Raw genomic sequence first — 106287 nt, forward strand, 5'->3', positions numbered from 1 at the left:
TCATAATCTTGGGGGAAGGGGCGGGCGGTCAAAATGGCGGCGGCGACTGTCGGGGCCGTGGGGGAGGGGGCTGGGGCCCGGCTGGGGCTACACCACCCGCCCCCGGGCCCCGCAGCCCGGCCCCCGCAAGGGGCGGGCGCTCGCAGGCAGACGGCGAGTGGAGGTAGGCCGGCCAGCCGGGGCGGGGGGCTTTTATATGTCGGGAGGCACAAGGGGGCGGGACTGGGAGGGCTGGGCCAATGGGAACGAGGGAGGGGCGAGGCGGGACCGAAGTGAGTGGGCGGGGCCAGGTCATAAGGTGTGGGCGGGACCGGCCGGTGCCCCGGGAACCGGGTGGGGCAGCTATCCCCTAGGCATTCCTGCTCGCGTAAGCGATGGAAGCCACCTGTGCCTTGTCACTTTAGAACCCGCCAGGACTCAAGTGTGTACCACATGTGAGGCCTCAGTTTTCTATCCTGTAAAGTGGGGAGAATCACTGCCATCGCCTCTTTTTTGCATTTCAGGGACTCGTAATTCCTTTCAGGAATTTCTCTAGGGCTCATTCTTTAACTTTTTACTCCTATCTACTTTTTCTGAATGTTTTTTATAGATTAACTGTTAGTCTTGATTTCAACATTGCTGTTCGCTCCTAAATCTGCCTTCTCTCTGAAAAGAGATGAAGGTAGACAATTTCATGAAGCTGTGGGATAGGGGTATGGCTTTAGTCCGGACGATTTGGTTCGCAGAAAGCGAAGCCCATGGCAGAGAGGAGTGATCTTGGGTGACTGAGTTAGAAGAACAGAAACTTGATTGCTTCTATGTGGGCAGCTCTAAGATCTAAGATCTCGTCTTGTCCCTGGGCAGGGGGCTTGTTCCTGGAGATGGGACCATTCCTAGCTGTTCTGCCCATTCTGGTCTTCCTTTGGGGAAGGAAGTAAATGATGGAGTAAAGGGCGCCTGAGGAAGTTTCTGACGCTGCTTCTCTTGGCTAGACACATGTTTTTGTGTCAGTCAAGTTGGTGTCAACTGGGTCACATGTCACTGAGGAGGTACCAGCTTACAGAGCCACGTGGCCAGGGAGCTGGGACACCGAGATCAGAGGGAAGGGGAAGTGTTCCACATTTGTTAGAGGAGAATCTGAGTGACTGCTTTGCCGGGACAAGATCTGCCAGCTTGAGGAAGAATTTTTTTTTTTTTTTTTTTTTTTAAACAGCAGCTGGGCCAAGTCCACTGTGCTTATTCTCTGTCTTGCTTTGGAGCTTGGCATCAGCAGAGCCGAGTACATTCTGCAGCCGTTTTCTTTTAAAATCAATCAGTAAACTTCAGGGAGAAGGAACGTTTCAGGTTCTCCCAAAGCTTTCCCTCAAGAATTTGAGATAAGGCTTGGGAGTGTCACCTCTCCAGGGATTTTTCCCAGGTCAGGAAATAACCTGATCTGGGAAATATTTCTAAAACCTAGAAATAACCAAGTTGCCAGGTCATCGGTACCTGTTAGAAAGGCGAGCTCTGAGCAGAAAGTGATCTAGTCTTGTTAACTGCCCCTCCCCCTTCTTATATCTTATGCATTTGAAAGGCCCAAGCCCAGAGGGGTTCCTGAAGGGAACACTGGCTTTGGTCACTTGTCCTTGAAACAATCAACTGCTTTCTAGCTGTATGCTCCTGGGCAAGTAACTTAACTTCTCTGGACCTTAGTTTCCTCCTATCTAAACTAGGGACAGTGATCATTGGTAATGATTTTAATCTCATATTACTATGCTGTGGATCCCATAAAAGAATACATGTTGAGCATTAAATACATAGTAATTGCTCAAACTATGTTGGCTGCTACTGTTATTATGATGGTTGTTGCTTCCTGCTCAGCCTTTGGAATTATACCATTCGCATTTATTTTTATCATTTTGAATCGGGTGACAGCCTAGTGGCTTTAAGGCTTGACTCACTTGCTGTGTGGGCCGATGACTGGGATCCCGGGAAGCTGAGTGCTAGGACTCTAGTTTCTAGTGGGAAAGTGTCACTCTCCTAAGGCCCTTCTCCAGCTTTAGGAGGGTAGCCAGAAAGAAAATTTTTCCCTGGGCCCAGGCTCAGACTCAACCTTCTGGGAGGCAGCTGGATGAGCTGGGGCTGTGGGTGTCATGGGAAAGGTGGGGACCTGGGAAGGGTGTCTCTGGAGCTAAGGGTCTCTCCCTCCCCTTCCTGCCACATGCCCCAGCATTTTGGGGCTGAAGACGGGGGTAGACTAGGCAGAATCCACCCCCCTCCCCATCACCACCTACTAGGGACACGGCCTCCAGATAGCAACCACACAGCGCATAGTCTTCCTGGCCTAAGGGGCCTGTTCTGGACCAGGAGACATCACCTGCCCCTGTAGCACAAGCTTGCTGCTGGCAGGAGGCAGTAACTTTTCCACAAGGTCTTACCAGTCGGCAGATTTGAACCGGCTTTTGACAGTCACTAGCAGTGTGTTCCCAACATTGTGGACACTCATTTGACAGTAAAGTTGAGCCCCAGCTGTGTGCTTGTCAGTGTTTTAGTAGCTGGGGATAGAGTCATGGGCAAGGCAGGTCACATCTCCACCCCTGGGGAAAGCTTACCTTCCTGGTCGTGGAGGGAAGAGGAAAATAAACAGGAGACACGGCCAGGAAAAAAATAAAACAGGAGTATGTACTCCAGAGGGCTTGGAAGGGGGTTACTTGAGACCTGAGAAGGTGGCATATGAACTAGGACATGAGTGATAAGCAGCCAGCAGCTGGAGGCGAGGAGAGCATGCCAGTAGATGGAAGAGCTGGTGCAAAGGTCCTGAGGCAGGAGGAGGCCTGGAGCATTTGGGAAGCCACATTGCGGCTAGAACATTCAGAATGAGAAAGGGGAGAGGGCCAGATGCCCACGGCCCTGTGGGTCATGGGGAGGGCTCTGGATTTTATTCTCTGTGATGGGGAGCCTTAGAGGCTTCTCAGCAGAGAAGTGACACGATAGGGTTTGTGTTTTCAAAGGATCTTATAGACTATGCAGCAAGAGTAAAGCCAGGAGCCAGTGATGAGAGGGTCCAGGCAAGAGATGATGGTAGCCCAGACTAGCATGGTATTGATAAAGATGGAGGGAAATGCCCAGCCCTACTATCTATTTTGGAGGAATTATTGACAAGTCTTAAAAATTAAGTGGCTAGGGAATTCCCTGGCAGTCTAGTGGTGAGGACTCCATGCTTTCACGCTGGGGCCCAGGTTTAACCCCTGGTTGGGGAACTAAGATCCTACAAGCTACATGGTGTAGCCAAAACAAAAAACAAAAAAACTGGATATAGAGGATGAAGGAAACACACATTATTATATCTAATTTCCCCATTCCCCCAAAAGTTCATTTTTGAAGCCAGTCTACAAGTGAGGGAAGTGAGGTTTTCTTTCCATTTCCTTGGGAGGGCCTTGTCCAAGATGTAAACCATTCAGTTAAGTATCTGGCATCTAAAACAGTTGGCAAACTACAGCCTTCACCTGTTTTATATGGCCTGTGAGCTAAGACTGATTTTTACATTTTTAAGACTGATATTTTGTGACATGATTAATATATCATGATATGTGAAAATTATGAAAATTCAAATCTAAGTATCTAGAAATAAACTTTTATTGGCACACAGCCACACTTGCTTGTTTACATATGGTCCATGGCTACTTTAATACTCCAGGGGCAAAGTTGAGTCATTGCAATAGGCTGTCTGCCTTCAAAGCCAAAAATGTTGACTGCACAGAAATTTGCCAGCCCCTGACCTAAAGAATTGATTCAAACATTCTCCAAAAACAGGTGTTGGCTTTGAAGATAGGTGCAGCCGTTGGTGCTTTTTTTTGGCAGTTTCGTTGCTAAGGAACAGATTTGCTGAGTCATGCTCAGATAGACCGGGAATGCCTCATCCTGTATAAATATTTGTGACTTATTCCTCTCTAGGGAACACCCTACAGAACTCTGCTTAACCTAGTCTTCCACAAATGGCAAAAAAATGGGGGTTCCCTGGTGAAATAGTTATGGGAAATATGTCATTCTGTATCATTCTTCCTGGAGACTAACAATGACAGTGCTGAGAAGGTCTCCCAACAGAGAAGTTGGTTTAACTGTTTTATCCATCTCCTCTTCCCCCCCCCCTTTTTTTTTTTTTGTGGTACGCAGGCCTCTTACTGCTGTGGCCTCTCCCGTTGCGGAGCACAGGCTCCGGACGCACAGGCTCAGCGGCCATGGCTCACGGGCGCAACCGCTCCGCAGCATGTGGGATTTTCCCGGACCGGGGCATGAACCTGTGTCCCCTGCATCGGCAGGCGGACTCTCAACCACTGTGCCACCAGGGAAGCCCCTCTTCCCCTTTTTGAGCTCAGCCTTTCAGTTGTCTCATCGCCACCTTCCTCTGCCCCTGAGGGGAAGGGAGGAGGCCTGCAGGGTTGGCACCCCGAGGAGGAGAAAGCACCAGCAAGTGTGGAGCTTTTAAAGCCCTTTTGTGGTGGGAGTGGCCCCTAGGGGCCAGCTCTCTTAGGGCTGGGAAAGTCCAAGCCAGGGTTTCTCAGTGCCCCCAGAACCACCTACCTCTGAATCATCCAGGGGACTAGCTCAAACAGCAGACTCCAGGGTCATCCCAGACTCTGGCAGTGGGGCCTAGGAACCTGCATTTAACTCCCCAGGTGAGGCTGATGAACACCAGAGTCAGAGTCCCCCTTGGCACCTCTTTCCAAGAGCTTGACGACTGTGTCTCCCCCTTCCAGCCCCAACTGGCATGGATGTTTGTTGAATGAATAATAATAATAGCAACTTCCATTTCTCAGTGCTTATTGGGTACTGGGCTGATCACATTGGATCTTTACAACAGCCTTATGAATCAGGTGTTCTCATCATCCCCAGGTGACAGATGGGAAAACTGAGGCCCAGAGGAAAGTCAGTTACACGTTTATGAATTAAGAGACAGGCCAGGGTTCATGTGGAGGTGGGTCTGACACTGGGCAGACAGGTGCTGATTAGCTGCAGTGACTTGAGCACCTGATCTGGGCCAGAGTTTGGACCCAGTAGTATGAGACCTGAGGAGGTGGGCCTCTCTAATGCTGGCAGAAGAGTTTGGGAAGGGCAGGGGCTGGGGGAAGATGTCTTCTCTGTGTGCATGGCAGGCAGTAGCCTCTTCCCTCTCCCGGTGGGCAAGCTCCCCCTGCTGCCTGAGTCCCTGGCAGGCCACCCTTCCGTCCTGCCCAGTGGGAAAGCCCAGAACAGCGTCCCTGGACCTGAACCAGGGCCCATTCCCCCTTGGCAAGAGAGACCATGTGCCTCACCCAGCTCCTGGGAGAGGGACCACAACCTTTTAGCAGCCACAAAAGCTGCCTCTGCCTGGTCAGGTGGGCCCCATTCTGAGGTCAGCGGGGGCTGCTGGGCCTGCCCTGTGGCCAGGACCTGTTCCCAGCCCAGCTGTCCCTGGTCCTAGAAGGCCACTTTCCTTGAGGAGCTCACATCTGGTGTCACCACCCGTAACTGCCCTCACTTCTGTGGCAGCAAGCAGCTCAGGAGGCTTTTTGGACTCAAACAGCTTCTGTGTGTCTGGCACCCCACTGGGAATGGTACTCAGCCAAGAATCCAAGCCCAGATGGCAGGCGATTAGGGAGCTGGCACAGGCTGGCTGGGAGGTAGCTTCCCCATGACTTTCCTTTCTGGCAATTAGCCGACTAGTCAAGTGCTTAGAATGCCCAGGGTTCAGACTGGGTCCTGCCACTTCCCTGCTGTGTGGCCTGGGGCAATCTCAACCTCTCTGAGCCTCAGCTCCTCCTCTGGCAGAAGGAACCCAAATTCAGATGTGATTGTTGCAAAGTCTTAAATTAAGTAATGTAGGGGGACTTCCCTGGTGGCGCAGTGGTTAAGAATCTGCCTGCCAGTGCAGGGGACACAAGTTCGAGCCCTGGTCCAGGAAGATCCCATATGCCGCGGAGCAACTAAGCCCGTGCGCCACAAGTACTGAGCCCGCGTGCCGCAACTAATGAAGCCAGCGTGCCTAGAGCCCATGCTCCACCACAATGAGAAGCCCGGGCACCGCTCGCCGCAATTAGAGAAAGCCCGCGCGCAGCAACGAAGACCCAATGCAGCCAAAAATAAATAAATTAATTAATTTTAAAAAAAAGAAAACCACAAGCTTAAAAAACAAAAAAAAGTCATGTAGGGACTTCCCTGGCGTAGCGGTCCAGTGGTTAAGACTCCACGCTTCCACTACAGGGGGCACGGGTTCAACCCCTGGTCAGGGTACTAAGATCCCACGTGCCACATGGCACGGCCAAAAAACAAAAATTAAAATTGAGTAATGTAAAGAAAGCACTCAGCACAGTGCCCAGCCTGCAGGAGCCCTCAGGAGAACTGTATTATTTGTTTTTGGGTGAGAGCCGGAGCTCTCCCAGCACAGGGGTCCCCCAGGCGCTGGGGCCTAGGAAGGAAGAAGGCAGGAATCCTGGGCAGGGATGAGTGGAAGAGGTGCAGACCAGCTCCAGTCCATACTTAGTTGCCCTGCAGTGATGGATTCGTTATATCTTGCCACCAGCCTCAGGATTTAATTAAGTTACTGATGAACTCAAATGTGTCTCTAGGGAGCCAGGAGCTGTCCCTGGTTTCCTCTGCCTGTAGATTAATTCTTGTTTTTCCTTCTTGTTTTTTCCTCCTCTTCTCCCCTGCCCCGCCCCACCTTTCTTCCCAAGCAAGCAAAAAAAAAAAAAAGAAAAAAAAAAAAAGAAAAGCCTTATTTATTATCATTTTCCCCACTGTTGGCATGGCAACACAGGCGTACGTTACTGAGCTACAGGCAGCCCCGCAACCATCCCAGCCGCCACAGGCCCCTCCACAAGCCCAGCCCCAGCCACCGCCACCACCAGCCTCAGCAGCACCCCAGCCTCCCCAGCCCCCTGCCACCACCGCCACCCCCCAGCCCCAGTATGTCACCGAGCTGCAGAGTCCGCAGCCTCAGGCACAGCCACCGGGCGGCCAGAAGCAGTACGTGACAGAGCTCCCGGCCACCCCCACGCCCTCGCAGCCGGCCGGCACACCCGCCCCGTCCCCGGCATCCCAGCAGTACATCGTGGTCACCGTCTCCGGTAAGTGGACACGTGCTCAGAGCGAGGGCACTCAGTGAACAACCCCAAAGGGAGTTTTGGGGAGCCTAGCATCCTGGATGTGGAGGCACCCTGGCGCCCTCCCATTGTCACTTATTATGCCTGTTACCAGGAGGGCAGCTTTTAAACTCTCTGGGGTTCCCAGGTGGGATCTTGGGGACACCTCTGGGGAAGGAGTAGTCAGACCAAGCAGGGAGGCCTCTGTGCCCCCAAACTCCTTCCCACCGGGACAGCTCTTAGAGCTGTTTCTGTCTCTATCCTCAAGTAAGGTGTCACTTGAAGAAAGGATTGGGCAGTGGAGTTAATTTGCAAACGCCTGCTGGAGATGGAGGGTGGACACACAGCCATCATCCGTAAAGGGATCATAACAGCTTCGAGCGCTCAGGGGCTGCGTGTGAGGTGCTCCCTGTGGCAGTTCAGGGAGGTCCGCTGGGAGGCCTGAGGGACCACTTCCCCTCCCCTCCCATTTCATTTTTGGCAAGACTCAGGCCAAGCGGGGCTCTTGGCTGGGCGAGTTCGTGAGCATGTGATGTGGCCAAGGGCTCCTGTTTGTCACTGTGGCCGCCCCTTGAGGCTGTGGAGCAAATGACCAGGAAGCTTGGGTCATGGCACCCGTGGTTCCTGCCTAGAGCATCTTCCCCATGCCCGCTTATTCTAGAATGGGGATGGGCTGAGCAGAGGGAAGTGGGAGCACAGGGTCACGACAGGCAGTCTCTCCCCTAAGGGAGAATGTGGAGCTCCGAACAGGGCTCGGCGTCATTAGTGGTTTCTGATGTGCTCTGTGTAGAGGGGAGGATGCAGCGAAACCTCATGTTGAGGCTGGCCCTGGTCCTCCCAGAGTGGAAAAGGAAGCGGTGGGGATCCTAAGGGCATCCTGGGAAGCTGCGGAAGGAGCAGGTCAAAACTGCGTTTAGGACCATAGGACAATAAAGGGTCAAAATTTGTGGCAGTTGACATGGCCCCATAGGACCAGGACAGAAGCAGCTGGGCCCCGGCAGCATCCTGGAGGCTCCTGGCTGTGTCGGGGTCCCCAGGGAGGGCCAGGGGGTGGGGCACACAGGGGCTCAGGACAGTGACTCTTTAACACACAGACTGGTGTGGAGGGATGGTACGCAAGAGTCAGCTGAGTGCAGAGTGAGGCCAGGCCAAGGACGTGGCCAGGGTCACCGGGCCACAGGTCTCCAGGGGCTCTCGGTGCTGCACAGGGATCCTGCTACACTTCCTAGCCAGCATACCCCTCTCTGTCCGAGAAACCCACTCCCGCATCTCTCGCCTCTGTCACCGCCCTCTCACTCTGTGCTTTTGACCCCTGACCCTGCTTCTGACCTCTCTGGGGACAAGGCATCATCACATGACAAGAAGGACCCCTTCTCCCACCCAGCCAGCCTCCCGCACCCGGGGTCCATCTGCACCCACCAGCTCTGCTTTCTGGCTTCTGGAAGGGTGAATCGGCCCCCTGCCTGTTCCAGGCTGCCCCCTCCAAGACTTGCTTCTGCCATCCTGGCCTCCTCACTGGGTCCCTCTCTTGCTGATCTTCTCCACCTGCTTGAAAAGATGTAACAGCTCCCATTTTAACCGGGCCTCCCAGGCCCTGCACCCCCTTCAGCTGCCGCCCGATTCTCTTCCCTTTAAGTTAGAATTCCTCAAAGGAGTCATGCTCCCTTCCTTAGTCTCTTCTCCCTCACCTCAGCCACTTGCACCTTCCCTCGCCACAGTCCTAGTCAGGGTCACCCATGGCCCCTGTCTTGTCGATCCACTGGTCACTCTCTGTTCTTCTCTTCCTTAGCCTCTGGGCAGCGCCTGACACACTGGTCCCCCTCCTCCCAGAGCTGCCCTCCTGCCCTGGTCTCTGCCCACCTCCCTCCTTCCTCCTCATCTCCCTGACTTTGTCAGCAGTGACCTCCTCAGGTCTGAGGTCTCCTCTCTGCTCCAGTGATTCTCCCTTCACGGTGGTCTTGTCCAGTGTCTCAGCTTGCGATGCCACCTCTTACGCTGACAGTGCCACGTTGAGGTCTGCATCCTGGGCTTCAGCCCTGAGCCCTAGCTACCTGGGAGCCATCAAAGGGACCTCTCAAACCAGCGTGGCCAAATAGAAGTCTGGATTTGTTTCCTTCTTCAAATCTGGCCTCTATTGAGAATTCCTTGTCCTAGTAAATATCACCCCCAGGTCTGGGTCAGCCTTGATTCCTGTCTTACCCATCCTTTTTTATTTTTTTTCTGGCTGTACCGTGCGGCACGTGGGATCTTAGTTCCCTGACCGGGGATCGAAACCTTGCCCCTGAAGTGGGAGCGCAGGGTCTTAACCACTGGACCGCCAAGGAAGTTCCCTGTCTCACCCACCCTTGAGCAGGCAAGATCTCTTGGCTCCACCTCCTGAATGCAGCCAGAACCCACCACCTCTCCCACCTCCACGGCCCCCTACCCTGGTCCAGCCTCTGCTCATACCCTTCACAGCCCTCCCCCACAGCAACCAGAGGGAGCCTCTTGCCAGCTCTTGACTAGGTTCCATCATGTCCCAGCTCAACCCAGATTATTCCAAGGCAGGTGGCCCTGGGAGCACTCTCTGAGAAACCTTGGCCTGGCCTTTCTTGGCCCTAGGAGATCTGGCCCCCTGTGGCTCACAGGAAGGGGCTTAAAAAGCTCCACACTCCCCGTGCCCCTGCTGACAAGCGTCCAACCTCCTGACTCTGGCCTTCAAGGCCTGCTGGCCACCCAGCCCTACCTGGTACTAACCTGCCCCCTAGCATACCTGCTTTAGCCCCACTGGTCTTCCTGTGGCTCCTCAAACCTTCCAGGCTTAGTTCGTCTCTGGGCCTTTGCACTCACGTTGCCCTCTGCCAGGAGCACTCCCATCCCAGACCTTCTGGTGGTTCATCCCTCGTGAATGCTGGCCTGACCCAGCTCAGTCCTCATACCCCATCAGCCCCTGGGCAGCCAAGAGCAGGTAGGAGGGCTTGTCTGTCACTGCTGGAGGACTTTTCGTAGCCTACAGGGCATCTTATTGGCCCTGAACCTCCTGAGTGCTGGCTTTGCTGCTTCAGGTGTCCAGGGTCCCCAGAACAAGGGTCTGGAATGGATGCACATCTCCAGACCCCAGAACACCCCAAGTCCCAGCCTACCTCCTCTCTTCCCCTTGTCTTCTCCAGCCCCTCCCAGCGCTCCCCCAGGGAGTCCCTGGTGCTTACAGGTCAAAGCCTTTGTTTCCCTCCTCCCCTGTCCCCCCATCTTGCTGTGGGGCACTCAGTGTGGACGGGTTGCAGTGTTGGCGTGAATGGCTGTTGGCGTGAATCTTAACCTCCCTTCTTTGGTCAGGCAGTGGCTTAGTTGTCCTCCACAGTGGTCCTGGGGAATTTCATTTCCCTTCTGCTCGCAGTTCTGGCGGGGGCAAGCCTGTCCCCGGAAGGCTTACTGGGCAATGCTTCCTTGAGTTGTTCTCAGAGGAGGTTGGGTTGCGCCCTGTCACTGAACTTGTGCTGCTCCGTTCACCCTCCCCCATCCCCTTGCCGTGATTTCCTAGGGTTCCTCCATAACCCTCTCCCAGTTTTAGTGTCCCTTTTATCTAAGGGTGGCCCTTGGGCCATGTGAGCCAGTCCTAGGGGTGGAGGTGGGGGTGTAACTGACACCAGCAAAGGCTGCAGCAAGGTGCCTGGGGTTCCTCCAGAGCCAGAAGCAATCTGAGCTGAGCAGAGGCCCAGGGAGTGGCAGGGAGGAGGCAGGGAGGGGCCCTGGACCCAGACCTGGAGCCTAGGCTGGGAGCCAGCCAGGAGCAGCACCAGAGGCAGCTCAACTAACCCGATCCTTGCAGGCTCTGCCCTAAGGTGACTTTGGAGGTGATGGGAAGGAAGCTCAAATTTCCCGGCTTAGGAGCAATCCTCTAGATCCATAAAGCCCTGTCCTCAGAGGTAACCAGACTCTCAGCCAAAACCCGGGTGGAAGGGTCCCGCCAGCTGTCCCTAGGAAAGCGAAAGTGAGCCTGTGGAAGGGGGATAGGGCTGGGCTGAAGGAGGGACCATGTCCAGCCTCTCCTCCCTGCTTCTGACCTGGAGTCCTTGGGAGTCCAACAAGACTTGTGTCCAGGAGAGGGACATGGAGGGTGTTTGTCAGTGTCCCCAAGCATAGATGGGGAAACCGAGGTCAGGGCAGACAAGGGACTCAGGACGCTGGGGGCAGCAGGAGTCCACAGGCCCCGCAAAGAACCTTTGACTGAAATCATCGGCAGGATGGGAGCAAAGGATCAGGAGGGAGAGGGCCATGACTGCCCCATCTGTTGTCCGTGGTGAACTGGGTCCCAGCTTGGAGTCGAGCCTCAGGTTTCCCTCTGTCTTCCCCTAAGTAGCTCGTGACATTTGAGACCTGAGTAGGTCTCAGTGAGGAAGTGCAAGGCCCAGGGAGGAAGAGACGCTCATCAGATTGAGGGACAGGAAATCAGCTGCCGCTTCCTGACTGGAGACTTGAGACAGCAGGGCCCTCTCTGGTCTGGTGCACATGCCCAGAATGGAGTTTGCAGACAGATGCAGATGCTCGCAGACTCAGTGACCCTCTACGCGCGCACGCAAACACACACACACACACACACACACACACACACACACACACACACACACACACACACACACACACACACACACACACACACACACACACACTCAGAGCCAGGGCTAGACACAATGGTAGGGAGCCTGCCCTGGCTACAGGCAGACAGGGGCTCACACATCGGAAGCCCCTCGTCCAAAGAGTAGACTCTGGAACCTCACCTGCCCGGCATGCCCTCCTGGCCTGGCAAAGATGGGGATTCTGGCCTTGAGGGCTACCCCAGAGGCAGGAGATGGGCAACAACACTGGTTCCCAGGGCTTCCCTGTCCCAGGCAGATGCTTGATCTCAGCAAGTCCCCAGGCCTCCAGCTGCTCAGGGGCCCGCTTAAGGATCAGCCTTGGCATTTTCATCAGGGCACCGGGGCCTAGGAGGTGGCTGGGGCCAGCCCCCCATTCGCTGCCCACCCTGAGCCAGGCCAAACCTGCCACGGGCCTCCTCTGTCAGGCACTATCCCTCGGGCTGTGCCTGGCTTCCTGTGCCTCACGGACACCCAGGTGTGCCGGGCCCCTCACATGACTTGGGGCTTTCTCGGGCTCCTCCCAGCGGGCCAGCTCAGGGAGGGCCTCCTCTTTTACCATTCAGGGAAGCCTAAGTACAACAGATGCGAGGGACAATTCCAGCAAAACATAGGAATCGGTGCCCCCTGGAACTGGTTGCAGAGGCAGCTGGCCAAGCAGGCCTGCGGTTACTGTCCGCCCCACATCTGGCTACCACTCCCCCACACCCAACATACATACATTCCTGTGCTCTGCCCCAGACTTGGCCCCTGAGGTCTTTGCTTCTACCTAGGGTGACCTTTCTGTCCCGGTCAGGCCCTTCTCCATGTCTCCCCACAGCAGCTGAGGCCCAGCTCCCCGCTTTGGAGGCTGAGCCCCAAAGGGATGCTCTGGACCTTGTGGTGTCCCCGTAGGCCCCTGGCTCACTGTCCTCCGGTACCCACAGGCCTGAGTCTGCACACCACTGCCTTTGGGCCCTCAGCCTGGGCCTGACCCTTGACTCTGGGTTCCATACATGGTGTGACATTCATGTGGGCACAGACACGAGCCTGCGTTCTGGTCTGCCAGGTCCCGGCTGGACGACCTCGGACAAGTTACTTGCCCTCTTCTGGTCTCTGTTGCCCTCTCTAAAAACAGAGGTAATAAAAGTTCTTTCCATTTCCAGCTGCCTAGGAAGATGCTACTGCAGTGCCTGGGGCACCGGAAGTGCTATAGTTACTTTTATTATTCCTTGCCCACTGCCCTCCAATCCCACCAGAGGGCTCCCAGGGGATGGGACTGGGACCTTGGCTCCTTCTGGCAGCACATTGGAGGAAGGGCAGGTGCATGTGTGCCCCCAGCCCTACCCCACAACTGAAACTGCTGGGAGCAACCAGGCGACACAGAGGGGGTGGGGTGGATTGTGTCCCAGCTGGGGTGAGGGTCTCCCAACCAGTGCCTCTCAGGGACACTCGTGCTCCACGCCCCTCCCTCCCCCCCAGCTCCCCTGTTAATCACTTAGTGAGATGTGCGTGAAACTCGACCCGTGCCTTCCTGATAGCACCTCTGGGTACCAGCCTCCCTCCTGACCCCACAGAGTGGCCCCAGCCCCACGAAGGCCCCACTCAGGCTCTGCCCGCTGGGAGGGAAGTGTGTTTATCCTAAGAGGACAGCCAGGAACTCTGCATCCACTGGGGGGATTAGCTTCCCAAGGTTGCAGGTATAAAGCCGCCCGCACAGCCTGCTGTTCCCAAAGAGGTGGGCGAGGAGTGCTGGGCAGGCTCCCCCGGGGCGGTGGGGCAGGTGGGCACCATGTTCTATGATTGCCTCTTCTTGGCTGCCTGTCAGCGTGAGTACCCGCCCGCCCAGCTCCAAGCCCTCTGCCCCCCTACACCCCAGTGAGGACTGCGAAGCAGGGACGGTGGAGAGGGAGGGGGTGTTTGGCCGCAGCCCTGTGAGACCTTCTGGGGCGACTTCTCTGACCAGCTTCCATCCCTGGGAAGCCAGGGGTCATTTCAAGGAAGGTGGCCCCGACGCCTTGCAAGGCTGTGGGACCTGCGGGGGGGCGGGGGGCGGGGTCAGTCACGGTCCACAGTCCTGCCTGTTGGGCAGAGGCATCCATCCCTCCAAGCCTCCGCTGCATCATGGCTTCTCAGTCACCGCTTCTGGTCTGACTTCGGGACAGTGAGGGTGGGGGCGAGGAGGGAGGCTGCTTCTGGGTGTTAAGGATTATAGGCCCTTGGGGCCCCCAGCCCACCCCAATGGGCAGTGTTGGGGCTGACCAGGGGCCAGGCAGGATTCTTGGAGAGCCTAGCCCCATCCAGAGCTAGCTTCAGGCTGCATTGTCGCATCCCAGCGGGCTCAGGCTCAGGGTGGGGGCAGTGGCAGCAGGCAGAGCTGACCTGGTGACCTTTCCCTACAGAAGGTGCCATGCGGGCCAGCGAGACTGTGTCAGAGGCCAGCCCGGGCTCCACGGCCAGCCAGACTGGAGTCCCCACTCAGGTGGTGCAGCAGGTGCAGGGCACCCAGCAGGTAGGACACACACCCCTCCCCCAGGGGTGTGTAGAGAGGGCACCTGAGGGGGGCAGCGAGGCTGTGGCCGTGGGTACCTTGCTTCCCCCCTGGTCCTGCTGCCCGAACCATCTGCTCACCTGTTCTTATCAAGATGTTCACTGCTGCCGCCCCAGCAAATCCCCCCCCGCCCCTGCCCCGGGCCGGGCCTCCCTGGGGAAGCCAGCGCTGCTCAGGTCCCTCCTCCTTCCCCCGCAGCGGCTGCTGGTCCAGACGAGTGTGCAGACCAAGCCGGGCCACGTGTCACCCCTCCAGCTCACCAACATCCCGGTGCCCCAACAGGTAAGCGCCCTGCATCCAGCCCCCACCCTCAGAGCCTCCCCAGGGTGCAGAACCCACCCCTGTGGCCTGCTCTTATCTACCCTCACCAGCATCAAGGCTATGGGGCCTATCCAGGGGCTGCCCTACCTGCTGCCTCCAGCCGGTGAGGCCGTGTCAGTCAGGGCCCATTGGGGAAGGAAGAGCTGCAGGAGTCATCTTAACAGAGACCTGAGGACTGACAGTAAGGAACGTGGCTGGTGGGTCCAGCCCCAGTGTCCCAAAGCAGAGAAGCCAAAGCTGGTTAGGAACCAGGAACCCATAGCCAGCACGGGCATGAGTGCATGGTGGTCTGTCGCCTGGAAGGCTGCACACCGGGTGCTGGCGTCCAGCGTGGACCAGGACAAAGCCCTGTCAGCTTTCAAGGGTGAGAGCACATTTCATGTACCCTGTGGAGCCAGGCTCCCTGGACACAAACTCCAGCTCTGCTGCACATGGGCTCCAGGATCTCGGGCAGGTACTTTCACTGTCCTAAACCTCTGTGAAGTGGGGGAGTGACTACAGCATCAGGACTGTCAGGGCGATTCTGTGAGCTAGCAGGCATGCAGCACTAGAACGGCGCCTGGCACGGCACAGGTGCTCATTAAAAACACACAGGCCGGCCTTCCCTGGTGGCAGTGGTTGAGAGTCCGCCTGCCGATGCAGGGGACAGGGGTTCGTGCCCGGGTCCGGGAAGATCCCACATGCCGCGGAGCGGCTGGGCCCGTGAGCCATGGCCGCTGAGCCTGCGCGTCCGGAGCCTGTGCTCCGCAACGGGAGAGGCCACAGCAGTGAGAGGCCCGCGTACAGCAAAAAAAACAACAACAGAAAAAACAAAAAAAAACCACAGGCCGTTGTCAGTGAACTGTGGTCCTTCTGGCTCCAGGCTCTCCCCACGCAGCGTCTGGTGGTGCAGAGCACAGTCCCGGGCGGCAAGAGTGGCCAGGTCTCCCTGACGGTGCATGGCACGCAGCAGGTGCACTCACCTCCTGAGGTAGGTGGCGGCCCCTTTGGCCACCCTCCCCACCCCTCTCCCCAGAGGAGTCAGGACTCACTCCTCCCAAGTCCTTGTTGACCCTGGCTGGGGTGGCTCAGCCGCCAGATCCTACCCCAGCTGGTTCTGAGCTGAGCCCGGCTCCAGGAGGAGGAGGCAGCTTCTCCCCTGGGTCGAGATGGGCCTTGAAGCTCCAGCTCAGGGCACTGCATCCCAGGAGGCAAAGTGGGCCCCTCTTCCCTTGACAGGGTGGGTAGAGGTTCCTCCTCCGACCACAGGATGGAATCCAGGGACCCCTGAACACCAGTGAGGGTGTGGAGGCAGGCGAGCCATGGGTGGCCGGGAGCATGGGTGTCAGCAATCAGAGCTCCAGGGCAGATCCCTGGCTCAGCCATTCAGTCCTGGGGACTCTGGGCAGGCCCTCAGAGCCTACTGAGCCCCGAGTTAGAAATGTGTGAAACAGTTAATGATACCCACTGTGACACAGCACGGCCCACAGCTGTCGGGCTCTGCAGCCAGCCCACCTGGGGTCAGCACCTGGTGCCACCACTCACAACTGTGTGGCCCTGCACACATCCCTTCCCATCTGTGCGTCAGCAAATCATCTGGAAAGTAGGGGTGCCCTCACCTATCCTTCCTCACTTCAGGGCTGCAGCCCATCTGATGATGGAGGCAGCAGGTGGCCCATGAGCTGAGGCTCGAGTCCCAGCCCTCTTCGCTGGGGAAGATGGGTCTGAACTCTGAGCCTTGCATCTGGGATGACTGGGGCTGTGGTGCGGACCAGGCATTTGGATGCAAAGGATGGTTACCAGCTTAGGTGGTTGGCTACATCCCCTCTGGCTGCTGCCCTCCCCTAAAAGCTCTCTGGACAGCCCTTCCGAGCAGGGTTTTGTCAGGCCCCGGCTGCTCCACACACACACCGTGTCTCCTTCCATTGCAGCGGTCGCCAGTGCAGGCCAATAGCTCCTCCAGCAAGACGGCTGGGGCCCCCACGGGCACGGTGCCTCAGCAGCTGCAAGTCCACGGCGTCCAGCAGAGTGTCCCCGTCACCCAAGAGGTGCCAGGCAAAGGCGGGCAGTGGCAGGGGCGAGGGTGCTGGCCAGGCGGCCTCTGCATCCTCCTTCAGTTGTCAGTGGGAGTTGCAGTGGGGAAGGCCTGTGAGAGACCAGCAGATGGGGGTCCAGACCCAGCCTGCCACCTAGGCCTTTGGCAAGCACCTCTGCTTCTCTCCAGACTCCGCGTTCTCACCTAAATAACGGCTCCTCCCCAAGGGCCTGGGAGCAGGGCGGTTGGGGCCGCCGTGAGGATGAAGTGCGTCCTCGTGGAAAGCACCTAACACCGAGCAGGCACTGGAAACAGCTTCGAGAAACAGCCTTGGCCTCTCTGGGCCCATTTGCCTGGAGGAAACCCCAAGGCCAAGTCCTGGCTCGCCCCTAGGGGGCTCAGCAAGAGGCCTCAGCCTCCAAAACCATGCCCAGTCTTCTGGAGGAGGCCTCACTCTGAGCTGCCCGCCACGGCAGCCAGAGCAGGTTAAGAGGCAAGGGCTGTCTGCCGTCTGGTCGTTACCACTCAGGTTAGGAGGTTCCCAATCCCCTGGAGAACCAGGTGAAAACCATAGACCCTTTCCCTGGAGGAAAGCAGAAACCCCACCCTGAAGGATTCATAGATATTCTCCTGCCTGGCACCAGAGCCCCTCTGAACCTCTAGGCCTGGGTTCAAGTCCTGGCCCCATCACTCAGCAGCTTCCCGCTGTCCCTTCCCGCTGTCCCAGCCTCTGTCCCTCACTTTGTGCCCTGAGGATAATGCCGCATCCCCTCTGTAGCATGGAAGTAAGGACAGCCAGTTTCATGGGCGTGCGGGATAAGCCATGTAGGGAGTGGGGGTAGAGAGCAGGGAACCCCTCAGTCAGTCCCAAGGTCAACTCAGTGCTACTTCCCATCAGCCTCGCCTTGTTGAGCCTGGGTTCCACACCTGTAACATGGCGCCCAGAGGCAACCTGATGATGAACCTGGAAGGCACTAGGTGCAGGGCCAGCAGTGAAAAGCTGGAGGAAGGTGGTGTCTTTCCTTATGGGGCTGCTGTGAGGCTTACATGAGTTCACGTGGGCGGGGGGGTGGTGCTTAGGGGCAGGTGGGCAGCCATCATCGCCATCGTTACCATAGTCTGACTTGCCTTTCCTTCCCCAGAGGTCCGTGGTCCAGGCCACTCCACAAGTGCCCAAAGCTGGCCCCGTGCAGCAGCTCACAGTGCAAGGGCTCCAGCCGGTCCACGTGGCTCAAGAGGTGTGTGTCTCCCCCACCTACCTCTGGGCAAACTGGGGCTAGGCCTGGGTTGAGCTGGGGAGGGGTGCAGGCCCCTCAGGCCGCAGGGAGGGAGTGGAGCTCCCCTGGGGGGATGTGGGTGGGTAGGTGGGGAGGCAGCTGGAGCCTTCAGAACCCCAGCCCCATCCTGGGCTCCACCTCTGGCCCTGGGCTGCGGACGCGATCCTGGAGCCTTACTCTTTCCGGGCACCTGGCAGTTTAAGGCCCAGGTTTTGCTGAGAGAGATCTCGGTTCTCCCTTCCCTCACACGGGGTGGGGATCTTCTGGTCGGGTTGCTGAGTGAGCTCAGCAGCCTCGTGGGCGGTGGAGGCCTGGAGCCCCACCCGCGGCCGCCCCCGGTGACCCCCCAGTGTCTCTGTTTGTCCTCCAGAGCTCAGGCAGTCAGTTTCCCGGTAGGAAGGCAGAGCAGCAAGAGCCCCGGCCCACGCCGCCACCGGAGCCGCCGCCCCGGCCGCCCACGCCTGGGCCCGGGCCGGGCGTGCTGGTCGCGGAACCGCCAGCGTGCAGCGGGGAGGCCCCGCAGCTAGGCAGCCCCGAGCCGCCGACGCCCCATTACGAGCCGGGCGCCGAGCAGTGGGTGGAGCTGGTGGGCGTGCTGCCCCCGCACCTGCTCCTGCCGCAGCAGAGAGTGGTCCTCGAGCCACGGCCCGGGCTCCTGGCCCGAGCCAGCCCCGACCAGAGGGTCAGGATCCAGAGAGTCCCCCAAGTGCTAGTGTTCGGCACGGCCGCCACGGCCCTCAAAGTAGGTGGCGGACGCATGGGCGGGGTGCAAAGAGCGGGCGGGGGCGGGATCCGCCGGCCCCGGCCTGCGCCCGGCCCCGCAGGCCCTGTAGACCCCACCTCCACCCAGCCAGTCTGGGGACCCACCTCTGATTCCCCCTAAATCGGGCTCCAGGTCCCAGGCTCTGCCACTACAGACTGGGGTGGGGGATGGGGTGGGGAACTCAGGCCCCGCCCCTAAGACTTTGTCAGTAGTTCCAGATTTTGGCCCACAAACGGGGCCCCACCCCTGGCCCCGGCTCCGCCCCTAGCATCCGGTTCAAGGTTTCTAGGCCCCGTCCCTGTAGACAGGGGTCCGTCCCTGATGCAGGCTCCAACCCTGAAGCCATGTCTGTAGTTCCAGGCTCCGGCTTTAGTGACAGCCTTGTACCAGGACTTGGCTCTGCCGCTGGGTTTCAACTTTCACGCCCACGGTAGGACCCTGTCTGGGGTCCCCTCTGTGCATCTCAGGCCCTACCTTTACTGTCCCCAGCCCAAGCAGAGAGTCCTGGCTTCTCCTGACACAGCTGATTCCCAGCCCTGGCCCCGTCCAGGGTATTCAGAGAGCCCAGAAGTGCAGCCTTCCAGCTGGGGAGCTGCCAGACTTTTAGAAGCAGAGGCGAGGAGCTGGCTCACCCCTGACCCTCTGTGTACCCTTCCTCCTGTGCCAGGTGCAGCAGCTCCAGCAGGTGCCAGTCCCACATGTGTACTCCAGCCAAGTGCAGTATGTGGAGGGCAGTGATGCCAGCTACACGGCCAGCGCCATGTGAGTGGGGAGGGGACTGGGGGAAGGGACAGGAGGAGGGGCATGGGTCTGCCCAGGACGCCCTGGGACTTGAGGCCCCAGCCCCCAGCGGACCAGCCAGCCTTCAAGGCCTCAAGTGGCGGTAAAGCAGAGGGGACCCTGGCAAGTTGGGAAGGGCATCCCAGCAAGGCATAAGAGCTTTGGAATCAGGTTGGTCTGGTTCTATGCAAAAAAACAGAAAACAAAAATGGGAAAAATTTTTTTTTAATTTTACAAGATAAAAATTTCTAAGGAATAGGGAATGTTAACCTGTGAAAAAAAAGTTTCCTTCACTCCTGACCCCCAAACCTGCCCCAGAGGGGAGACTATGGCCCATTTCTTTGTTTCCTCCCAGAGATACTCTGAGAATAGAAATTACCCCCTTTCTTTGTTCAGAAATAGAGGCAGCGTGTTCTGTCCCCTATCTCTTCCCCTGCCTTGTAGCTCGAAGCTCTTCGACCATGTGGGTCCCAGTCACCCTCTTTAACTGCTGTGTGATACTCCACCACACAGCCACAGCATGAATGACATAGCCAGTCCCCACCCAGCCAACACGTAGGTGACTTCCACTCACTGGTGCTGCACACAGCTCAGCGTCAGCATGTGCCACATCAGGCAGATGTCAGCCCCAGGCCTGCCTTAACCCCGGCTCTGGCTCCTTGCTGGGGATGCCCCATATATATTACCATGGAGAAGGATCTCCCCTTCTCCATGGGAATAATTCCAGGGCTTATAGTCTCTAGTTGTTGTTTCAGTTTTTGGAAGCTTCATTTGGCTTTCTTTGCATTTGCCTGATTTTCTTCTTATGTCCCTGCCACCTGTTCTTGTGGGCGTGACACTGGGGGTGGATTAGCTCATGGAATGACTTGATCTCTGGGCCCTGATGCTGTGGCTGACCCCAAAGGGTGTGACCCTGGCACTTGAGTCGTGGTCTACAGCATGCAGCTACCTCATAGTTCTGTTGATTTATTTCCAGTGCTGCCAGTCTCTCTTATCTGTGCAGTTGACCAGAGCTGGCAGGGACCACAGAGGACATTCCAAAGAGGAGCTGGGCTCCCGAGGGCCCCCAGGAGCTCTTCTGCCTCTCCTGGTCTGTCTTTTGCTTCTTTTTCTTTTTTAATAAAATTATTTACTTATTTATTTTTGGCTGCATTGGGTCTTCGTTGCTGCGCACGGGCTTTCTCTAGTTGCGGTGAGCGGGGCCTATTCCTCGTTGTGGTGCACGGGCTTATTGTGGTGGCTTCTCTTGTTGCAGAGCATGGACTCTAGGCACACGGGCTTCAGTAGTTGTGGCACACAGGCTCAGTAGTTGTGGCTCACGGGCTCTAAAGCGCAGGCTCAGTAGCTGTGGTGCAAGGGCTTAGTTGCTCCGTGGCATGTGGGATCTTCCCGGACCAGGGCTCGAACCCATGTCCCCTGCATTGGCAGGTGGATTCTTAACCACTGCGCCACCAGGGAAGTCCTGGTCTGTCTTTTGCTTCCGGTTTGCTTCCTTCTGTGTTTATGTGTTTGATCACACGGAGTCCATTGTTGCCATCAGATTCTTCTGCTATGTGAAGTTTTTGAGGACACTGTATCTTATCTCTCCCTCATAGTGGGTCATTACCATGTTCCCAGCCCTTTGCTGGTCCAGATCCCCACGCTGACCAAAGCCACAGCCGTTGGGCCTCTGTCCCTGGCCCTGTCCAGCTTGTGTCCAGAGATACACACATTCATTTATTCAGTCATTCAGCAAACAGTTACCAAAGCAATGTTTTCTGGGAGCACGTGTCGCGTGTAGGGTGCTGGGCTGGTTTTGGCTCCTGCCGAGGTGGGCATGGGCACTTACCAGTCCCTGCTCAGGTCACGCACTCTGGGTGTCACTCGTGCAGTAGATGTGAACTGATGCGAACCAGGGCACAGTGATCAAGAGCTGCATCCTGGTGTCTGATGGGCAATGCTGCGCATCTCAAGTGATCACATCCCCCAGCCCAGTCCCTCTCCTTGCTGCCCGCAGAGGCCCCCGAGACGCCCTCCACTGCATCCTTCAGCACCTTCTGAGCCAGGCCGCTCCTGACGGGCCTCCCTCCCTTTCTGGATTCTAAAAATTTAACTTATGTTTTTAAATCACTAATACATTGAGAGGGCTCAAAATTCAAAACTGTGTCCAGCCACGTTTGGTGAAGCGCCTGCCCCCAGTCCGCGGGCCCTCCACCCTCACAGACGGCAGATATAGATACGAAATGCCATGTAATCTCCCCCTTCTTCCCACTCTCTGCACCCTTCCCTGCCTCTTTTGTTCACCTAACCGAATGTTCTGGAGCTTGTTCTTTGGCAGGACCCCAAGACCTTCTTCCTCCTCCCTCACCCCTGTGTAAGATTCCATCACCTTTTAACTTGACATCCCACTAAAGGTGGACCACCGCCCCCCCCCGCCAGTCATTTTTACTCTCTTGCTATGATTTGCAGCCTTGAGCTCATGTGACCTGATGCAGATCCTGGGATAGCTGGAGAACTGTCCGGGGTGGGGTGGGTTTCTGGGTCAAAGGGAAACACATCTGTACCCTGATAGTCATTGTTGACCAGCCCCTCAGGGTGACGGCTGCTGGATTTAGAAGTAGAGCCCCCGCTTCTCCAGCACCGTCTTCCTGCCTCATGTGCCTTGGTGTGTACCACCTTCTGAAGTGCCCTCAATTTACCTTTGCACTTGGCCTCTCCTCTGGCTCCCTCGCTAAGGCATTAACTCCCCTGTGGGGGACCTTGTCTCTCTCATCCACTGTTGGGTCCAGCGTACCTAGAACAGTGCCCAGCATACCGCAGGCACTCAATAGTTCTTTTTTTTTTTTTTTCGGCTGCAGTGCGTGGTTTGTGGGATTTTAGTTCCCTGACCAGGGATTGAGCCCGGGCCCCTGGCAGTGAGAGCGTGAGTCCTAACCGCTGGACCACCAGGGAATTCCCTCAGTAGTTCTTTTTATGATTTACTGAAGTGTGTAGCCTATTGCAAGTTACTTAGCTCTTCCAGTTCCACTTCCTCCCATCTGAAGTAGGGACTCCCAAGTCAGGGGGCCACTTTGAGGATTAAGTGAAAATTTGCCCATCATGCACCTGGGGTGATGCACGGGGCTGTTGCTTCCTGCTCTCCTTCTCCCCCCTCAGTCATGCCCCTGTGCCACCCAGCTCTTGTCCCCTGACTCCCTCCCTCTACTTCTTTTGCAGCCGCTCCAGCACCTACCCCTACCCCGAGACGCCGCTGTACACGCAGACGGCAGGCACCAGCTACTACGAGGCCGCGGGCACGGCTGCCCAGGTCAGCACACCTGCCACCTCCCAGGCGGTGGCCAGCAGTGGCTCTGTGCCCATGTACGTGTCCGGCAGCCAGGTCGTCGCCAGCTCCACCAGCAGTGGGAGTGGGGCCAGCAACAGCAGCAGCGGTGGCAGTGGCGGCGGGGGAGGCGGTGGCGGGGGCGGTGGCAGTGGCAGCAGCAGTGGCAGCGGAGCAGGCACCTACGTGATCCAAGGCGGCTACATGCTGGGCAGTGCCAGCCAGTCCTACTCCCACACCACCCGTGCCTCACCAGCCACTGTAAGTGCCAACCCAGGCCCCAGGGGAGGCGGGGGTGGGAGGGGGACCCTGGGTGGGAGTGGTGGGTGGTGGATGGTGGTTGCTGGCCACCGTCAGCAGGAGCCTGGTTAGCCTGGTGTCAGGATGCTCAGGTGAAGATGGCCTTGGATTGAATCCTCGCTGTGTGGCCTCAGACAAGTTACTCAGCCTCTCTGGGCCTCAGCTAATATGCATGACGCTCTTGGAGCTGTTGTCCAAGAAGTGTCATCTACTCTGATAGTAACTGGTGATGGCAGGTAGATAGCAAGGGGAGGGAGATGCAGGCACCACCATGCAGGAAGCTGCCCCGAGCAAGGTTCTGTGTCCATCCCGAAGGCAGCGAGATAACCTTCCTCTGCCTAGCGTGGCTCTGTGGAGCAGCCCTAGATCCTAATCCTGACTGGGCCCCTCACCAGCTCTGTGACTGTAGGTGGGTTGTCCTGGGGTGGTCCCCGTCCTCTTGGAGCTTGACGTCTGGTGCGATGGCTTCTCCTCGTTTTTTTGTTTTTTATTCATTCATTTATTTTTGGCTGTGTTTGGTCTTCATTGCTGTGCGTGGGCTTTCTCTAGGTGCAGTGAGCGGGGGCTACTCTTCGTTGCGGTGCGTGGGCTTCCCATTGCGGTGGCTTCTCTCATTGCGGAGCACGGGCTCTAGGCGTGCGGGCTTCAGTAGTTGTGGCTCACGGGCTCTAGAGCGCAGGCTCAGTAGTTGTGGCGCATGGGCTTAGCCGCTCCATGGCATGTGGGATCTTCCCGGACCAGGGATAGAACCCGTGTCGCCTCCACTGGCAGGCAGATTCTTAACCACTGCACCACCAGGGAAGTCCCTTCCCATCATTTTTAACTATCGCCCTCTCCCATGGCGACCCATTGTGGACCCCATAACCAAGACAGAAGGTTTCTCAGAAGACAGGACCTCCCTTATGCACCCATGCAGCCTGGCTTCTAAGTCTAATATTTTAATGCTGGTCATAACCCACATAACTGATTTCATGACTCCCTAATGGGTCCTGAAAACATGCTTCGCTAGACCAGTGCCGTCCAATAGAACATCCTCCAGTGATAAATATTTTCTCTCTGTGCTGCCTAGTGCAGGGGCCTCTGGCCATATGAGGATACTGAGCATTTGAAATGTGAGTTTCAAGGTCCCAGGAACTGAGTTGTTTTTTTAAAAAACTATTTTGAAAGAATTATAGTCACAGAAGCTGCACAATAGTACAGAGATCCCTGTGGACCCTTCACCCAGGTTACCCCACTAATTGCATTTTACGTAACCGTAGTACAGTATCTAGCTAGGAAACTGACATTGGTACAACGTGAGGGTGTCTACTTCTGTGTCTTTTTATCACATGGGTAGGTTTGGGAAACCACTATCACAGTCAAAATGCAGAACTGTTCCGTCACCACACACCCCTCCTGCTAACCCTTTGTAGTCACCCTTGCCTTCCTCCCTCCCAGCATCCCTAACCCCCGGCACTCATGAATCTGTTCCCCATTTCTCTAATGCTGTCATTTCGAGGATGTTCTATGAATGGACTCATACTTTACGTGACCTTTTGACATTGGCTTTTTCCATTCGGTGTAAATTAATTTAACAGCTCTGTGTGGCTGGTGGTGACTGATTTGGACCGTGCAGTTCTAGAGAGTTCCACTGGATTTAGTTCCCATGGGTGATTGTGATATGACACCCTCTCCAGTGCGGTTGTCAAGATCACAATCAGAAATACATATAGAGAGCACAGCAACGAGCACTTGAGAAATGGAAGCAATTCTTAGCATTCTTCCATCCCTCCTCGGGCCCCAGGTCCAGTGGCTCCTGGACAACTATGAGACAGCCGAGGGCGTGAGCCTGCCTCGGAGCACCCTCTACTGCCACTACCTGCTGCACTGCCAGGAGCAGAAGCTGGAGCCCGTCAACGCCGCCTCCTTCGGCAAGCTCATCCGCTCTGTCTTCATGGGCCTGCGCACCCGACGTCTTGGCACCAGGTGGGGCCACCTGCCCCTGACAGTCCCTAGCAGCCACAAGGCCCAACCTCACCCTAAGTTATCGAGGTCCTCATCTCCCCTTGTCCCCTCACTCACTCCACTCCAGCCCCACTGACCTCTTCACAGCTCCTCTGACACTTGCATGCTCCTACCTCAGGGCCTTTGCACTGCCTGTGCCTTCTGCCCCACGCACCCTTTCCCCACCTCCTGACTCAAACGTCCCCTGACCCCCTTCACTAAAACTCCAGCCTTCCCTCACCTCCTTGGCATCCACGCCCCTTACTTTATTCTCCTTAGCACTGAGCACCATCCAACATGCCTCTTACGTTGCTTCTCCTTTCTGATCTGTCTTCCAGTGCTGAAATGCATGTCCCTTGAGAGTGCAGGGGCTACACACAGTCAGTGCTTAATCAGGGCCTATGAGTCAGTGAATTCACGTAGGAAGGAGCAAGGAGCCCTCCCATGAACCCGCTCTTCCCTGCCTCTCCTTTGCAATCCCCCACACCTCTCCAGGCTGAGCCCCGCTCTTCTCTTGGTTCCAGCTCCCAGCTTAGGCCTTAGACATCACCTCATTCATGCATTCATGCGTGTGTACATGCGGAACCTTGGGCAAAGTACTGCATGTCTCTGTGCCTCAGTTTCCTCAGCTGTCAATCTAGGATGCTAGGAGTGCCCTTCATAGGGTAGGGATGAGGAGCACGTGGATTCGAATATGCTAAGTGCTCAGAACAGTGCCTGGCAGATTGTTATGACTAGCAGGCAGCAAATACCTGCTAAATGCCTGCCCCTGACTCTGGCCCTGTCTTCACAGAGCTCAGTCTGCAGTTGGGGGCCTCTCCTTGGCACCCATAGTCCCTGTGGCTTCCCCAGCCCAGCACCCCTAGCTCTGTGGAAATATGGGTCTCGCCCCCTGGGCTCTGTTCGGCCCCCTAGCAGAGAGGAGAGGCAGGTGTGATGTGAAGCTCCCGGTGGACGATCGGTGACCACCCCCAGCCCAGCCCTCATCCTCTGCCTCCCTCCCAGGGGCAACTCCAAGTACCACTACTATGGCCTGCGCATCAAGGCCAGCTCACCCCTGCTGCGGCTGATGGAGGACCAGCAGCACATGGCCATGCGGGGCCAACCCTTCTCGCAAAAACAGAGGTAGGAGGGCAGGGCTGGCCCGGTGCTGGCGGGCAGGGAAAGGCATGGCAGCCCATCTCCACTCCAGTCCCCTGCCTATCCCTTCTCCAGGCTCAAACCCATCCAGAAGATGGAGGGCATGACCAACGGTGTGGCCGTGGGGCCACAGCAGGCCACTGGGCTGTCGGACATCAGCGCCCAGGTCCAGCAGTACCAGCAGTTTCTGGGTGAGGGCTCCCTGGACTCTGGGGTGGGCCCAGGGCAGGGTCTGTGGCCCCAGAGAGCGTGCAGATGGTTCACTTGTCCTCCCGGAACCTCTTCGCCCCCAGTGCACACGGGGGAACTTCTGCTTGGTAGCAAAGTGGTGCCAACTTAGCAGGGTCCCAGGATGGGGCTCAAGGGGGCAGGCAGCTGGGGGATGAAGGGGCTCACGGTGTCTCCTCTGCCCCCAGATGCCTCGAGGAGCCTTCCTGCCTTCTCAGAGCTCGACCTCCAGGGCAAAGTGCTGCCCGAAGGCATCGGGCCTGGGGACATCAAGGCCTTCCAGGCCCTGTACCGGGAACACTGTGAGGTAGGGCATCTGGGCAGTGGGCAGGGGCGAGGGAGGGCCACGCTACCGCTCAGCCCCCTTGAGCATCCAGCCTCCCCAACAGGCCATCGTCGATGTCATGGTGAACCTGCAGTTCACCCTGGTGGAGACGCTGTGGAAAACCTTCTGGAGGTACAACCTGAGCCAGCCCAGCGAGGCACCGCCGCTGGCTGTGTGAGTGCCTTTGGGGGAGGGGGGAGGAAGGGAGGAGGCAGGGTACCATGTGAGTCAGCCCCCAAGGCTGGGGCGGCCAGACCTCAGACTTCATGCAGGAGTGGGGGCTCCTCTCTACCCCTGCAGTTTGTGGGGTGCACATGGCCTTCTGAGCCCGCCTCCAGAGTGTGCATTGGTACCGGTCTGATGCTCGGTGTTTGGGATGGCGTGCCCCACCAAGCCATTTCCTCCCTGCGGTGGGTAGATGCCTGTGCCCCAGTGTGCAGGGTGTTAAGATCCCTGTCTGACCCTGGGGGCAGTGGGGTCTGTGTCAGCCTGACCCCGGGAGTCTTCCAGAGACAGAGTACCTGCCTGACCCCAGGGTGGGGTGAGGGTGCTGTGCCCTTCTGACCCTGGGTACAGGACCATGGAATGTCCTTGTGACCCCCGGGTGGGGTGGGTGCCCACAGGCATGATGAGGCCGAGAAGCGGCTGCCCAAGGCCAGCCTGGTGCTCCTCTCCAAGTTCGAGCCCGTGCTCCAGTGGACCAAGCACTGTGACAACGTGCTGTACCAGGGCCTGGTGGAGATCCTCATCCCCGATGTGCTGCGGCCCATCCCCAGTAAGTGCACGGCCCCCCGGTCCCCACACCCCACCCCACCCCTAAGTCCTGACCAGCCCCCCTACCGCCCACAGGTGCCTTGACCCAAGCGATCCGGAACTTTGCCAAGAGCCTGGAGAGCTGGCTCACCCACGCCATGGTGAACATACCTGAGGAGATGCTGCGGGTGAAGGTAAGGGCGTGACGGGGGCTGAGGGGCCAGCTTGGCCCACAGCCCAGGGCCTCCCTCCCGGCTGCGGGGGCGCTGGGGGCCTCGGTCTCCTCTGCCTGACAGAGGCGGTAAGATTTGTCCCCGTGTCTGTCCCATCAGAGTGAGCTTTGGGCGTTGTCTTTACAAACCAGCTTCCTCAGGAGCCCACTTCTGAAACACAACCTGTGTGTGGTGTTTTGTATGCAACACGGCATCTTAAAAAAATTAAAACCAAATGCACACTTGAAGTAGTTCTCTTCAGAGAGCTTCAACAGAAAGTGCTTTAGGTGTTCAGAAAGAGATAAAATCTTAAAAAAACCCAAAAAACCAAAACCAAAAACATCTATAAGGAAACCGAATAGCCCTCTTTGTCAATGCTGCACATTCACTAACTACCAAGATGTGAGGAATTAGATGCGGTGTGCTTGCTCTTAAGCAAAAAGAAAAAAAAAGAAAAGAGAAAAAAAAAAAGTTTGTTTTCAAAGTCCTGAAAATGCCAACAAGACAGCTAAACAGAAAGGGATGTCTGAAGAATGACCCCTGGGTACGCTGGACACAGGGCTGGGGTTGGGGGCCTGTGGAGAGAGTAGAAGCTGGATCCCGGGGGAGCCCTTCAGAACGGGTAAGACTTATGTATTCATTCATTTATTCCACACGCATTTATTGAGCACCTGCTGTGTGCTCAGCATGGCTCTGAGTGCAGGGAGCACAGCAATGACCAAGATGCACAAAACTCTGGCCCTCCCGGAGCTGACATTCAAGGGAATAATAATACAAACAAAATGAAACCAAAGGTTATGGAAGTAGTGCCCTTTCTGGGCAATGCCCTCCGAGATTTACTTGTGTCCTTTGATGAAAAATAATAATGCTGTTCAGATACAATACATTGATTTTTTTTGGAGGCATTCTTTGGGTGGGTGGTCGCCCAAAGTTTGAAAACCCCGACCCTTTGATCTCCCAACGAAAGCAACAAGGTACATTCCTCCCTTTTAGGAGAAAGAAACAGGCTCAGAGAGGTCACATTGGGTGGGGCAGGGGGCTGTGCGGGGTGGGTTCCGCGGAAGCCACAAGCCCTGGGCCCCACAGGTGGCAGCGGCCGGCGCCTTCGCGCAGACCCTGCGGCGCTACACGTCGCTCAACCACCTGGCGCAGGCGGCGCGTGCTGTGCTGCAGAACACCGCGCAGATCAACCAGATGCTGAGCGATCTCAATCGCGTGGACTTCGCCAACGTGCAGGTGAGCGTGGACGGGGCAGGCGAGCGCGGGGCGGCCCGGCGGTTCGGGCCCGGGGCGGCGGTTGAGCCCCGGGCACCCGCCCGCTGTGTCCCAGGAACAGGCCTCGTGGGTATGCCGCTGCGAGGACCGCGTGGTGCAGCGGCTGGAGCAGGACTTCAAAGTGACTCTGCAGCAACAGAACTCACTGGAGCAGTGGGCGGCCTGGCTGGACGGTGTCGTGAGCCAAGTGCTTAAGCCCTACCAGGGCAGCGCCGGCTTTCCCAAGGCCGCTAAGCTCTTCCTCCTCAAGTGGTCCTTCTACAGGTGCGCGCTGGCTGGGCGGGATGCGGGCGGGGAAGGGGCTGGGTGGGAGGACGATCCTCCCACCAGGGCCGGACCCAGAGAAGGCTCCTTTGCTTTGGGATCAGGCCAAAATGGGACCAGTGAAGGCTCCGCCTCTTCGAGGAGGGTGGGGCTGGATGAGCGCCCCAGCCCCACCCTCTCTGGCTGGACCAGAGAAAGCCCCACCCCCTGGGGGGACTCGGGTGCCTTTTAGAAAGTCGAGGGTCCTGCTGGTGGTGGGCGGGGCTCGGGCCCTCCTCCCTCTCTGAGGGACGCCTTCCCTCTCTGACCGGGAAGCCTGTGCGGGGCCGGGCGGTGGTAGCTGGGCTTGCTCGGGCCTGGGGTCCTTACGGCAGGGAAGAGGGGCGTGGGGCGGGTCCCGGCCTGAGGATTTCCTCTCTGTCGCCTCCCACAGCTCCATGGTGATCCGGGACCTGACTCTGCGCAGCGCCGCCAGCTTCGGCTCCTTCCATCTCATACGGCTGCTCTACGATGAGTACATGTACTACCTGATCGAGCATCGCGTGGCCCAGGCCAAGGGCGAGACCCCCATTGCCGTCATGGGCGAGGTGCGCACGACGGGTCCGCTGAGGGCACGGGAGGGGTGCCCCTAGGCAGGACCCTCATTCCTTCTCCTCTCCCCTCCTTCCAGTTCGCCAACCTGGCCACTACGCTGAACCCCCTGGACCCGGACAAAGGTAGGTAAAGCGTGCCCCTACCGAGGGCCAGAGTCCAGGGGGTGGCGTACAGCGAGGCTGGGGTGGAGGAGGCGGCGGTTGGGGAGCCATGTGGCGGCCTGGTGGCGCCGCCGCCCCGCGCTGAGCCAGGCCTGGTCCGTGTACCCCAGACGAGGAGGAGGAAGAGGAGGAGGAAAGCGAGGACGAGCTGCCGCAGGACATCTCGCTCGCGGCCGGTGGCGAGTCACCCGCGCTGGGCCCCGAGGCTCTGGAGCCACCGGCCAAGCTGGCGCGGACAGACGCACGTGGCCTCTTCGTGCAGGCGCTGCCCTCCAGCTAAGCCTGTGGCCTCCCCCGCCGCACCCCACCGCCCCGCCCGCCCTACCCTGCTGCCCCTCCTCGCCAGGGTCCCTCACAGCTTCTGTGGCTTCGCTGTCACCGCTCCAGCCTCGGCCGGGGCCGGGAGGGGGCCTCCGAGACAGGGAAGGTAAGGGGGTCCCTGCCCCGGATGGAGCGGGCACAATCACAGGGCCGGGCGGAGCCGCAGCTGCAAACTCTGACACAAAAGACGTGCCTTAAGGAACCCGCCGACGTGCCCAGGTGCCCCCTGGGGCAGCCAGCTTGGCCCTTGGCCCCAAAGGCCGCAGCATCTCCCTCCCCCACCCCCCCCAGGGGGCAGGCAGGCAGGCCCCCTCCCTTGCAGAACTGTTAACTTATTCAGCTCGCTGGCTTTGCACAGCCTGTCCTAGGCCCAGCCCTGAGCCCCGGGTGGGCGCAGGTGGGCATCACCTGGGGACCCGCCACTGTCAGCAGCAGCCCCGGGATCCCTCCCCCAGCAGCCCCACTGCTTCCCACTCCTTGGTATAAGTGCAATTAAAGCTGTGGGTGTCGCATCTTCTCCAGAGCTGGGCCCTCCCTTGCCCCGCAGCCCTAGAGGGGGGCACTGCCCGGCCTGGATAGGGGGAGGGCAGAAGGGGCACCACCTCCAGCTTCCAAAGAGCAGCAGGCTGGACAGGGCGCCAAGCCCAGAGGGACCTGCTGCAGGCAGCGGGCCCGGAAGTGCCCACGCCTGCCCCAGCCAGGGCTGGGTGCTCCACTCGCTCAGATCCTGGACCCCAAGTCCTGGGCCCTCCTCGCCGCTGGTCTGTAATGGAATCTCTACGCTCCTACTCTCCCTGGAGACCGTGCTTCTCCTCCATGCGTGCGATCCCCACCCTCCACATGACTATTGTGCGATTTGTGAGCGCCGCCTGAGCGGAGTCGGTAACTTGTTGGGTTTTTTTCCAACCATCATGGCCTTATCTGTTCCGGTTTTCTCAGTGTTTTCAACCTGTGAGATAGATGTTTATGGCAAAAAGCGAAAAAAAGAAAAAAGAAAAAACAAACCTGATCTATTGTATAAAAATCACTATTTTGTGTGCTCCGTGTGCTCCAGCTTTTGGGGTGGCTTGCCGACTCCCCCTCCTTACCCCTCGGGGCCTCCCTTCTCCTGGTGGTGGAAGTGTCCACGCGTGTGGTAGTCTAGTGTGCCGAGCTGTTTTCTACCTTTTTGTAGTCTTTCTTAAAACACAATAAATTCCGCTGTGATATTTGCCTACTGCTGACTTGCCGGGCCTTGGTGGGAACCTTGGGGCTGGGGGCTCCAGCTGGGCCCCGAGCACCTGAGTGGCAGGCAGTAAAGGGAACTCAGTGAGGTTCAGAAATAAAACATTTATTATGTGAAGAGGAACAACAGGGCCGGGAAGGGGAGGTGTGATGGCCACGAGGTTCACCACCTCAGGTCGGGGGAGAGGCTGGGGGTGGACAGGGCAGGGGCATGGGATCCATCTGGCCTCCCTGGGGTGTGGGTAGGGGGGCAACTTCCACACCTGTAGCCGAGAAAAGGGGCAAACTCGTGAGGAACGAGGGCCCACGCCCAGCTTAGGGTGAAGGCGGGCGCTCAAGGCTGGTGGGGCAGGGGGCTCCCTCCCTCTGCCCCTTTCCAACTTAAATAGGCATAAATAAGAAGCGTCCAGACTCTCAGGCCACCAGGGGCTGCCCCGCCCAGCCCCCTTCCCGCAGCCTAACACTAGTGCCGGTCATCGGTCGGTCGGCAGAGGCTGCCGGGAAGGCGGCCAGCTCCCAGGCCGCGGAGGTAGTTGGAGTCAGTGTCCAGGGCGGCCGGGCCCTCACAGCACAATCCACGTGTATCGCTCACTGTCTGCCAGAACCTTCAGTGAGCACCCTGCAGGGAAGGGTGGGGACAAAGCCTTGGAACCTTGGCCTGCCCAGACTGTAGGAGAGGCCTCTTTCCCTGACTTGATATGGGCCCAAAAGGTTCTGGAAAGCAGGCACCCTGCAAAGTTATGTCTGCCTCCTGCCTGCAGCCTTTCAATGTCTGTTGAATGACTGAATGACTGGCCGGGGGCCCCCAGGTGCCACACCTGAGCTGGCCCCCTGGCCTTGGCCTGGGCTGCCCTCCCTTCACCCAATGCCACGGTGTCCACTAGCTCAGCCAATGTGCTCCTCCATTCAGCAACACTTAGGGATTAGTGCGTGCTCTGGGCCTGGCCTGGCCCCAGGATAAGGACCTCAGTTCTGGACTGTCGTCAGGTCACAGGGCCCACCTTTGTGCAGCGCCTCGTTGGTCATCCTGTTGACATAACGGCCGCTGCTCTCGGGCACCAGCCACTTCATGACCATGTCCACGCAGCTCTTGCGGTATGAGCTCCAGACGCTGCCGCTGAGGGAGAGGGGGTGAGCAGTTCTCCTCACCCTGGCCCAACCCACCCCCAGCCCTGGCCCCCGGCCCTGCCTCACCTGGTCTGCCCTTTGACCTCAGTGAGGTCGCCCACGCTGACTGTCACAAAGATGCCCGTGTTGAGGTCCCATGCCACCTTGAGGCTGGTGTGATAGGTCTTTGGTCTACAGCGGGGAGGGATGGTGAGCAGAGGAGAAAGAGTGGGACCACAGGGTCCTTGAGCTTGAACCCAGGCTACCCAGAGGGGCCTTTATCTTTGAAGCAGTAATGAGCGGCCAGTCCAAGTTTTGGTGGGTAGGGGGAATCTTCCCACATCCCCCCTTCCCCCCACTGAGAGGTCTTGAGTGCAGGACCCCGCTGGGCAAGGGTGAGGGTGGGGTCCCTGCCCACTCACCGGAGCTGGCCCTCCTCAGTGGGGGACGGGAACGCCAGGAGCAGCAGGCCAATGTTAATGAGGACCTGGTTGGTTTCTGGGCAGACCTAGGGGGTGGGATGTGGATGGTGACACACACTGAGAGTGCTGCCCAGAGCTGGGAGGCCCTGGGCCTGCCCTGCCCGACACCTGGGCCCACCTCCAGGATGACAATATCGTAGTCGCTGAAGGAACAGAACTGGTGACCCCAAGTGGCATCATGGCGGATGACCTCGTTGATGACATACTCGAAGTCCAGTGTGAGCTGCTCCACTGTCAGGTACTGACCCTGTGGACAGTGGGCAGAGAGGGAGGGGGAGGATTGCGCCAACTGCCATCCCAGCAGGTCCCCCTGGAGCTGCCCCTGGGCCTGCCCGCTGCCAGCACCAACCTGGACGGCAGCCTGCTCCCGCATGGGCCGTAGGTTGCGGCCGCGGAGATCAGTCACCACGAAGGGCAGGGAGATCTTGTCATCCTCCAACTCTGAGGGGGCAGGATGTGGGGGTAGGGATGGCGGTAGGAGGCCTAGAGGCCCCTCCAGGCCAGCCTCCCACGCCTGGGACCCCACCAGGTGGGCTCCCCGCTCACCATCCTCTGGCTCCGTCCCCTCACCGGACCCCAACACATAATACAGCTTGGTGTAGTTGACGTATCCAGGCTCGGAAGCGGGCACCTCTGCTGCAAGGGGGCTGTCCCGGGGCACCGCCTCCCCACCTGGGGCCAGGGGCTCAGAGGGCAGGCGGCAGCGGCTGCTAGAGGGCCCCGGGCAGGGGGGTGGCCGGACTTCCTCCGAGGCCCCACCCTTGGCCTCTTTGGCCCTGCGGAAGATGTCAGCCACAAACTCCTTGGCTTTGGCGATGGCAGGCGAGTGCTCGGGGGCCCCAGAGGGCCGGGCTGGGGCCGCTTCGGGGCAGAGGGTGGGGAGGACAGGGGGCAGCTCTGGGCTCTGGGGCCCAGGGGGGCTGGGAGGGGCCGGGGGGTAGGTGGTGTGGTCGTACAGGATTTGGCAGAAGCTGCTATCACCTGGAACATAAAAATAAAGTGATGGATGTGGGAAAGGGGTCAATAGATGAGTTCAAGTCCAGAATGCTCTTCCGATCTCCCTCATTATGCTGGAGGGTTCTTAGAAATCCACCATGAGGAGACCCCTCTAGAAGATGTACATATTCTGAGGTCAGTCTGAAACACCCAAAAGGGAAAAAGGACTTTTACACACACACACACACACAATCATGTTCATTCAAACCTTCCTCTTGAGCATCTGCTGTATGCCACACACTGAGGACTGAGGAGTGAAGACAGACAAAAATCCCTGCGCTTGGTAAGCTGACATGTCATCATCATACCAGATAAAAGCCACTTAAGTTTGACAGTTTACTACACAGCCCTCTGTCCTTCCCAACGCGAGCCAGACCAGCACAGGCACAGACTGCCCGAATCCCAGGCCTCTATGACCCCATCTGACTGGGAGGCAGATTCCCCTCTGGGGAATGTCAGTGTGGAGAACCCAGTGCATTCACGAGCAGCAGCATGGCCAGGCCCTGGGCTCTGCCTGCCCTGCTTCATTTAGGCCCCCCTCAAGCAACCCTTGGAGAGGGGAACTGTCCTCCCAGTTCAGACTCGGGACTGAGGCTCAGAGAAACTTGTCCAAGGTCGCACTGAGAGATAATACAAGTCTGCCAACGAACTCCTGTCTGCCAGAGTGGTGGCGCTTCTTCCGGAGGGGAGGGGGAGTGAGTGGAAAATGTTCAAGTCAAAACTCCCCCTCTGTGTGAATACCCTCCTAGGGTGAGATGAGTGTTAACCACTGATGACAATGCCCCTCACCTGGGCTGTGTGCACACGGGCTGAACCCTGTCCCATGTGGTCCTTCCTAACGGGGCAGGGGGTGGCGGCCCCATCCAGGCCTGGCTTGTTGGGGGCTCACGGCTTGGCAAGAAGCAGGGCCTCGCCCATGCCAGCACAGGTGGCCAGGGCAGGGGTGGGAGCCCCCTGGACACGCCTGAGGACAAAGCACCCTGCCCCTTGCTGGTCCGTGGGCTTAGTTATATACATAGAATCCTCTTTTCATGTCCATTACCCTCCCACACCCCTAGGGACAACCATTTTAAATGTAGTTAGTGGGCATCTTTTCTTTTTTTTTTTTTTTTTTTGGCTGCACCGCGCAGCTTGCAGGATCTTGGTTCCCCGACCAGGGACTGAACCCGGGCCCTAAGTGAAAGCACAGAGTCCTAACCACTGGACTACCAGGGAATTCGCAGTGGGCATCTTTATTTGACTGCATTCTGGCAAAATTGGAACACGTCTTAAATTTAAATATAACTGGTATCAGTATCAGGTGGCAGATCTTCTTGTGTTTCTTCTGCACTTGAACATGTCTTTAAGGTACACTCTCCACAGATGTGCACGTTGGGGCTCTCCCTGCTGACCCAAGGGAAGCGCCCACCCTGTCCTACCTCCCCAAACCCCAGTGATGGACACCAGGCAGCCCCTGGCTCCTGCCACCAAACACTCAGACAGGTCTGGGTGCAGCGCTGCTGGGCCACAGGCACGTCTGTTGCCATAAGGCCCTGGGAGAGCGGGAGAGCCCCCAGGGCCCCACGCTGCCACCAGCCAGTGGCATTATCCAGCCTTTTAACATCTGCCACTCTGCTGGGGGACATCACCTGATTTTCACTGGCATTTCTGCGATCATCAAAGATGTAAGAAGGCCATCTGTCCACTAACCACTCCCTGAAATTTTAAATCAACATTTCTCTTTTTGCGGAGAAGAACGCACTATACTGTCCAGCATGGTAGCCACTGACCGCACGTGACTACTTGAACTTAACATGACTAAAACTAAATTGAACAACTCAGTTCCTTGGGCACATGAGCCACGGTCAAGTGGCTACTGGTGGCAGCTATAGCAGATACAGCAGATCTGGAACATCCCAGCCCTGTGGAAAGTTCTCCTGGACAGCGCTGGGGTGGGGAGTGGCTGGGTTTGGATGCCACATTCCCACTTCCTGGCTGTGTGACCTTGGATGAGGGACTTCACCTCCCCAGGGCCCTGGTCTCCTCATCTGTGATGCGGCGTAGTGACAGCACCGAGCTCGCAGGGCCGCTTGGCCAAGTCATTAGGTCACAGGGCCCCAAGGCTGACAGCGCACGCGCAAAGGGCCTGTCCTCAGACCTGGGGGCCTACCTGCCGAGTGGACCGAGACGGCGCAGGCCACCAGGGAGTAGCTGGTGTTGAGCAGCACCACCTGGTCCTTCTTGAGCTGGAAGGCGGGCTGGAAAGTGGGGAAGGGGTAGACCACCTGGTACTTGGTGTGCAGCATGAAGCCATGCCGCAGGCACTGCGCGCTCGGGTCACCTGCAGCAACACAGGCCACGCAGGCTCAGCTGTGGCCCCAGGGCGGGGAAACAGGCAGCCTGCGCCCCAGGCCCCGGCCCCTCACCTGGGTGGGCGCGGCTGGCGTCCCGGCAGGCAGCACAGCGTCCTGGCGGCGGCACGGCCACGGTGCTGATGTAGATGTCCCGGTGGTTCTCGTCGCTCATCATCATCATGTTCATGAGCATGCCGTTGGCTGAGCGAGTGCTGGGGGCCAGCACAGCCTCAGAGCCTGGCCCAGGCGCCCGCCCCACCCACCCCTGACCACCCTATCCCTAAGTCTCACTTGAAGCCGAAGACAATGACCTTCGAGGCGTCACTGGGCCACTCGCACACGGTCAGGTACAGGTCACTGTAGATCTCCTCATCCTGGAAGAGCCGTACCTGCCGGACCTGAGAGGCATGTTTGGGTCGGGGGTCCGAGCGGGCCCAAGGCCCACCCGAGGCTGCACCAGCCAGCAGTACCGGGCCAGGGAGCCCCAAACAGCCCCCACCAGCACCCTCTGCCTTCCTGAGGACAGGCTGAGGAGACTCACAAGCATTTCCCCTCACAAGTGGGGGACACAGGGAGGCCGGGCCCAGGATAGGACACGGCCAAGGAGAGCCCTGCCCCAGCAGAGGGGGCTCAGCCAGACACATCGGTTCCAAGCTCAACCCACCCTGAAACCTGTTCTCCTCTCTGAGCTCATGTGTAAACTGGGGTTAATGGCACTCACCTCCTGGGGTGGAGCATTTGAGGAGTCGAGGTCAGGGCTAAATTGGGTGTGGCAGCCTGCCGGGTCCTAACAAAGCTAATGGGCCCCTCCTGGCTTGAGCCCTCAAACCATATGAAATGGCTGCCGTTTACCCATTTTCAACTCTAAAAATGGCGATTTCCTACACTTCGACCTAACACTTGGAGTCTCAGCAATGGCCCCATGAGTACGCTGTTCTCATTTGCGGACATGAAACCCGAGGCTCAGAGGGGTGCCGTGACCGGTGGGAGCCGTGCTGTTGGAAGGGACGCCCAGCGCCAGGCCTGGCCCTACCAGCCTGAGCTTGCTGTGGACGTTGAACTCCCACCAGTACAGGTGGTAGATGTAGAAAGAGAAGTCGTCGTCCCCGCTGCTGCTGGTGTAGGAGAGAACATAACGGCCGCACTTGGAAAAGCCCAGGAAGATGTGTCTGTGTGGATGGGGGGAGGGGCAGAGTGACCAGGTCAGGGCCAGCCTGACGCCCCACCCAGCCACCCCCCTGCCTGGCCCCAGCCTCACCCTGCATAGAGAAAGTCTTCGTCCACAATGTTCTTGAGAGAGACGCAGACCCTGGGTGGCAGCTTCCGGAAGAGGCGAGGAGAGAGCTGCCCACTGATCTGAGGAAGGGGCAGCCAGGGCTCTTGAGGCGCCACGTGGCGGAAACAGCCTGCAGCCCCCCAGTCCCCTCACCCAAGGCCGAGCAGCACCTTCGGGGTCCAGCCCAGCCATGCAGGCCTACTCCCTGACAACCATAACGGTCCAGGGAGGTCCAAACTCTGGAAGGTGCAAACGGCGTGAGCCTGACTCTCCACCAGGGACCCGAGCCATCCTCCCACCTCCATAGCCTCAGGGTTCCTCTTGCCTAAGCCCCCAACCTTTGAGGACTAGGACTGGCATCACCGCCCCCAGTCACCCCTGGCCCACACTGGGCCACGGAGCTGCCTTCCTGAAGGCTGCCTCACTGCACAGTGAGCTGTGGGCCTCGAGAACCGCTAAGGAGCCTGGAATGGGGGCTTGACCAACTACACTCACCTGTTCCCGACCCACTAGCCCATACACGGGGCGCACAGGACCCTCGGGGGCCAGCTGAGGCAGACAGAAGGGTAAACCTGACCAGTGACCTTCCAACTCCTGCCCAATTCCCCCTTCCAACAGACTCCCTCATCCCAAAAACTTCACCAAGGACGGATTTGCGGGGCCAGGCAGGCACAAGTTGGGCACTGGGGGATCAGAGCACCTTGGACCCTGCTATCCAGTCTAATGGGGGAGATACAACCCAGCCCTCAAGGAGATCCCAGGGTGGAACAGCCCTGTCAGCGAGGCCCAGGCTGCTGGGGAGACACAATCCCTGTCCAGGGAGCTTCCAAGCTAAGGGCGGAGCCACAGCCCAACCCAGGAGCAGTCAAGCTGAGGGTGGAGACTGTCCCTGCCCAAAGAACTCCAGTCAAAAGGAGAAGCCACAGCCCTGCGCTCACAGAGTTCCCAGCCTAATGGACAAGGCACACTACTCCCAATCCATGGAGACACAGACCTGCCCCAGTTGCTGCTGACCTGACAGCAGACTGTCCGCCCTCCCGGAGCTCCCAAACTGATGGGGGAAAGATCCCAGCACACTGAGAGTTTACAGTATCATGGGGAGACAGAGCCCTGCTCAGGTAGCTGAAGATCAGGCCTTCTCCAGGGAGCTCCCTCCCATTCAATGCGGGAGGCAGACGCAGCTACAGGAACTCCCAGCTCCCCTGTGGTCAGAGCTGGACAGAGAGGAACCCCAGGCGGAGGAATCCCAAAGCCGGTAGCAAGGGCTCTGCCAAGGGGGCGGTAAGGCTCCATAACGGAAGGGCCGTGGGAGCAGGGTTTTGAAAAATGAGTCTGACCCTGGATCGCCCCCTTCCTCCTTACTCCCCCAGCGGCCTCTAAGGCCCCCTCCATCCAAGCCCCCTTCACGGGGCCCCGCCCCCAGCCCCATCCCCGGGACCCCGCCCCCAACCCCCTTCATCCAAGCTCCCGCAGCAGCCCCCCCAATCCAAGCCGTCTCCCCGGGGCCCCGCCCAACCCCTTTCCTCCGAGCCCCCCTCCCCCGGGGCTCCGCCCCCAACCCCTCACCCCGCGAACGCCCTCCCTCCCTCCGCCTCCCTCGTCCCTCCTCCCCACCCTTCGACGCGCTCCTCCCAGACTCCAGGCCTCACCTTGACCCGCTCCAGCTGCTTGAGGACGTGCTCCCGCCGCCGCCCCGTTGCCCGCTTCCCCCCGGCGCCCCCAGGGCCGCCGCCGCCGCTCCCGGCCCCGCTGTTCCGCTCCGATTTCGAGCTGGGCGCCATTTTCACCCCCTCCCTCCACTTCCGGAGCAACCGGCCTCTTAGCCCCACCCCCTCCGCCTCTTCATTGGCCCTTTCTCGGCACTGCCGCCCGCGGGTTGGGTGAAAGCCCTCACTCAAGGCCTTTGCCCGCTACGCCTGTCCATCACAGCCACCTCGGCCCTTGATTGGTAGAGACGGTACAGTCCCCGCGGCCTGTCGCCGTATTCCCGCCTTCCCGCAAGGACGCCCCCGTCAGAGGCCCCATTTGCGCTCCTCGCCGAGATGACTTTGACTCAATAGGCAGAGGCGCCCATCAGTCCCCACGGCGTCACGCCCCCTTGTGGCTGGTGGGTTTCCATGGAGACCCAGGTGGTCCAGGCCTGTGGGCGGGGCGATGGGAGCCTGTGGTCCAGAAGGACCAGAATTCCCAGCCCAGGGATCTCCGCGCCCCGTCCGGGTGCGCGGAGGCCTGGCGAGCATCCCGGGGCCACCGGGCCGGGCCGAAGGAAGGGATTAGCAAAATAAAAGGAAGAAATTCGATTAAAACATCTTTCAGATGGTCTGGGGGCGGCCTGACTGGATGATGATGATGGTAATAATGACAACATTAATCACTTGTATATCACTTTACACTTGCCAGAAGCAGTTCTGAGCTTACGGTTCTATGTAGTAGGTCGCTGTTATGCCCCTTTTATAGATGATAGTAATAACAATTGTTTAATGTCTGTTATGAGTATCATCTTCCTGTGCTTTTAGCTCATTTAACTTTCAAAACCGTTTTGGAGATGGGTCCTTTTATTATCTTCATTTTACACATGATGAAACTGAGCCTTACAGTGTAGCGTTCCTGAATGGTACATATATACCCCAGATGCAAACTGTTACTATAATTAGAGAAGAATCAAATGGATCTGGCTCTCATATTCTTCCAAGCCTCTCACATTCATTTATTCAACAAATACTTATTGAGCACCTACTATGTTCTAAGCGCTGGGGATACAGCAGTAAAAAAGACAGATAATAAACAAGGAAATTAATTTATGTTATCTAATTCCAGCTAGGATTAGAGAGGAAGGAAGAAGGCTGCTTAAACAGGGTAGTTAGTGAGGGGCCCTGTGAAGGTGAGGAGGAGGAATATTCCAGCAAAAACAAAGGTTTCAGGGTGTCAAGATTGAGAGACCATAAAGAGACCAGTTGGGCCAGAACAGGAATGAGCAAGAAAGAAAGTAAGAAAGGAAAACAGACAAGGACCAGGAAGCAGGTAGGGAGTGTATGAGGCTTGTAGGTAAGAAAGACACCTGGATTTCACTCTTAAGGAAGAGGGAAGGCATAAAAGGAAGTCTCTGGAAGGTTTTTAATAGAAGATGATGGAATCTGAGATGAACTTTAAAAGATCATTGTGATCCAAAGAATTAAATACCCATGAGTCCATACTGGTATAAATAAATGATTGAATAAATAATTGGGGAGGGAAGGCACCAATCTTCCTTATAGAAGATGAGGGAATAATAATAAAAGTAGGGGACATCCCTGGTGGTCCAGTGGTTAAGAATCTGCCTTCCAATGCAGTGGACACAGGTTCGACCCCTCTTGGGGGAACTAAGATCCCACATGCCATGGGGCAACTAAGCCTGCCCGCTCTAGAGCCCATGCGCCACAACTAGAGAGCCCTGGCACTCTGCAACTACTGAGCCCTCGTGCTCTGCAACTATTGAACCTGCATGCTCTAGAGCCTGTGCACCACAACTAGAGAGAAGCCTGCGCACCACAACGAAGAGCCTGCGTTCCATAATGAAAGATCCTGCATGCTGCAACGAAGACCCCGCAACTAAGACCTGATGCAGAGAAATAAATAAACAAACAAATAAATAAAAATAATAAAGGTAGAAGGAATGAGGGAGGGAAATAGAAAATCATCATCACACAATTACCACAGTAATCATTGCAGCAAGCAAGATCTACCAATGGATGCTAAAATTCATGGATGAAACTTGAAGGAGAAATAGGACTTTTGCCTACCCTAAAGGTATCTCTCCTAAAATATTTATTCAGTACTGGCAGTTTTTAAATATATGTCCACAAATTATTTGCTGTGCCTCCCTCCAGGAGGTGGAGCTTAATTCCCCTCGTTGGGTGTAGGCTGGATTTAGTGACTCACTTATAAGGAAGAAAGAATGGAAAGGGGACACTGGCACTGAAGTAACCTGGCACTGAAGAACCTGGCAGATACCACCTCAATCAAGTGATCAAGTTTACCATCAATAGTGATAAGTCATGGGCTCTTGATGTGATGTGATGACACTCGCACCTCTCTGGCATTGTCTCCAAAACCCATAACCTCCATCTAATGAGGAAACATCAAGTGATTGTCCCAAATGGAGGAACAGGACATTCTACAAAAGTCCTGACCAGTATACTTCAAAAGTGTTAAGGTCATGAGAAAGCATGACCAAGAAACTGGCACAGTTTAGAGGAGTCTAAGAAGACATGATAACCAAATGAAATTTGATGTCCTAGATGGGATCCTGAACCAAAAAAGGACATCAGGGCTTCCCTGCTGGTGCAGTGGTTGAGAGTCCGCCTGCCGATGCAGGGGACGCGGGTTCGTGCCCCAGTCTGGGAGGATCCCACATGCCGTGGAGCGGCTGGGCCCGTGAGCCATGGCCGCTGAGCCTGCGCGTCTGGAGCCTGTGCTCCGCAACAGGAGAGGCCACAACAGTGAGTGGCCCGCGTACCGCAAAAAAAAAAAAAAAAAAAAAAAAAAAAAAAAGGACATCAGAGTGTCCTTTTTTGGGGAAATTCATATTAAACCTGCAGTTTAGTGAATAGTATTATACCAATAATGGTTAATCTCTTAGTTGTGACAAATGTGCCATGGCTAGGCAAGATGTTAACATTTGGGGCACTTGGGTGAAGGGTAGACAAGAATTCTTTGTACAAATTATCTGCAATTATCTTAGTCTGTTCGAGTTGCTATAACAAAAATACTATAGACTGGGTAGATTTACAACAAACATTTATTTCTCACAGTTCTGGAGGCTGAGAAGTCCAAGATCAAGGCACTGGCAAATCTGGTGTCTGGTGAGAGTCCACTTCCTGGATTGTAGACAGTGCCTCCTTGCTGTACCCTCATATGGCAGAGAGAGAGCGAGAGAGAGAGAGAGAGAGAGAGAGAGAGGCAGACAGAGAGCTCGAAAGCTCCCTTATAAGGGCACTGATTCCATTCATAAAGGCTCCACCTGCCTAACCTAATTATCTCGCAAAGGCCCCAACTCCTAATACCATCAAATTGTGGGGGGGTTAGGGCTTCAACATTTGAATTTCAGGGGGACACAAGCACAGTCCATAGCACAGACCTGTAAATCAAAAAATTCTTCAAAATAAAATGTTTTTTAAAGAGTTTAAAAGTTTTTAAAGGGGGAAAGGTCATTATGGCTGTGATGGTGTCTTGAATTCAGATGGTAGTAGCAGAAAGAGAAAAGTGGTCATATGCAGAGATGAGGGGCGATGCTCATGGATTGGATATTGGGGTGGAGGCGAGAAGGGAGTTAAGTCAGTGACTTCCTTAAGCAAGATGAAGGAAACCAGACAGGGAGTCCCCCTCATCCCCTTTCCAGAGCCCCACCTGCCCCAATGGAAGAGACCTTGTATCCGTTATCCATTGTTGTATAATAAACGACACCAAAAACAGTGGTATAAAATTACAATAATCATTTAGTATTATTATCTCTCAGTCCTAAGTGTTGGTGGAGCTCAGCTGGGCAGTTCTCACTTGAGGTCGCTCATGCAGTCAGATGGTACCTGGGGCTGGAGTCACCTTGAAGGCTTTCTCATGCCTCATGCTGTCTGTCAGCAAATGCTGTCTGTCAGCCAGAACAGAGCAGAGTGGTCTGTCCAAGTGTCTTGGGCTTCCTCACAGCATGGTGGAGGGGTCCCAAGGGCAAGTCCTATGAGAGAGAACTAGAAGCAATCTGTATCACCTTTCATGATCTAGGCTCAGAAGTGGCATTGTATAACATCTACCAAACTCTATTGATTGCATTAGTCACAAAGTTTCACCCAGATTCAAGGGGATGGGACATAGAATCCACCTCTTAATGGGGGAATGGAAGGACATATTGTAAGAAAATCATGCGGCCCCAAAATTTAAATAACTATGCAGTAAAGGTGGGTTTTTGTTTGTTTGTTTGTTTTGTTTTTTTTTGCGGTACACGGGCCTCTCACTGTTGTGGCCTCTCCCGTTGCAGAGCACAGGCTCTGGACGCACAGGCTCAGCGGCCGTGGCTCACGGGCCCAGCCGCTCCGCGGCATGTGGGATCTTCCCAGACCAGGGCACAAACCCGCGTCCCCTGCATCGGCAGACTGACTCTCAACCACTGTGCCACCAGGGAAGCCCTAAAGTTTTAATATATTTTTTTAAAAGCACATGGCATTTGAGTTATTGTTACGGCCACCTTTGGAAATTAAAATCCGCCAAAGTCATCTTATCAAATGTTGATAAATGTGAATTATCAAATATTGAATATACAAAATAATAATTTTAAATACATGTATATGCCTTGTATAAGAATAAAAATTTTACCAATATCCTTGAAGATTCCATTATCTTTATTCCTCCTCAAGGTTACAATATTCTGGAATTTTGTTCTATCATTCTCATATGTTTATATCCCTAAATAATATATTATTTGTTTTGCCTGTTTTGTACTTTTATATAAATGGATTCATAATGGTGGGGGTCTCCTATGACTTGCTCTTTTCACTCGACAATATGCTCTTATGATTCATCCATCTTGTGAGTAGTTGGGGATGCATTTATTTTCACTACCATATAGTGAATGCCCCATGATTTATTTATTCATAGTCCTGCTGGTGGAAAGTGCAGCTATTTCCAGTTTGAGGGCTATCATGATCAGTGCTTCTATGAGCCTTTTTGTACATAGGGTTCCCAGGGAACCTGTGCAAGACTTTATCTGAGGCGCATACATTGGAGTGGAGTTGCTGGTATGTGTCAAATTGTTTCTCCAAAGTGATTGTGCCAATCTACACCTGTAGCAACAATGTATGAGCATTCCAGTTGCTCTACATCTGCAGCAACGCTTGACATAGTCAGACTTCTTCAGACGTGTCCTTTACCAGGTCAGAAACACAGCACTGATGTCTCATTCATCCCTGCTGGGAGTATCCCAATCAAGAAAGGTATCCGTATTCTAGTTATAAAAAGGTGTGACCTCCCTTAGGAAGCCTCCTCCCCCAAGCTTGGTGCCCTCTCTGTGTTTCCTTCTCCCATCATGGCATTGTTACTGCTTCCATGGACTTGTGGTTGACACACATTTAAGATATGTAGATTCTGTATGTGTAGAACCTACAGAAAAACATGGTAGCTTCTGAGGAGGGGTCCACCTGCTGGGGTGGTGGCAAGCATGGGATCAGAAGAAGGATACAAGATGCCCTCATGAAGCCACTATTAATTACTGTGGCCAAACCTGTATGCAAACTAATACAATATGTACATAACATTTCTTTTTAATAAATATACACAATTTGTATACATATTGTATATAGTATATACACATTTCATATACATTTTGTATTCCAGTGTACTTAAGTTTTTTATATATACATATATAAATACATTCGTTTCATTGTATTTGTTTTTTTTTTTAACTTTCTGGCCACACCATGCAGTATGTGGGATCTTAGTTCCCCAACCAGGGATCAAACCCGTACCCCCTGCACTGGAAGTGCAGAGTCTTAACCACCGGACTGTCAGGGAGGTCTGTACTTAAATTGTATGTGTATGTGTATACATATATATTACACACATATTTGTAACAAGTACAATTTATTAAAGAAACCACCACTTAAGCTTGCCTATTTGTAGTAAAAAAAAAATTTATCACATTTAAAAATTGTGGTAAAATGTATATAACATAAAATTTACCATCTTACGGCTTCCCTGGTGGCGCAGTGGTTGAGAGTCTGCCTGCCGATGCAGGGTACACGGGTTCATGCCCCGGTCCGGGAAGATCCCACATGCGGCGGAGCGGCTGGGCCCGTGAGCCATGGCCGCTGAGCCTGCGCGTCTGGAGCCTGTTGCTCCGCAACGGGAGAAGCCCCAACAGTGAGAGGCCCGCGTACCGCAAAAAAAAAAAAAAATTACCATCTTAGCCATTTTTAGATGTACAATTCAGTGGCATTAAGTAAATTCATATCATTGTGCAACCATCACTACCTCCACCTCGAGAACTTTTTCATCACTCCAAACAGTACCTCTGGCCTTACTAAACATCTCTTCCCATTCCCCCTTCCTCAGCCCCTGGCCACCACTGTTCTACTTTCTGTCTCTATGAATTTGAAACTCTAAGGACCTCAAATGAGTGGAATCATATAGTATTTGTTCTTTTGTGACTGGCTTATTTCACTTAACATAATGTCCTCTAGTTCATCCATGTTGTAGCATGTGTCAGAATTTCCTTCCTTTTTAGGGCTGAATAATATTTCATTGTGTGAATATATCACATTTTGTTTATCCATTCAGCCACCGATGGACACTTGACTATTGTGAATAGTGGTGTTATGAACATGGTGTGCAAATATCTGTTCGATTCCCTGTTTTGGTTTTTTTGGGTGTATACCCAAAAGTGGAATTGCTGGAACATAATTTTATGTTTAATTTTTTGAGGAACTGCCATACTGTTTTCCACAGCAGCTGTACCATTTTACATTCCTCCCAGTGCTCAAGTGTTGCAATTTCTCTACAACCTCGTCAACACTTGCTATCTTCTGGTTTGTTTGTTTGATCCAAGCCAACTTAATGGGTGCAATCATTTGATTTTTAATAAGTATTATATTCACACGATTGAAAATTCAGCAGGAGGAAGACATAGAATGGGCAGTGAGCACATAAAAAGTTACTCAACATTATTAGTCATTAAGGGAAAGCAAATAAAGTCACAATGATGTACCACTACACATTCACTAAAATGGCTAAAATGAAACAGACTGACTACACTAAGTGTTGGCAAGGATGTGGAGGAACTAGGACTCTCTTAGACTGCTGGTGGGAGTGGAAAATGACACAACCACTTTGGAAGACAGTTTGGCAGTTTCTTAAAAAGTTAAATGTACACTTACCATACAATCCAGCCACTTCACTCCTACATATTTACCGAAGTTTCTAAAAGACATATGTTTGGGACTTCCCTGGTAGTCCAGTGGCTAAGACTCTGCGCTCCCAATGCAGGGGGCCCAGGTTCCATCCCTGGTCAGGGAACTAGATCCCACATGCTGCAACTAAAGATCCTGCATGCTGCAACGAAGATCCCGCGTGCTGCAACTAAGACCTGGCACAGCCAAATAAATAAATATTTTTAAAGACATATGTTTATTCAAAGACTCATATATGACTGTCCACAGCAGCCTTATTTGTATCATCCAAAAATGGGAAACAAGCCAAAAGTCCATCAACATGTGATTAAAAAAAGTTGGTCTATCCATTCACTGGATACTATCAAGTAATAGAAAAGAACGAACGATGGTACACGTAAAACTATGTTTTACGTCAATTGTATCTTAATTAAAAAAATAAAGATAATTTTAAAAAAACCACTATGGTTACATTTGACAACATGGATAAACCTTGCTACCAAATGGAAGAAGTCAGACAACAAAAAGTACACACTCTATGATTCCATTTATATTAATTTCTAGAAAATGCAACCTAATCTATGGTGACAGCAGACCAGTGGTTGCCTGGGGTGGGGAGTAAAGGGAGGGAGGGAGAGAAGGCTGACAAAGGGGCATGAAGATACTTTTGGGGGTGATGGAAATGTTCACTAAACCATGGCGATGGTTTCATCACAGGTGCATCCATGTTGAGTTTTGAAATGATGAGTTTTTTTTTTAATTGAAGTATATTTGATTTACAATGTTGTGTTAATTACTGCTGTACAGCAAAGTGATTTAGTTCTACATATATACACATTCTTTTTTAAAATATTCTTTTTTATTATAGTTTATCACAGGATATTGAATATAGTTCTCTGTGCTCTACAGGAGGACCTTGTTGCTTATCCATTCTACATAAAAGCTTCCATCTGCTAACCCCAGCCTCCATTCCATCCCTCCTCCAACCCCTCCCCCTTGGCAACCACCAGTCTGTTCTCTATGTCTGTGAGTCTGTTTGTGTTTCATAGATAGGTTCATTTGTGTCGTATTTTAGATTCCACACATAAGTGGTATCATATGGTATTTGTCTTTCTCTTTCTGACTTACTTCACTTAGTATGATAGTCTCCAGTGGCAGAAATGAGTTTTGACTCATGTATGCTTTAAATATTTTCATTTTTATTGTATGTCATCTATATCTCAATCAAATTTTTTATTCAACAGATATACAAGGATATTTGGTGGCAAGCCCCCTCTCCTCTCAGCCCTAGCCACCCAGTTCTCCCCTCAGAGACAGCCAACTTATGAAAATGTTTAGTTTATGAAAATGATCGCTATTGTTAGCCTGGCTCTGCAACTTTTTTTTTTTCTTCACGAGATTAGCTCGACTCGCACTAATCCATATAGTGGTTTGAATGGTGATCCACAAAAAGATGTGCTGACGTCCTAACCCCCAGAACATGTGAGTATGACCTTATTGGGAAAAAAAGATATACTTAAATGAAGGATTGTGAGATTATCCTGGATTAACCGGGTGTGCCCTAAATCCAATGACTGGCGTCCTTAAAAGAGACAGAAGAGGAGAAACACAGACACACACAGAGAGAGAAGAAAAGGCCACGTGGAAACTGAGGCAGAGATTTGCGTGATGCAGCTACAAACTCAGGAACAGCAAGGATTGCCAGCAACCACTAGAAACTGGAAGAGAGACAAAGTAGTCTCCGAACGGAACCAACCCTGCCAACACCTCGACTTTGGACTTCTAGCCTCCACAAGTCCAAATAAATAATTTGAAACTTCTGAAACGAATCTGTTGATGTTGTTTAAAGCCATCCAGTTTGTGGTCATGGGTTACAATGGCCACAGGAAATGAATACAATATGTGTAGAGTCCCTTGTGTGTCCTAGATCTTGCTGTCTATTATTTTAATAGGACACTTTTTTTTTTTGTCCGTTTATCTATTCCCCTCTTACGGGATTTTTTTCACTCGCTCACACAACACATGTTCATGGATCACCTGGCACTCAAGACGCACTGTTCTAGGTTTGGGGAGACATTGGTGCCCACCTCCACGCAGCTAATATTCAGGTGGGGGAGACGGCCAGTGGGCAGAAATATAAATTAGGATGTGAGAAATGCCAGGAAGAAAAATAAGGCAGGGAAGAGGAAACAGAGTCAAAAAAATTGCTTCTGATCAGGGGATTTGGTGGTGGGGGGGGGGGTCTCTGCGGAAATGAAGTTGCCAGCCTTGTGAGATGGAGAGCAAGAGAGAATTCTTATTCCAGTTAACGCGCCTGCAGGGAACGTCCCTGTGCCTACGTGTTGGGGCTGTGTAAGAAGAGATGGCTGGTCCTTGGGTGTCGCAGAGAGGGTAATATTCCTAATATTCCACTTGCTTCTCTTCGCCAGACCGGTGTCCCCCCCAGCCCCCCGTCGATTTCTCCCTTCCTTGCGGTCACGCAGGACCACGTGACTAATCCTTGCCAGTGAGACGCGAGCAGGAGGGTAGAGGGGCCCTTCAGAGTGGAAGCCCTGAAAAAGTGTTGGGGAGTCCCTCTCCTCAACTGCGCCAGGCACGCAGAGGCTGCTGTTCAAGCCAGTGCGGTCTCTGTTGGACTGGATCGCAGAGTGACTGTGGCTCCGAGGCCCCTGCTGCTGATCTATTGAGATCGCGGTGTGGGGATGACCGACTCTGATGTTAGTCACTAACTGTTGGGGTTGTTTGCTGTGTGGAATGATCTTGCCTGCCCAATATACACGTATATACATTTGACCGTTGAACAGTGTGAGGGTTTGGACGCTGACCCTCTGCATAGTCAAGAATCCGCGTATAAGTTTACAGTTGGCCCTTCAAATCCAAGTTTCCAGATCTACAGATTCAGCCCACCACGGTGTGGTACTGTAGCACAAATTTAGTGAAAAAAAATCCATGTATAAGTGGACGCATGCAGTTCAAGGAAATATATATATATATATATATATACACACACACACATATATAAAATGTGCGTGCGTATATATATAAAATATGTGTATATATAGTATATGGATATATATAATACAGTTGCTATATATATCCTTTTACATATACATGTATGTGTATCCTTTTATGTATTTATATAAAATCTATATGAATGAAAGGAGATTTATCATGAGGAATTGACTTAAGTGATCATGGAGGATGAGAAGCCCCACAAGCTGCTGTCTGGAAGCTGGGGACCCGGGAAGGCCGGTGGCATAATTCCAGTCTGAGGCTTGAGAACTAGGGGAGCCGATGGCGTACATCCCAGTCCTGGGGCAAGAGAAGACTGATGTCCCAGCTCAAGCAGGCAGGCAGGACAAGAGAAAAGGGGTGAGTTCCTCCTTCCTCCGTCTTTCATTCTGTTCGGAGCTGCTGTAGATTGGGTGATGCCCAGGCACAATGGGGTGGGTCACTGAGTTTACTGAGTCCACTGATACCCACGCTAAGCTCCTCTGGAAACATCCTCACAGATGTGCCCAGAAAGAATGTTTAATCTGGGGGGTCCCATGACCTAATGGAATGTTATCATATGATTTTATATTTGACACATTTAACCATCACCAACGAGTATGTGGCAGGTACATCTTTAGTTTTACCAGATACTTTCAGGTTCCTTTCTGACCCTCCTTCTCCATGGCCATCGCTGGCTTCTCTTCTGCCCACCCCTCAAGCGTAAGCATCCCTCGGGGGTCTCCCTTGGACTCCCTTCTGTTTTCCTTCTAGACTTTCTCCTTGGTGAATATAATCCATGCCGTGTCTCTACAGTGAGGTGAGAGGAGGGGAGGGAATTCCCTGGTGGGCCAGTGGTTAGGACTCTGCGCTTCCACTGCAGGTAGTGGGGGTTCAATCCCTAGTCAGGCACAGCCAAAAAAAAAAAGAGAAAAAAGAAAAGAAAAGAAAAGGGTGGGGGGGGAGAGAAGAAATAAAAGAGAGAGAAATGGTGGCTTAAACAAGAGAGATACCTCTTTTTCACGCCTGGTCAAAATGACTGGCGCTGGTTGTTTGGAAAAGCCTGAAATTCCAGGGGCTGCTTTGATATCTTTGAGTCTCGTAGGGCCTCAAAGGTCTAACTGTTTCCCTGCTTTTGTCAGATATGCATCCCCACCCCCAACCACCTGATTTGTTTCTCTATCAGCCAGACCAGCCTCACCCCATGTGGTCCTCGACCTAATGGGTTTCACCTCTCTGCCAGACTGAGAAATTATTCAAACAAGACAATCACATCCTCTGATGGGAACCAGAGGTCACCCCTCCCTTTTGTCACTACCAAGCCCATCTCCCACAGCCCCTGCTTCTTGGTTCAGCTGCTGAGTGTACCCCCAACCATGTGGCTCAGTGCCCTCCTCCAATTCTGGCCTGTGAATGTGACTAACTAATCATCAGATGATGTCGTCTATCCATATTAGGTGTCATGTGTTTGGCCATCTTGTACTATTTAGGGCATGTGATTCCTCTTTCACCAACGGGGTCAATAGGAGGTGATCAAAACACTGGTCAGTCCATGGGTAGCACAGCCTTCCATGGTATGTGAGACCCAGGTTCCTGCTATCTTGTTGCTCCACCATTCAAGGCCTCTAGTCCCAAGGCAATGTCATGGCCCAAAATGGCTGATGGAGTTCCAGCCATCACATCTACATTCCATCAGTAGGAAATAGAAAAGCACCCCCCTTTCCTCAAAGTTGTACATACCACTTCTGCTTACATATGGCCACATCCACCTGCAAGGGAGCCTAGGAAATGTAGTTCTTTATTCTAGACAGCCATATGCCTGTCTAAATATCAGTAATTTTATGGACTGGGTCCAGATCCTGAGGGGCTTATCAGCCAGATGAAGGCTGACTGAGGAATTTGGCTTTAGCCTGTGTCTCAAGGCTGGATGCCATCATAGGATGAGGAGGGGCAGGCCCAAGGTGTGCCTTGGGATCATTAACTGCTACTGAGTTAAGACCCCTCCTTTCCTCTTCTAATTGGGAAAAAACTACATTTCCCATCAGCTTCTTGCTCCCTCCTACATCAACCCTGCCTCTTCTTCCCACCAACCAAAATAAGACCAGATTGCTGCAGTAGCTGCTCACGGTGTTACTGCAACCCGCTGACTCCACAGTCATCCCTACTCTGAGATCAGAGCCTCAGGGAAACCAAGAGACACCAACAGCCCTTCCCCATGCAAACTTCCCCACACATACAGACACAATTCTACATGTATTTCATAAAGGTGTACTAAAGGCTGATTCTGCCAGGCTCTACGTTGGTGGACCATACTCCTTTGCTGTCCCTGCAGGACTCCCTCCTGGGCAGGGCAGGGCAGTGGAGGCCTGAGCTGGGCTGGGCAGAGCTGGGATGGGCTGGACTGGGCTGGGCACTGCAGAGTGTAGAGAAGGGAGTTTGTTGCAGGAAGATAAGGCCAGTGGGTCATTTACAAGAGTGGTGATTATGTTCCTAGCCAATCAGCACATTCCATCTCTCTGTGGCCACAGGGACTGATTCCAGATGGACATGTGACCAAAGCTAGGCCAATGACATATAACCTTGGGGCTTTCAGCAGGACTAAAGCTGGAGCTATCTTGGCACTGCACAGAGAATCCTGCCAGTAGAGCTGAGAGGTAGAGAGAGACTCCATCCTTAAGGTGTCATTTGAGTCCCTGGATCCAGCTATGCCTGAAGGACAGCCCCTCAACATTTCCATTCATGAGTTAATAAGTACCCTTGTTTGTATTCGTTAGTTTGGCTTGGGTTCTCTATCCTTTGCAACTTTAAGAGGCCTGCCAGAAACTCACACAGCTTGTTTCTCATTGCCACTTCCCTGGGGTTAGGATCAGTGCAGTAGTTCAGTAACTCTGTGGGGCTGGCCGCATTACGCTGCTAGGGAGACTAAGGGCCTTCTACACAATGTGCAAGCTAGTGGTGGTCAGTCCCACAGGGAGAGCCTGGAGTGGGCCCATTGTTCTCTCCTGGTCAAAGCTAAGACATGTCTTCTGTCCTAGCCCTGAGGGACCCCTCTCCTGAGGCCACGCAGTCCTAGGAAACGTGGTCAAATGAGTACATTTTTGGGTCCAAGTTTCCTCCTCTGTGGAAGAGGGATTAATAATACAGACACCCTCTGTCTCCATCATTCTTCCACATCTTAGTCCCTTCTTCCTTCCCACCTGATATACTTCACTTCCATCACCCCATGGCTTGACCCCCCCACCAAGCCCCCTGTAGTTGGTGCTGTCTGGGGCCTACCATGCCCCCCTCTGGCCTCACCAGCAGGCATGTAATATCTCCTTAAGGATGGAGTCTACTCTACCCAAACTTCCAGGGAATTCAGATCCCTTGGGGGCAGCTCTCAACCAGTGACTGATGGAGGGAGTTGGAGGATCAATACCCCAGCTCTCTCACCCCTCGGGTGAGATGACTCTGATCCCCCAGGGTTCCCCAGCGAGACTGAGCCCCAGCTGCCTATAGTGAGAATTTGCTTAATTACAAGAGTGACCAAACTATCCCAATGTGACCAGGACTGAGGGTTCCCCAGATGCAGGATTTTGAGAGCTAAAGTTGGCAAGTTCCAGGCAAGTTGATTACCCCAGTGATAACTCATCGATTCATGACTGTTCCCTTCCTTCTCTCTGCCACATCCCTGCTCCCCTACAGCTGCTGTCTCCCAGACAAATACACTCAGTCCTCATCTCAATCTGTTTCTGAGAGACCCCAATCTCCTTCATGCCCTCTGAGCAGCCCATCAGCCACTCCAACCCAAGCTGAGCACTTGTGGGGCAGATGCTGTGCTTGGAACTTTCGGCCCACTACCTGCCTTTGCCTTGTGACCGCCTTTTGAGGAGGGGGTCTTCTGTCAGCTGCATTTTATGCATTGGAAAGCTGAGGTTTGACAGGAAAATGACTTCTCTGAAGTCTCATGGGTAAGTGGTGTGTCTCGGGGGATCGGACCTGGGGCAGAGACGGGCTTCCTCACCCCTCAGCACACACTTCCGCTCTGCGGTTGAGGGCCTGGCATGTGCTGGGCACCGTCTCACCCCCTTCTCTTTTTTTTTTTTTGCAGTACGTGGGCCTCTCACTGCTGTGGCCTCTCCCGTTGTGGAGCGCAGGCTCCGGACGCACAGGCTCAGTGGCCATGGCTCATGGGCCCAGCCGCTCCGCGGCATGTGGGACCTTCCCGGACCGGGGCGCGAACCCGTGTCCCCTGCATCGGCAGGTGGACTCTCAACCACTGCGCCACCAGGGAAGCTCTCACCCCCTTCTTATGCATGATTTCATTTAATCCTTACACCACTCCCGGGAGGCGAGGCAACTATTCCCCCACTTTGCAGAGCGGGAAACCAAGGCCTGGAGAGGTGGCAGAGCCCAGGTTCAAGCCCAGGCAGGCTGCCACTGAGCGCACATCCTTAACCACCAGGCTGGTGCCTCAATACGTGTAATTTCCTTTTGGGCGGCGGCTGTGGCTATTTGGGGATGGGGGAGCCTGGCTGCCAGTGAGGCCAGCTGGCAGGGGGGAGGAGGGGCCCAGATGGCGGACCTGGCTGGGAGCCCACAGACCGGTGTCTGGACTGGCAGGCTGAGCTCAGGTCTGCCCTGACCCATCATTGCCAGCGCCGGTTCCTTGGGGACCCTCCTGTGCCCTGAAGCATCCTCCACTCCTCTGCCCCCACCTCTACTCCTGCGGTTGGCCCAAATACCAGACAGGGCAAATCTCAGCTTTCCCCCAAACATTCCTCGCTCCTGTGGCCCGGCCCAGGCTGGCCGAGGTTACGCAAGCAGAGCTGGGGAGGCGGCGGGGGGGGGGGGGGGGCGGGGGTGGTGGCGCAGAGGATTGGGGGGAGGTGGGTGGGACAGAGGGGACAGGCTGGCCTGTCCTCATCACCCCATCCGGTGCCTGCCTGCCCTCCGCAGGGCGGGGAAAGGGTGGGCCAGCTCCCCTGAGCCCCTGGGAGAACAGGCTGGCGGGGGGGAGGGTGGCCAGCGCCAAGAGATGGGGGGCGGTGGCGGCCACAGCAGAACCTCCAGGAGGTGACCGCCTGCTTTCCATTAGGGAACCCTGGTCAGCAGTTCCGGCAAGACGGCAGACCTGGGGCTGGCTATGGTAAGTTGGGGCAGGGGAGGGTCTGAGGGTGGGGCCTGCCTGCCCGCCCCCCCTCCATGCGGGGATGCTCCTGTCGCCATGGTGACCCGGTGCCCAGCCTGGGGACACCCTGAGCCGTCCCTCAACTCCCAGTGGCTGAGCCTACTGCTGTTGCCCCTGCTGCTGCCTGGGCCCCCGCCCGCCCTCGGCATGGAGGACGCCTCGTTCCCCCACCTGGGGGAGAGCTCACAGCCCCCGCCCCGGGCCTGCCCCCCACGCTGCTCCTGCCCCCGGGCTGACACAGTGGACTGTGCCGGCCTGGACCTTCGGGTGTTCCCGGACAACATCACCAGGGCAGCTCAACACCTCTCCCTGCAGGTGGGGCCTGGGGTGGGGGCGCAGGGTAGCTCCCAGGGGAAGCGGGGAGCCTGGGGAGTGGTTGGGTTGAGGGTGATGGGGTGTGGGGTCCACGTGCAGGGGTGAGGCATTGGGCGTGAGGGTCTTGGCACTGATGCGAGTCGGCCTTGAGGAGGGTGCAGGGCCCTGTGTGTCCGGTGAGAGGAGGTGGGGGCATAGATATTGGAAGTGGGAGGGGCTGAGGGTTTAGGGGTGTCGGGGAAGTCAACGTCTGGTGATTACGGGATTGCTTGGGGTCAGCGTGGCGGGGCATTTGAGATCAACTGTAGGGGTGCATGGGGCGCTGGGGGCCACTCTCTTTTTGGTTACAGGGTTGTTCCGAGGTAATAAGGCATTTGGGATCGAGTAGAGGGTGATGGGGTGTCAGAGCTCACTGCTGAGGCTGACGGGAAGCTGAGAAGCAGGGCCCAGGGTCACGGGGGTCAGGGTGTGAGTGCCCCGCTCCCTGCCCCGCAGAACAACCAGCTCCAGGAGCTCCCCTACAACGAGCTGTCACGCCTTAGCGGCTTGCGGACCCTCAATCTCCACAACAACCTCATCTCCTCCGAGGGTGAGGGGGACGATGGGAGGCGGCCCTCCCCACCACGGTCCCCGCCGCCCTCTCCCTCCCCAGCTCGGTCTGTGGGCAGGTCTGCGGCTGTTCCCAGCACTGCCCTTTGCTGAGCAGGATGGAAACTCAGGGGATGGGGGGCAGGAGCTGTGGCTTTTGAGGATGTGGGGGGCGGGGCCTGGAGGAGCCTCTGCCAGTCCCTGGCTGGGTGGGAGCACAGCCTCCGCCCTGCCCCCACCCCACACCAGCGGTCCCCTCACTGCCCACCTCATTCACAGGCCTGCCTGACGAGGCCTTTGAGTCCCTCACACAGCTGCAGCACATCTACGTGGCCCACAACAAGGTGAGCCTCCCTCACACACACACACACACACACACACACACACACACACACACACACACACACACACACACACACACACACACACACACACACACACACACACACACACGGTACAGCCGGGCTGGGGTCACATAGCGCAGAGGGTAGATGGGACAGCGGGCGGTGGGGTGCAGGAGCGGGGCCACAGGACCAGTGCAACTCTCCTCCCGCAGCTCTCTGTGGCCCCCCAGTTTCTGCCCCGCTCCCTCCGTGTCGCTGATCTGGCTGCTAACGAAGTGACGGAGATCTTCCCGCTCACCTTTGGGGAGAAGCCTGCGCTCAGGTAGCCCCTGGCCCAGCTCAGGCCCCAGGGGTCTCAGATATGCCTGGGGTCACTCCCCACCTTGGGGGGGGGGTCTGGTGGGGAGACAGGGCCCTGGATGCTCTGTTTGGAGAACTCAAGACTGAAGCAGAGACCACGCATGCTCACACACACACACACACACACACTCTCACACTGAAGGTGGCTGGGGTGCGGGGCGGTGGGGAGGCCAGGGCGGGGCTGGTGGCCGGAGCCTGGCTCCCCTCAGGTCCGTGTACCTCCACAACAACCAGCTGAGCAATGCGGGCCTGCCGCCCGACGCCTTCCACGGCTCCCAGGCAGTCGTCACCCTCAGTCTCTCCAGCAACCGGCTCAGCTATGTGCCGCCCAGCCTGCCATCCTCGCTGGAGCGGCTCCACCTGCAGGTGCCCCTCCTTCCCCTCACCATCCCCGTGTCCCCACCTCCCTGGGCTCCCTGCACCTCTCTCCTGCGACACCCCGACACCTCCTTGTTATCCCAGTAGTCAGAAATGTCTCTGAGTCCCTTCCACTGGCATTGGTCGCTCACAAGCTCTCTGTGGGCAGCCTTGCTCAAGCGAGCTCCTGGTCCCTTACTCAAGAGCCCTCTGTGGCTCCCCACTGCCCTCTGTCCCGGACCCTCAGTCTCATGCTCTGCTCCCTTCCCAGAACAACCTCATCTCCAAGGTGCCCCGAGGAGCCCTGAGTCGCCAGACCCACCTCCGGGAGCTCTACCTTCAGCACAACCAGCTGACGGACAGCGGCCTGCACGCCACCACGTTCAGGTGGGGCCTGGGGACAGGGGGTTCGGGGGTGCGGCCTCGTGCCGGCAGTAGGGGCTGAGGATTCAGCATCTGGGGGCCCCAGGCCTCCATCCCCCACCTCTGTATGACTCTTAACTCAAGGCCTCACTTGGTGAGCGCCTACAATGGGCCAGGCTCAGCCAGGCACCTGGCAGCATCCTTGTCTCCAACCACACCCTGGGCCTCAGTCCTACTACCCAACGACACGGCTGCCACATGAACATCTCAGACCCAGAACTCTGTCCTGGTCACCCCTACATTTAACCCTCAGGCTGGAATCTGCCCTGATCACCCCCAGGTTTACCTCCTACCCAGATCTCTCAGCTCATCACCCCCAAGTTGGAATCTCCAGCTTACGTCTCTCGGGACCAGCCCTCAACACCCCCCACTCTGGGCGCCCAGCCCGACGCCGACCCTCTCTCTCCTGCCAGCAAGCTGCACGGCCTCGAGTACCTGGACCTGTCCCACAACCAGCTGGCCGCGGTGCCCGCCGGCCTGCCGCACACCCTGGCCGTGCTGCACCTGGGCCGCAACCGCATCCGCTGGGTGGAGGCTGCCCGGCTGCGCGGCCTGCGAGGGCTGCGCTACCTGCTGCTGCAGCACAACCAGCTGGGGGCGGCGGGGCTGCCGGCCGGGGCACTGCGGCCGCTGCGGGGCCTGCACACGCTGCATCTCTACGGCAACGGGTTGGACCGCGTGCCCCAGGCGCTGCCCCGCCGCCTGCGGGCCCTGGTGCTGCCCCACAACCGCGTGACCACGCTGGGTGCCCGCGATCTGGCCGCCACGCCCGGCCTGGCTGAGCTCAACCTGGCCTATAACCGCCTGGCCAGCGCCTGCGTGCACCGCCGGGCCTTCCGCCGGCTGCGGGCCCTGCGCAGCCTCGATCTGGCCGGCAACCAGCTGACCCTGCTGCCCTCTGGCCTGCCCGCCAGCCTGCGCACCCTGCGGCTGCAGCGAAACCAGCTGCGGGCCCTCGAGCCTGAGCCGCTGGCCGGCCTGGACCAGCTTCAGGAGCTCTGCCTGGCGCATAACCGGCTGCGTGTGGGTGACATCGGGCCTGGCACCTGGCATGAGCTGCAGGCCCTCCAGGTCAGGGGTGGGCTGCTTGGCCACACTGAATGCCCGCAGGTGTCCCCACAGCCCCTCCACTCCCCGGCCGGCCTGCCCAGCAACTCCCCTGCAAGGCTCTGAGATGCCACAAGGAGAGCTCCCACTGCAGGCCAGCCCTGGGGTGGATAAGACAGATCCAGCCCCCAGGCCTTTGTCTGTGCTGCCCCTGCCACCGGGTCCTCCACGACCACCCCTCCACCTCCCCAGCCTCTAGCTCCTTCTGAGTGCTGTTGATGCCCCAGAATTCAGGCCATGTGTGGGTGCCGGGCGCTACTCTAGGCCCTGGAGATGCCACTGGGCACAGAGGACACAGCTCCTGGCCCCTGGCACAGACATCCTAGTTAGGGAGAGCAGTCAGCAACAACCATAAGCGAACAGTTGTTAGAAGGGCACGAGGAGGCCAAGGAAGGACCATCTCTGTGAGCGATTAACTGAATCAACAGTTCCCACAGCAGGCAGGGGCCCTGCCTGCCTGGGCCCCCACCACCTAGAACAGGGCCTGCCCCAGAGGAGACTCAGTTTACCTCTGTTGAGGGCAGGATTTGGCAGTCACAAAGTAGCTGAGGGAGGGGGCAGAAGGACCGGGCTGGGAGGAGAGCAGTTTGGGGCTTGGCTAAACGGGTGGCCCGGGGCCTGGGGCCGCCACGGCGCCATCTCTGCCCGCCTGCCCAGGTGCTGGACCTCAGCCACAACGAGCTGTCCTTCGTGCCCCCCGACCTGCCTGAGGCCCTCGAGGAGCTGCACCTGCAGGGCAACCGCATCAGCCACGTGGGCCCCGAAGCCTTCCTCAGCACGCCCCGCCTACGTGCCCTCTTCCTCAGGTGCCCTGAGGGTGGCAGGGCCAGGGGGCTCCGGGTGGACAAGGGAGGGCTGTGGGGGACGTGAGCAGGCCTGGGGGGGCACCTCCCCTCAAAAACGCCCTCATGCCCACCTCTCGTTCCAGGGCCAACAGACTTCACGTGACCAGCATAGCGCCCGAGGCCTTCCTGGGCCTCCCGCACCTTCGCGTGGTGGACACAACGGGTAACCCTGAGCCAGTCCTGGTCCAGCTGCCACCCACAGCCCCACGTCGGCCACGGGCAGAGGGCCCCTGAGCCTGGAGGGGCGCAGTAGAGCAGCCCAGACACCTGGGGCTCTGCTGGGCTGTGGACTAAGGAGACAGCGCCCAACCTGGGGCCTCAAGCTGGCTCTCTCAGGCCTGGAGAGCTGGGCCCGCCTAACCCACGCTGGCCAGGATGCTGGGACAGGGGTGCCACCTCGACACACAGGGAGCCCAGGGAGAGACTGAAGCGTGCAGCTCGCACACTGGGTGTGCAGGCAACTCCGACCCTGCTGGACACTCCCCCACTGCCCGTGCAGATGGACACAGCAACAATAAAGCCTAGCCCGGGACCTCCCTCGCCGTCCGGTGGTTAAGACTCCGTGCTTCCACTGCAGGGGGCGCAGGTTCGATCCCTGGATGGGGAACTAAGATCCCACACGCCACACAGTGCAGCCAACAACAACAACAACAAAAGCCTAGCCCTTTCAAGTGTTCACCACCGACCAGGTGCCCTTCAGCTGTGGGAGGGGCTCTCGTCTTCCCTGCGTCCAGCAGAAGCAGCTGAAGCTCTGGGATGCTAGTGGGTCAGGCAATTTGGCCCAGGTCCTGTGGCCACTGAGCGGTAGGGCTGGCTGTCAAGGCCCTGAGACACACACGGGTCACCAGGCACCACCACGTATGACCTGACCACACGTGTAAACCCAGATACGCCCAAGGCCACCAGCTCAAGAGATACTCGCGGATGCCCGCAGGTGGGCCACAGACGCTCACGACACGTGCACAGGCCTTCACACACGTCCTCGCAGCAAGCGTGCGCGGAGCGCACATCCTTCACAGGCACAGCCCCTGCCAGCCTGCTCCTCTGGCAGACACCTCTCCATCAGCCCCCAGGGGAGCCGTGAAGGAGACCCAGCCCAGGCGCCGAGGGCAGGAGCAACAAACAAAGGCAGGACAGAGTGAGCCAGGCAGGGCCCTGGCTGTTTATTCCGCGTGTCAGCCCTGGCGGCCCAGCTGGGCCAGGGCAACCCTCTGGGGAGCCAGCTGGGCTCTGGCTGGCCTCAGTGGCTTCTTTGGGGTGTGGGTGGGCGTCAGGGTTAAGGCTGGGGACGGGCTGGGACTAAAGTGCTTGCAGGGGCCCTTGAGGTTTGGTCCTAGCCGCCCTCCCACCTCGGAGGCAGGCAAGGGGCCGCGCACCCCTGGGCTGTGCAAACGGACTCTCTGGGGCCCACCCGGCCAGGCCTAGGTGAAGGGCACACACAGGCTGGCGCCCGCAACGTCCCCTGCCAGGGAGGCTCCAGTCGGGCCGGGTGGGCCCAGCCGGGGGAACGTGTCCATCCAGAGCCGATTGTCCTCTGATTGTCTGATTGTCTGGTCTGAGGCCGTGGCCGCGTTAGCTCCTCCCAGCGCCGGGGCCTTGGGCCCGCTCCCGGCTCTCCAGGGGCCGCCTGCCCCTTCGGCCCCTCACCTGTGGAGCCGCTGCAGCTGAGGGGAGAGGCCGCCGGGGTCAGGGTGGAGGGGACATGGCCACAGCTGCCCACCCCGTCCCCAATACCCAAGCCTCTTACCTCACTCTCGACCAGGTTCCGTCTATACAGTGCCTCCTTGGCAGCCTCCTGGGGGGCCAACAGGAGGTCAGTGGGCAGCCCCTGGCAGCCCCGGCCCCCCGATGCCCGCCCACCCGGCCCGCCCGCAGCTCACCCTGCTGCCATCGTTGCCCAGGCGCCGGGCGGCCTCTGTGTAGAACTGCAGTTGCCGCTCCAGCTGGGCCATGTACTCTGAGGGAGGGAGGCGGTCACGATGGGGCCCCCTGCCTCGCCCCTCCCCCACATACTCATCCCTGAGATCCTACCCCGCCGGATGCCGGGGCCCCCCTGCTCCAGCTGTGCCCTCTGCCACTGGCTGCGCTGTATGATGTCCTGGTACTGCTGGGCCACCTCGGGAGGCACCGGCCGCCGTGCCTGCCTGAAGGCCAGGATCTGGGGCGGGGTGGGGGTGCAGAGGGAGTTGTGAGGGCCCTGCCCGGGCCTGCAGACCCCCAATCCTGCCCCACTGAGCCCTGCAGGATGGGTACCCACCTTCCGCTCCAGACGCTCTTGGTCGAAGGCCAGCACACTGAGACTATGCAGGGGCCGGGCTGATCTATGGGGTTGAGGAAGGGTGAGGGGCTGCAGGGATCTCCCACCCCCGACCCCATTAATTCAACAGACACACTGGGCACTGGGGAACAGCGGGAGACAAGCCAGGCCCACCCCTGTGTTGCCGAGTCCACAACCTAATAGGGACAATGGTTGTACACCCAGGCAACTGTGACGCCAGGTGTCAGGGAGGGCTTCCTGGAGGAGGTGAGAGCCAGGCTGGGACTCAAAGGAGTCAGAGTTGGGCAGAGAAGCAAGGAGATAGTGTGGGGATAGGGGTGCTCAGGACATTGTAACACAGAGAAGCCCAGAGGTCAGTGAAAACTAAGTGTATCCATGAACCAACAGGAGGAAGTGGGGAGAGAGAAGGCTGGACATATTGACGGAGATCACAAAAGGTCTTAAAGATCAAGCTGAGGAGTTTAAACTACATGCTCCAGGAGAAGGGAAGCCAGGACAGGTCTTGGAGCAGGGGAGAGACATGCTCCAATTTGTGCCTGATGGGAAGTGGTCCAGGACAGGCTGAGATAAGCAGAAGGGGGTTCTCTCCAGCACAGCCGGGCCCAGCCACCTACCTGTTCCCCGGCTCCCTCATAGGAGCAGGCACGGGAGGGGCTTTCGCTTTGGGGCCAGCAACCTGCTTCAGAGGACAGAACCAGTCTTGTGAGCCTTGGTCCCCTTGAACCAAGCCTCCCTCCTTCCCTGGGGCTGCCGATGGGCAGGGGGTCTCACTGTGGGCACAGCTGCTGGCACGGGGTCGATGACCAGCCACCTCTCAGTTGTCGTCTCCAACTGCTGGGCCGTCAGTGGCTCCCGGATCCGAACCTTCACCTCCAGCCGCCCCCCTGTGGGCCTGCGACCATCCAGGACCTGGGTGGGAGTGAGGGGAGCCTGTTAGGAAGCAGGCAGCGGCTGGAGGCTCAGGGCTGGGCTCAGGGAGACCAAAGCAATTTCCAAAACACGAGTCCGTGGGTATGGCTGACACATCAGCTGCTCATAAAGGAGCAGGGTGCTGAGGGTATTTGAGGCCGGGTAGCAGGGAGGTCTGGGACTCCCGGGGCCAGGCTGGGTCAGCAGAGGGGACCCTTGGGGGCTCAGGGCAGGCAGCACCTGGGTGGTGTTCATGAGCGGCACGGCCATACCGGAGCGGTCAGACGAATGTCCACCTCTCACCTCAAGGATCTCCCGGACCTCGCATGCTGTCTCCAAGGCGTCCAGTTTCAGCTGGGCTGTGCCCAGGACCCGGTCGGTCTTGAACAGCCCCCTGTGTGTGTGAGAGGGGACAGGACGGTCGGCCCAGGGGAGCTCCCCCTCTTCTAGAGCCCATGCAGCACCTGTGGACCCAGCTTACCCCTTGTGGACCACTTCGAACTTGATGCCTTTGGTCTGGATGGCCCTTCGGAAGCCACGGTGGCTGCGGTTGATGCAGAGTTTGAACTGCTCCTTGAACTCTGCCCAGGGAAGGAGGGAGGGAGGAGGGAGGGGTCAGGCTGTGGCCTCATGGGCTTTCTGAGGAGGGCTGCCTCCCACCCAAGGCTCACCAGGCGAGTCTGTGTTCTTGATCACACTGGTCTTGTCCTTCTGAGCTTCTTCCTGTGACCAGACAGGAAGCGAAAAAGCTCAGGGGCGCCTGCCCTTGAACCCCGGCCAGACTCACTCCCGGGCCTGGTGGGGCTTGAGCCCGTCCCTCCTCAGCTCCCCACATACCACATTGGGATAGGGGAAGTCGAATCGAACAAAGACATCCAGGTCACCGGGGGACAGCCCTGTGGGCAGATGAGGGTCAGAGCTGGGCAGAGGGGTGGACCCCACGGCCCCACCCCTGCCTGACGCCCCCTCACCTGGGGGTGTGGGCAAGTTGATGCCCTTCACAATGAACAGGAGCATGTCGTTGCTGCTGAGGTCAGGGAAGATCCTTCCAGGAGGGCGGGCAAGAGACAGAGGCACCTCAGTGCCACTGCCTGCCCGCCTTCTCTGCCCTCCCCCCAGTCTCTTAGGGGTGTCTCAGCGCCTAGGCTTGAGTTTTAGGACCAGACAGACTAGAATTCTCTATCCAGGTCCACCACTGGCTACCTTTTGAGTCCTTTCTCCACTCTGCATATATGTATTTGGGACTTACTCTGCACCAGCCAGTGGCCCTAGCTGCTGTGGGACCTTCTCCTTCTTTGACAGTATTTCTTGAGCATCTACTCTATGCCAGCCAGTGTCTTCACTGCTGGGGATACAGAAGTAAACGAGGCAGACCCCATGCCTTTGCTCATGGAACTGGGGCTAGCTGAGTGGACAGATGACCCATGAATATATAAATAAGCAAACAAAACAACAACTCTGCAGAGAATTAAAACAGGGGAGAGAGAGTGGAGTGTGCTCAGAAGGGGCTGCTTTAGACAGAGTGATCAGGGAGGGCCTCTCAGGGGAGGTAACATCACAGGTGACTCTGAATGTCAAGAAGAGGCCGCTACATGGTAACCTGCATGAGAGAGTCTGAGCAGAGGAAATATAGCTGGTGCAAAGGCCCTGAGTGGAAACACGGCCCGTGTGTCTGATTGACCAAAAAGAGGTCTATGTGGCAGCAAGTGAGTGAAGTGGGGACAGTGGGAGGAGATGAAGTGATAGGGAGCCAGGCTAGGCAGATGTAGGGGAGCCGGGGTAAGGGGTGTGGGTTATCCTAGATGGGGATCTTAGGTTATCCCAGTGGCTGCACCTAATGTCATCTACGAGTGGGAAAAAACAATCCCAGCTCCCTGGGGTGTAAGAAGACTTAACAGGAGCAGAACCAAGATCACCATCCCACGGGCTTGCCCAGGCCTTTGGGACCAGGCACACGTCTACAGTCACTAGATCATCCCCATTTCCAAATGTGTCACTGTCAACACCCTATCGCCGTCCTTCACTCGCGCGTCATGTCTGCCTCAGGACCCCTGCACACACCGTGCTCCCACCAGCTCCCCCAACTCTACTCCAGGGGCAAATCCTCTGCTGGCTTCCGGGGCGCACAAACCCCTCTCCAAAGGGCTGGGGGGGTCTCAGGGGCCTTACTTGATGACGCTGAAGGTTCTCTGCTCAAAGCGAGCAGTGGGCGTGGGGAGACCCCGGGCAAAGGCCTGCTTCAGAGTCTCCATGCTCCGCTTACAGTCCTCCGCCAGCTTCTCAAATCTGCCGGCAAGAGGGCCCTGCTCAGGTCCCGGGTCCCAGGGGCAGGCTGGGGGTGCAGATGTCTGGTGGGGATGGGGGCGGGGCCTCTTACTTGCTGGTTTCGGCGATGTTGCCCAGGTGGGTGAACTGGTTAGAGTGGTTCAGGCACATCTGGGGGAGCAGAAGAAAGTGAGGGGAGGGTTGGGGGCCCATGCCCTTGTAGTGACTTGGGCGGGGAATCCCCCTTCACCTCGTGCTGCTGCCTTATGAGCTTGGTGAGTTCACCGTAGCGCCGGACAGACTCCTGAGACAGACCTGGGCCGGGCCGCTGGACCAGGGCGAAGTCATCCTTGTTGACAGGGGCGGGTGGCACCTGGGGAGGACAAGGCTCATGAGGTAGGGTCCCCTGGTCAGCAAGGAGCAGGCCCACCCGGGGCTCTGCCGAAACGTCACCCCTCCTTAAAGAGGCCTTCCCTGACTATGGCTTCATCCCCTGTCCCTGTTCTTCCTTCTTTCCCAAGGAGAAAAGTAATGCTCAAAGGGAAGTGGATGGTCCTGCCCCAAATGGCAGAATCTGTTATCCATTTTCCTCCAAGTCTGATCCCCACCCCCTCTTCCCTAGTAATGGAGTCCTGCCCGGGCACACAGCAAGAGACTACATGTCCCAGTCTCTGCTGCAGCTAGGGGTGGCCATGTGACTGAGTTCTGGCCAATGGGAGGCAAGCAGAAGTGATGGCAACTCCATGTAACTTCTCATAGCTGGGATGCAGACAAGGCGTCAAACCACTTTGACCATGTGGACAAGACCTAGGGTGTGGCAGAGCAACAAGATAAAAGAACCTGGGCCCTGAAGGGCTTTGTCTTTTAGAGACCAGAATGCCCTGAATGTTACATGCAAGAAACATAAATGTCTGTCTTGTTTCAGCCACTGTCTTGGGGAGGCCTATTTGTTTCAGCGGCGTAACCCGGATGCTGACTAATACACTCCAAGTCACATGGCTGCTAAGCGGCATGAGTTTGAAGGGTGAGTGCTTGGGAAGGTCCAGCAGGCCTAGAGGTTCACCTTGGTGATGTCCACGGGCAGCCCATTGCGTGAGGCCTCCAGCATGGGCTCCAGTCCCTTGGCCTGGCGCAGGTGCATCTTGGCGCCCTCCACGTCATTCTTCTGCTTGGCTCGCAGCGCCGCCTGCAGGAGCTGCTTCCTGCGGCCCTCCAGGAAGGCCAGCTGCTGCTGGGCTGTGGGCACAGGGGCGTCTGCGGGTGCTGCCCAACCCATGGCCAGGCAACAGGCAGCCCAGGTGGGGCAGGTGTACCTACCTCTGGTGGATGTGCCTTTGGGGGCCGCTTTGGCTGCTGGGGCAGATCCTGACTGGGGTGCCTTTGAAGGTGGGGCTTTGGGCTGGGCTGTGGGGGCTGCAGGGCTGTTGAGCTGCTGAGGGATAGAGAGGAAGTCAGAGCTTTCCCAGCACCTGTGATGAGTCCACTCCCCAAAGGGTCAGGGCCCGACACTGACAACACTGACCGTCTTAGTTTCTGTTTCCTCAGCACTGAACACAACATATGATCTTGTTCACACTGAATCTTTGCAACAGCCCTGGGAGGTAGGGACTATTACTGTGCTCAGTTTACAGAGGAGGAGCCCGAGGGTCGGAGAGCAAAACGACTTGCCCAATGGCCACACAGCCAGAAGGCAGCAGGGCCAGCTGTGTAGCCGGGTCTTTCTGGCTCAAGGCCAGGACTGCTGGGGCTTGGCTTTGCTGCCACTCCCTGGCCTCGCCCCAAGGCCCCGGCCCCTCACACCTTCTTAGGCTCCTCATCCTCTTCGTCCTCTGGGCCTTCATCCTGGCTGGCCAGCTTCACGGCAGTCTCGAGGACCCCCACCAGGCTCTGTTGGGTGGGCTCGGTGGCCTCCAGGCCCTGGATCGGGGGAAAGCCTGGGCGGCCAGTTGGGACCCAATCAGGAGAGGGGGCCAACACCATAATGGTGGAGACTCAGGTTCCTCCCCCATAAGGAGCCTCAGGCCACTGAATCTACTTTGCATGTAAGAAAGGAGATGCTGCTGGTTGGGTGGAGATTGCCAGACCTTTCCAACCTCCCTCTTGCCTGCCCTTCCTCTTGCCTGACCCCGGCTGGGCCTTGACCAGACTCCAAAAAGCAAGCACTGTGTGAGGTAGTGTGCTGGGCATAAGAGGTAGTCTTGGGCCTGGAGGTTCTCCCACGGGACCAAGGTGCAGACACATAATTGCTCTCATGGGGGACACACAGGCAGCTCTGAGATCCCAGAGGATGCCTCCTACCCACTGGGGGGCTGATGGGAGGCTGAGCAGGTATCTGTAAAGCTGAGAGCTGATGACTAGGAAGGAGTTGAGTCGAACGCAAAGAAGAAAGGGAGGGAGCAGGCAGTGGTGGGCTGGTGAACAGGCTCTCCACATAAAACCTCCTGACTTTTATTGTTTCCCAATTTCCGTGGTATAAACTCTCCCATTGTTGACTGATTTTAAGCTACCAATCGTCTAACAAGCTTGCAGAATTTCTGAATGTGCAAGCCATCGGCTCCCTGAGACTGCAGAGTCAGAAGGAATAGCATCTGCAAAGGCTCAGAGGTTAGAGGGGTAGGGGCCGGGGGTGGGGCCTACCTGGGGGCACAGGCAGCTCGGCCACATCCACGGCTCGGCCAGCCTTGTGGGCTCGGATGGCATCTTGGTATTGCTGCAGGGAACGTAGGTGTTAGGGCTTCCTGGGCAAGGTTTCGAGGGGCTGCCAACTCGCCCACCTGGTCTCCACACACCTTAACAATGCGCTCGTGCATGCGAGCCTTCCGCTGGTCCCCCTTGGTCTTCGCCTGAGCCGCGGCCACACAGTACCGCTCCATCCGCTGCTCCAGCGCCTCCAGGAGAGTCCTTGGGGGTGCAGGAACCTCTGGGCCAGACCAGGGGGTAGAGTTAAGAGTCTAGGGTCGAGGAGACTGTCTTGCTCTGGCTGGCCCACCCCACAGGGTCCCAGAAGCCTACCTGGCATGGAGGGCACGACGGCAGGAGTTGGAGGCTGTGGTGGCAGTGATGGTGGGTCTGGGGGCAGCTGGTCTGGGGGCAGAGAGGTCCAGTCCAATGGGGGGCTTGCTTGTGGCCGCCCTTTCCCCCACCAGGCTGGCCTGGCCTGAAGGTGGGGTCCCTGGGCCTGACCAACAGGGGCGGCAGTATTAGAAAGAACTTTGTGGAGGCCTCCAGCAGTCCTGGAGGGTGGGCAGGGTGGGGTCCTCACCAGGTGGAGGGGGCAGGCGTGACAGGTCCACAGGCTCCCCCCGGCTCAGGGCCTCCAAGACAGCGTCAAAGCTCTGGGAAAAGGAAGATCAGGGGAAGAGGCTGCAGCTGGAGGCCATGACCCTGAGGGGAGTCTCTATGCCCTGCCCACAACAGAGGACTCCCCGCTCTGTCCCTTCCTTTGCAGCAACTTGCTCAAGCCTCTTCCAGACACTTATGCCCATTTCACAGAGAGGGTAAACTGAGCCTTCAAGAGGTGCAGCAAACTACAGCTACGGAGTGACCAGGATTTAAATCTGACTCCAGAGCCCCTGTTCTTTGCCATCATGCAATGTCAGGAGCATCCTGTCCTCTCCCTCCGACCCTGTCCGTCAGTCTGGGCACACCTTGGCCACGCGGAAGTGTCTTGCGGCAGTGGCGGTATCTCCCTGCTGCTTGGCGCGGAGGGCGGCCAGCTTGTACTCGCGCTGGCGGCTCTGCAACTGGGCCAGGGACCTGGGAGGTCCTGGGCTGCAGGGACCTGGGAGGGGGAACAGCACGCAAACCATTTCTACTTAATTCTCACAACAAAGACTGTTCTTAGGCCCACCTTATAGATTTGAGAATTAAGGCTCAGAGAGGGGATACTGCCTCCCCAAGGTCACACAGCCTGAAGATGACATGGTGGGGACTCAACCGCACGACTGTCAGTCTCTGGAGCCATTGCTGTTTTGCCCCCAAGAGAATCCTGGAAAATTTTATGTATCCTTACACATTTTTAAGTTGACATCGAAAACTTTTCATTTTAAGTTGAAAAAGTAGCAAGGGTTGTCATTTCCAGTGTCTCCAAATATTGACATTTGATAAAGAAAACCATCACACCACTCTTTTAAATCAAATGTATCCTAACTACTATGGGGATTTGAAACTCACCAATATTCCCTTTTTATTTTTTCAAACTGTGGTAAAATACACAACACATAAAATTTACCATCTTACCCCTTTTTGAGTGTACAGTTCAGTGGCATTAAGCACGTTCACATTGTTGGGCAACAGTCACCACCGTCCATCTCCAGAACTCTTTCATCTTCCCCAACTGAAACTCTGTCCCCATAAACACTAACTCCCTATCCCCTCTCCCCGAGCCCCTGGCACCCACCATTCCACTTTCTGTCTCTACGAATTTGACTCCTTTAGGGACCTCCTATAAGTGGAATCACACAGTATTTGTCCTTCTGTGACTGGCTTCTTTCACTCAGCATAATGTCCTCAAGGTTCATCCATGTTGTAGCACGTGTCAGAATTTCCTTCCTTTTTAAGGGTGAATATTATTCCATTGCATGAATGGACCACATCTGTTTATCTATTTACAAGCATACCTCTGAGACATTTCGGGTTTGGTTCCGGACCACCGCAATAAAGCAACCACCGTAATAAAGTGAGTCACTCAGTTTTTTGGTGTCCCAGTGCGTATAAAAGTTACTACACTATACCGTAGTCTATTAAGTGTGCAATAGAATTATGTCTAAAAAACCAACGTACATACTTTAGTATAAAAATATTTTATTGTTAAAAAATGCTAACTACCAACAGAGCCTTTAGCAAATTGTAGCAGTAACATCAGAGATCACTGATCACAGACCCCCATAACAAATATAATAATAATGAAAAAGTCTGAAATACTGTGAGAATTGCCAAAATGTGACAGAGACACAAAGTGAGTAAATGCTGTTGGAAAAATGGCACCAATAGACTAGCTCAAAGCGCGGTTGCCACCACCCTTCAGTTTGTAAAAAACCACAATATCTGTGAATCACAATAAAGAAAAACTAGAAAAAACGAGGTGTGCCTGTATCCGTCAATAAACACCGTGTTTCTTCTACCTTTTGGCTATTGTGGATAATACTGCTAAGAACACAAGTGTACAAATACCTTTCCATGTCCCTGCTCTCAATTCTTTTGACTATATACCAACATTTACTATATATATATATATATTTTTTTTTTTTGCTCCGTAAAAATTTTTAATTTCTTATATAAAAAATAGCAAAGTTAAAACTGACTGGGGAAAAATATATAGAAAAAGGTAAAAATTATTTTTTGCTATTTTATTAGTTTCCCGTTGCTGCTGTAACAAATTACTGCAAAGTCAGTGGGTTGAAACAACACAAACCAACATTTACTATTTAAATATATGCCAGGGTTCACAGTTAGCACTCGGGAATTTCAGATCTTCCCTTATTTACATCCACGTCTCCCGCAGAACTGTATCCTAACACGATATATGTGGGTACTTGAAAGGCTTTTTTTGACAGCCCCATCGTACATTTAAATGTACATCTATGCACTGTATCAGCAAAGTTGGGAAACAGGATTAAATGGCTTATTAAACAGTATGTTAGTTACAGTTTCAAACAATATGCTCAGTTTTTAGGGGAAGTATCCCTAAATTGAAAGCAATAGGTACAATTGTCAGTATATAAAAAAAAATACAATAGATACACCACCCAGTGTCCAGAAATCCTAGAAACACCTGAAAAACAGCATGCATTGTACTTCTTCAGACTGACAACTGGACCCACTGCTTTAGTTTTGGAGGACTTGTCTGAAGAGGTGTCTAAAACTCCTTAACGTTTTTTTAAAATTGAGGTGTAATGAATTTACTACGTTGTGTTAGCTTTAGGTGCACAGCAAACTGATTCAGTTATTTATATATATTTATTTATTTATTCTTTTTCAGATTCTTTTCCATTATAGGTTATGACAAGATACTGAGTACAGTTCCCTGCGTTATACAGTAGATCTTTGTTCTTTTCCTATTTTCTATTTTCTATATAGTAGTGTGTATCTGTTAATCCCGAACTCCTAATTTATCTACCCCTCTCCCCAACACCTTGACATCGGACTGGCTTTGTTTACTGCCATCGCAAGTCTCTGTGTTAAAGAATTTCTCTTCCAGGATAGAATTACTGTTACAATTATTATCAGCACGAAATTGAGCAAAGCCTAAATATATTGAGCTTTTTTGACAAATAATTTTTATATACTAGGAGTAAAATTTTATTGGCAAGGCAGCTCTTGCTGACACGGCGGTGGCTGGGTCCACCTCCTAACATTTATCTCTGTTTCCTTGTTTATTCTTTTCCTACTTTCCTTTTTTGTTTTTAATATGTAGAGAAACCTGCTTCACATCAACAAATAGAAGAGATAGTCTTATTATTGTGACGTCACGTGATTCTCAGAGCCCCTGCCCAGCTACATACCAAAAACTCCATTATGAAAAATTGTTGATGATTTCAGTTGAGAATCTCAGGTGATGATTTCTGATAGCCATCCTTGAACTTTGCCAAAAACAAAAGCTTAGAAACCAGCCTGGATGCAGAAGGATTTAGAGACCAGGGGTTCACTTTCTGAACCCCAGGCCAGTGTTTCAAGTATCTCTTTGGTTCCCACCAGGGCAGTGTTTGCCCCGGGGCAGATCCCCATGTTCCTTCCCTAAAGGGGGAGAAGGGAGGTTGGGGGAAAGAAACTTCTTGGGAGGTGCGTCCTCCAGCAGGTGAGTTTTATAGGAAAGACAGACAAGCTGAGGGCTTGGGAATTATTCACTCAAAACCCTATGTGTGGGAATCAAAAAATCTACAAACAGTAAATGCTGGAGAGGGTGTGGAGAAAAGGGAACCCTCCTACACTGCTGGTGGGAATGTAAACTGGTACAGCCACTATGGAGAACAGTATGGAGGTTCCTTAAAAAACTAAAAATAGAGCTGCCATATGACCCAGCAATCCTACTCCTGGGCGTACATCCGGAGAAAACCATAATTTGAAAGGATACATGCTACAGGGTGAAGTAAGTCAGGAAGAGAAAAACAAATACTGTGTGCTTACACATATATACAGAATCTAAAAAAATGGTTCTGAAGAACGTAGGGGCAGGACAAGAATAAAGACACAGATGTAGAGAATGGACTTGAGGACATGGGGAGGGGAAGGGGAAGCTGGGACGAAGTGAGAGAGTGGCATGGACATATATACACTCCCAAATGTAAAACAGATAGCTAGTGGGAAGCAGCCGCATGGCACAGGTAGATCAGCTCGGTGCTTTGTGACCACCTGGAGGGGTGGGATAGGGAGGGTGGGAGGGAGACGCAAAAGGGAGGAGATATGGGGATGTATGTATACATATAGTTGATTCACTTTATTATACAGCAGAAACTAACAAAACATTGTAAAGCAATTATACTCCAATAAAGATATTAAAAAAAAAAAAGGATACATGCACCCCCAACATTCATTGCAGCACTATTTACCACAGCCAGGACATGGAAGCAACCTAAACGTCCATCAACAGAGGAATGGATAAAGAAGATGTGGTACAGGGACTTCCCTGGTGGCGCAGTGCTTAAGAATCCGCCTGCCAATACAAGGGACATGGGTTCAAGCCCTGGTCTGGGAGGATCCCACATGCTGTGGAGCAACTAAGCCCGTGCACCACAACTACCGAGCCTGTGCTCTAGAGCCCACGAGCCACAACTACTGAGCCCACGTGCCACAACTACTGAAGCCCGGAGGCCTAGAGCCCATGCTCCACAATAGGAGAAGCCACCGCAATGAGAAGCCCACACACTGCAATGAAGAGCAGCCCCCTGTCCACAATTAGAGAAAGCACGCACGCAGCAACAAAGACCCAACGCAGCCAAAAATAAATAATTAATTAATTAATTTAAAAAAAGAAAAAAGAAGATGTGGTACATATATACAATGGAATATGACTCAGCCATAAAAAAGGACAGAATACCACCATTTGCAGCGACATGGATGGACCTAGAGATTGTCATACTGAGTGAAGTAAGTCAGACAGAGAACAAATATCATATGATATCAGTTATATGTGGAATCTAAAAAAAGAGTACAAATGAACCTATTTATAAAACAGAAATTGAGTCACAGTTGTAGGAAACAAACTTACGGTTACCAGGGGTAAGGCGGGGGAGGGGGGGAGGGATAAACTGGGAGATTGGGATTGACATATACACACTACTATATATAAAACAGATAACCAATAAGAACCTCCTGTAAAGCACAGGGAACTCTACCCAATACTCTGTAATGACCTATACGGGAAAAGAATCTAAAAGAGAGTGGATATATTAACATGCAAAACTGACTCACTTTGCTGTATAGCAGAAACTAACACAACATTGTAAATCAACAATGCTCCAATACAAAAATTTTAAAAAAACCCTAAAAGGTCTTGAGATTTTGAACGTTGTCAATGTGAAAAAAAATAAAGAGGTCATGATTAAAATTACAGTGACTAATAAAATAATGTTGTGTTTCTGTAAAAAACAAAAAGACCCCCCAAAACCCTATGTGTGGGAATGTTACCCTGTCATAGAAAGGAATGGAGTTCTGACACATACACTGCAACATTATGCTAAGTGAAGGAAGCCAGACACAGGAGGGCAAAGAGTGGATGGACGATGCCACTTATGTGAAATGTCTACAGAGGCAAACCCACAGGGACAGAAAGTAGAATGGAGGTTACTAGGGGCTGGGAGAGAGAGAATGGGGAGTTAGCATTTAATGGAGACAGAGTTTCCGTTTGGGGTGAGGAAAAAGTTTTGGAAACAGAGGTGATGACTGAGCAGTACTGTGAATACGCCAAGTGCCTCTCAATTGCACATTGAAACATGGTTAAATAGCAAATGTGTTGTTAAATGTATTTTACTGCCACCACACACACAAAACTTCTCTGTGAGCCCATGTCCCCCCTGGAAGGTAGGCTCCGGGGAGGGAAGGGTATTAAAAATACCTAACAATTGGTGTCGGGCCTGCAACCCCGCAGAGGGCCCTACCACTGAATAAATACCCGGCCCATCCCACGTCAGCCCAGCCCTGTCCTTGGCCTACCTGAGGGCAGCTGGGGCTTAGCGGAGACCAGGGATGAGGCTGGGGCAGTTGAAGGAGGACCCTCCACGATGACCCGGGGATCTGGGGCCGGTGGGTTCGTAGGGACCGGCTGGGTGGGTGCTGGGATGTGGCTGGGCGTAGCCACTGGGCCCTTCCCCACAGCCACAGGCGGCGGGATGTCCCCTTCATCAATGGTTTTCCCCTTCTGGACGGAGGCCAGCAGGTTTTCAAGCGTCTGGGAGAAGATGTGAACGTGGGTTTGGGAGGGGCCTGGAGCTGGGTGATGAGGTCCCAGCACCCTCCCGTCTGCCCGCTCACCTTAAGCCCCCGGTCGTAGCGCCGCATCTTGGCACCATCTCCGGCTTGCCTGGCGCTTTCGATCGCTGTCTGGTAGAGGGCCAGCCTCTCCTGCAAGGTGGCCTCCAATCCTGGGCTGGGCGTTGTGGCCTTTGGCTGCAGGAGGGGCCGAGCACACAGTCTGGGCGGTGACCCCACTCGGGCCCGCCCTGACATCTTCCTTGGTTGAGTACCTACTGGATACCAGGCATGTTGCTACCCTAACCCCAAAGGGGCAGAAATCATCATCCCATTTCCCAGGGCAGAGAACTGGGGCTCAGTGGTGTCCCGCCACCTGAGCGAGGTCCCATGGCTGAGAGGGGAAGAGGAAGGCCTTGAACCCTGGGCTTCAGGGACCAGTGTCTTCGGAGGTATACCTGGGCCACAGGAGGGTGGGACTCCAAAGCCTTCTGCTCCTCCCCAAGGACCTCATTCAGTTCCGCCTGCAGGGACACACAGCCAGGGGCCAGTCGTGAGGGCCTGCCAGATGGGGCAGCAACGGAAGGGAGGTCCCCTGCCCCATTCCGGGTGCTCACCAGCAGGTCATCATCAGCCTCCACATCCTCCTCGTCCGTCCCCTCCTCCTCGTCCTTGTCCGGGTCTCTCATGCACAAGCTGGCCATCTTCTCAATGGCCTCCATGGGCAGGGGACCTAGAGGCAGGGGGAGGCCCCAGCCGGACCGGGATCCTTCAACAGCCCCCAGCCTCCCGTCCTGGTCACCCACGGCCCCGAAAAATAGGGTAGTAGGCGGTGGGGCAGCATGTCCCCCTCCTGGCCCTTCACGGCACCCCACTGCCCTCGGGCCAGCTAGGCATGATCCCCCTCCCCGCCCATCTCTCTGGTCTCATCTCTTCCTTATCCCGCCTGAGTTGGAACCCCAGATCTGCAACTTTCTCACTGTGGGACCTTGGGCAAGTCACTTCACCTCTCTGGGCCTTAGTCTTCACATCTGTTGGATGGGGACAACAATAGTCTCTCCCTCATAGGTAGCTTGTGGGGACTAAAGGTAAGTGAAGCTCTTAGAACAGCATACTGTCAGCATTTTGTTGTTCATGTTATTCTGGTTATCCGCAGTATCCATGTGCTATAAAGTTGCCGCAGACATGGAATGAGCAAATACTGAACCATTGTCCCTGGAGGAAATACAGCATGAGGTTCCCGTGAGCCTCTGGGCACATTTTTGTCCACCAGCCAATACACAACCTTGTCTTATGTGTGCTTCTATTTAAAGACACCTTATTTAATATATACTGTTGATTCATTAACATTGAACTTGAGGCTAACAGCACTATAAGTCACGCCTGAATGAAGCTTATATAGAAGGTACATCCCAGCCTGCTCACGCTTAGGAACAGGAGACAGCACTTCAGCACTACGCTTGGGGGCCATGTGGATTCACAAAATCACCAACAAAAAGCACAAAAAAGAGAAAAATGTGGCATTGAACACACCAAAGAAAGGATACTTATTTATGCGCTGAGACAAGAAGGCGGAGTGTCGCCTCAGCTGGGAACGTGCACATCGGGAGACAAGTTTTCTGCAGCTCTGTGCACGTCTGTGAAAGACTGCAGAAGTACTACAAGCACTGATTTGGGGGTTACAAATAAATTTAAGCTAGTAGGTGAAATCACAAATTCAGAATCCATGAATAACGAGTATCAACTGCATTAGCTACAAAGTGTAAAGGCTCCTTCTGCCCCGAGCTCCAGCCCCACCTGACCACTGCAGAGTCCCCTGGCCCCTGCCATCTCCTCCAGGGCCTCTGCATGTGCTGTGACCCACCCCCCAGAAGCAGTCCCCCACTCTTCACCTGGCCCTCCCTACTGCAGGTGCCTCCTCCAGGAAGCCCTGTCCAGCTCACAGGTCTCCCCCATTGCTCTGTGCCTTCCCCATCCCAGCCCCGGTCACGGAACAGTGGGTTGGAGGGCACGCCACGTCCTATGTGAAGTGCCTGATGAACACTAGAAGATTAACTCCTGTGATGTAAGTGTGGTCATATTCCCATTTTACAAACAGGGAAACGGAGGCCCACACAGGTGCTGGAATTCATCAAGTCACACAGCCAGTAAGTTGCAAAGGTGGGATTCGAAACCTCATTCTGGCTCCAGAGTTGATTGCTTAACTCTTACCCAGACTGTGGATGCCAGAAGGGCAGGCACCTTCTCTGTCTCCATTTCACCATCGCCCCAGAGCCCAGCTCCAAGCCCCGCCCACAGAGGGAGCTCACAAAATGTTCAGGGGTGTGTTGAGAGTCTTACCTTTGCCTTTAAGCTTCTCCAGGGCTTGGGGCTGGCCCCCCACCAAAGCCAAGAACTCAGCCTCCAGTTCCTGATCGTTAACTCCGTCCTCAGGGATCATCAGGCCGTCTGGGGAGAGGTCAACTAGTAGGCCCAGCTGTGGGAACAATGGGGGTTCAGTCAGACCTTGGGATGCACCCCAGCTAGCTCGAGGCAGCCATGATGGACCTGGAGTCCCCTTGGAAGGAAGGGAACCCAGAGCTGGGGAAAGCTATTTCCCTGGGGAGTGCCAGGAGGCCAGAACAGGCCCCAGAATACAACAGATGTCCCAAGGTGGGCAGGTCCTCCGGCACAGATCAACATGGGGCAAAGGGCAGCTAGAGAGACCCAACTGCCTGCTCTAAGCCCACACCCATGATGTGCTGCTAGCCAAGGTCAGTGGGGAAGGAAGGCCCCACACCCTGCCCCACAGCAAAGCCACTCTGCACACCTTGGTTTTTCCTTTCCAGCATCTTTGGCAGAGCGAGCCATGAAGGAAGGTTGGAGGTGTTAAGAGCAAATAGAAGCCTAGACAACGTAGAAGTTGGAATTGGGGGCTTTGCTGTGTAACATACCTGTCTTCCTATCCTATCCTGGTTAATGACCAACCATGATGTGATAATATCAGGTTGAAGTACACAAAATTAACCCCTTTTCTTTGGATCAAAAATGGCCAAATATTGGCAATCATATATGTCTCCATCTAATAGTAATGATGATGATGACAACACTTATTGAGTGCTATGTTCTAGCACTTTCCATAAGCTATCTCAATGAATTTTTGCAACTATCCCGTGACATAAGGACTCTTAGAGGCTCCATTTTACAGATGAGGAAACTGAGGCTTAGAGTGGTGGAGCCAAGTGTCCAACGTGTAGAATCCAGGAGGGAACTTCACGTCACTCAGACTGTAATACCTGGGCACTAAGTTATGGCCTGAGCTCCTTCCATCAAAGCTGAGAAAAATCAAACTCTCCCAGTGCCTGGGGTAAAGGCAATGAGGGAGGGAGAAGGAGCCCAACCACAGTTCCGTGGGCTCATGGCAGCAGCTCTGGATTTGTGCTTAGCTCTGGCCAAGCAGTTAATCCTTATGACCTTGGGCAGGTGTCTTCACTTATCTGGGTCTCAGTGTCCTCATCTGTACAATGGGGATAAAAGAGTCTGACCTGGCCAGACTGATGCGAGGGTTCCACGAGTGCTCAGGCCAGGAGACCCGTAACTGTCTTTCTTACCCCAGGTCCGAGGCCTTCCCCTCCCGAACTGGAGCTGCTGCGGCAACAGGTGGCCCTGAGCCCTGGGAGGGGCGCCAGAAGCTGGGGAGCCGGGGCCAATAGGCCGCACTTTGGGAGTCGAACCTAACCAGGGGGGTGGGGACCGGGACTCACCTGGGGTGAAGATCGGGCTCCCTTGGGGGTGGGGCCCTCCCTTAAATGTGTGACAAGGGTGGGAAGGGTCCCCTGGGCCGGGCCGTGGGGTACAGACTCACCTGGCGGGCGGTGGCGGCTCCTCGGCCCGGGGTTCCCGAGGGTCCCTTCTTCTTGTGCATCTTCCAGGCTGGATACTCGGACCACCGGACCCCTGGCCTGGCCTCCCCCGGGGCCTCTGGCCGCGCACGAGCCCTTCCTGAATCCCACGCCCCTCGCTGGCGCCCCGCAACCGCCGACCTCCAGCCCTCGGCCTCCCGGGTGGCCGCCCCACTTCCGCCTCGGCCCTTGGGCTCCGCGGAACCCGAGCGCAGCCACCAGACTTGCAGGGCCCGCCGCACTGAAACTACAACTCCCGGCAAGCAGTGCGCGAGCGTGCAGGCGCGCTGCGGAGCGATGGGCGGTGCCGCGGGCTGCGCGGGAAAGAGGCGGAGCGTGCGCAAGTGCGAGGGGCGGTGTTGGCATCGCGCGTGCGCGCGACGAGGCCTCGAAGTGTGAGGGAAAGAGGTGGAGTGTTTGCGGGTGTGAGGTGAGGTGGAGGCCGACGGTTGGCCGCCTGCGAGATCCGGCCTCTCCTGGCGACGCTGGTCTGGGCATTCCTCGCTTTTCGGTGGCCGGGGTAGGGTTAGGGTGGGCCTGGTAACCAGAAGCCGGGTCCGCAGTGGTCAGGCCTCGGACCCCCAGCTGCCCGGCCTCCGTGAGGGCCAACTTTACCTTTTCTTATCTCAGAAAAATCTTACGCAAATTATTTAACCGAATGATCCCCCAACAGATCCAGGTAGATCTTCCCAGTTCCTGTTGAGGACAGAGGGACCTCGACAACTTCTCTGGCCCAGATTGGGTTTGGCCTGTCTGGCCCCCTAGGCTGGAAGGAATTGACCTGTGGCGGCGACTCCTGCCTCCCCAAGACCCCAGGCGTCCCCCGAAGGGCGCCCCCCCCCTTGAAGGGTTCCCCGGTGGCCGCTCTAAAGTCGTCCGATGACCCTGCAGGGCCCCACGTGTCACCTCGAAAATCCTGCATTGTCCCTAGAAGGGTCCCAGCTTGGAGGGAGGGGGCTTCACACGGGCTGCCCCATCTTAGAGACTAGAGGGGGGCGGCCCGGGTGCTCTCAGGCCCTGGACAGAAGATAGGCAGTTCCCCCTCTGCTCTCTGCACTACGGAGGAGTTTAACTTCTTAACTCGGCCGTAGCCCAAGGCAGCCATGACTCCCACCCTGTGTCCCCTTGGGGCCCAAGCGACCCCTGGGGCAGCCAGATGGGCCCAGGTGGGGGTGGGGCGGCCTCAGCCAAGGCCACTGGGTCTGTACCCAGAGGCAGGAACTGCTTGTAATGACGAGATTTGCTCTTGCTTTCAGATTCCTCTAGGGAGGGCTAAAATGAGTAGGAGGAAGAAGCTTCGGACCTCAGGTATTTGTCCATTCAAGTTGACACCTCTTTATTGCTGCTTCTGCTTACAGGAGGAAGGTGGGCTTATTGCAGAAATGCTAAGATGATCACACCAAGCTCCTTAAAATAACAACAGTGACTTCATACATGCAATGACTTCATACAAGTGTAACTCATGGAGAAGTGCCTACAGTAAAAAGGGAAAGCTTTGTGGAGCTTCCCCCAGCCTCTAGTGGGATCCCACAGCCTAGGGGAGGCCCCCAGGCTTCAGGGCAGGGGTCCAGCCTCTATGCAGGCCCACTCTCAGAGATGACCCACGAATAGAGCTTGATGTCCTGGAGTGTGGCGAACTGCTTCACTCTCGAGCCAAAAACCTGGGCTCATCTCTCTGTATGACGGCAGATGACCTACTGTGTGTCTCACTTTCCTCCTATTTGTAGGGGATAAGAGCACCTACGCTTTACTTTCAAACAGTGATTCTCAACCCGTTGGGGGGAGCAGTTTGACCTCCAGAGGGCATTTGCCAATGTCTAGACACATTTTTAGTTTTCACAACTGGTGTGTGGGCGGTGGTGGGGGCGGGGGGGGGCAGTGTTGGTCCTGGCATTTAGTGGATCTAGGCCAGGAATGCTGCTCAAAATCATAGAATGTGGTGGACAGTCCCCACAACACAGAATGACCTGGCCCCAAATGTCAATAGTATCCAAATGTCAATAGTGCCAAAGTAGAGAACTGTGCCCTAGAACTCACATGTGGATTAGTGTTTGTAGAGCACGGAGAGTAGATGCATGGTAGGACACAAATGCATGCTGCTGTTATCATTGCCCTTTCAGATTAAGAAGAAATTTTTCATTCTGAAACAACTTTAAGCTTACAGAAAAGTTGTAAAAATAGTTCATTTCTGTTTGAATAAAAAAAAAAAAAGAAAAGAAATCAGGGACTGTGGCTACCTTTGAGGGAGTTGTGCCTGGAAAAGAAACATGAGAGGAACTTCTGTGTTCTTGGAAATGTTTTGTTTCTTGATCTAGATGTAAAATACACTGTTCATTTTATGAATTTGCAGTGAGTTGTACACCTATGCTAACTTTTCTGTTCTATATTATTTGTCATTAAAAAGCTAAAGAAAAAAAAAGGAAAAAAAAAAAGTTCAGAGTTCTGTCTACCCTCCCCCAGCTTCCCCTAATGTTAACATCCCCCTCAACCATAGGATGACGATCAACCATATAGTGTAGCATAAAAAACAGGAAATGAACCTCAGTACACTGCTGCTTCCAAACTTTTTCTTTGTATACACAAATACAGTGTTTTTATTGGAAAATAGAATCATCACACATACTGATCTGCAACCTCTGTTTTTCAACTTCATGGTATTTCGAGACTGTCTTTACTTCTCAATATATGTATAGCATTTCTTCATTCGAAAAGGAAAACAGCCAGTGTTACATAGTATAGCTTCATTTTCCTGTCATTGGCTAAGGTAGTTTAAATTTCTTAAAAGTTTAGAAATGACCCCTTCACTTAGTGGTTAATGAACTTCGAGAGTAGCACTCATTTTTTCCCAAGATGTGGGACAGGAAAGATACTATCAACAGATTGAAGGTGTTTTGTGCAGAGATGAGTAACAAGCTGTTTGGAGGCACAGGAATTTCTCTGACCTTCGAGGGGGAAGCTGGGGCCAGCCAGGCCCACCCACAGCAGGTCATATGGGGCCTCGCTTTGCAGTGGACTCCCCTGCTCAGTGGACCCTGGGCTGGCCCAGGACAGCTCTTTCTGTGTGTCCTGGATGGCGTGGAGAGAAAGGAAGAAGATTCTGGCAGGTGGTGAAAGGAGCCCTTTCCCTTGTGATGTCTTTGGCCTCTGGTGTTGAACACAAAGTTCTGCCTTAGTTCTTAAATTAATCCTGTGGGAACAGATCACAGGAAGGAAATGGGAGCCTCTTCACTTCTGATATTTTTGCTTTTAATTTGGTACAAATAAATGTCCATTGGATGAGCAAAGCAAGCTAGTGTTTGGACATCTTAAAGAAACTAAGTAAATGAAACTGCTATATTTTTGCATTTTATGGCAGACCACAAGGTGGGAATGTGTTTGTGTGAGAAACATTCATCGCAGCTTTGCTCTGGGTGCAGTGCTGGCGTAGGCACCTGAGGTGGGGGGTGGGAGGCAGGGTGAAGATGAGATCAAGATGAGACTCAGTTCCTGCCCTTGACAGCTTCAAGATCTAGTCAGGGGAAAAAGAAAGATGTTTCTCACTGAGAGAGCTAATCAAGTAACAGTGGGGTGAAGTTCTAAATGGGCACACACGAACCGTAACTGACAGACTTGGGAGAAATTACAGGAAAGCCACTGTGGTCTAGTGAAGCCCCCAAAGCTGAATGGGTGCTGAGGAGGACCCTAGCATTCAATGTTGGAGAGAGGGGGCTTATTCAATGGTTTTACTTCAAGGTATGTAAGGAGCTGAGTTTGGAAAGGGTCTACGTGACTGACCTCCAAGAAAATCAGAGCCGGGTCTGGTTTGTCTTTTTCTTCTCACTGCCTAGTCAGAGATGCAGTACATAGTAGGTGCTCAATAAGTGCTCAAGTGTACTTAGGTGTGGAGGCTCTGGAACGGGACTGCCTGGATGCTGTTCCAGATTCCTCAGCCTCCCTGTACCTCAGCTTTCTCGTCCATAAGATGGGCCTGACATCAGGGCCCTGCCTGAAGTTTTGTCATAGCGCACCTGAGTTCTCAGGACAGTGTCAGGCATGGAACTCAGTAGAGTCAACCCTTATTATTTGTTCATTGAATAAATGGGTCAGTTGGGGCCAGAGTTTGGAGAGGTTTTGCAAGCCAGCCACTATTGGCAGTTTCTGTATAAGGGAATTTCCTTCATTCAACAAATAGATGTTAATATGCACCTTTAGGCTCTAAATTGCTTTCAGTGCTGGGAAAGGTATCGTAGGGATACAACAGGGACCAAGAGGCAGCAGAGAAGTCACCTCCTTAGCACTCGATGACTCTGGGTCCCAGTTTTCCCAGGATGGATATTCTGCAAGCATCATGGAAAACCAGAGTGGTACATAATGTAGTGTTGTCTGCATTTCCTGGGAGGTGATCTGGGTTTTCTTGTGCGTTTATTCAGTCATCTGCCAAGTATTTATTGAGCACCAACAGTTTATTAGATGCTCTTCTAGGTACTTGAGACCCAGCAGAGAGTGAGATAGATGAGGCCCGTCCTTGCATGGAACAGGTTGTAGTGGAGGAGACAGAAAATGACCCAGTGCATCGGATACTTGCAGAAGTTGTGAAGTGAGTAAAACAGAGCATGGGCCCGAGAGGAGTTGCTCTGTAGAAAAGGCAAGGATGCCACTGCAGGGACATTTGAGCTGAGACCCGAAGGAGCCAACACACACCTCTCAGCACTTCCGCAGAGAGACAGTCAGCTAGTCCAGGTTGTCTCGTGTGGTTCCGAGCCAGGCCCAGTCACCTCAGGATTGAACGTCAGTCATGACCAGTCCATAGATTAAAAGCCTTTGGATCCCATGGCCATGTAAGCTCCTGGGTCCCACCTAGATGAAATTCCATCTCATCTCTCACTCTCCAGGCAAGCGTCAGAGCAGGGATTTCCTGCCCTTTGCACAAGCCTGCTCATGTTGCATCAGTGGCCCAGATGTGTTTGGTGGTCGGCCACGGCAGTGCATGCTCCCGCCATCCCCCTCCCCTTCATCTTCTTTTGTCTCTAAACCAGGAGGGGAAGGAATCCGTCCTCCAAAACTTCCAAAGAACCCAAGGTTAGGAGACTCTGACAGGGACCCCCAGAGTTCCAAGTTGGGCCATTGGCATCACCCTGAAGAGATAGAAAGCAGATCAGGACCCGCTCCCTCTGCAGAGCAGAGCCCGGAGGCACCAGGACAGGCAGCTTCCAGGTAGGTGGCTCAGAACATTCCAGCAAGCCTCTCTGCTGACAGTGGGCACAGGATGCAAAGGGGAGGGGGCCAGTCAACACGACCCATCCAGTGCCATGCATCCCCCACAGGGGCTCAGGGCCCTTGGATTGAGCTTCTCAAAGTTTTGCTCTGGGGACTCTCCTCTTCAGCGAGAAAGGTCGATATTTTAACCACGGGCAAGGAAGACCTTGAATTTTTCAAGGTCACTTAGTTACAGAATGCAACTTGTCCTGCCTGTTGGTCAAATCCATATTTATCCCACACTCCCTTTTAATCAAGAGGGGACTGAAGGAGTGGTGGGTCTGTGAAACAATAACCCATAAGAGAGAATAACGATCTTTATGTTCCAGGCAGCATTCTAATAATAAATACTCTAAAAAATAAATAAATAAATAAATAAATAAATACTCTACACACATCAGCTCATTTAATCCTCATGGCACTGTGACATGGGTTTATGTCCCCATTTGGCATATGAGGACTCTGAGGCTTCAGGAGATCATAATGATTTTCCCAAGGCCGCTGAGCTGGTGCAAGGCAGGCTGGGGTTCTGGCTGCGTCTGGTTCCTTTGCTCTTTACCACAGTGGTTTCCCAGTTCCCTTATTTTTTCAGAAAATGTGTAATTAAGCACGGTAGGGGAAAGGAAGAAAGATCTGGAGAACCATTCAGTCTCCACGGGGTTAAACCACATGTAACTATAGCAGAGTAGAAAGGGTTAGCAGGAGTTAGGAGAAGGAAGCTTCCTGCTACCTGAAGTCTTCAGAGAAAGCATCGTGGATTGGACTAGCACGTTTTCTGAGTGAAAAATTGAGGCATGCAGTCTGGCTGACAGAACCATTTTCTGGGGTGTGTGTCTGTCTGATCTCAGGTCTTTGCAATCTTAGGGCTAAAGGCTGTGGGTGTGATAGGAAGAGAGGGACCATGTATCACACCTAAGCTGTTTCCCCAGACAGACACAGTGATGTCACACTGCGCCCTCACCCCTCGAGAGGCCGTATCAGGGCTGACGGGGTCATGGCTGCTGCCCACCCTACTGTCTGAGACCATAAGGATAATCAGAACCCACAGAAGTGGGTTCCCACTCTTTTGTTTCTGTTATTTAAATGTTTTATTAAGAAATACCACACGTGCAGAAATATAACAGAAGAAGGCAACGTAAAGCAATCAGTTTAACACATTTATGTTGAGAAATGAAACTTTGCCAGTACCCCAGAAGCCGCCCAAACAACCCATCCCAATTAAAAATTTTGAAACAGGCGGTTGCTATCAGTATCTAGAGTTACTCTGTCTCCATAACCTCCCTTGGCACGATTCAAGCCCATTAGTGTAGCTTCTTGCGTTTTCCTGCTCCACTTCCAAAGTTGAAACCATGAAGTTTCAGTTCCAGATTTTGATCTTTTTTTTTGCAACGTACATATCCACATTTATTTAGACATAACCATAAGTCTCACCAGTTTTTTTAAAAAGGGTTTATTTCTTTAGAGCAGTTTTAGGTTTACAGTAAAATTGAGAGGAAGGTACAGTGGTTTCCGATACACCTCCTGTCCCCACACATGCACAGCCTCCCCCATTATCACCATGACTCACCAGAACGGTACATTTTTTAACCAAGGATGAACTTACATTGACACAGTTCACGGTTTACTTTAGAGTTCATTCTGTGTGTTGTACATTCTGTGGGTTGGCACAACAGTATAACAACATATATCCCTCATTACAGTATCATACAGAGTCGTCTTATGGCCGTAAAAATCCTAACCTATTCATCTCTCCCCTCAACCCCAGGTAACCACTGATCTTTTCACTGTCTCCATAGTTTGCTCTTTCCAGAATATCATATAGCTGGAGTCACACAGTACATAGCCTTTTCAGATTGGCTTCTTTCATTTGGTAATATGCATTTAAGGTATCTCCTGTGTCTTCATGGCTTGAGAGCTCAATCTTTTTTTTTTTTATAAAGCAGATGGCATGACTTTATGTTTTAAAATTTTTATTGGCGTATAGTTGATTTACGATGTTGTGTTAGTTTCAGGTGTACAGCAAAGTGAGTCAGTTATACATATACATATATCCACTCTTTTTTAGATTCTTTTCTCACATAGGCCATTACAGAGTATTGATTAGAGGAGAGCGCATTTCTTTTTAGCGCTGAATACCGTCCCATTGTCTGGATTACCACAGTTTATTTATCCACTCACCCACTGAAGGCCATCTCAGTTGCTTCCGCATTTTGGCAGATAAGAATACACCCGTTTTTTTAGACACTGTGTTCTTTGTATCTACAACTTCTTTACTGTTTGCAGAGCTGGGGGCTGGAGTGTCAGTCAGTCCAAATGAGAATTCCTGTTCTTACTTCAGGAGCCAGTTCCTGGGATTATAAGAGTTTAAGTGCTGCCAGAGCAGGCAGCTTGGATTCTGGATGTGGGACTCCACACCCTTCTTGGCAGTCACATGTCCCCTTCTCCATCCCACCCTCTCTCAGCAGGTGCTCCAGGGCCTCCCTCTTAGGAGACCCTGGGCGCTACTTTGCATTTGGATTTCATTCACCGCTGTTTGTCTTACTATGCAAGTTAACAGCGTAGGAGGACTTGAGAACCTCCTCTGTTTTGTCTTTCTCCTCCCAGCTCTCCTTATGAGGAAGTAGGAGCTCCTTCCAGGTTCCTCGGGCAGCCAGAAAAAGAGCCAGTTCGCCTTCCTCCTTCCCAGGTGAGCCTGTTTTGCAGCCTGACATATGTACAAAAGATGCCGCCTCCCTTCAGCTGGAGATCTTGTCTCTATTCCTCATCAATAACTGCTGGTGGGAGGGTGTGCTGGGGATGGAAGGCAAGGGCCTTGAGAGTTTGAGATTGCAAGAAAGAAACTTGTTCTGGTGTCTGCTTGCTTGATTTCCGAGACGTCATTCCTCCCTCATCTTTAGTGCTGTTTTTTTCTTGTTGTATCTGGTTCACAGAACTCAGTCGGGAGGTTTGTCCCCCAGTTTACAAAACCCAGGAAGACAGTGACAGGACGAGCAGAGAAGAGGGAAGAGGACCCCAGGAGTGGGGCCTTCAGCTTGGTAAGGTCCTACCATCGACCTTCCTCTTGGCCCAACCTTGGCAGCCAAGTTCAGCCTTGATTTCCTTTGGCAATGGCTAGCCCTGCATCTCTCCACACACACACCCCGTTTTTAGCATTACAGATGTCTGTGGATGGCAGGTGCCATGCCAGCAACTCACAGGCCTGTGAGAGGTATTCAGGACAGCCGTGCCTGCACTGAAGCTGTCGAGGCCAGAGCTCTCTTCCCCAAGTTGCATGAAAGTAGTGAAACTCAGAAAGGCAGCCCACATTCCATCCCTGAACCCCTATGCTTCTCAGAAGCTTTTGTGTGAGTCGGGGTGGGTGGGTCTTACAGCAGGCTCTCCTGTCCTTGCCACCATGAGTTCCAGGGGTCATGATATCTCTGGAACACACACACCTAAAAAAGTGAGTGGGGGCTTCCCTGGTGGCGCAGTGGTTGAGAGTCAGCCTGCCGATGCAGGGGACACAGGTTTGTGTCCCGGTCTGGGAAGATCCCACATGCCGCGGAGCGGCTGGGCCCGTGAGCCATGGCCGCTGAGCCTGTGTGTCCGGAGCCTGTGCTCCGCAACGGGAGAGGCCACAACAGTGAGAGGCCCGCGTACCGCAAAAAAAAAAAAAAAAAAAAAAAAAAAATAGTGAGTGGTGGGCATTCCCAGCAGCTTTGTTTGTAATCGCCCCCCAACCGGGAACACCCCAGATGTCCTTCAGCTGGTGAATGGTTGAACAAATCATGGTCCATCCACACCATGGAACACAACCCAGCAATAAAAAAGGAACAAACAGGTGTGATACACATAACCACCTAGATGGATCTCCAGGGCATTATGTGGACTCAGAGGAGGTTGCAGAAACAGTATGCTCAGCCATAAAAAGGAACGAAATTGGGTCATTTGTAGAGATGTGGATGAATTAGAGACTGTCATACAGAGTGAAGTAAGTCAGAAAGAGAAAAACAAATACCGTATATTAACGCATATATGTGGAACCTAGAAAAATGGTACAGATGAACCGGTTTGCAGGGCAGAAACTGAGACACAGACGTAGAGAACAAACGTATGGACACCAAGGGGGGAAAGCAGCGGGAGGTGGTGGTGTGATGAATTGGGAGATTGGGATTGACATGTATATACTAATATGTATAAAATGGATAACTAATAACCTGCTGTATTAAAAAAAATAAAATACAAAAAAAAAGGAAACAATATGGCTGCAAGTGTCCATCGATGCATGAATGGATAAACAAAATGTGGTATATCCATATGACGGAACAGATATTCGTGCATCCATGGTCACTGCCGCATTATTCACAGTAGCCAACACGTGGGAGCACCCAAAGTAGCCATCAACAGATGAATGAACAAATAAAATATTGTATATTCACACAACGGAATGTTATTCAGCTTTAAAAAGAAATTCTTTTTTTATTTTTGGCCGCACCATGCAGCATGTGGGATCTCAGTTCCCCAACCGTAGATCAAACCCGTGCCCCCTGCATTGGGAGCATGGAGTCTTAATAACTGGACCACCAAGGAAGTCCCAAGGAAGGGATTCTGACACATGCCACAACATGGATGAACCTGAAGGACATTACGCTAAGTGTAATAAGCCAGACACAAAGCAACAAATACTGTATGATCCCACTTATACAAGGTCCCTAGAGTAGGCAAATTCTACTGATTCCGCAGGAGGTAGAATGGGGGTTGCCAGGAGCCGGGGAAGTGGGGAGTTAGTGTTTCATGGGGACAGAGTTTCAGCTTGGGAAGATGAAAGAGTTCTGGAGATGGATGGTGGTGATGGTTGCCCGACCTTGTGAATGTACTTAATGCCACTGAACTATATACACTTTAAAATGAGTAAAGTGGTGGGAACTTCCCTGGTGGTCCAGTGATTAAGAATCCGCCTTCCAATGCAGGGGACGCGGGTTCAATCCCTGGTCAGGGAACTAAGATCCCACATGCCATGGGGCAACTAAGCCCGCACGCTGCAACTACAGAGCCCGTGCCATGCTGAAAGATCCCACGTGCCGCAACTAAGACCCAATGCAGACAAATAAATAAACATTTTTTTAAAAAAGATCATTTCCTTCAAAAAATAAATGATTAAAATAGTGAATTTTAGGTTATGTGTATTTTACCAAAATTAAAAACAAAACAGTACAGAGAGGCCCCCGTGTGCCCTCCCCGAGCATCCCCCGGTGGTAGCATGTTACATAACTGTAGTCCATTGGCAGCACCAGGCAACTGACATTGACACTGGTGCGATCCACAGGACCTCCTTGATTTTTATATCCTTGATCTTCCCGAGAGCCTCCACATGCCTGGTGCTGGTGGGGAGAAGGAGCTGGTAGAAAGGCGGGTTCCTGGGGCTTCCCTGGTGGTCCAGTGGTTAAGACTTTGTACTTCCACTGCAGCGGGTGGGGGTTCAATCCCTGGTTGGGGAAGTTCCACGTGACGTGTGGTGTGGCCACAAAAAAGAGGGGTTCCTGTGCTTCCGGTTCCCCCTCTAGCCCCTGGCACGAAGCTCTGCCCAGCATGGGGACTGATCCCTATTTGGGTGCACCGTCATCCGTGCAGCTTCTGAGACTTTGTACGGGGGCAGTAATGAGTAGAAAAATCCTCAGAGCTGTTGATTACTGAAGGCCCAAGGCTGAGTCTTTTTCTCTCCACAGGAAACGCTGCCAGAACCCAGTGCCCAGCAGGCCAGAAGCCAGCCTCAAGAGGAGTCCCCAGGGCTTGCCCTCCAGGAGACCAGGGACCCAGGAGACCAGACTCAGGCAGACAGCGCCTGCCCTGAGCCCAGCGGCCAAAACCCTGTGACGCCTGTGCCTGGCGATGGGGATCCTCAGCCCTTGGCCTCCAGCATTGCCTCTCTGGAGTGGGGGACAGTGCCCTCGGCCTCAGAGAGGGCCAGCCAGGACCACCTGTCAAAGCATGGGACCAACGTGCCAGATGGTGGAAGCACGGAGGAGGGTTGGCTTCCAGATGATCATGGCCAGAAAGGGCACCTGCCAGGCAGTGATGCTGAAGAGGAGCCAGACCAAGGAGCCCCTCAGGAGGGAGGTGCCCGAGGGGAAGCAGGAGCTGAGCTGCCTGAGGAGTGCCAGGAGGAAGAAGATGGCATCCTGGGCCCAGAGCCCAGATCTGCAGCCCAGGGCCCATCTGGCCCTCTGCAGACGCCCAGCTGGACTGGCGGGGGAGCAGAGGGGAGCTATAGCAGCCCAAGGTGCTCCCGCCTTGGGGCTGTTGTCATCGCAGGTGTGAGCACAGACGCCACGGAGCCAGAACAGAGGGCTCTGGGGGTGGCTGGGCCAGACGGGACAGTCAACGCCAGGGTGACTGCCTCTCCCAGTGGGAAGGCTCCGGATGGAGGCCACAGCAGGGCCCTGCTCGGGTGCATGCCTCTCAATGGGACCACAGGAGGCAGAGAGGAGGCAAGGCGGGAAGACAAGCCCACTGATGATGTCCCGGGGGGCCTTGCAGCCTCCCTGGCTCCGGCTCACGAGATCCAAGAGCCCACAATAGGTGCTGGGGATTCCAGCCCTTTAGCCTTGCAAATGGGTCCAGATGTGGGTCAGACACAGGTACCAGGCCCAGATCAAGAAGGGCTGGGAGGTATGTGCTTGCTGCCTTTGCTCTCACCACCTGTGGCTAAAAAGGCAGCTGAGTTAGGGAGCCAGAGCCACAAACAAGACCTCAAGGGGTGCAGTTTGTCCCTCGGAGCCTGTGCTCCACCAGCGTACAGAGAAGCAGTGGACGGCCCTCCCCAGGATGCTGGGGCACGTCAGGGCAGCCCAGATGCCCACACAAGCCCGGCAGGCCAGCCTGAGCACCCTGCTGACTCTTCAGAGCAGGCTGTCTGGGAGGGGTCCTCAGCCATGGAACTCTACTTCCTGCCGGACAGCCAGACACAGGATGCCCTGGAAGCCCCTGGTTTTGAAGCCCCACCTGAACAGGTAAGAGCTTCCCTGAGTTACAGCGAGATGTCCTAGTATAGGTGCCAAATGGCCACAAGCCCTCCCAAACCACCCGGTAGTGGAGGAAAGGTGGGCACGTGGCCATCTGTTTGTACAGCAGATGAGTCCAGGGGTCTGAGTCACAGCTTCAGCATTTGTGGAGTCTGTGATATTCTGGAGAGGATAGACCTGCCTTTCTATGAGGGGCCCATCTGTGTGAGAGCTGAAGAGCCCCGGGATGTGACACACATGTACTTTGTCAGCCCAGGGAGGGCCCCTGGTGCACCTGCCCCCTCCACCCTTCAGTGCCCTGCTCTGGCCGGAGGTTCCCGAGGGATGTATGGAGGGTGACAGACCAGATGGGGTGACCTAAAGAAGCCAGTGACCTCAAACCTGGGCCTGCGGGCGGGGACTTCATTCCCCCACTGGAAAGAACCTTTGCCCATCTTTAGGGTCATTTGGGGGCCCAGATACAATTCTTTTCAGACACATACATGGAATTTCATTTGTCTGCTGGAATTTTAGGGGCTTTGCGTCCTTCAGGGATCTGCCTGCTGAGCCTGTGCTGGCCGTTGGCGGTCACCTGTCAGGGCAGGTGGCAGTCCGTGCTTTGGCCCCGCCTCCTCAGGAAGCGCCACATCTCTGGCTGCTGGCGCACTTGAGCCTGAGCAAAGTGCTTTGCGGCCTCGCCCTGATAGGTAGGTGGTTCTCTTTTCACACACTGGGTGTGGCTGAGAGGCTGAAGAAGGTTGGGCACCTGCCCCAGATGAGGCAGCCAGGAGGGAGGAGCCTGGGTCTGTGCCCAGGTTGGCCTGATTCTGCAGCTGTGCCTCAACTGTTCCGTCCTGGAACGAACGCAGAGCCCCTGTTGCTTCACAAACATGGCCTCCGTTTCTTTGGCTGTCCCTGTTTTAAAAGTTCATTTTATTGGTTGTTTGAAAATGTTTTTAAGATGTGAGAGTCCGCTCTATGCCAGGAGTGAACAGATCAGGCATGGTCCCTGCCCCCATGAGGTTTTCAGTAGCACCGTTCCCACCTCCCTCTCCCGGAGTAAGCATTTTGTACCCTGTCATTTCGGCACTTAAAAGAGTCTTATCATACGACACAGCCCCCAAACAAGCAAAGGCTGTCATCTGGTGCCCAGCCGAAGAAAGCCAGCTGTTCCCACTGCAGAGGGGGATGTGACTGGGTTGAGCTAATGTGGGTCTCAGGCGCTGCCTTCCCAAGGGATGGCCAGGGGTCATTTGTGACGCAGGCCTACCCGGTGACTTTGCAGACCCGGCCCTCCCTGCCCCGGCCCCAATTCCTTGTGCCACCCGTCGCACGTTGCTGTGATCACCAAATGAGCAAGAGCACGGAAACCGAGTCACACCGCGGTTTGGTCGTAGTGTTTAAACACGATCGCCGGGAGAGGTGGGCGCTCAGGTGCTGGGCAGAGCTGAAACGTTACAACTAAAGCGGCATCCCTTGAAAAATGCAAACCCCTCTCTTGGAAAGAAGAGCTAAGTCATCCCCAGTCTCTGGCTTCTTGGGCTGTGGCTGAGGGATAAGGCTGGGGAAGCAGCTGGGACCTTGGGTGGTGCCCAGAGGGCAAAGGAGCAAGCCCTCCCAGACCTGCCACCGGCGAGTGCGCTCTGAAATCACCGAGGAGCTGGCAGCACCAGCGCGGGGCACCTAGCAGCAGCTGGGGCGGACAGCCCTGCTGGGAGAGGAGGCGCTGCCCCGACAAGGCCGTGGGCGCCCAGGCACGTTTTGTTTTGACACTGGGCGTTCCTGAACAAGTCGGGGCAACCCAGGCACAGGTTCCCATGGAAGGTGCGGGCAGGCCCTGTGGGCAGGGACACATGGGAACAGCGCGCAGGTGGACCGAGAGAGCAGCCCTCGACCTCACTGCGGCACAGCTGTGAGCACCGCTTCAGAGGAGGGGCCCTGGGGTCTCACAGCAGTGACCGACTGGCTTCAAACCCAGCTGCCCTCACAGGAACACTTGGTGTTTTCCTCTCATTGCGGCTCCCTGGGGACGTGGTGCTCACCCCAGGGCCGGTGGAACCCTCCTCTGCCCACAAGCAGTGTCATTTAAAACACTGACTCCCAGGCCCCTCTCACAGCCCACAGGGGTGGTCCCCACACATTCAATACAAGCACCGCCTTTGTCATGACATTTACACAACCCTGGTGGGAGCCGTGGTACCTGTTGGGAAAGAGACTATCCCTCATGACCAAGAATGGTGCCGTGAGTTGGGTGAATCTGTGGCATCAAATTGTATTTTCTTTTTTAATTTATTTTTGGCTGCTTTGGGTCTTCGTTGCTGCGCGTGGGCTTTCTCTAGCTGCGGCGAGGGTGGGCTACTCTTTGTTGCGGCGCACAGGCTTCTCATTGCAGTGGCTTCTCTTGTTGCGGAGCACAGGCTCTAGGCACGCAGGCTTCAGTAGTTGTGGCACGTGGGCTCAGTAGTTGTGGCACGCTTGCTCTAGAGCACAGGCTCAGTAGTTATGGCGCACGGGCTTAGTTGCTCCAGGGCATGTGGGATCTTCCCAGACCAGGGCTCGAACCTGTGTCCCTGCATTGGCAGGCGGATTCTTAACCACTGCGCCACCAGGGAAGCCCTCAAATTGTATTTTAAGTCACAGAGTTGCCTCCGTGAAAGTCAGCCAGGTGCACGGGAGAAACTGTATCGCCTAGAGCAGGCTTCCCAACCTCGGCACTACTGGTGTTGGGGGCTGGATCACCATTCTGTGCGCAGCAGGGGCTTGAGCAGTGTCCCTCGCCTCCACCCCCAGGTGCCAGGAGCGCCCTCTCCCCCGGGCATGACAACCAAAAGTGGTTTCGGACACTTAAGTGTCTTGGAGGCGGAGTCATCCCCACGCGAGAGCCGCCGGGCTGCAGCCAGTTCCTCACGTCTGTTCCTTTGGATTCAGGGACTCTTTGCAGGTTGAGCGCAAGCCCTTCACCCCATCCGCCACCCCAGGACTTTAGTGTCCTCAGAAAAGGCCCAACAGCCCTGGGCCGGCCGCTCCACTTCAGCCTCTTTGCCTCTTTTCAGAAGGACGTATGTCACCTCCACGACTGAGCCTGACATTTTCCATGAAAATTAAACCACCGTTGACATTTAGAAATTTAAGCTTCTCAGGGTTATCTGGCTCTCTCCCCTATTAATTATGAATTTTCCCTTCAAAATACATTTGCAAAATCTCTTCCTGACATGAAACTTGTGGCCTATCTAGCCGACCTTTCTCCCTCCATGCCAGATGCCCACCTCGCCACAGTCGCCACCACTCAGGGTCTTCTCTGTACCCTTCTAGATACTGCAGGACAAGCTGGAGACAGCACCACTCCTCAGTTGTCAGGGACAGAGAACGTGTGGATGGAGCCGCCCACCAGTACAAATCAGCCTGTCGAAAGGCGCAGGCCCGGGACGGGACCCCAGGGTCAGGCCCAGTATCGCCCTTCTGCCTTCTTTCCAAAGAGGGAGGGTGAGAGCAGCCCGGGCTGGTGGCCCATAGGTCTGGCCGTCGTGGCATCTGTCCCCCACACCACTTTTCCTCTGCAGGAGTCCAGCCTCGGTGTTCCTGGCGTGGCAGAGAAGCCAGACCTCCCCTGCCTGACTTTTCCTTCCCTATGCAGGGCTCACCCAGCTGGGCCGTTCACAGGTGTGCATGCTCTGTCTTTCCAGTTGTCTCCTGCAGGGAGCAGGCTGGACCCTTGCTGGCCTGGCACCAGCCCACGTGCCGATGGAGGCTCCCTTGCTGAGGCCCAGCCAAGGTAGGCAGGGTGGGAGGCCACCCCAGAACGCTTTCCTTGACAGGAGTCCTCCTTTTGTCCCTGGGAGGGGAGAGAGTGGCTGCTTTCCTGGCACTAGAGCCCCCATGCTCTCCCTCCCCCCAGCCCTTTGAGCTCCCATTTTGTGGATGAGAGTGTCGGAGGTCGCCCTGGCTCTGCCTCGAGGGGCCTCACTTTCCTTGGTCCAGTAAGGTTGCTAAGCCCCGACTTTCAAACCACCCATGTCCCCTGCTCCCCGCGAGTGGAGAACTCGTCAGCAACCTGCACCCAAGCCAGCATCTCTCCCAAGGACCCCTGGGATGATGCCCCCAGCTCTGTGGTTGTTTTAATGCACATTGTGCGTTTTTCTGGAGAGAAGGTCCAGAGCTTTCCCTGAATCTCCATGGAGGGGGAGTGGACCCAGACAGGGCCAAGAACCATTGGCCCACAGGGGCCATCCCCTCTCTGGCACCCTGGGGCCCTCCAGAGTCTCCGACCTGCCCCATCTTATTTCCTGCTTGATTTTATTCCCCATGGCAGCCCACCTTCTTTCCCTCCTGCAGGCACCTGGTGTGCTTTTCCTCCAGCTTATGGAGTGTGTGTGTGTGTGTGTGTGTTTGAGTGTGTGTTGGGGGGGTCCTCTCCCCCCACCCCAGAGCCTCTCACAGTCCATCACCTTTCCTGTCTCCCAGCCTTGCTGGTGGCTAGCATTGAGCGACAGTCCTCTCCCGTTACCTTGAACCTGAACTGGCCTCTCTGCAGAGTGGCGGCTTATTGATTATTTATGGCCAAGCTTCTGTTTCTGTCTGGCAAGTGTGGAGGAGGGTTAGGGAGTCTGTCTCTTTCCTCTTTCTCCTCCCCCTCAGGGGAGAGGGAGGCCGTGCTTCCACCTTCTGCCCTTACACACATCTGTAAATAGTACCTGTTGTACCTCTTGTTGCCCCACCCCCTGTGCCCCCCTCCACACACACACACACACACACACGCGCACACACACACAGGCACGCCCTGCACAGGGACCAGAGGCAGTTTAGTCAAAGTGGCCCCACTATTGTTTGAGCAAAGAGGAGGGAGATTCCTGGGTGAATCTCCGGCGGCCTCCATGGATGGCTGGAAGCCCCCAGGTGGGTCCCAGGGTCTGGTTCTGTGGCCCATGGCTGAGGGAGAAAAGGCAAGAGACTGAGGCCCGGACTGGCCAGTCGTCTCAAGGTGACCGAGGCAGGTGGAGCAGAACCAGGGTTCCCATAGTGACAACCCAGGAGATGCTGCCAAGCTGGGCAACCCCCTGCCCACCACAGGCTGCACCTGTTAGATACGTTGGTACAGAGGCACATCCACCCCTTCCATAGACACTGACGCCCGCCAGTGCCGGCTCTTCCAGGAACTGCTCTGGGCACTGGGGAGGCTGCGTAGGACAAAACATGAAGCTTCCGCCTATTGGGGGTCAGAGCAGGGGTGAGCGAGAGACAGACAAATTAGGTGGTCAGATGGCAGAGTGTTGGGGAGAAAAAGCAGGGCAGGGGTTAAAATTTTAACCTGTGGTGATGGAGAGGGCTCCCTCCTCCCACCTTCTCCACCCCCCCCCCACCCCCGCAAGGAGGAGACATTTAGGAAAGAACATTCCAGAGCCCTAAGAAATGCTCAGGGAATGGCCAGGAATTCAGTGTGGCTGGAGCAGGGAGGAGCGGAGACGGGAGGGAGGGGCTGGGGTCCGGAGGTGCGCAGATGATGCAGGGCTTTGGGGAGGGGCTTTAGGCTGGCTTTCCATTGCCACGCCCTCCCCTGCCCCCCAGGCCACAGCGGGGACAGGCTGTAGGGGCAGGAGCTGGGGGTCGGGGAGGCTGTGGCAGCTGTCGGACAAGGGCCACGGCGGTGGGGGAAGTGGCTGGATTCGGTGTGATTTCAGCAGTAGAGCCGGCTGGGTCGGCCATCAGGGCTGTGCCCAGGGTGGCCTCATGACTGTCAAAGGCATTCATCTCTGGAGAAGACAGCTCGAGGCCCAGCAAAGCCCTCCAGGGCAGAGTCTGGTGGAGCTGTCCAGTGAGGTCAGGCTTCTTGCCCTCTCTCCCTTCCCACCAGGACCCCAATGGGGATCAAGACCTGCGAAGCCGCCAGGATGGAGGATGCAACAGACACCGTGCGAGGCCTCGTCATCGAGCTCTCCAACCTGAAGTAAGGGCTGGGCTCGGATCCACGGATCCACAAGTCCCCGGGATGGGTGGAGGGGATGGGGCCACGGGAGGATGGTGGAGGGCCCAGTACAGCAGCGATCCTGGGGTGTCAGTGTGGGCCCGGGATCCCCAGTGAGGGGCCTCTGGGAAGCTCCACCGTTCCTGGGCCCCCGTCCCTCGCAGAGTTGTTAGGCTCTGAAGAGAAGCTAGAAGGGTCACAACCTGCCCTGCAGCAGGTAGATTCTGATTATGCACGTGTGCACACCTGTGTGTGTGTGACCTGTGAGTACACATGAGGGTGTGAGCCTGTGTGAGCAGGTGTGAGGCATGGTCCCGAGTGTGAGGCATGGTCCCACTCTGCCGCGAGGTGGAGCACAGCTCAGACCCTTTCCCACACAGCCGGCTGATCATGAGCGCCCACCGGGACCTGGAGGCCTTCAAGCGCCTCAACTACTACCAGAAAGCAAAGCCAGCAGGGAAGGCCCCTGCAGCCTACACACCAAAGGGGGCTGGGAATCTCCCTCGAGGGGAGCAGTCCTGGAGGGACTCGTAGGTGTGTGTGCTCGTACAAGCTCACCGGCCCCCAGAAGTGCCTGATGTTCCTGCCAGACAGCTGGAAACAATCCCTCAGCAGACTCCGGAAAGCCTGCTGGCCCCTGTGTGCCCCCTGTTATTTTGTTACCATCCGAGATGCTCCAGCAAGTCCTGGTGGGCCCCAGAAACCTCCCCTCAGCTGACCTGGAAGTCAACTTCCTATGGGAAACAGAAAAGGCCCTGCCGTCCTCAGCAGCCTCCCTCAGGGGGTCGCGTGGGGGAGGGAACCTGCTCCTCCCGGTGGCAGAGGCCTGGAAGCTGGAGGCAGAGAGGGGGACTGGGGCCCCAGGAAGCTGTGGGGGGGGGGGGGCCCTGCAGAGCCGCCCAGATGTTTATCTGGGTTTGCAAATTTCAGCTCCTTAGCGGAGGTTATAGAAGGTTCAGAATTTGTTTCTTTCCTGGAGGGGAAAAGGGCTAGCTTTGTTGGTTGTACCCTTGTTTTTCTCCGGATTTCCATTTTATTTCTTTTGGGAAGCCCATTAATAAATGATTCCCTAGCCAGACCTCAGACCTCCTGACCTGTTGTTTGGGGTTTGAGGCATTTTCAGTTCCTTGATATCTTGCCCACAAACCTCCCTTAACCATCTCCTTCTCCTCTGACTTCTACTTTTCCTCTTCCCTGGGAAGACAAGTTCGGCTACTGTTGGATCCAGGGGTCCCCCATGCAGTACTGAGTGTGTCGGACTCAGGAGCAGGTGGCTGTGTGCACAAATTCAAGTACACAGAGTATCTTGACTGATTGTCCAACTGGAGTTTGCGAGTCTGTATTCAGTGCTGAGATGGCTTCGCCTGTCCTCCGTGGGACAAGCTGCTTGGAGGCCTTGGCCCGGAAGGAGGCAACCCTGGGGGAATGTTACTGATGCAGACACAGCTACTGCCTGGAGGGTGGTGAGGGCAGGCATTGCACACACCACCCCACCAAACCATACCACAGCCCCAGTGATGTCACACTGTCATAAGCAGTCCAGGGTGCTGCTGTCAAACCCATTTTGCAGAAGACGTGCTTCTATTAAATAGGTCACCCCGAGATGGACCACACCCAATACTTTAATTTGTTTCTCTGCCTGTGGCTCCTGCACCCTAACTCCTACAGCCAAGGCAGGGCCCCCTCCCACCGCCTTTTTATACCCTGGGATACCCCATTTGCGAGGGAGCAAGGTGGGTCAGGGTCCCCCAACCCTTCTGCCTGCTGGATGTGCAGCTACTTCCTTGAACCCTCCAGGACGTGCCCAATCGCCCAGTTCCCTGTGTCTCAAACCCTAGCGGCTCTGGCTTATACAATTAGCATTTGCAGGCACCTGGGGGTGGCTGGGGGATCATGTCCCCTGACTCAATCTGAAACTCTTGGGGCTGCTAAAGAGGCCTCCTCTGTGTCTTTCTCCTCCTTCCCTCTCCTCTTCAAGCCTGGGCAGCAGGCTGTCTTCAAGGGCCGTCTCCCATCCCCGGCTCACCCCAGCCCTCCTCCTGGGTGGCCTCAGGTCCCAGTTCAAGTGGAAGTCCAAATCCTGCCCCCACTCAACCCTGGGAGACCTTGTCGGCTGAGGGTGGAGACCGGGCCCTCAGGCCAGCCCTCAGATTGGGGGAGGGATGTGGACAGGCACTTGTCATCTGCTGCCCCCGGGGGGCTGGGTGAACAAGATGTAGGGGTGCAGGAGGCAGATGGGATGGGGATCCCCCCAAGCACAGCTCCCCAGGAGGACCAGATCATACTTCCTGGGTGGGGATGGATGTCCACCCCACACCCACTCCTGCCTGAGCACAGCCAAATCACCTCCTTGGTGCCCCCTACCCATGGCCTCGCCTGGCCCAGCCCCCTCCGGACATACTCCCATTCCTTGCAGCTCCCCACCCCGCCCCTGCCCCAGCCCAGAAGTCCTTCCCTTGCTCTGAAGAGCCTGCGTGTGACTCCATGGCCCCCAGTTGCTGGGGCATCGATGGTGACCTAAACGTTCAGTAAGAGCCTCCTAGGTGAGGACAGTGATGGGGGGGAACCTCTGTCTCTCCATTGCCCTTCCTCAAGTCAGGCCCCCACCTCCAGGGTAGGGGATTCCACCTGATACTGTCAATATGCAAGGGGTGGCTGGAAGAGTCTGCAAACACGAAGGGTCACAGAAACAGCCTCATGACGCCAACCCAGCAGCCAAGTGCCAGGCTGGGGCGACCCCTCAGAACCCCATAGCTAACCTGTGGTGCCCACTCCCATTTTTCAGCACAAAGCAGCTCACCCCAAGGCCCCAGGGTAAACGGCAATCCAAACAGCAGTTGGGGCATGTGGAGGTCAGAGTAACGTGGGGGCAAGGGATGAGCCAGGAGAGGAGGGTCCCCAGCCCCATCGGCACAGTTCACGCTACCTTGTCCCAAGACCGGGCCTGCTATGACGCGGATCCATTCATAAACATTTATTGAGAGGTGACTGGGGGCCCCGCGCTGGGGAAGGAGGGCTGGGGTGCCTGAGAACCACCTCCTTCCGTGAGGGGGTCGGGGCGCCATTTGGGCTGTGCTTCCAGACGGGGCTCCTTTGCCAGGCGCTCAGGCTGGGGGCAGGGCCTAGGGGTGGATCCTCGGAGGGTGAGTCTTCCCTGAAATCCAGCCTCCAGTGAGCCTGGGTCCCCAACCCCAGGTGAAGGCAGCATCCCCGTCCTGCCCGCTCCAGCCTCCTTAGGCAGAAGTGGAGGGTAAGCAGGAAGAGGGGGTAGTTCCATTAGGCTTCCCGACACCTTTGGAACCTGGATTTTAAAAGCAGAAGGGGAGGAGAAAAACATTTAATAACAGGGATGATTCAATGCTCCGGAAGTACCGACTCAACCTGCAGGGCTGCCATGGCTCTGGCGCCACCTGCAGGCTATTTCTGGAATAGCACGCCCCCTGTGACATTCCCGGCCCCGGGCAGCCCCAGGTGGGACCCAGAGCCAGACACAAAGCGCAGAAACTCCAACTCAGTCCTGCCGTGCTGCCTCCTCCTGGGAGGACGGCCTCAGGCAGCCTTTCTGTGCCAATATCCTGGTGAGGGCTTCCCCCACCCCGCACGCCCGCGGAGGCAAGTTTTCCTGTTCTCTCGGACTTGAGGGTCAAAAAGGAAGACTCTGAGATCATGATCTTTGCGTCCCTTCAGCTTCCCACCTCTCCCAGTTGGACCTCGTCAGACCTCATAGGGAATACTATCTTCTGGAGGCAGTCTCTTCTAACAGATGTTCACTGCACAGCTGCCGGGATAGGGAGGGGTACTCCCACCCGGTGACTTCCCCAGGGGCTCACAGTCTGATAGGCCTTGTGCCATCCCTGAAATCTCTGACACCTTCCCCTCCGACATACATGCACACATACGCTATCCCAGACACACCGAACTTCACGAAGTTCCTAAACGAGCCCCATTGCCTGGGCTCCACTTCAGCACTCCACCAAACTGAATTAGGCTTCCAGAAATCACTTTCTCCAGGAAGACCTCCTGGACCCCTTCACCTGGATCAGGTGCTTCCTCTAGACTCCCCCATGCCTGTGTTTTAACTCTCACTCTCCCATCTACCACGGCAGGCCAAGCCCAGCCCAGCGCTGGGCACCCGGCAAGCCTCAAAAACTATCTGGTGAATGAGTGAACAAGGGAGGCTCAGTTTCTCTAACTGAGCCATTTCCCTCTGGTCACACAGTTCCCACGAGCCAAGCCGGATTGGAGCCCCTGCTGTACCTATCCCCAGATCCCACCAGTAGTCCCCACAGCCTCCCTGCTAGATCACACCGCGCCTGGAAAAGGACGGTGTTTCCCTTACGGGCCCAGGGAGGGAGAGTGCCTTGCCCAAGGCCACACAGGGGACCCCATCCCCAGCTTACCAGCGTAGGGCAACAGTTCTAGAATACTGCTCTAAGCTGTCTACACAGATTATCACCCCCAACCCTCTGAAGTGGGTTGTGACCCCAGGGGTTAACCCACTTCACAAAGGCCCCTAGGGGCTCAGCCCAGGGCAGACCCCCCTCCTCGAGTTCCCCCAGTCACCTGCACAGGCACCTCCTCCTCGGCAGTGTCCGGAGTCCTGCGTCTTCGCCTTATCCGAGCGGACCAGCTTCCTGCCGGCCGAGTTGCGGGTGGTGTAGCTATAGACGGAGGTGTAGCCCTGGCCGGTGAGCGGACAGAAGCGGCGGGTGTGGGCATGGTCGCGAGTGGCACCACACTGGGGGCACACGTAGTCTCGGAGGATGGGGCACAGCACCCGGCCAGCTTCGTCCTTGAGCACGTGGGACTGGTAGATGGCCCGGGACTCGCCGTTGTGCTTGCAGAAAGAGCACAGGCGTTCAGGAGCTGGTGAGGATTCCGGGCTGTGTGTCTGACCCTCCTCTGGTCCTGGCACTGGTTCTGGCTGGGGGTCCAGCCTGATCTCAGGCTCCTCTTCCCCACGCAGAGCCTCCACCAGGCGTGCCAAACCCAGGTAATCTGTCCATAGATTGAAGCTCCCCATGGCTGGACACCGTGTGCCAGGCGGAGGGGCAGAGAGAGAAGAAACCCAGCCGCCCCAAAGCTTGTCTTTCTACACCTTCCTTCTTAACCCTCCCTTCCCCTCTCTGGAGCCGAGCAGTCTGGGCTGTCAGTTCCCTCCTTATACCTCCAAGGGGGTGTGAAGAGGGAGGAGCAGGCTGTAGGAGGTTCCTTACTGTCACAGGGGGGCTTGCTGCCGCTCCCCCAAAAATGCACCTGCCAAGGGGATGCATGGTCTCTGGGGGGGCTGGAGGCGAGGGGGGGTGACAAGACACAGGCTGCAGGGGGCACCAGTAATATGGAGCCACACACCCCACCCAGAGGGCATTGGGAGGGCGACCCCTCCTTAGAGCCTGCCTGCCTCTCCTGCCCCACAGGGTGATGGGGGTGGGAGGGTTGGAAGCCCCACCCGACAGACTAGCATTGATGTAGCCAGTAACTTAGTAACTTCTTTCTTCCTTCTCCTGGGCTGGGGGAGGGGCCGGGTACCCCTGTGCTCTTTGGGAAGGGTTGGGGAGCTACTGATGTTCCAACTGTCTTCGGAAGGAGAATGGGCCTGGCTTATGGGGTGGGGGGTTAAGGACGAAGGCTCCCAGCTCTGGTCACCCTCAGGGAGCTTTCACACCACTTTTCAGTGGATCCCGCATTTAATGGATGAACAGACTGGGGTATGAAACCACCTGCCCCTGGGGTTATTCACAAAGACAAGCACAAAAGCCTGCCTCCCCACGCTGTTAGTTACCAACGGAACTTTAGGTATTGGAGAGCCTTAGGACCAGCTCGTCCTGGTCCTGGGGTGGAAAGGGGGTGTAGCAGAGCACAGGCACAAGTTGGACTAATGGGGGGACCCGTAGCATTCGCCAGTGCCTTGATCTCCCCCTCAAATGAGACCTCAGCTCAGTCTCTGGAGGATAAGGTGTGCCCAGGAGTCACCCACGTGGGGCACACAGATGGGCAGGTGGAAGGATCAACTGGTGTCAAGGTGCTAGGTGGGCAACTGAAGGTAAAGCAGGGGTCTGTCGGTACCAGGCAAGGAGGGTGAGAAACCTGGACCCGGGACTTGAAGGCAGAGAAGAGGTGCTATGCTGCCTACCCACCTCACTCATTCAATCATTCAAGAAAACTCTATTGAGCCTTTTGGAAGCAGGGCCTCACTAATCGGTTTCACGAAGGTTTCCCAGCTGCCCAGCCCTGAGCCTGTGATTCATGCCCCCAACCCTCCAGGATTTATTCTCCAAATCCAGCCTGTGTCTGTAAGGATCCCAGACACCAGCCCTCACCAAGGGGTGAGAGGCTGGGGTCAGGGTCAGGTACTGGCTGAGCAATTTTGGGGGGGAGTCCAGGGTGGGGTTTTTTTCCCCATCCCATTCCCCTTAGGCTGCGTCCGGCCCAGACACAGTGACATTCATCCCTCGGTGGGTCTGGCCTCCGTCCTCACAACCCACCGACAACAATGAATGTTGATTGTGACCTTTGCTGTGGCCTAAGGGAGGGGATGTGTTCAGGATCCCCTGGCCCCCCCAGATCTGGAAGGTGGGGGTCGTGATGGGTGGACGGCAGTTCCAGGCCTCGGGGTCCACTCAACGGTCGATGGTTTGCCTGAGCTGCCCAAACTCACCGACAGGTTGAATGTTCCCCCAAACCCTTGGCAACTTCTTGGGGAGTGGAGGCTGGGTGGGGGTGAGGGAACTGGATAGGATGAGGGGAGAGGGGAGGGAATAAGGAACTTATAGAATCATTAAGTCAGCAAATAGTTATTAGGTGCCAACTCTCTGCTTCGGGAACCGGAAAAAGCAGGAGATCAATAATAACAACAGTAGATATTTATGTCGCCTTTGCTATGTAAATATAGCAGTACTGGGCGCTGGGCTCAGCTTTTCATGCATTTACCCAAAGCATCCTCAAAACGGCCCTCAGAGGTGCATATTACTTCCGTTTGTCAGTTTGGGAGACTGAGGCCCGTAGGGCACCGCTAGTGAGAGGCAGAGGAGGGATTCCTAGTGGCCCCAAGATGTCTGGCTGCCAAATGGTTCTTGTCCCGGAGGCATCGATGCAACAGAGAGATAAAACATTTTAATACAATGTAATTCCTTCGGTGAGCTACATCGTGTTCCGGGCACAATTGTTTCTGAATCACAAGAACCCCCAGGGGTTGTCAGTCTCCACTTTGCAAATTCGGGCCAGCAGTGGGGCCGCTACCAGGCAGGCCCCGCCCGCAGGTCCGCTTGCGGGACTTTGGACAGAGGCGAAGCAAAAGGACCACAGAGGACCACAGGTTGCCAGCCTGCCTGCAGGGTCTCGGGCATCTGAACTCAGGCCCTTGTGGCGGTCAGCGCCCAAGCGCACAGACACGCGAGGGCTGCCCCGTTAACGCGGGGTGCGGGTTCGCCCACCCTCGGGCCTCGAAATGGGTTGCGGTCAAATCCCTGCTTCGGCTCTGACTGCGTCAAGATGCTGCCCGCTCCTCATTTCTTCACCCGCAAACAGGGCCCCCAGTCCTTCCCTCCAGGGGCTGCGCAGAGTTGGGTGCCCGCCCCCTCGGGTGCCCCTAGGCGCAGTCTCAGGGGAGACCGCCCCCCACCTGGGTCTGGGGCCCTCCAAGGACAGTCTGGGAGGGGACTTCAAATTTCCTGTCCCCTCCCATTTCACTGAGGGCAATATCGAGCCCCAAAGGATGAATCCCCTGGCGTAACCCTAACGTGGATTAGGGCCCCCAGGGGTGCTGAGCTTGAGTGAACCCCAAAACGACCCTCCTTGGAGGCGGCCTGAGGCAGCGCAGCCCTTGAAGCCCCACCCCCGAGATCCCCACCTAGAGACAGCCTCCAGAGACCCGCCCCTCAGAAGCCACAGACTCAGGCCCCTCCCCCAAGACCCGCCCCCTCAAAGCCCACCCATAAATTGCACGTCCCTAGGCCCCTCCCTCTAAAGCCCGCCCAGATAGACTACCGTGTAGCCCGCCCCCAACTCAACCTAGGCCCCCTCTAAAGCCCGCCCAGATAGACTACCGTGTAGCCCGCCCCCAAAATTCAACCTCCATAAACCCCGCCCCCTAAGCCGGTTCTCAAAGAGCCCAGCTCCCTTAAGACCCGCTCCGGGGCCTCGCCCTCAGGGCCCCCCCACTGCAGACTTCCCATCTAGTTTTGGCTCTGGGAGCGCCCAAGGCTCCAGAACCCCGCCGTCTAGGATCTCTAAAGTCCGCCTGCCTAGACCCCCAGGGACCGCGTCCCTACGGAGTCCCCAAGGCCGTTCCCTGGAGCTCAACCCCGCTAAGGTCCGCCCTTGCACGACCTTCCCCCAAACCGGACCCCCTCGGAGCCCGCCCCCCGCAAGACCCGCGCCCCTTGAAATTCCCCACCTCATGGAGTCCCTTCCCCAGAGCCCGTCCTCTCGCCCACCCTGGGCCGGGGTCCAGTCACGTTCCCACCCCTGTCTGGAGCTCCGGGTGGGGCGCCCTCTCCCATGGCCCATCCACCTGGCCTGCAGGGCCCCATTCAGGCACAGGGCATCCAGGACCTTCTCAGGGAGCATGTGGGGGGTGTCTTGCTTTGCAGATGGTGGTCCTAACAAGCAGAATATGGAGAGAGGAGGGGTAATAACAATAATGCTTTATATGCATCACCCTATTATTAGAATACCCATTTTATCGACGAGGAAGATGAGGCTCTGAGAGTTTGGAACAGAACTCTCTCGGCAGTTCCTAAAAAGCCTTTGTTCTTAACGACCACGAGGCTAGAATGCGGGGTCATCAGGCACGAGGCACTCTGGCCACACTGCGCGGGGTGGGGGGCTCCCCATGACACCGCTGCTCCTACTATGCCTCCTCACAGGTTTCCCGGAGGGCTGTGACCTTGACCTACCTAGGAGGTAAGTTCCAGTGAAGGTGGGGCTAGGGCAAGAGGGTGGGGCTTCGGGCCAAGGGGAGGGGTGGGAGGCGGGCAGTGCCCAGACTCATCCTATGGGGGCGGGGCTGTCTGGGCACAACCTGGGGTCTGTCTCCCTTCGTCATGGTAAGTGTTGGCTTCCCGCCCTCGGTGTCTGTCTGGGTCCTCCTGTCTGGGTCTGACCGTGTTCCTCACAGGCGGGGATTTGTCTGGGTCCCCAGCCCTGCTGTGTGCGCTGTCTCTGGCTGTCTGGGGTCGCCTGTGTGTGTCTGGTCCTTTACACCTGATCTCCCCTCTTTGTCTGTCCACCTGTAGGACAGACATGTCGGGGGCTGCCCTTTGGTGAAAGGCTGCCTCTGGTCTGTCTGCATCTCACTGTCTGCACCTGGGGCCCTCAAGCAGGGCGCTGACTGTTCCTCCCACCAAGTGTCCTGAGGCCTTCTTGGGGGCTGACTGGGCCTCCAGTCTGACTTTGAAGCCCAGCAGGGCAGGAGGCAGGGAGCTGTCTCCTCCCACGCCCAACCCCGGGCCCTGGAGCAAAGCAGGGGTGCCCTTCAAGGCCTGCTTCTTCCTCATCCTTATTCCTGGGACCCTACACCCCAGCTGGGAGGGTCTGTCTGGGCAGGGGGCTGAGAATGACTGGGGTGGCGGGCAGCCTGGCAGAAGCCATGCTGACCCTGAGCCTATCCCCACCCCGACCCCCATCCTGAGCTCCGGGAAGGCAGGGCAGCTGGCACAGGGTCTGGGGGTCAGGGTCGGAGGTGAGAGGTCTCAGTGGAGGCAGATGGGCAGGCAATGGATGGAGGCAGCTCTGCTGTCAAGTTGAAGAACAAGGTGGCAGGGCCGGGGGGGTGGGGGGCAGCATGAGGTCAGAGATGCAGGGCTTCCAGGGGGTGTCTAGTGGCTTGTGTGTCCCTGCGTGTGTCCCAGTGTGCATCTGTCCTTGTGTCTGCGCCCTCGTGTGTGTGCATAGGACCTGGGGGGGGGGGGGGCACATGGGGAGGAGGTGCTCAGGGCCTGGCAGACAAAGAGCCCATTATGGAACATGCAGTAGCAGTGTATGTAGGGGTCCTCCTGTGGGGTCCTGTTGATGGCCCGGGCTGTCTAGACTGGCGGGCAGGGGCCCCTCATTTCCATGATACCTGCATGGCCTCTCAGGTTCCCACCCCGCCCTCCCCGGGCCATCTGCCCAGCTTCCCCTCCGCTGCCAGCTGCTCAGGCTTTTGACTCCGTGTCCTCAGACAAGGGGCTTGTCTGTCCTGCCCAGACCTGGGGGCGGCCAGTCGGCCAGGAGCCTGAGTTTCCTTCTGAAGACCACCAGACGTAGAGCCAGGGCTGGGGGAGGCGAGAATGCTCCCCTGGGTTGGAGTTGGGGGCTGTGGAGGGACCTGGG

At 55.3% G+C, this 106287-nt stretch overlaps 6 protein-coding genes across 9 annotated transcripts; 3 read left to right on the top strand and 3 right to left on the bottom strand.

The window, feature by feature from the left end:
- Nucleotides 1–6447: 6447 nt before the first annotated feature.
- RFX1 (regulatory factor X1) lies at nt 6448–30683 on the top strand. The gene is made up of 20 exons (XM_082835484.1): nt 6448–7064; nt 14074–14183; nt 14421–14504; nt 15406–15513; nt 16454–16570; nt 17700–17795; nt 19265–19359; nt 22573–22939; nt 24762–24943; nt 25967–26086; nt 26177–26292; nt 26518–26636; nt 26719–26828; nt 27278–27429; nt 27504–27601; nt 28706–28855; nt 28950–29158; nt 29592–29745; nt 29829–29874; nt 30024–30683. The coding sequence occupies exons 1-20, from the start codon at nt 6542–6544 to the stop codon at nt 30191–30193; spliced, it is 3126 nt and encodes a 1041-aa protein (XP_082691610.1). The 5' UTR covers nt 6448–6541; the 3' UTR covers nt 30194–30683.
- An 876-nt stretch (nt 30684–31559) lies between these two features.
- Nucleotides 31560–39448, bottom strand: DCAF15 (DDB1 and CUL4 associated factor 15). The gene is made up of 13 exons (XM_082835098.1): nt 39302–39448; nt 37635–37732; nt 37410–37545; nt 36668–36774; nt 36449–36588; nt 36193–36363; nt 33594–34028; nt 33397–33488; nt 33166–33294; nt 32988–33073; nt 32653–32757; nt 32460–32575; nt 31560–32077 (listed from the first exon to the last, which is right to left on the bottom strand). The coding sequence occupies exons 1-13, from the start codon at nt 39431–39433 to the stop codon at nt 32022–32024; spliced, it is 1803 nt and encodes a 600-aa protein (XP_082691224.1). The 5' UTR covers nt 39434–39448; the 3' UTR covers nt 31560–32021.
- A 15229-nt stretch (nt 39449–54677) lies between these two features.
- On the top strand, nt 54678–59295 carry PODNL1 (podocan like 1; the record flags this gene model as incomplete). Its single annotated transcript, XM_082835790.1, has 9 exons — nt 54678–55037; nt 55533–55626; nt 55905–55969; nt 56182–56291; nt 56539–56695; nt 56958–57073; nt 57523–58180; nt 58874–59022; nt 59145–59295. The coding sequence occupies 9 exons, from the start codon at nt 54678–54680 to the stop codon at nt 59293–59295; spliced, it is 1860 nt and encodes a 619-aa protein (XP_082691916.1).
- A 940-nt stretch (nt 59296–60235) lies between these two features.
- Nucleotides 60236–77931, bottom strand: CC2D1A (coiled-coil and C2 domain containing 1A). Of its 4 annotated transcripts, none has more exons than XM_082837441.1 (29): nt 77763–77931; nt 76259–76394; nt 74536–74651; nt 74377–74442; nt 73982–74116; nt 73664–73898; nt 68161–68294; nt 67776–67848; nt 67526–67597; nt 67303–67433; nt 67151–67223; nt 66314–66447; nt 65831–65942; nt 65577–65749; nt 64764–64886; nt 64626–64684; nt 64418–64534; nt 63220–63293; nt 63086–63144; nt 62920–62971; nt 62730–62829; nt 62552–62642; nt 62111–62248; nt 61954–62015; nt 61319–61382; nt 61093–61219; nt 60942–61018; nt 60809–60856; nt 60236–60725 (listed from the first exon to the last, which is right to left on the bottom strand). In XM_082837441.1, the coding sequence occupies exons 1-29, from the start codon at nt 77820–77822 to the stop codon at nt 60705–60707; spliced, it is 2862 nt and encodes a 953-aa protein (XP_082693567.1). In that variant the 5' UTR covers nt 77823–77931; the 3' UTR covers nt 60236–60704. The 4 variants fall into 4 exon arrangements, with proteins under 4 accessions (XP_082693567.1, XP_082693565.1, XP_082693566.1 ...); XM_082837439.1 differs by having other exon boundaries at nt 61954–62018; XM_082837440.1 differs by having other exon boundaries at nt 65831–65945.
- Nucleotides 77932–79061: 1130 nt separating this feature from the next.
- On the top strand, nt 79062–96507 carry BRME1 (break repair meiotic recombinase recruitment factor 1; the record flags this gene model as incomplete). The annotated part of the gene is made up of 8 exons (XM_082835407.1): nt 79062–79107; nt 82815–82992; nt 85639–85720; nt 85965–86069; nt 88740–90023; nt 93698–93786; nt 95863–95955; nt 96354–96507. Exons 1-8 carry the CDS (start codon nt 79077–79079, stop codon nt 96505–96507), a joined length of 2016 nt encoding a protein of 671 aa, XP_082691533.1. The 5' UTR covers nt 79062–79076.
- A 2699-nt stretch (nt 96508–99206) lies between these two features.
- Nucleotides 99207–100996, bottom strand: NANOS3 (nanos C2HC-type zinc finger 3; the record flags this gene model as incomplete). Its single annotated transcript, XM_082835486.1, has 2 exons — nt 99207–99274; nt 100537–100996. 2 exons carry the CDS (start codon nt 100994–100996, stop codon nt 99207–99209), a joined length of 528 nt encoding a protein of 175 aa, XP_082691612.1.
- Nucleotides 100997–106287: the final 5291 nt, after the last annotated feature.

Source organism: Leucopleurus acutus, assembly GCF_964270905.1.
Source record: "Leucopleurus acutus genome assembly, chromosome: 3".
In the NCBI taxonomy this organism is placed as follows: Eukaryota; Metazoa; Chordata; class Mammalia; order Artiodactyla; family Delphinidae; genus Leucopleurus; species Leucopleurus acutus.

Bases quoted from the DNA above. Each gene is read 5' to 3' on its own strand.
- RFX1 (XM_082835484.1), top strand. From the start codon at position 6,542: ATGAACTCAAATGTGTCTCTAGGGAGCCAGGAGCTGTCCCTGGTTTCC. The intron at 22,940-24,761 runs GTAAGTGCCAAC...CTCGGGCCCCAG, and splicing joins CCCGTGCCTCACCAGCCACT to GTCCAGTGGCTCCTGGACAA. The intron at 27,602-28,705 runs GTAAGGGCGTGA...TGGGCCCCACAG, and splicing joins AGGAGATGCTGCGGGTGAAG to GTGGCAGCGGCCGGCGCCTT.
- DCAF15 (XM_082835098.1), bottom strand. From the start codon at position 39,433: ATGGCGCCCAGCTCGAAATCGGAGCGGAACAGCGGGGCCGGGAGCGGC. The intron at 36,775-37,409 runs GTAGGGCCAGGC...CATGCCTCTCAG, and splicing joins TCCACAGCAAGCTCAGGCTG to GTCCGGCAGGTACGGCTCTT. The intron at 36,589-36,667 runs GTGAGACTTAGG...GCTGGCCCCCAG, and splicing joins GTCATTGTCTTCGGCTTCAA to CACTCGCTCAGCCAACGGCA.
- CC2D1A (XM_082837438.1), bottom strand. From the start codon at position 77,822: ATGCACAAGAAGAAGGGACCCTCGGGAACCCCGGGCCGAGGAGCCGCC. The intron at 66,448-67,150 runs GTAGGCCCCACC...CTGGCCGCCCAG, and splicing joins CGAGCTGCCTGTGCCCCCAG to GCTTTCCCCCGATCCAGGGC. The intron at 65,750-65,830 runs GTAGGTACACCT...CTGTGCCCACAG, and splicing joins CAAAGGCACATCCACCAGAG to CCCAGCAGCAGCTGGCCTTC.